Source organism: Gadus macrocephalus, chromosome 20 (genome assembly GCF_031168955.1).
Source record: "Gadus macrocephalus chromosome 20, ASM3116895v1".
Taxonomy (NCBI): Eukaryota; Metazoa; Chordata; class Actinopteri; order Gadiformes; family Gadidae; genus Gadus; species Gadus macrocephalus.
In genome coordinates, this window is record NC_082401.1 from 7580681 (window position 1) to 7724859 (window position 144179).

The window sequence follows — 144179 nt, forward strand, 5'->3', positions numbered from 1 at the left end:
TTGAAATGTTTATGTGACATAAACATTTAATAAAAAATGAATTAATAAAAAATTATAACAATAACAATTGAAAAAAAATAAATAAAATAAAACATTTTTTTTACTTATCTAAATCTTAATGCAGCATATTTTCTACTAAATAAATGTGGATCATATCTTTTGCGATATAATACATCACCACATCTGTGATCGCCTGCCACAGGCTTTCTTGTCTTTAGGGATGACAAGAAAATGCTGCTGCCCAGGTTACATGAATTTTTGCATGTGCTTTGTGGCTTAAGCTGGCATCTGCTTCTGTTGGTGCCACACACATCTGCCATCCACCGCACCTACGTCTCTGACGTAGGTGCTGGAATAAGTTGTTCATTTCTGAAAGCATGAATGAGCCGCTTCTGTAGTCTTCAATATCACGACTAAGGGACACCCGAGGCGAGCTGTGTATAGATTTGTAGTGCTCTTTCTGGGCAGCGGATGAGTGCAGCGTCCGAGAGAGGGATGCCTTCTCAGTTACTAAAAATATAACGCCCCGTCAATACATGTGAGCCGGTGCCGCAACCTAGAAAAAAAATATTATTTTAAACCAGCAGAGCCTTTATAAGACAATTGTTGAAAAATGCATTTCCACTTCCAGTCCTTTCACTCCTCTGTAACCAATACCTCGTTCCAATTTATTTTCACGTTATTCTTGCCTCCCATGAGGACCCCCAGATACTTAATCCCAGCCTTTTTCCATACTTGCCCGCCTGGTAACTTGATATACTTGATACCTGCAGTTACAGTTGACATTGAATACAATGTTTTTTTGCTCTTTCCCCAGTTGACCCTCGCCGAAGACTGTAGGAAGTTAATTAAAAAAAACATTGGACCCTGCAAAACACACTTCTGGCAATTCTGTTATTAAACCGGGGTTATACGACCAAGGAGTATAGCAACCCTGAAAGACTGCATCCCTGTGTCACACTCCCACCTCTGTACTTAAACGGGCCACTCTAACCACTCTGCATCTTCAGCAAAATCTCCATGTCGTACAGAACCTGGATTATAGCTATGAAACAAGGGCTGATACCAAAAAAAGCTCTGTATGCCACAGGTACTGGTGTTCGACCCAGCCTTTTCTTGATCTATGGATGACGACGAGTCTCTACTCAAGTTATCATGACATTGTCATTAATCAGTAAGTCTCACAGTATGGCTGGTCCACATGAATAACCTCGGCCATCACCTTCCCCATCCTTGCAGCCAACACATTTGCCAACGCCAACAATTTATAATCCGTACGCAAAAGAGAAGTTGACCTCCAACTTTTGAGCTGCTGCAGAGCTCCCTCTGTAGGCAGCAGGGGGATGAGGGTCTCGTGCAGCTCAAAGGTAATCAACCAAGCATGTCTTTGAGGACATCTGGCAATATCCGCCTGTTGACTCACCAGAAATACTTCTAAAAGTTGCAAGATGCCTGATAGAGGCAGGATGGGCCTCAAGATTAATCCTGTCAAATCTAAAATATTCCTAATAGTTAAAATCTGATCTGTCTGATCCTGAGTTTATATATATTGCAAATCAATACTCCACTCTCCATGATCATTTTCTACCCTATCTAAACAAATGACCACCACGAACTCCCAGTTCGTTGTTATCTGCACCCTCACTGATAGATAGCCCTTAATCCTACACAAAACACCTTTTAATGTCTGGGTGTATTTGGCAAACGAAAAAACACAGTTTGGCCAAGTGGCTAAAAATGTTAAGTCTTATACAGTCTAATAGATGCATTCAGTTGGAATGTAAAATGAACTAAATACAATACACAACGTGACCCTTTTCCTACCCATCTAAATTCTCTAGCATCCTACTACATGTTGGGTTGTTTTAAATAAAAAATGTATTTTGTTTGTTCACAAAAACCCATCATTTACCAACATTGTTTACTTGTACGGGTTTCGAAATAATGGATCCTCATTTAAACTTAAGAGGTAATTGATAAAGCCACAACAAAATAATGAATATCAATAGTAAAGTTTGCAAAGCACGGAGAGCTCCCTCACGCAGTGGAGAGAATGTGAGAGTCACTGGAGGATAATGGCCGTGCTCTGCCTCGCCGCTGCCTCCTGGAGATGGGGCGGATTACGGTAAGTGTTGCTTTGACAGTGTATTGATTGACCCTGATATTTATCTTCCCATCAGCCCCTGGGCTTCATCGACGCCGGACTCACTCCAGCCCGGAGGACGTTGGCCAACGCAGGGGTGCTTTGGCTATTTATAGTTGCTCCCGGTTCTTGGCTGGCAGGCTCTGAGTGAACCTTTTGTCTGTTCCCGACCCCGCTGTCCACCTGCTTACTTTGGTTTTCTTTTTGCATTTTCTTTCGAAGGAAAACGGTGGGAATCTCACATTTGTTTTGTTGTCTCTTTGGGCTGACATTCACAGTGTTGAGTGTTGTACAGCACACAAAAGGTTTATATTATGGCCCTGCGGGGAGTGGCTGGTAGCTGGACTGTGGACAGGCTCTTGGAAGGCTGTATCTCCTGCTATCTTTTCACCGGCTGTTGCCTTCAATTCAAAATACAAGCTTTTTTCAAAGCCTATGGGAAAAACGTGTTTATCCATTTGTATATATTTTATCTTATAAAATGTCTATATTCTCAAGATATGAGATCACATGAAATTGAATGAGTAGATCTAAATACGACTTGGATTATATTGCATTCATTTACAGGCATTGGTCTATATTGTGAATATTATCATTACAATAATCATCTCATAGTTCTTATTACATACGTTTCAACCCTAATCTCCCTTCCATCAAACATCTGGCAATAGTTAATGTCCTAATGGATTTAAGTCCTAATGAAACACAGTGGCTAAACATTGATGAGTGCATGTTCGAGTCAAACCAAATTTGGTTTCCCTATTCATGACATCAGCAAATAATGTCTTCAGCAAGAAACCTGTTCAACCATTGCATTTCAAAGAAATGCCTTGAAAAGCCCATGTGCCGATCTGAAGCAGCCGGAAGTCGTTGATGTAATACACAGCCGCCTCAGCACCACATTACTCACGTCCTAATTTTTCCACCTCGTTTTTGTAACGATTTAACATTAAAAGCTTGATTGATGAGTTATGTAGTGAGACACGTGTCTGGGATACCTTGACACAACAACACGGCCAGCGCTCCTTCAGTCCCTGAACCTCGCTCACTCTCCACCCACCAGTGGGCCACACAAGCCCCGGGAGATTTGTGTGAAAACCAACTAAGGTGTTGTTTCCTGATAAAGGGAGGATCAATCTCACACAAACCCCTTTCCCCTTTCAACCCCGCTGTGATTAACGTGGAGACAAACAGCCATCGAACCTAGCGCTCCGTCATATCTCTCTCTCTCACACTCATTCTTGTTAAGGGTACTGTGGGTGATGGCTGGTTTAATCAGCTTCACCCTGCCCTGCGTCAGACTGATTGGACTCTGGAGCTGGGTGAGGTTGCACACCTGTTGCACATTGAGCAATCAGTGTGCCCAGGTTAAATCAGCCATCGCTACACACATACTATGAACCTGTTTTCGAACTCCACCACCACCACCCACCACCACCCACCACCACCACCACCACCCACCCACCCCCCACCCACCACCCACCACCCACCACCACCCTTCACCCTTCATCCTTGTCTGGAGGAGCCCAGCAGAAGTAATCTAGGTGGAGTGTGACAGCCATCTAGGTGGCATTAGCAATTGTCCATGTTACAGATGCATGCCGTGTGATTGCTGTGTTTTTCGACCAATTATCCACCAAATATATTCTTAAACGTCCCTGAATGGTATTTGAGCAATACTTTTCAGGGACAATCAGGGAATGTTTTGCTGCTCTTACATGAGCAAATATGACCTTACAGACTAATAAGCAATGCCAATTCCCAAAGGAACCTTCACAAGCCATATTGATTATCTGACTCTGTCTCTTGGAATAACTGTGAAGACCCTTATCAGAGACAAGGTTCGCTGCAGCACAAGAAAATACCAAACATAAAAGGGAAATACATTTAAGTCATGAACTATAGTCATGAATTTGAGCAATACATCTCATTTGATTTTTTTCATTGTTGACACAATTTGATAACCAGTTCTTATAGAATTTACAAGATGGATGTTTTTTTCATCCATATGTTACACATCTAATGAACTGTCTTTGTGTCTTTCTCTCTTACGTTGAACTTCGACTGCACTTTTTGTCGTGACTCGTGAAATGTTTAAACCTTGTACTTCCCCGTCTTTATGATTACTTTAGTTTCTCTATAATATTTCAAATTGTTTACTCGAAAGGAGCTGTATTGTTCTGTCATTTTTTCATCTTTACTCTAATTGAAATCATATGCTTTAATTGTCCTTAATATGGATGATGTTTTTATTTTATTTTATCATGATTCACGTTATTCAACCCTAGTTTTAATGGATGCAATGTAAATACAGCCATTGTCTTCTGTGTTTATTTTTAAGTTTTCCCCATCTCATATACTCTAAAACAGGAAACACATTGACCATCCTCCTCCTTACCAGACAATTACATTTCTTCTGACCACACACCTCTCTGAATGGGTTTTCCAAGGGTTTCATCCTTGGCTGACTGATGCTGAGGTGGCTGCTGTCCCTGATCACCTTATAAACCTGGGCACATAGGAGCAGAGATTTCACTTAATCCAGAGGTATTGAACTACGTTTAACCCCTCGCTTCCAGCTGTCTCCTGCTTTTCTGATAGGGATCAAATTGAACCCAGTCTATTATCACATGGCTTTCTCACTGAGAGCAAAATAAACCTCTTCCTTGGATTACGTTTTTATCTGCAGTTACATCAGGTGGTGCACTCTATTGTCTCTACTGTGATGATGTATGACTGGAATACCTCTTCTCTCTTCAACTCTCCTCCCTTCTGTTTTCGATTCTTCTTATTATTTTATCTATTTCGTTGAGCTAAAAACTCCCAAAATAAAATGTATTTTCTGTAATTTAGTTCAGCATTTGTAGGGGGGCTAAACGAATCATAGGTCCAACTGGTGGTCTGGGGAGGGGGTTTCAGGTCATTACAAACAAGCGAAAGGGTGTTGACTGGGTTTTTCAGTCAAGCCCAAAAATAAAACAATTATGACGCCCAAGGAAAGGCAAGCAATATAACAAGCAATAAAAAAGAATGACAATGTTAAGGGATTAATACAGGTTAAAACCCTTTGATATTTAAAAAAGATCGATGTACTATTCAGTCCCGGGTTTATTTTTCCAATATGTGTAATATTGCACTTCATCATTGTTTGCTAATTGTCACTGGCTGTCTCCTCCCTTTGATCGGCTACAGTGTGCTATTTTGCCACTTTACCCAGAAGGACTTTCACTACACCCTCTCAACATCAGCACAACTCTTTAAATGGTACATTCATATATTAAATACATAAATCGTATATATTATAACGATTTGCAAAAAAGGCTATATTTATTAATTTTGGCCCTATGCCGTTATGCTACTATGATGCAAACTGCCAAAAGCCATTTTGAGCATATCTTCATAACAATGACCATGGGAATAGAGAGCTGGTGACTCTGCTGGGAGAGCTGGCCCTGCAACACTAACACTCACCACTAGCTAAATGAGTGCACTAGGTGCACTAAAATTAACTCTTTATTGAAAAGAATGAATATTAACTTTGCTCCAATGTAAAAATCTGTATTCAATGTCAGCATTCTGGATGAATGAGGTTGCTGTCCCAGCAAAAATGTGATCTTCCATCTTTTACTAAATAAATTATTTCTTGCCATCAGAACATTACAAAAATTGCATATGCAGTGGTTCTGAGAAAGATCCCCAAAGTTGTGTTCATATGGGAATGCAACTCTGATACTTTTGATACTTGGTTGATGCTACAGTGATTTGAAGATAACTTTCCTAATCAACCCCATTTTAACTTTTGTAGCAATGTTTCTGTGTGGCATCGCCACGTCTACAAACGGCAAGGTGAAATACTACACAAAATCTTAAAACAGGACCTTGGGTGTGTTGTACATCAATATCCATGTATGAACAATATCAAAGTGAATAGCCAGTCGTATTACTTAAACGGATTAAAAAAATCTGACCAGAAGGCTTTTGTCATATGTTTTATCTATACTTCTAACAGGATTTGGCATGATTGAAGAGAGTGAGAGTGTAACTTTATTGAGTCGGACTGGAAGAACGTAAACTGCCATGTTTGGATATGAATTGCTTCACAGCGAAGGCCAGACTGATATTAATTGCGAAAAACACACTTAGTTTAGTTTTATTTATTTGTCACATCCACAATTGTACAGTGCAATGTGTAGTAAAATTCTTATGTACCAGTCCGGCTGTAATTCAACTATATAAAGTGCAAGATTATAATAATGATTGGGTGGTCACTGGGAGGTGGGCTAAGTGACATTGTCAGTCTGGTTTTGCCTGGGGAAAGAAACTCGTCCTCCTCCTCTCTGTATTGGCCCTCAGCAGATGGTAGCGTCTCCCTGAAGGAAGCAGGGGAAACAGCCTGTTGTTGGGGTGGCTGACATCACTAGTGATCTTTTTGGCTCTATTTCTGCATCGTTTGATGTGAATGTCCTGCAGGTTGGGGATACTTGCATATCTTGATTGTCTCACAAGGCATGGGCAATCCAATTATGTTGTCAGAGTAAACATATTCACAATTTCAGAAGATGTAATTGAGTATTCTAAAGACCGTAATTAAAATGTATTTTTGCAGAATGTAAGCTGTCATAAGTTGCCAAAAGCTGCTCCTGGCCGGAGGTGGCGGTGGAGGGGAGGTTGTTCTGCCCGTCGCAGCTGGTAAGAGATTTGCGGGGGGTCTCAGCCGTACCATGGGCCTAAGGATTATATGACCTAAATAACCCATCGCATGGCAATATATCTACTCACACCTGCCAACACGCATACACAACCACCCACATACTTACACACGCAGCCAAACATCTGCTAACACACACGCAGCAGGCAAACAGCTAGACACACATAGACAAACACATGCTAACACACACAAACACACACACAAACACACACACACACACATACACACACACACACGCTGACACCCCACCTCATAAAACACACACACCAATTTATTTTGATAGGGAGAGAGACAAGTTATTTGCAACCACAGCTTAATTAGTGAGAACTAATTTGGCAACAGTATGAGGGTTACTCTAATAGCTGATAGCTCTTAGGTTGTATAAGCTAATTGCTCCCAGGATAATTAATATATCTTTTGACAGCCAGAAAATCAATTTTCGAAAAGCTTGGGGACATTTTATTCAAGCAGTTATTCAATAAATAAGGGTCAGAATGATTCACTAGATGAGTAAGCTTTACTTAAAGGCTTCATAGCTGTTGGATAAATGAGGTGCAATAAAGTAAATGTGACGGATAAAGGTAAATGAGACTGATCAAAAACACACATGACAACTCTGCAGGGAGACTTGCCCTGTAATACATCCTAAACTACCATTTCCTCTATACTTATCGACTTTATTTGCCTCCTCACTTTACCTTTCAATAAAAGCCTCCCTACCGAAGCGGTGGCTACAGGCAGAATATATATATTTTTTGTACTTATTTTGTATTTTTTATTTCATAATCTGTAAATGTATCTTGTATCTCTTTTCATAACACCTTCCTTGAGAATATAAAAAAAAGTCATTTTGATGTTCTGTCTGTAGAACAGTCTAGGTGCTCCTTTCTCTTGCTAGCTCCCTCATCTCCTTGGGCCTTTCCAGGTCAGCTGGGAGATAAAGTCCCTCAAGGGAGTCTTTGGTCTGCACCGGGGTCTCCTCCCAATGAGCTGTGCACCTGGAGGTACACCCTAAAATGAACTGGCTTGCTACTCTCAATGTGGAGGCGGACATGGAGGAGGACTTCAAGGTACACCACGTCCACTGACCATTGCATCTAATGGAGTGACCAGTGACCACAACGCCTGACACACCTTAGTCACGTAGTGGCCATATTGATTAGAAGGGTGGGGAAACCTTAAACCACCAGAAATGCATTCTAAATTGAACCTGGGTTGGAAAATGGAATACAAACAAAAATGCTGCATTTCGTTTACATGGTTCCCCCTTTGGAAGGTTTTCACCTTCCAGTTTAGTGTTGCTAGTTTGAGCCCCTTGCACTGCCAATCAGGGTAGAGCTAGAGAACCTCTGTTAAACTCACTTCTCATTTCAGAGGCCAGCTTCCACAATCTTGTTCAGGTTGATCTTATTCTTCACTACCCCAAAGCGAGAGGCCGTAGGCATGGATGGGCACATAGAGTGATTGAAGCTAAGCTCCTACTCTCAACCCACACACGGTCCACACTAAAGCAGACAATTCACATAAGCTGCTTGTCAATCTCCCAACATCTTAACTATTGGATTGTGATTGTGGCAAGAAACCTGAGTTCCTTCACTCTCTGGATATTATGATGTGCCTACTGAGTATTGCACAGCCTCATGCGCTTCTAGAGGTTACTGGAGGTCGCCATGTGATGAAGCAAAATGGACCAGTTAATCTGAAAACAATATAAATCATAAGGCACTTTTGCCCTCAAGAAAGTGACCAATTCTTCAAAGATCATAACTTTTCTGTTTGACAATTTCCCCACAAAGTATTTAATACACCAGTTTGGCTCTCATGATACAGGTTACGTAAAGCCTTTGGGAGAAAACTTTGAATATCATTTATTTTTGGAGTGAATGTTAAATGTCACTTTCTGCCCATAGAAAAAAAAATAAACATGAAAATAAACAGTCCCAAGTGAGGTAGTAAAGTGTAAGCACCGTCAAAAAAACATGCCCCGAAACAAAATCCAGCTGGAAGACAGTTTCTCCAGACACACCACAGCATTTCCACTACAGCGGGGCCACACCATTCCCCAGTCCCGGCCTGTCGTTGTGTTGTGACATTGAGAGTTATGATGGGGACAACCGGTGCAGGTGGATCTCAGGGTGTGAGGCTGGCCAGCTCCATCATGGCAGGCGATGTGGCTCTCCTTGTCCTTCCCTGTACGTCCCTTCAAAGTCGAGTAGAAATGAGCCGGTCGGCAGCCTAAGCGAGCCGCCAACGCTGACGGAGGAGAGAGGAGAATGAACTGACGCCCCAGTGGCTCAAGTGTAAATGCTAACTCTTGACCCGTTGACACAGTAACTTTGATCTATCCTCAAACTTCCCCTGGAGCCACATGTCACGGGCTATCTGACGGATCGCCAGGCTGCTTTTTGAATTCATAGGGGCTTAGTAAACATGGGAATAAATTGGGAATGTAATGGTTTGTGAAATGCTCCCATGTTATTCATGTTTTTCGTCACAATGGTGGCACATGGTGATGCAGGCCTCACTTTTATGTGAAATACCTAAATATTGAGGATTGATTGGCAGTGATCCCAAAGCCGCATTTAATCTCCTGGTGAGGTTGAATAATGTTGATTCATCATGAATTAAATGGATAGGTGAAGTATTTTTTTATTTCCTATTGCATTCACCTTGTAGAGTTGTACAGTTGATTGTTTGTATCCATTAAGCTAATAGAAATACGTTGTACAATACAAACCTGACATAACCTCAGCACAAAACAAAGACGAATAACAACCATCTGTCCTTGTATTCATTAAAACTGTGTGTGGAAAATTAGGTGTCATAGTTCACATTTCTCAAACAAAATAAGCGTCTTGTCTTTAGACCTGTGACGCCACGTAACGCATTTCAAATACCCTGCTGCACGCCCGAGATAAACCTTCCAACAACTCTTTCTACCTTTGATCATGGTCACCTCTGTTTGCTGCTGGGTTTAGCCAAAGCATTAACAGCATCTGGTGCGTCAATAGCGCTTAATAATGTTTAGTCACTCACCTATCTGTCTCCAGCGACGGACACTATGTCTGCTGTGTTGCAAAAGAGAGATAATGGGACCATGGTATGTTTTTTTAATTATATTCATATTTTAATATATACATTAGTGCTGTCAAGCGATTAAAATATTTAATCGCGATTAATCGCATTAATGCCATAGTATTAATGCGAGTAATCGCGATTAATCGCAAATCTTTTTTCTATGCTAAATATCCCTTGATTTCTTTGTCCCATTAATTGTTCTCATTTTAATGCTCTTATCAACATGGAGAAGTGCATCGGCTGGCCTTATGCAAATGTTTTTTTATTGATAACAACATTTGCATATACTGATCAAAACAGGACGATACAAAAAAAAGCCTATAGTGCAATTATACGATGAACTTACAAACATACTGCCTTGAACATAGCAGTCAGGCTACTGCTTCTTTGTTTTGAGCCAAAGAAAAAAAAATATATATATATATTTTTTTTAATAATAAGAAATTGCGTTAATCGCGCGATAAAAAGAATAACGCCGTTAAAATTGGTTTGCGTAAACGCCGTTAATAACGCGTTTAACTGAAAGCACTAATATATATATATATATATATATTGGTAACATGGTAGCATTATCTCTCTGAGTCTTTAGCTCCATCAGTGAGTATGTTGGCTTTTGGCTCCGTCACATTTACTGTTCAAGAGAACACTGCTGCAAACAATCACAGTAACTCAGCCAAACCAGACTTCACTTAGTACACACTGATCAACCCCAAGCTCACTCTCACTCTCGCTCTCGCACTCGCTCTCTTATGCATCTTAACAGAAACACACACATACAAACACACATACACAGAGATAATATAAAATGAATGGGTTTAATTTCCATGTGGAATTCATGTTTACAAAAATGTATAAAAGAAAAGATTAGTTTAACATAGTTGTATGTTAAACTAAAAGATTAGTTTAACATACACCCACATCAGATATACATACACATGCAGATGCACATGCAAATGCTCACACACACACACACACAAATGTCCATCAACAAACGTACCAGAGGTCTTGACGTTAATGACAAAATAATCCTTGTAGAGCCAGATGCAAATTTTTATCAACTTTCAGGACTTTTACTCTTAAAAAAAGACTCTCTCTCTCTCTCTCTCTCTCTCTCTCTCTCTCTCTCTCTCTCTCTCTCTCTCTCTCTCTCTCTGGGTGTGTACGTCTCTCTCACTGTGTGTGTGTGTGTGTGTATGTCTTTCTCGCTGTGTGTGTGTGTGTGTGTGTGCCTCCTTATTGCACTCTCAGGTCCTCTCTCCATGAACTCGTTGTCTTTTAGTACGCTTTCATCCAAAGAAGTGATCTAAAAAAAATCTAAGCATACAATCAATATTGTGGAGAGTAACTCCAACAAAGGTATTGAAAGTGCTGCCTGACCAAGCTTCTCAAACAGGGCAAACAGGTTTATAAGAATAAGAAAGGAGTCTCTCTATATCGGTACCCAACAAGTAATTATGTCTTCTCTAGTTCTTATTGAGAAACGCACATTTAATATGTCCACAGTTGTCGCTGTTGATTCTCCTTTCCTTTTGTCTGAGTTGACACATGCCTCAATAATGTGGCAAATTTAACCCACTCTGCTTTCCCTGTAACCTTGTCATTGTACAGATTATCCTTTCAATGACATAAAATCGTGATGTACGGTTGATTCCAGCTGTCGCCATAGCTGTCAGACTGTCATCCCCCCACCTGTAATCGGCAGTTCGAGGCATGAGTGGAGTGGCCTTTCCACGGTGAAGTTTAAAAGAAGCAATGCCAGGCTGACATTTGGCTTTAAAGGTTCAACATTTGTGGCGGTTGACGTGTTTGTTTTTAATTCATCGTTTAAAACACTGAGATATGCGGAGGCCTTAGGGTCAGAAAACCTGTCACACGGATTCATAGCGAAGAATGCCCAGAATGGTTTTGTAAGACGCTTAAGGTAAAAGCGGCCACCGAATGACCTGGTACAGTAGGCTATATTATCGAATAATCTGCAGCTCAGTAGAACCCATATGCTCGATAACCTTTATTCTGTTTCAGAGCTATACTTCAGGGTGTGCGTTTGTGTGTTTGTGAGAGAGAGTGACTGAACAGAGTTTTCAGTTTGACAACTCATAGGACATGCGTTGGAGTACAATAACCCGATGAACTCACGAACAGCTAACAAACATGAAATGGTGATGACCTTACGGTGTCTACAGCTCATATCCATACCATCTATACTAAGTAACAACATCACTCTCAAAGCGTGGTTCATTTCAAAGGTACTTAATGTGTTTCTAAAGCAATCATGTGTTATAATTGGATGGATTGGATGTTGTGCATGTTGTGAATTGAGAACAGCCAGTTCATGATGTGATGTAGCTTTCAGCTGTGCAACAATTTTTTTTTACATTTTTCAATCATGACGACATTTGTAGTACTGTGTGTGGCCACAGGTTTGCCCCATCTGAACTTAAACACATTAATTACGTTAATTACGTCTTCTGCTTACCTGGGATGTTGTTTGACGCAATAGCCTAGCCTAGATTATGTTTCTCCTAACGCCTAATGTCTTTACATATTGGCTGTCGTAGATGCTTTTATTTAAAGTTATTCATCACTTTCATCACAAACTAAAACAGTCAATTCAAGTAGGTCTTAGCAGCGAGGGCATAGACATGGATTTTGCTGGGGACGCTGGGGACGAGTACCTACCAGTTTTGGTAAAGATTCATTTTGTACCCACCACTTAAAAAAATAAAAATACTTGATTTGAATTTGTACAGTGTTGGGTATAGTGGGGATGATGATAGTGGAATTGCTGGAGTCCTGATGTAGATTGGATGGATGCATGTTGTGAATTGAGAACAGCCAGTTCATGATGTGATATAGCTTTCAGCTGTGCAACAATTATTTTTTACCTTTTTCAATCATGACGACATTTGTAGTACTGTGTGTGGCCACAGGTTTGCCCCATCTGAACTTAAACACAATAATTACGTTAATTTCTTTCCCCAGCTCCTCTTTGTTTATGTTAGTCATGTTTCATCACGTTGTAAACATTGGGTACATGGAGCAGAACATAGTGGGTCAGATGTCCAATGCTTTTTGGATACGCTTTCTACATAAAACATGTCAGCCATCACAGTTTTATGTATACATTTGATTCATTAGTAACATGGGTATGTGGGTATCGTCTTTCAGAACCTTTCATTACCTGCTCTAAAGAGAATAAAAAGAGTGAATCCTCATTGTACCCAGCACTTCTGAAAAGGCAATTCCGAATGCGTCGCTGTCCCCAGCACATTTCAAACCAAACTGACGCGCATGAGCGAGGCAGAGCTGTCCCAGAGTACACCACTGCATGCAGAATACGAAAGCAGTCATCTCCTTATGTAGAGAACCGAACCATTACATGAAATCATTTTAGGCAAACTAATTGTGGACACTGTGTCTCTCCACAGGAAATGGAGCAGGAAGGGCATGTGAGAATCAAGCCCTTCCAAGGGAGGATTGGTCGGCAGAAGCTGAGCAATAGCATTAATGTATGTGGAAATGCTATGCCCCTAAAGTATATGTATGAAAAATGAGGCCCTGAGGATAATTGAATCTGCAGAAACCTCAATATTTGTTAACTATGAGGAGAGAAGTTGTGTGACACAGTACCGTTGCAGCTTTTTATGAATGACAAATCTAAAATTAAGGTTATGCTGCCACTGTGTCAAACCCTCACACTTCCTGTAGAGCTATGCCCCTCTCTCTGCTGCCCCGCCCCCTTACGCCCCGACCTCTGGTGCAAGAGACGTCTGACCAAAGTGGTAATGTCTGACTGTTCCGTTCGATAGGGCCCTTAAAAGTTGTGTGATCACCATCATTAATTGAGGTGCTTTAATCGTCTTTTGCTTACCTGGGTTGTGGTAAAATGATAGATTTGTTTTTGTTGTTTGGATGTCCCTTGGGCTATTACTCTGTGTGTGATTGATTCACTTGTCCTTCTGTTATAATGTGGGTGTCAATCCCGAAGACAAACTCGCAACAAAATGTATATTTTGGACCCACCGTCTCCGTGGCTGGCTAGTAGGCTATTCGTTTTAGAATCTGAATAATCTACATTAAAGATAAGGGTTGTGGAGGGTAGCCTATGTCATGGCATGAAAATGTTGTAATGTGTTTCGGAATCCTTTTTAAAGTAGACTATATACCTTATTGATGATGCATGAGGCTAAAAGTACAAATGAAAACCCCTAACCCTAAACAAACAATAATAATAATAATAATAATAATAATAATAATAATAATAATAATAATAATAATGATAATAATAATAAGCTACTTATACTAATGATAATAATAATAATAATAATAATAATAATGTTAATAATACCTATTATTGATATTCATATTACAAATAATGGAGATGAAAGAAGCAAAAAACCGAGAAGAATAAATTCATATTTGTATAATTCAAACCATTGCCTTGTTATTGAAGCAGCCAGTCATAAAACGTCCACAGCGCCCCCGTGCGGCCACCAGAGGAAGAGCGCCCCTGCGGGCACCGGAGGGACAGCAATCCCCGTGCGGCCACCAGAGGAACAGCGCCCCTTGCGCCCATCGGAGGAACAGCGCCCCGTGCCGCCACCAGAGGAACAGCGCCATGTGCGGACGCTGGAGGAACAGCGTCCCCATGCGGCCACCGGAGGAACAGCGCCCCCTGCGGGCATCGGAGGGACAGCATCCCCGTGCGGCCACCGGAGGAACAGCGCCCCGTGCCGCCACCAGAGGAACAGCGCCCCGTGAGGCCACCTGAGGAACAGCGCCCCCGTGCGGCAACCAGATGAACAGCGCTGGTGATCAGGGTTACCAGACCCTGGAAGGAGGAGGAGGAGCTCCGGTGAAGATGAATGTTTGGAGTGGTTTGGACTTCAACTTGTGTGCGGTTGACAGGCGAGTCGCAGGAAAAAATAAAGCGATGGAGAAGTTGACCATGAGATAGAGGGACGTTTGAGGGAACCCGCAAAGCGACGGCTACAATCACCACCTCCACACAGTAGGCCTAATGCATCCGTTTGCGTTTCTATTGTGCATCCTGTTTTTCCCGAGGAATGCTAGGACCGACGGAGGATTGGTTCCCAATGGACGCGTCTCGCATCTCAAAGAGGACAACTTTTCTGGCCATGAACAGACGGACCACCCGGGTCAGCCTCAGCACCAACCCAACGATGGCATCCGTTCCTCGGGAGGTGCGTCTCTACCTGCAACCCCCCCCACACCCCTCCTCATCATCCTATTGTTACACGTTATTATTCAAAAGTGTGATTTATATCTCCGTTAACGTCAGCACTATCTTTTGTTTGTCTCCGGGTAACTTTAATCTCTGATATGACGCACTGGTCGAATGCTCATCGCCATCTGCGCCGTCCCGTCTACCCTGCCATGTCCACATATAGCGCCATTATGAAGCCACAACAAAGCCACTTTGGACACTAACTTTCCATTCCACTCATTCTAATAAGAGCCGATGGCTCCCCATAGGCGCTGGTTACCCGAATGTCCATTGTGCAACGTAGTCTTTTCTCTCGAATCGTACATATGATGACACTGTTTGGATGATCTCAAACCCCCATGTTGCTTTATCCACGAAGAGAGGATTGTTTACAAGATGGGGAGGGGAAGGGGGGCGGTATCTGAAAGTGGTTATTGTCGTGTTACTGACTCCCTTGTCCTCTTCTTAACTCCATGCGTAATTCATGATTCCGTAGGAGGAACATTCCAGTGTTACATCACATGTTCTGTTTCATGATGTCTAGGAGCTTGCTCTTTGCAGCAGACAACCTGAAACCCCCGATGGTACGAGGCCAGACAGAGCTGGCAACCTTTGAGGACACATAGAGTTATTTAGTTATCTTAGCCTAGTCTCAAACAGGGCTCTCCCTCTTGAATAGCAATCAACCAAATGCAACAGAACTGCAGTTTAACCATAGGTGTTTCGATGGTAAATAAGATCTCTATTGGGTTTTCCCACATACATGCATATACTGTGTGTGTGTGTGTGTGTGTGTGTGTGTGTGTGTGTGTGTGTGTGTGTGTGTGTGTGTGTGTGTGTGTGTGTGTGTGTGTGTGTGTGTGTGTGTGTGTGAGAGAGAGAGAGAGAGAGAGAGAGAGAGAGAGAGAGAGAGAGAGAGAGAGAGAGAGAGAGAGAGAGAGAGAGAGAGAGAGAGACTGTGTATGCATGTCATCATGAGTCTATCTTCACTCCAAATGACTTGTGTTTTGGTTTATGGGTGGGATGGTCTAATTCCAACACCCAGACGCAGACTCCTCTGATCAGAGTTAATTCCTGTCGGACCATCTGTTTGAGCTGACTTGGGGCTGGGATGGGGGGGGGGGGGATTTATCCTGTGTGGTTTAGGAAACATCTTAAGTATCATGTGTAATATCTCTGTAATAGTGTTCAATATGCAGAGAAATGCTGGCGAGAGAACATGCGATCCTCTTGACTTCCCTCACAATGACTTCAGTCATGAGACACGAAGGATGGGAAGATTTAAAAATACATATTTTGTTTTCATTTTTTATTAACTTAATAGCTTCATATTATTAAATACGCTGTGTCTTACAAACCCATTTTTTGATAATGCACTTATTTTTGTATTATTATTCATTATATTTATTACATATCAAATGTTTTGACCTTTATTGTCTTACGTTGTAATATGTAACATTTATCCATTTTATCAGAACATATTTTTCAGATTCTATCACCGATATCTTGTATGTTACTGTTGTCATATCCCTGCATGTCTGGCCATCCACGAGACAGCTTGTTTCTCTGCAGCCAATAAACCTCTCTGTGATCTGAGGTTCACTGCTTCAAATGGGCAGATTAATGCTAATCTGGCACCACTTCATCTCCAGTGCAGAATAAGTGACCCCATTCTGTTGTGCTTGTCCATCGTGCCAGAACACACAGACACACATGCTCACACAAACGCATACACACACACACACACACACACACACTTACACACAGACAAACACACCCACACACACACGCACGGTGCCTCGGTCTCTAAAACAAGCACCCCCTTCTTGTCCATCTGTGCTGATTTTAGCAAAAAACAGATCTGCCAAAATGCTGTTTCCTCACAGGCCATGAGAACCAGCTCCCCGCGCCCCTGAATGCCAGCACAACACAAGCCATCTCTTAGGCTCAGGGAAACAGCTCACATAACACTTGATGTGACAAACCCGTTTGACCTCAAATGCATTACAAATGCTTTACTATGCATCAAACCATCCGCTTGCTTCTTTTATGTAGCATGCTAAACACATTTAAATGTGTGATTTGCAGATGCCTTTATCCAAAGTGACCTACAATTGGGGTAATTACGGGGAAAAAACACAGAGTGAAGAGTAGCTACCGAAGACAAGAATAATTTCTGTAGATTCCTGTTCCGTCTTCTTCTTATATGGGATGAGATATTTAAGCCGTCTCCTGGCAGAAGCTGCGTAGCCTTTAGCGGGTCACGGCTGTCACATGGTCTACTTTTAGCGCTGCTGAACTATGTATAAACCGACAAAGAACCAACAGTGGATATAATAATGAACATGTAAATAATCATTCCAGTGATAGGTTTTCATTTCTGAATATTTGTAATGCTCAATCTCATTACAACATTTGTATAACAATATTGACTTTATAGTAGTCTACTCTATTGTACTGTACTGCACTCTGCTATACTCTATAGTAGCCTACTATATTATCCTCTCCTCTCCTCTGAGTCTCCTGTGTTCACCTCTCTTCTCATCTCTTCACACATCATACATCTACTCCTGACAATGCACAACATTATAAACCAGTTTTTTAATAGTAATACATTATAAACCTACTCTTCTATCAATGTAAACATACTCTTGTCTACTTATACATTATAAACCTTATATTATAAACCATACAATCACATTGTAAACATACTCCTGTATAATAATGCATTGGAAAAATACTCATGTACTAATGCATAGTAAACCTAGTCTTGTGTATTAATACTTTGTAAACATACTCTTGAATACTAAAACATTGTAATCTTGTGACATCCAGGGTCCTCCTGCACTCTGAAGGTGCAGGTGAGCGACCTGCTGAGCCGGCAGGGTCTGAGCCAGGCCAGGGTGGAGGTGTACCTGGACTACAGCCAGGCCACCGTGGGTCTCACCGGGGAGGACGGGGTGGTGCTGCTGCCTCTGCCCTACCAGGAGCTGGTGCCCAACGTGGTGGTGGTGGCTAGCAAGGACGGCTACGTGCTCATGGCGTCACCATGGAAACCCCAAAGAATGCCAAGTGAGTGTTGGCGAGAGAGAGAGAGAGAGAGAGAGAGAGAGAGAGAGAGAGAGAGAGAGAGAGAGAGAGAGAGAGAGAGAGAGAGAGAGAATGAGCGGGGGAGAAGGAGACTTGGACTTGTCTTTTCAGAGTAAAAGTCCTCAAAGTTGATAACAATTCTGTTTCTGTTATTCTTCTCTAGTCTTTTCATCGATAACAATGTCACTTCTCGCTCTGAGCAAAGGAAACATCTGGCTCTACGAGGATTTTATTCTCATTAACGGCAAGACCTCTGGTACGTGTGTTTATTTATGAACGTTTTATGTGTGTGTGTGATTATCTGATGTGTGTGTGTGTGTTTGTGTTAATGTGGTCGCATCAGTATGCGTGTACAAAGCAAATAAATCTGAGTTAAAGACATACATTTTGAATTAAAATTTGTGTGTGTGTGTGTGTGTGTGTGTTTTTGGGATTAGATGCATTATTCCAGCCCAGCGTTGAGTTTCCCCAGAGTCTGTTGAATCTGTCGTCGACGAGCAGCAATGTGTCTTCTCTCTCTGCCTACTTCACCGCCCCTGTCCTCAAATCAGGAGAGAGAGACGCCCCGCTCAGGATCACCGCCATCACATCCACTAAATCCGGTGTGTGTATGTGTGTCTATGTGTGTGGGAGTAAAAGGTGCAAAAGGGAAAGACTTGTAACAACCAGTGAAGAATATAATTGACTGAATGTTGAGGTCTCGATGTTGTTGGTTTAACCATCCAAAACCATACTGTGTATCACTCATGTTTTTGTTAAATAAATCCAAGTTGCCAAAATAAGAAGTAAAAGGTAATGGTTAATTTGGGACAAATAACAATTTGGCAATTTTCTGAAATGCATTCCATCCAAGGAAAATCTTTTTAAGTTCTCTTGAAAGTAATCACTTCAACAAACTGTTAAGTTGTAAGTACAATGTCAATAAATAATAATTCATTATTTATATAGTGGTAGTTACACATAACTATCGTTATTGTGTTTGTTTATTGACATAGCTATTCCTTCATTTTTTTCTTCATGTGTATATTCCTGTGTGTTTCTCCCTCCAGGCTTCACCAGTGGTGAGCTGCGGGCTGTGGCTGCTGTCAGTGTGCAGCTGACCTCCAGAGAGGCTGAGCTCCAGGTGACCGGGCCCCTGAGGATGTCCCTCCCCCTGGAGCCCGGCTGGGGGCTTCAACCGGGAGACCACGTCCCTGCCTGGCTCTTCAACCACACCGCTGGTGGGTGCTCTACAGCAGGGATTGGTTAACTTCTCACTGTCTTACCCTAACAGCCCTTATCCTCACCCCTTTATTAACACTAAAACCAGAAGGGTTTTGGTTTAAACATCCTCATTGATGCGTGTTTAAGATGAAAGGCGATGAGGTGTGCTTGTAGTTCAGCTCTTAAATATATTATATATTATTATTATTTATTTATTTTTATGCTGAAAGCAAAGTATGAAGATTCAACCAAAATGTTGGGGAAACATGATAATAATTTGATAGTGATTATTGTGGTTTTAAAACCATATTTTGGATTGTGGTTTTATTTAGGTAAACACATAAATAGACATTGAAATTATATTGGGATGGCATGTTAGAAAATAAAATATGGGCCAAAAAGGATATTGATAATGCAAGTAATTAAATAAAGTAATTATTTAGAAAAAATGATGTTCATATTTTCAATTACTGAGGATTCTTTTAACATATCTGGTAACTGAGCCCCTGAAAAGGGAACCTTCTTCACCCTCCAAGTGGTGTGTTCACTTTGAAAAACAAATACAATTCTCTCTCAAGTGCATTCTCTGTTGGCTGTTTTGCATCCTTCTGTCAAATCGGATCATGTGGAGCCTCTGTTGATCCGAGTAGAAAGCCCTATTTCTGGCCCTGTGGAGCGAGACTTGAACAGAATTCCCCAGGGGAAGATCTTTACGCTAATGGAGTCTTGTCTGGACATTCAGTAGTCATGCTGTGCCGTTACTGTCTTCACTCCTCTGAAGAAAAAGTGCTTGTTGTAAATCATATCTTAATTAATGTTCACGATAGGCCAGACCACGGAGACTTTACGCTGTGCAGCTTATTGCTTTGTAGGTGTGTTTTTTTAATGACCTGAAATGAAAAATGGTTATGATGGATTAAACCCAGGCTGCTAATTTTTCTATATGCGGTTTCACCTTCTATATTCCAATATTATTTTGTAAGCATGATGAGTACATATTTTATGTACATTTTTATTAATATTAGGTTTGAATTGTGATAATTTTAATCTAACAATAGGTCACCATTGCCAGTTATTACTATGTTTTGACATTATTATACCAAGCCAAATTAATGAACAAATTCATTAGTCAGCCAAACTAATATCTAATTAAGATATAATCGAACTCACCAACCAACTAATCAGTCAATCTGCATGTCCAAGCAACCGATTTTAGGTAATGTAGCCACAAATTATTCTGTGAGTCACATGTAAGTTCTTATGAAGACACAGTGGCTATGTGTGTATTCTCCTTCTCAGGTGGATGGATGAGAGCTGGACTGGGGACGGTGGTTTCCTCAAGGGGAAAACTCACATGGACCTTCATGGCTCCACATCTAGGATACTGGATCGCAGCTCCTCTGTCTTCAACCAGGGGTCAGTTAGCTCTTGTCTTGTTCTATGGCCCTTTTACCAAACTCAGCGTGTGATGAAACAGCAGTGTCACTTCTGCACAAATGACTACACAGGCTTACATCTATTAGTCTTTGGTCTGATCCCAAGCGTCCGCAGCCAAATTGTGGGTATAATTTAATTGATTCATTGATTTAATTGGTTGATTAGCCGTTAAAAGCTGTTTTGGAAATCTGTCCCTTATGACATCACAGTGGGCGTGTCGTTACAGCTTGTAACGGCTAATCAGCCCACACCAGCATGTCATGGGACCTTTAAATCCAAGTTGCCCCTTTTACCATACCTGCTCCTGAATGACAAGTACGGTATCTTGGTCTTATTATTCACTAAACATCTACATTTGTAGACAACTCTGTTTTATGTATATTCCCACCAAAAATCCTCAAGGTTAAAATAAATGTGTTTCGTAGTATTCATCATCTGAATGTTGTGAAGGTTCAAAGGACCTGTCTGTCGCCATCGACTTCCTCTTCCAACACTGCCTGTCCATCATGGCCGGCCTGGGTGCCACCCTCCTGGTCATCCTGCTCCTGCTGGTCGCGTTGTGCTACTGCAGGTAACCATGAGCTTTATGTACACAGGCTGTATATGGAAATTGAATTGGTCAAGAGAGAGTGCCATTTCTGGCCTTTCCTCGGGTAGGCAGGTTAGCGAAGCAGTCAAAGTGTTTGACTCCTGACCAAAAGGTTCTGGGTTCGACTCCATTTTCAGCAGTCTACCTTCTATCCTTGAACAAGATACGCTAACCCTAGCTTTGTGGAGGAAGATGATCATGATGATGGTTGTATTCACGTTTGCGCTGACAGTCCACGCAAGGCCATGGCAATTCCCTGTAGGGCCCAAAAATGTGTGTGGACTCTTAGGTTATGACCTCCATGTTGAGCTTCCAAATTGCAGAGGTGCGCCACACATGACAAAATGGCCTATGAACCGTGATCCGCATTCCTTGGTTACGTAAACTTTGGCTCACGTAGTTCAAACACAGCCGCTATAAATGGTGAAGCTGAAATCTATTTGGATGAACTCATCAATTAACAAATATCTGAATGTAATGTATATTGTTGCCGCAGTATTGGTTGATATATAAAAAAGATGATATGCTTGGAGATTTGATTATGCCTCATGTGCAAATGTGTAGATGTGTGTTTGTTCAGTCTGACCCATTCTCTTCTGTCGCCTCTTCTGAATCATCCAGTCAATCCAAGTCTAAAGTGGCCCTCGTGTCCAATCTGCCGCTGTCGAAGCGAGACCAAAGCACGTCGACCTGCGAAAACGACCTGTTTTTGGTGTCGATGCGTGACTCTCGGCTGGACCAGGAGAGCCAGTTAAACATACCGGCTGCGGGACAGAGCAACACCTACCATCGCAACGACTCTGCCTTCTACAGGGAAAACGCCATGGCCGTAGAGATGGAGTCACCCGTGGAGGGGTACCACACCGCCGCTGGCCACGCTGATCACCTTACCAGCCACCCAAATCAACTGACCAGCCTCCCCGATCACCTGACCGGCTTCTCCCAGCAGCTCGGCGCTTCCCTGTCTCTCGACGACAGCCTGTTCTTCTACAACCAGCCGATGGCCATTCTCCACGCGCCGGCGTTTTTCCACGTGGACCAAGAGCATTGCAGATCGTACGCTCTTCCCCAACACCTACCGGCGACCAACCCTCCTCCCGTTGCCGCGGAATCGACACCACAGAGTGCCGCCCCCTCCCTCCAGAACCAGCCGAATGCCGAGAATCCGCCTGAGGCTCAGGGGAGTACTGATCCCTCGACGTCCATCTCACCGTCAGTCGACCCGACCGCCAGCGCCAGCGGCAGCTCCCCCCGGGGGCACCACCTTCCGGAGTCCTTATCGGTCCCGGGGACACTGAACAAAGTCAGAGACAAGAGGCACTCCTGCTCGGGGCCCTTCCCCGGCCCGGGTCTCCAGGGGGCAGGCGGGGACCCGTCTCACCTGCCCCCCAGGGCATGGTTTGTGTCGCTGGACGGGAAGCCCGCGGCGGAGATCCACCGCGCCGTGTCGGACCAGCACAGGCGGCCGCAGCGGCCCGTGGAGAGCCGGGACACCAGCCTGGACTCCGGGGTTGACATGAGTGAGCTGAACCCGACCGCAGGGCGCAGGGCGGCTGTAGCGCTGGAGCGCAGCGTCACGTTTGTGAAGCACGGTCAGCAGCCGTAAGGACCGGGACTGACAACCTCAGCCCCTCAGTCGAATTTTGCAGCTGGGAAACGCTGCGGTAACAATCAATGGAAGGCGCCACACACAGGGGCGGATTATGAGTCAGTGGGCCCTTGGGCCTAGAAGACGAGAAAAGCCCCCACCCTCAAGCAGCACCAGCATACAGCCCAACTCTGCACTGACGCACAAATCAGTAGCGATACAAAGGTTGCGTTAAGAGCACAATACATATTTATGATATTAGATTTATGGCATATGATTGAGAAATATTTCATAATCTAACCAATGATATATGGCTTCAGGGCCCCATTAAGATATCAGTAGAAAAATGTAATATGTTGTAGAGACAATAAGTGCAGATGCTTGGGCTTCAGGCCCCTCTCGGCTCTTGGGCCCCTGGGCCTGGTAGGCCCCAGTAATCCTTAGCCCCGCATCTAGCCAAACAACCAAACCGAGAAAAACTGGCTAGCTTCACTTTTCGATGGCCAGTACCAGCATCGACTCGCCCCTTTCAATAATTTATGTTGACAACGTTCTTTGTACATTGATGGTTTTCGATAAATGATTTGTGTCGTGCAATATATGGCGAGTTGACGTGGTGGCGCTGATGGGGATGCATTTTCACTGGAGCCCTGGGGTCAGGGTACGGTTTCATCATTCTCCCTTCGTCACATTTATTCAAACACTCATTGTCGCTCACACAAATTGTACTTCTGTGTCAAATAGCCGTTGTGGGTACGCTGTGGGTACGCTATGGGTCTCTATATCTATCTGCGTAGGTGACAGAGACCGTAGGTAAAAAGCACGTCCCGCCTTGTCCGCTGAGATTAGACGAGTTGAGGAGACGCATGCATTTGAATTCAGAAGGCACATCATATGCATGTTATAAAGATCACCAGATGTCACTGAATCAGTGGCTTTTGGTGACTTTTGGCAATGTGATGATAGGCATGACTCAATCTTCAGATATGCAATTTTAATAACGCCAAGGCAATAATGATTATTCTGATGACTTACAGTTTGCATTTGTTGCAACATTTGAACACAAGCTCCAAACAATTTTAGCATTAGCCCTATCGTCTTGCTGGAGCCAATCTGAAATCCTCAGGTCTCTTGGGTAAAGGACAGTTCCAATCTGAACAAACTGAACAAGTTTTGTTTATATTTCAATAAAAACATTGTACATTTCTAACTTTTTTGTCTTACATTGGGTTGCGCTTGCTACTCTTGTGAATTAGCACTTATCTCACAGATGTTGATTGGTCCTGATTTGTGTACTGATTTGCATGTGTAAAACACATATATTACTTAAATTGTCACAAAGTACTCCAGTGAGGACCCGTTCAGTGCTGTGCCTTTCAAGATCCCTTCCTGTCAATCCCTTTTCCATCCTTTATTTCCATTCATCTTGAGAAATGTGTAGTGCACCAAGATGTTATTTTTACATTAAGCGATGTGCACGTGATATGCACTTGATTCTGTTTTAGCTTATTCTAATAATTTGCCAAACCAGTAATTATGAAAATGGGTGCACCCTGTATGATTGTTTTTTTTTGATGAATGTGGTTTTAAGTTTTTTATAATGAATATTAACAAACCACTAGATGTCGCCACCGTTCAAGCTTTGTGACTGAAGGCGCATGCCTGTTCTCCTCAAATAGACTTATGGAGTTGTACTATTGTGTTTCTGATTTTATTATTTCTTCTTGCAGTATTAAATCGTTTTTTAATATCTTCCTGGAAATGTTTTGAGTCGAAACTCAACTGTCAATTAGACTTTTTAAATTGTATATATAAATGTCTAATTATACATTTGTTCCTCTTTGATTTCTAAGGGTCATTCTCTCTCTTTCTCTCTGATGTGTTTAGCACCGAACTCTTGATAAAGTTGTTGTATTTTTATCTCCCCCCCCCCCCCCCCCCGCCCCAGAGTAGAGCTATCGAATGTCTTAACAGCACTGTGGCGTGCACAGCTTCCCTCAGGTAGAGAAGACTTTATTTATAACCCATAACAGATCATCTGTTAAGAAACACAACTAGTAACAAATGTTGGCAGGTCACTTAATGGTACTGCGGGATTTGAGAGTTGTAAAGGGAGAGAGGAGAAGGGAGCAAGATTTTGTAACTAAACAACCAAAAACATTTTTCTCCCCCTCTGCTCCGTCCCTATTTTCCTCCACCATTGAGAGGTATTTGTTGTATTCAAGCACCTTTGAATGACCGGCTTCATGGATTCCCAAAGCAATCAGGGAAGAGATGCCCTGTGGTCAGCAATAAGCAGGGAGCTTATTGCTGACCCCCCCCCCCCCCTTGAGACCAGAGCTAGCTACGCCACAGGTTGACCAAAGGGACGAGGGAGCCGGAGTAACATGGATGTACAAGAGAGATATAGCGATCCCATTCCCTATCCCCCTACGTCAGCACGACTCACTGTGAATTTAATGATCCAGCAAGTGCGTCATGTTTCGTTGGAAACATGACCCCCCCCCCCCCCCCACACACACACACACACACACACACACACACACTGCTCTAATTTCACAGTCACAGAGTTCCTTGGTCCAAAGCCACCAATGTCAATGCATGCGCAAATAAAAAGCGAATGTATTTCTATGACACATCCTTGTCTGAGGGAGTGCCACAAACCACAAAAGACCGGGCACTATTATTCAACTAAATTGTGTGGCTTAGAAAGCCTGTAGAATTATGTATTTGATCTTATACTAGGCCTATCTATATTTACAGCAGGCTAGAAGGAATAAACCAAAAAAACAGACACACACCCAGACTGAGTTAAAAGACAATCGACGTGATCGGTTTATACGAATAGTTTGGGAGGAACGTCAGCGGTCATGACCAGCAGGCCTGTTAAAGGCACCCAGTGCAACTTTATGTAAACATTCAATGAAAAATAAACATTCAATTTCTAGTCTTTTTTACACGTAGTAAGTTTCAATAACTCCATACCATTACATATCGACATTCAAGCAAAGATGAGACGTCGTTGTGTGGTGAGAACTGATAGAAAATCGTAAACAACAACAATCGCCGGTGGGGAGAAGCCATTTTTCCATTGACTGGAAGCCTGCTTTATTTATTGTAGGTTACAAAAAATAAAGAAAATGGCGGCATTGTTGTTGTTATCGATTTTGTATCAGTTCTCACCACACAACGACGTCTCATCTTTGCTGCTTAAATGTCGGTATGTAATGGTATGGAGTTATTGAAACTTACTATGTGTAAAAAAGACTAGAAATTGAATGTTTATTTTTAAGCCTCGAAAGTTGCACTGGGTGCCTTTAACACGCTGGGCTCCTGCCACCACGCTTCCTGATGCGCTGCTTTCAGCACCACAAGTGCACACAAGATATGGCTATCTAAGATCAACAGCAACAGCTCAACATCAATGTATCTACTCTGTACGGTGAGCGTATACAAGTAGGCCTATATGGGGATCAAAGTGTTTAATCTTCTCTTGCCTTGCTTTCATTCCAGTGAACTTTTGCCTCACAGGGTGCATTTTCTCTCTGGATGATTCTAGCAAAAGTATGATAGTGATAGTCTACCATCCTTGTTATACTGTATTTCTGTCTGTCTGTCATTCCATCAATCTATCAGTCTCTATCATTTAATCTATCTGTCAGTCTTTATCATTGAATTAATTGTCAGTCTATATCATTTCGTCTATCCATCCGTCAGTCTATCTATCTATCTGATATATTTTATCTATCTGTCAGAACACCCAAGGTCTGGATTGCTTGAGGTGATTTGCACAGGTGGAAATAATGACATTTTACCAATACGTGGGAAATAATAAGGTTATCGATGTTTTAATATTTGATAGCGTGAGGCAGAAAATCTTCTTGAGGAGATTTAAATATAATATATGAATGCAGAAACTGTAAATAATGCACAGTTAGATACAGGCATTTTCGGTTGTGCAACATCGTTCTTTAGCAATAGCTAGTGCAAACCACAAGGAGTCACTGTGGGGACATAAACGGAACAAGGGGAATTATGTCAATCACTTGACACGCATAGGATTTACGGATTTACCGGTAATTGATCTCAGGTGCTATGTGAGTGTGTGAGGCCACATGGGCTCAGATAGGTATATATGGGATTAGGACAGCAGTTCACAGGAGCACATGGTACCTTGAACGTTTAATGACAAATGTTGCTGACCCTTACCGGTTTGGGAATTCTCATTTTGACGTTTTTTTTTGTTTTTTTGTAAATGCAATGTAAACCATTGGCTACAGCAATTTATTGATAGTAGAAAATATAGTTTTTACTTTTGATTACTTCAGTATAAAGGCTGTATTGAATAGTTTAGGTGATTATTGGCCTACATAGCCGACTAATCATAAGTCAGAACATTTGGCTGAATTATAAAAGGTATAAGTAGTAATATGAAGAGCCGTTTGGGAGCCAAAAGAGCAGGCTCTTGTTGGTGAGCTGATCCAAATGATCCGGCTCACTAAAAAAAGGCAGAAATTCCTATCTGGTCGCGCATTGATTTCCCTATTGCCTCCGTGGTAAACGTAACAACGCTCTGAACTGTGGGCAATTCCCTTAGGTGAAGTCTGCACTGATGCGGACTCATGGAAAGGGCTCGGTAAGTGTGGACTCAAACCCTCACGCCCTTTGGAATTCGACATTGGGACAGCCCTAAAAAGCCTTTATAATTTTCCGAGAACTCGCATCAAAGTCTGTGAGTCTGTAAGTCCCGACATTGGGATTGGGCAAATTACATCTTCGGCATCTGTCTACATGTGTTGCTGGGTCATCATGACCTCTGTGAGCCTCACCGATAAAGCCCTTTCTTGATACGATGTGTAGATAGGACTATGGCCCCGCCCACACAACTCAGTTTTTCCGTTGCATTTTCACGTTTTGGTTCCACACAACGTTTCCGAAGTATCCTCGTCAACACGGAACACAACAACAAGTAAAACATTGTAGGAAGTGTGTTGGGGTTTGTGGGTTCTTTGATAACGACACATTAGTTAATTAAAAAGATAGAACTTTACTGTTATAAGACGTGAGCTTCAAATTTTTTGGGTGAATGGGTGTTTGACCCCTTCCCCAGGTGGACCTTCTTTTGTCAGTCCCATGCAGTGACAGGGAAGCCCCCCAGGCACTCTGGGCTGCGGCCCAGAGTGCCTGGGCCGAACGTTTGGCAGGGAATCATGTTGCGCGCAGGCTGTAAACAAACCAAACACTGCGTGAAGATGTCCGTCAACGAGAGCTGACTTTAACGTCATTGTTCTCAGCCACTCCCTCTGTTCGCTGATTGGACGCACAACATTTGGACGGAGAAAACCCAAGAATATAACGCAAACCCAGACGTAGTACTGAAAGGAAAATAAAAATTGAGCAGAAGTACTTAGGCGGGCGGAGCCAGGCTAGCTTGCTTTGGGTGTTTCCACTGCAGATGGTGTCTGCTATTGCCTTCAGCACCTGGTCGTAATGCCAGCGAAAATCGTTGGTCTCCAAGGGCCTACAGACAGCAGCTCAAGCGAGTGCCCCAGTATTCCTCTTGTCTTGCAGACAGAAAAGGCTGGTATTTTGACCATGCCCCAGCAGTAGAGGTTTTGGTTGTGCTGGGGAAACCTTCGTTTTTTTGTTACACAGGAGGTGCTGCTGGGTCTGGTGGACCCATTGCATTTTAGGCCTTTTAATTCAACATATTCAAACTTTTTTTTTTAAATACTCACCAGATGGTTACTTCATCCCAATTGCAAGTAATATAACAACACATATGTTAAATTTGTTCACTTTACCTTTGTTAAATCACATTTATGAATAGAGGTGCCACTCGTTCTTGTTTATTTTTGTATTAAAATGTAACAAAATAAGGAAATGCATAAAAAAAACAGGCATAACAGGGAAATAATCAACCCCATTAGAAATTGAAACTCAATTTCAAATACTCAATAACACATTAAAGCCTTTGAACACGGCCATTATACGTATTCAGACTATACCACACGTGAGGGGCAGAGTCTCACTGTGTGTGTATTGCATATGTATTTTTTGCACTGGTTGCATGTATATTGTGTTTTTCTGTCCATCATGGGTCCACACACTTCACAGCGTTACTTTTTGGCTGACGGGCTGGTCCTACATCTGGCTGCTCACGGGTTGGTCCTGGGGCTGGCTGCTTGCGGGATGTCCCTGGGGCTGGCTGCTTGCGGGTTGGTCCTGGTCCTGGCTGCTTGCGGGCTGGTCCTGGGGCTGGCTGCTTGCGGGCTGGTCCTGGGGCTGGCTGCTTGCGGGTTGGTCCTGGTCCTGGCTGCTTGCGGGTTGTTCCTGGGGCTGGCTGCTTGCGGGTTGGTCCCGGGGCTGGCTGCTCACGGGATGGTCCTGGGGCTGGCTGCTCGCAGGCTTGTCCTGGCTGCTGAAGGGCTAGTCCTGACGCTCTTTTACGTTTCGGAGCTGGCTGATGCTCATCCTCCTCTTCAAACTCAGTGTCAGACTCTGAATTTTCAGAAATGTTATCCTCACTTTCTGAAACTATTTCCTCTGCATCACCATCAAAACCCTCTGTCTCTTCAAATATCAACTGTAAGGCAGTCTGAACAGAGAATCGCTTTGCCATTTTGATCAGTTGTGGTATGGAACCACGCTGACAGAGCTTTTTTATAGTGTCTGGTCCCCAAGCTTGGTTCCCGCAAGACAGAGGGTGAAATGTGTGGGAATATGGGTGTAGATAGTGTTGGGTGCTCCAATGTTGCAACCTTGTGTGGGAACAGTGGGTGCACACTGACCAACACACCACACACCAAGGGCCCATTCACCTGCTTTACTCTCCTCTCACACACACACACACACACACACACACACACACACACACACACACACACACACACACACACACAGAGGAGGAAGGGAAAATTAGGGTGCACAGAACCTATGAATTCCACACTTAAACTAGCTCCGGGTCCACCGGACACCCTGTGTGTAATATAAATGTGATGGGGGGGTATACAGGGGGGGGTCCTTGAAAATGTTTTCTGATTCATGTTCCTCACAGAAAATGAGCCAAAGCCAATGAATCTTACTTCAAAAAAATAATTATTTGTATCACTTTTATAAAGCTAAAAACTGAAAACGGGTCCCACAGACCCGAACACCTTATGAGGGTTAAGTGAGTGAAATGCTCAGGGGGGAAGTGAATGTGATCAATACTAAGCTTGTTATACATCCACAATACTTCCTCTGGGATTGGGTGAATCTTTTGCTAGGGTTTTGTCTCAAGGATGGGTATCCATTACAGACATCATTCTACTACAGTGAGGGAATTGCACGTTGAGAATATTTGTTTCGAATTTTCTGCTACTGCTACCTCTGCAATTTAGATTTTAGACCATACCCGGCTAAATTCTGACCAATCAGTGCATTTCTTTAATTATTGGGGAATCCATCTCGTCTGTCAATCCCATGTGCATGAATGCAACACTTCTCGACCTTGGATAAACTCATAGGGAGGGAGAGAGCAGAGAGTGGTTTATTGTCCTAATCCTGCTGTCTTATGCTCTTCTCCTGAATCCCCATACATCAGCTGTAATTATTTCCAATCAAGCCTTTATTTACATGCCTGAATAGTTAGTTTTCACCACAGACATATATGACTTCACATTTATATAATAAATTATAGTGCATACTGAACTTTAGCAGGACACCAACCTGTCAAGGACCGTTAGTGCATGTGTTCTCTGCCACCCTACGACAGGGAATGTTTTTCTTCTTACATACCACTGCAATGCTGACAAGTCCCTTTGCAACTCTGAGCCCGGTCAGAAGCAGACGGCAATGCAACCATCTGCAGGGAGGGGTATCGGTTACACAGGCAAGATCCTCGGCTGTTGTCAACAACAACGATTTGTGTAGACCCCCTGGAAGCGGAACTTGGCAGTAGGTTGCTCCAGAGAGTACATGTTGTGTGAAAGGTGGACATTGAGTGTGCGTCATCAAGACATCAACGTTCACCAAAGAAACGGATCATCTTGTCAGTGCGATCGAGGCACTGTTTCAACATACAAGCTCACTGGCGATTCAGGAAATTTACTGACTGCTAGTTTGAGGTCTGCCTGGTTGGTATCCTTGATGTATAATAAGGTTGGTGTGCCATGCATCCCAAGGACTGTAGTTCTCAGGTGGCGTGTTCATGTGCGAATGTATGTGCCGAAGGACGATTGGAGATTTTGAGTGCACATTGGTTTTCCCCCCAAGTGCAGCAGTAGTGAATTATTTCATCTATGCATTGTAGCGCTTTAACACAGGTTCTAATAATGCCACGTAGCTAGTAAACCCTAACCCCTCCAGCCCCCGGAATAGCTTAGTAGGTTCTGAAATAGCTAAGAGTTAAATACGGGTTGGTGGATGCCCAAGGATGTCCAATGGGTCCAGTGGTATCAGGTATCATGTCACTTCCTAATTTTCATGGCCGTTACCAGGAACAGTGGCTGGCCTACTTGGGAGGGACACATGGATGTATTATAGCCGAGAAAAACGTAGATGCAGCACTTTAATTTGCTTGCACACACGGAGTACTACAAATACACACTGTTCCTGTTTAGCACTTTGAGTTTGATCCAAGCTGACCTCTCTGTAAGGTGGAGTCGTTATTTATAGGTTTATTGTTTGTATGTTTATTATATCAGGTTTAGCACCACTTTCGATCCATAACATCACACAAACGTGGTTCTCAGTCCAATGTTAAATAAGCAAAGGAATGATAATGATAATTATAATAATAGTCATAATAATAATATTAATAATAATAGTACAAAATAATAAATGCTATAACATAATAATAATTCTAAAAGAAGACATTAAATCTACAATCTATTTTTGGAGGTGAGTCCATGTGGGGGTTGAAACCACTTTTTTCTCATTAGGGTCTTTATCGGGGGAGGGGTCTTTGTCTTTATCTAATGGCCAAGTTTGAGGATCCACTTCCTGGTTCAGCACCGGATGAGCGGAGTCGGGTCAAGATTCTGGAATCTAAGGTCAACGTCTCCAAGACGACTGTCTCCCTGGCGACGGTCCAGGATGTCTGGAAGGAACGACATGTCCAGGAACTTGGCAAACTGCCTTGGTAGGGGTGACCGTAAATTCACTAAGCATACATGCTTCACTAGACTATAATTCCGTACTAATATGCCCTTCTAGACTATGCTATTCTACACTACTCTATATACTATACTATACCTTTATACGATAGGCCTTTACACTCTCTCGCCTACTGTACTAAGAAAGCATAGTATGCTTATAATTGCTTTGAATAAAGCAAATAAAGTTTGCTTGAGTACAACAGTCTCAACAACAATACAGTCACAATTGAGAGTATAACTTTGATTAAGGGCTGTCCAAATAAAATGGCCTTGGCATTTTCTGCTATGTATGTGTGCTTGAATGCCAACTCGATAAAAACCAACCAATCCACATTAGTTTTCATGTCTTCTTTCGTTGTGTTTGACAGTTTAATGAACCACCCGGCACATATTCTCCACAAATCTTGTTTGAAGTCAGGCGAATCTGTTACCATTTTTCATGCACAAAGAAACATTCCTTTCATATCTGATTTCAAGTTTTTTTATTCAGAGAAAACAGGGATTATGAACCGCTTCAAACAATAAAACACCAAACACGTGTTGCCGAAAGAGAGTGATCAAAGATGGCTACCTCTCTATCCGTACGACCCCTTGACAAACGGCCTGTTTCTGTTTAGCCTTCTATATTTATTTGTGTTCCTCTTTCGGGGCTGCGGTGGCTGTTGCTTGTTTTGCAAGCAGAGAACAGCTGCATTACATGCTGCGCCCCGACGGTTTTCACCTTGAGGGCTCTCCATGAGACCCCAAAACCCTGCTTATCTCTCTCTCTCTCTCTCTCTCTCTCTCTCTGTCTCTCTATGCCTGTCTGTCTTTCTGTCTCTGCCTGTCATTCTGTCTGCTGTCTCCCGGGCCGGCGCTGGCCGTTTCGGTGGCCTAGGCGACATGACATTAAATTGTGCCCTGGACAGGACTTCCGAGCGGGGGGGGGGGGGAGTTTATACAATTAAGAAAAAACAACGATGGGCCTCTTCATAACTAAGTTATATATTTTTGTAATAATTATATTATTTTTATTGTTATTATTATTATTTAATTTTTTTAGAAACCTTAATTTCTGGTGCCCCCCCAGGTACTTGGTGCCCTACGCACTCTGCGTATTCTGCGTATAGGGAGCGGCGGGCCTGGCTGTCTCTCTCTTTGCCTGTGACTCTCTCTATGTACATCTGTCTGTCTGTCTGCCTCTCTCTTTCTGTCTTTCTGTCTGATTGCTGTCCGTCTCTTTTGTTTGCCACAGTATGCTTTATCAGACAGCTTGCCTGGCTGTCCGTCCTTCTGTCTCTCTGCCTCTCTCTCTTTTTTCTGTCTTTGTCTGTCTGTCTCTCCCCCTCTCTCTCTATCCGTGGCGTTCCCTTGCTATCGGGAATCATCTTTGATCATCAGCACACTTTTATTTTCGTTTAATTTCATTGTCTCTGTAGGACATTTAAAAAGGAACTGATTTTCAGCGGTTAAGCAGTTTTTGATGATGTTGTAGAATAGGTTTTGAGCAAAGAATTACGAAATGTACACTCAGAAGATTTAAAGAATGAATGTAAATGGATACGTTTTGAGGTTGGAGAAAGCATAAAAAAAATGTGTACATGGCCCTAAATCCGATGTAGAACACTTAAAACGCAAGAGCGACGGCAAGAGAGAGTGTATCCATGCTGTAAGATACAAAAGCAATACATAATGGCATATTGTGCTGTATATAGTCTCAATATAAAAGTATACATATATGCATATATATTAAAATTATACTTTGTTATGTTATACAATAGATAATACTATGCTATACTACATTAATGCTATGTGATTTTATGCTATCCTATAGTATGCTGCATTATATTATCTTGTTTTGCTTTACTATGCTACACTATACTTTATTATGCTACACTACACTTTACTTTTCTGTCATTCAATAGGCCAATGCTATAAATATTTATTAAAATAAATATATTTCAGATGTCATGGGAACCAACTTTCCTTTCTGGATTCCAGACAACCCATCTTGTCTAAGCTGAAACACAGGTCATGGCCATGTGTACGTGCCTAAATCGGTGTCCATGCACCCCCCCTCCCCCCCTTCTCTAAATCTCTAAATGGCAGCCAGAGACACAATTGCAAATGTCAGTTTCATTGAACCAAATAATGTGGTTAGGGGTTAAGGCACATGGTTGTAAAGGTGGCTCTGCCTGCGTCAGAGTGGCCATCTGGGAGATAGCACATCCCTAAATCATCTGAACTTCTCCCCCCCTAAAATATTAAATAACACACAGACAAACACATTATCACCTCAAATATATATATTTGAATTGCCCTATCTTTCCAAAAGTTGCCTATTGACAGGTGTTGCAAATGAGCACCTGTGCTAAAGTACTTAAACAATGCATCTGGTCTGTCCAATGTAATTGCTATGTCCATATCAAATAAACACTAAATAAAAATAAAAATATCTTCTCTCCTGGTGGCCACTAGGTCACATTGTACTTAGAAGTTTGTACTTTTTTGCAATTTTTAGATAATTATTAGAACTTCTAATTCTATTACCTTTGCCAGTACTAGTTATAGGAATTGTACCACTATTGGTAGTAGTAGTAGTAGTAGTAGTGATCGTCGTAGTAGTAGTAGTAGTTGTTGTACGAATAAATTATTTATTCATTGTTTTTTTTGTAGATCTGTGGCAATTTTCTTTAAAAAAGTACAGTTAGATTATAATAAAAAAAAATTGAATAGCTTCATCCAGGGTCATTTTGAGGCCGGTTGCAGCCCAAAAAACACTTTGAATAAATCAAACTTAATGAATCTGATATCATAATGTGTCATCCGCTAACTTGAAAGTATCATTTGGTCTTCAAACGCTGCAATAATCAAATCCAGATGAGAGCAGCGGTTCAAACAATTGAATGCAGAAGACTTTATAGGCCCCAGGGATGAATTAAACTCCCTTTAGTCTGTGCACTCTGCTGGGTTTTCTCTACATCCACTCGTTGTGGTTCAGGGAAGAGCAAAGTCTTGGGAAACAGGTTTCCTCCTAGTTCTCACAGGTGCCAGAGCCTTTAAGAACTTAAAGAACTACAACCAAGAACACACACACACACACACACACACACACACACACACACACACACACACACACACACACACACACACACACACACACACACACACACATACACGCACACAAACAGACACACGCTAAGATAAACATTGTAATAAAAGGGCTTAAGTTAACCGAACGTGTAAGCAGTAGTAATGTGTGAGTAGTTAAGGATGTGTTCTCCTCTAATAATACCCTCATTGTTATCATTAATCCATGATGAATTCTACTGTTTCAAAACCCAAAGAAGCGAGTGTCTTTAGCTTTCTTTAATCCTATCTCTCACCATGGCTGGAAAAGGCCCCTTGCATCCTGCCAAAGAACAGTCCCCCCAATGGGGACGGAGTCCTTATATGTCCTACCGGCTAGTGGACAGGGAAGTGTAGGGAAGGACTCTTACTGAGTGGCCAGGACTCATGCAGGATGCTGCAGGCATTTCTGTTTGGATTCCTAATCTTAACCCTTTTAGCCTAACCATAGGCCGCTAACCAGAGCTGGAACGACGCTCAGTTGCATGTGAGGTGGATGGGCAGAGAGCCCAGGGCCTGAGCGTGAATATGGACTGTACCGGTGTGTTCAAGGTTGGGTTGGTGGAGGCCTGCTCTGTGAAGGAAGTGGGGGACTCCATTTGAGGTAGGTGACAGTGTAGACCAGACAGAAATAGCCATCCAAGATAAGCTCCATTCAAAAATGTAAGTCGGTTTTTGCCCTCAAGATCTTGACCCAACTGACATTGTGCTGCACAAAATCCATGTTTGCTACACCTATGGGGTGTAGCAACCCTATAAGGGAAGGATTGAATCTATCTCCCATCTATGTACAAAGGGATGAGGACTTTGTGGTCATTAATGCTCAAGGATGGAATCCTTCGTTACCTACAGCTTGTCCCATTGTAACGATAAGGAAGAAGATAGCTGGACGTGTTTCCCTTGCCCAGGGTTGAGGAGACCATTACATCTCTCACTCAGCAGAATGGTTCACCCCATTGGAGGTGGCCAGTGGATATAGGCAGGTAGAAATGCATTTCACCCGCATTTCACCAAATCCTCTGTTTTCCACAGCAAAATGGTACAGGGGGGAAAAGAGCGATGTACATTGCTGTTTTATTTTAATTTTAAATATCTTCTCTGTATCCATCTCTTTCTGAGTACTTGATATCCTACTCCCTTCCAAAACAAACCTTATGGCCAGCGTCTCAGAATGCTGGCCAACCTGACACATAAACACACACGCACACGCGATAACATTATATGTTGTTGTTATGATAGTATCTAGCCAACATTGTGGGATGTAAGTCCGCCTCATAAGTAATATGTCTGGCATCGCTACACTATTGTGCAATCATGCTGCTCCTGCTGTCAGATTTCTCTATCCTGTGTTCGTGTTGTCATGGCATCTAGAAGTAGTCAATTTCAAGCTTCTGATTTCCACTGATTTCCATGATTTGGGGTTTCTCTTGGGAAATGGGGTGATATCTTTCCTCCTCTGTGACATTGATGTGTGCCTCTGTTATCTCTGGTGAACAGCAGCCATTAAAGAGAGAGATACAGAGAGTAAACACCCACAACAATGGTCTAATAAAACCTCCAGTCGAACATCTCTCACTGGCCTTTGGCTCTGTTTTGTTTATTCGCCCAACGCTAATCTCATTTGAAAAGAGCTGCCAATGTCTTGCGGGAGACCCCCCATGTGGATCCTGGAACATGCGGAGGTGGTGGATAATGCAGAAAGTTTTCCATTGTAGGTCATATCGGGCCAACTTCGAAAGATAATCTGACTTAAATGAGGCCTACGTGATTATTTTTATCAAACAAGGAAATTGTTGATCATATTTTGATAAACCTTCATGTTTAAAGCTCCCACATTATACCACCAGGTGTGAGTGTGATTAGCAATCACAAGTCGTTTGGAAAATCGGCCTCTTCTATATTCACAAGTTGGCGTGTCCACCTAGATGTGTGCTAGATAGATCAGTCTACCAGTCTACCCAGTGGACTGTAGCAAACGTGTTGGCCTAATAAGTAACCATAGTATTTTCCCAGAAGGCCCTTCTGCACTACACAGCTACATAAAGCCTATTAAGCTCCATTGATCTGTTCTTAAAGTCCCCACTGGGAGGGGAGGAAGCCAATTCTGCTGCAGCTTGCATATCCACATATTTAAAAGCACAATGTACTATTTATTATTATTTAGTAGGCACATTTATGCAAAGTGACTCACATGGATATTTTAGCTACTTCTCATTAGGGAGCAGGTAGGGGTTATGGCATCCTTGCGGTTGGCATTTCAAACAAGAACATTTCAGCTGGGAGACAAACGACCAAAAAGCACCATCCTGCCCACTCTCCACTAACTGCCTGTTCCCTGGACGCCACAGCACTAACCCGTAGACTGGTACGATGTTAATGCTGGGCTAAGGTCTTCTTGGTGCCAGAGAGAGAGACTATGCAGGTTAAGGATATTTTCTTTGTTTCTCTATGCAATATTTGTATGTGTCAGCAGCTTAGTGTTTCCCACAGGCCGGCTCTGATGTAAGACCTTTAGTGCACCATATGTTGAAACATCCCCTCCTGCTTCTCATACATAACTCCCCCGCGCCCCAGCCTACACACCCCCCTCCACACCTCCTGGTCTCTGGGGAACCTTGCTGCTCAACTTTCTTTTTTAATTGACTTGTTTGCGTTTAAGATATGCAACCGCTATCTTGGTCCTGTTGAGTTACGTCACTTTCGGATGACCGGGCCCCGGTTTGTTATGTGAAATCAATCAGTTGACCATCTATTTGTTCGGTTTGAAGAACAGATAACTGCATTTAGGCAACAGAAATATGAGAAAGAAGAAGCTGATTCATTTCCACACCCAAGAAAGTGTTGATTCAGAATTGGAATCATTTCCATGTATGGTTTGCTTTCATTTCCGAGTTCCGATCATTTCAAATGTTATGAACACTATTGGGAGAAACTGCAGTGCAGTCATTTTTTTTGCTTTTCTCCAGAATGGGGGGCCCAACAGGAAGAAGCACGGCAGAAGTTCAACCAACACATGTGAGAAGGTCAACTCAGGTTGTCGTCGTGACTACACTTCCTGACCCAACCAGTTACCCCCGCTTTTACTTTCTACAGAGCACAGGTGAGTGGCACGTCTGCTTTCAAAATAAAGTACATTCAGTTTACACAATTTCTCTGTTCGAAGACCATGAGGTGACTAAACACCGGTACACATTATTTATAACAGTAACAATACAAACATTTGTATTTCCTGTTGTGTCGGCTCGGCTGATGTCTGTGGAGGATTCCTGTGGAAACATCTGGATGTGATCCCCTAGTATTGGCTGCTTGGTCACAGTGCAACGTGACCTCTCTGCAGTCCCACAACTTGCTGTTCTGCAAATCCATCGTTGGGACAGCCACATTGTATTCTTGTGGTTAAGCTGTTCTTTGGACATTCACAGCGCAGTGGGGAAAAGAAAGTCAATGTGTTCTTTATTGTCGTAGTTATTAAGTACTCAAGAAAAAAGCGTTATTGTCGAAGTATAATCATTTTGCTGTAGCTCAATTTTTGGATGATGACATGGTTTTTTTACCACCATCAAAAACATTAAAGCGAAAAAGGAAAGAAAGAAAAAACAGAAAAAAAGGAAAGCGCTTGTTTGAGTCAGATTAACTGGCAGTTAGCTTTTTTGATAGAAACCATTTCCTTTTCCTCCATTCCACCAGTTTCCTGTGTCCTAAAAAGAATGCAGGGATATGTTTACCCATTACTCATTTCCACTGTAAATCTCTTGGTCAAAGAAAACCAGCACAGGGGGCACTGAGCTGTCTCTGTCACCGTCCAGACCAGAGAGGAACAGAAATAATATGATGTTCAACACTTTCTGTTTCTATTGTCGCATTGAAACAATAGAATAGATTGGTTTGGATGCATGTGGACATGTAGGATATGGGCCATTGTCAAGAGGGCAGGATAAGTGGGATGGAGATGGTGTTCTTCCTCGAGCAAGATGCCCCATCCCCCTCACTCTCATATGCTTTAGTATGAAGCTAAGAACGAAATAATAAATAGCCATAGTAAAGGTCCTGTCTGATCACCCTTAACTTATGTACCCTGAATATTGCTTGGGGTACTAAACGACTATAGCATGCTACACTATGCTATGCTACAGTGAAGGCCTACCTAATGGTTTCTTTGAGGAAACAAAAGGAAAAAGAGCTTTGGGAAAGTCCTATTGTGTTATTGTGTTATTACTTTTGACAGAGACAATATAAAATAAACCTTTTATGGATTGTGCTGAATCCAAGTATTAACCATGACAACTGCCATAGTGAATGTTCCCTGTTTGAGTGTGTGCATGTGAGTGTGTGCGTGTGCGTGTGCGTGTGTGTGTGTGTGTGTGTGTGTGTGTGTGTGTGTGTGTGTGTGTGTGTGTGTGTGTGTGTGTGTGTGTGTGTGTGTGTGTGTGTGTGTGTGTGTGTGTGTGTGTGTGTGTGAGAGAGTGTGTGTGGTTGGCTAGGTTATATTAAGAAAAAAAATCCATTGCTTTTCTCTCCATTTCAGAGAATCTTTGTTTTGGTAAATAAGGATGCACCTGCTGCATCACTCAGTGGAGGAAGCTGGATTTTGTAGGCCAGTCCTACCATAGAGATAAAACGATAATATTTGAACTACCACTCATTATCATCAATAATGTTTTTCTCCTTGTGGTTCTCTCAAAAACAGCCCCCTCCTCTTTAAATATATGATTACAATTGTTTTGATTATTTCCTAAACTTGTCCAACGTTACGTATGTTTTGTCAGTAAGTAAGTACAACTCTGTGTATACAACACTTTCCAATAGAATGCCTCACAAACAAAATAATAAATAGCCATAGTAAAGGTCCTGTCTGATCACCCTTAACTTATGTACCCTGAATATTGCTTGGGGTACTAAACAACTATAGCATGCTACACTATGCTATGCTACAGTGAAAGCCTGCCTAATGGTTTCTTTGAGGAAACAAAAGGAAAAAGAGCTTTGGGAAAAGTCCTATTGTGTTATTGGTATACTTTTGACAGAGAAAATATAAAATAAACCTTTTATGGATTGTGCTGAATCCAAGTATTAACCATGACAAAAGCCAACTGCCATAGTGAATGTTATCTCTGTTTGAGTGTGTGCATGTGTGTGTGCGTGTGTGTGTGTGTGTGTGTGTGTGTGTGTGTGTGTGTGTGTGTGTGTGTGTGTGTGTGTGTGTGTGTGTGTGTGTGTGTGTGTGTGTGTGCGTGCGTGCGTGCGTGCGTGCGTGCGTGCGTGCGTGCGTGCGTGTGTGTGTGGAAAAAAAAAAAATCCATTGCTTTTCTCTCCATTTCAGAGAATCTTTGTTTTGGTAAATAAGGATGCACCTGCTGCATCACTCAGTGGAGGAAGCTGGATGTTGTAGGCCAGTCCTACCATAGAGATAAAACGATAATATTAGAACTACCACTCATTATCATCAATAATGTTTTTCTCCTTGTGGTACTCTCAAAAACAGCGCCCTCCACTTTAAATATATGATTACAATTGTTTTGATTAATTCCTAAACTTGTCCAATGTTAAGTATGTTTTGTCAGTAAGTAAATACAACTCTGTGTATACAACACTTTCCAATAGAATGCCTCACAACAAGCACAACATAAAAGTATGACCAGTTACAAAAGGAAATATAAAAACAATAGCAACAGCTTGGCAAAATAAAAGATCCCTTAGGAGTCTTATAAAAAAATAGATCATAGATTGTAAAGTGACTGTACATTTCTGCTTGATATATTTAGCTTATTTCAGCCTGAAATATTGAAATGTAAATAAATAGTATTGACATGCCGAGGTCAGTTGGCTAAGCCGTCTAGTCACAGCTGTAAGCATCATCCATAGTGCATTTTTCAGACATTTAATAACCGGGAAAACCGATTTGGCCCTGAGACTCTGTGGTCCCCGTGCCAACCGCGTGGGAGCCGAGGTGGATGGCAGCCAAGCACACACATCTGGAAGGATCCATCCCAGAGGTCAAAGGTTAATGGCAAACACTCTGAGAGCCTGGCAAAAGGCCAGGGAAACAAGGGTTTCATTCAAAATACTTATCCTCTTTGTCACCATGGTGATTGGCACTCATTTGTCATAACTTTAATAACTGTATTTATTCAATTAAAACAAGCACTAGTGGTTGGACATGCCATTTTTTGGAGCTTTCAGATTCCTGATGTGTTATATCTTATATTTTATTTTGAAATGACACATTGTATTTGGAAACCTATTAATGTGGAATAAGCTTTCCAATATCACAAGGCTCATGAGCCCGATGTTATACTGCTGAAGTGAATCACATCTTCTAGGAACGGACATCAATCTGTCCTCAAATCCTTACATCAATATAATTTCCTCCTTGAAATAACAATAAAGAAATCCTCCAGGTGTAGGGAAGGAAAATTAAGAATCTCATGCCTGCATTTTTCTTAAACCGTTTAGGAAATGGTCTCATGTCAGTTATGGTATAAATCTATTCTCTCCAAGGATTTTGTTTTTTTAATGATTCCACTCATCTATTTGAGATTTGATCCCCTCACTTTTAAAATTCTATGTGCCTGTATTAATTGATGTAAGAAATTTGGTCACAGCCATGACTTTGTATGATGTCTACTGTACAGCAGAAAGAATGGTATTGTTTATAAAACATGTATTTATCAGATAAATGACGATGACCATCGCGTTATCCTTATGCCGTTTGAATGTTATGTAGGCATTTTCTTTATCGGGCTGTTCTGCCGGGCCCATGTCCCATTTTCTTTCAATAAAAGGGGCAATGATATCCATATGTTCCATGTTCTAGGGACTCAAGGTTGAAGATAAGCTTTATCCCCTCCCAAGTAATGCAATAATTTGTTTTAAAAATGCTTATTAGCCTGGAGAATGGTGGATCAATGCGATGTTGTTTAAATTTGTAAACCAGTGTATTTTTTCATTTATTTTGGTAGAAATATCTTTCTATCTGTCTCTCTATCTGTCTATCTGTCTATCTGTCTATCTGTCTATCTGTCTATCTATCTATCTATCTATCTATCTATCTATCTATCTATCTATCTATCTATCTATCTATCTATCCATCTATCCATCTATCCATCTATCTATCTATCTATCTATCTATCTATCTATCTATCTATCTATCTATCTATCTATCTATCTATCTATCTATCTATCTATCAGTTATTATATAGTATTGTACATAGCATGTGGCCTTATAACCCAGTTCTGCCATATACAGTAATTCCTTCTTATTTGTTATTTGTTGTGTTTTCTTTCAGGAGTTTATTGAGGCTGCTGCCATCACAGAGCCCATCCCTCCACCTCAAGCACCTCTTCTGCATTGGTAGCCCTAAGCCACCCAACCCCCAGGAAGATAGAAAGATTAACCATCGACTGATGGTTTAAAATTGTTGATCCCTTTTTGTAATGTGCAATATTAGTTCCATTAAATCACTGGTTCTTGTTTGTATGATATTTATTAGGGGTGTGCATCACCATCTCTTCTTTACAGGACGATCCAATACGTATCTAGATACATGTGCTACGATACGGTTCAGGGACGATACATTTTACACTTTTTCTCAGTCGCTTTGGTACATTTCTCAGATCAGAATTGAAATTTGCAAAACAGTAAGTGCATTTCTCAAAACAATTCGTACAAATAGCAAAACTCCATGGATTTCATGTAAAAGCAAGTCTCTTGCCAAAATCCTTTGTTTGTTTCTCAAAAGTAAATATCTGTGTCAATGAACATGTCAGTGCCATCAAAATGACAAGTCCTTGTGTCATTGTGTATGGATAAGACAGTCAAATTGCTTAGTCATGTTGTGAATATAACAGTGGGATGTTCTGATGTAAACCATGGCTAAAGTTTTGAAGACAATTATTGTCAATTGTAAGTTACACCTTAGTGTATGTGGGAGATTGATTGCAAGAGACAGAACAAGATTCACATTTACGCTTTGACTGTTTGTACTGTAATTTGTTGACAGACCATTTCATTGCTAGAAATGTGAACATAGGAAAATCTTCTTAGGGTAAACTGTACATGCATTGCTGTAGGAATTACAGTGCAGTCATCCACTCCTGACGTTCTTGTCTGTTGGGCCACAAATTCTCAGACAATGTAACATTGTGTTATGCTCCAGCTATATATATACTTGCCAGTTCATGGTTCAGGAGATGCACCTTTGAGCTATTCCAGTAAACTGGTTGATCGTTGGTTGATCTAACACTTCACACATTTCCCTTCTTTAGAGAAAGTCTAGATTCACCTGGTAGCAATTTACCAATTCAGGACAGATTCCAATGGAAATGTTTAGAAATATGCTTGAAATATTATGACAACATGTTCAACCATTTTGCATGTAAAGATTTATGCAATGATGCCTAAATGTTTTTGGGGTGAGACTATTCAAAAGAGACCCATTACAATACATTTTGATCAACATGACGTAAGCAATTGATAATGTAGGAAAGAGCAGAGAATTGTACATAATCATTTGCAGGAATGTACCAAAGCATTTGCAACTTGTTCAAAGAAATGAGAAACTGCTTTTTGGATGTGCACAAACGACAGAATGATGTGAAGATTGAACAGGTAGTTTTGAGAATTTCAATTCTGATCTGAGAAATGTACCAAAGCGACTGAGAAAAACTGTAATATGGAACGATTCAATGCGATTCGATTCAATGTTCTAACGATCCGGTGCGATTTGATGAGATATGAATCATCTGATAGGTACAGTTAATATTAATTTAACATTAACACAAACATTTTCCATTAATTAAAATAAAAATTATATTAAAGAGATATTGCATGACATGGGGAAAAATTTAAGACATTTATAAATTTAGAACTACATGTCTTTATTTGTTTATTTATAGATTTGATCGCTGTCCTACACAATTAAAAAATTTGTCATTTTAAATCGATTCAGGGGCCCACGTATCGTTGTAGTCCAACCGGTTACCGATTCTTATCGGTATCCAGTTGGATGGCAACCGGATACCGTGGATGGCTTACTACCTCAAGTTCTATGTTTATTCTGGTTTCATATATTATGTTGATCTTGTATAATGTTTGATCCAAAATAAAGTTTCTGCAGTTTCTAACAGATTGTGAGCATGAATAATGTTGTTATCTAATCATACCGTGCTTTTCCATGTGGGTAAGGTTGCATTCCTAAGACATTCGAACTATAAAGGAAAATTTCAGAGATGGATATTGTATCAAAAGATTAAAAAATATAAATTAAAATAAAGATCAAAACCCCGTCAACGACTACTAATAACGTACTGTAACTGGGTCTTCAAGGGTTGTCGTCCCATTTCATAGGGGTAGGGTTGAGGGGTAGGGTTAAGGGGTAGGGGTAAGGGGTAGGGGTAGGGTTAAGGTGGACATTTTTGTAGAGCAAAGAAACGAGAATGGGCATTAGACTTCAGTTCAGATATTGAGAATCAAACCTAGGGCCTTCAGAGTGAAACACCATAGCCACTGGACTCTCCCTCCCCCAGTGTAATACTGCACAGAAATAACAGTATACAATTTTTATTTACAATACACATATTTTACAATACACATTCAAACCAGCTGCTAGCATTAATAACCAATATGGACACTAATGTTAATTGGCCCTGATTGGGTAAACAAAGAATCTACTTCCCTCTGGGGTCATCTGAAGTTATTACCTCCAGGATGTGTCCACACAGCTGTTTGGCTGCTCGCAATCCTAATGGAAGCGTGTGGCTTAACTGCTCTGCCCAGTAATTTGTCTATCATTTCCAATTAACCTCCCACTCACAGTGTAATGAACACGGAAATAGCCCTGGCTCGCCCTTAGGTTTTTTTAAGACACCAACCCACAAAGTTTAACGTGGATTTCAATAGACATGCACAAGAAATGCATCTGCACCTACAGAATGCACATGCCATCTATTTGGCACACACAAACACTCTCACACACACACACGCACACACACACACACGCACACACACACACACACACACACACACACACACACACACACACACACACACACACACACACACACACACACACACACACACAATGCACATGCCATCTATTTGCCACACACAAACACACAAACACACACACACACACACACACACACACACACACACACACACACACACACACACACACACACACACACACACACACACACACACACACACACACACACACACATTTGCCCCGAAGAACCGGCTCTTAAACCCCTCAAAATGGTTCTCTACCCATCTCCATGCACCCTCACGCTGCACAGCTCTGCTGTGGGCTCCGACTCTATTATAGGAAACACTTAGAGTTCCTGAAACAGCCCTCAGCTCCACTCATTACTCTCAGAGTTGCGTCAACTGCACCCCAAAGCATGTACATGTCCCCATAGCACCCTGAACCAAGTTCCTGCAGATGCAAGCTTAAAGAACACTAATGCTCACAGCTTCCTTCACAAACTCCCCCAGTCAAGGCTAGTTGTCAGCAGGGGGACACATTATATTCAGATGGGGAGAGGCATGTTGTTAATGGGGCGACTTTCTGGGACTTTAATTGGGTATACGCGGCCACGTTCTGACAGATTGTAGCGCGTGTGATTAGCTTCGCCCCAACTAAATGCGCCTTACATAACCAAAGCGGTGCCAAATCAAGTGAGCTAAGCTGGAACACACACTTGAGTTTTGGATACCTTCGGCCATGTTGAAACCACAGCAAACATGCTGTCTCCAAACATGAGGCTGTATATGGATAGTATAGTGGCCAGGGTGTTTGGACATCCAGCCCAAAGGTTCTGGGTTACAATCCAAAATACCTGCAGGCTAACCTTCGGCTATCATAGAGCAAGATTCCCTAACCCCTCACCTGCTCATTATGGGGATGGATCAGAAATCCCTCCAAGTATCTTTGGGTACAAGGGTTTCATAAAATCGATCATACTATTAATGTTTACGTAATAGTAGGATCGATCGGACATGCACTCACCTACTTTTCTATGCACACTCGGCAGGAAGGACTGAGGGTAGGGGACCATCTCTCCTTCCAAATACAAGCACATACAAGGGCATACTGTGAGCATATAAACAAGACATCCCTGGGGTATTTCCCCACTGTAGCCTCACATAACCATCCAGGCTCCTGTTTCCTGTCCCCCACGTGTGTGTGTGTGTGTGTATGTGTGTGTGTATGTGTGTATGTGTGTGTGTGTGTGTGTGTGTGTGTGTGTGTGTGTGTGTGTGTGTGTGTGTGTGTGTGTGTGTGTGTGTGTGTGTGTGTGTGTGTTTTAGTGTGTTTAGAACAACACCGGCCCTGGGATGAAGATGTTTCAGGGAAATGTGCACTGAAGAAATGCATTTAGAAGGTTTAAAAGGGAGAACATTACATTATTAGTTCCGACCAATAACTCATCATGGCAGTCATCAGTTCAGACCAATACATTGATTGGAAATAGTATTATATCATTTCAGTATTATTAGTATAACTAGAGTTTCCGCAAACGCTTTGCGCGCGCTCAACCTCTAGTTGTAATTAAACCCATAGCAATAATGTGGAAACCCCAGTCGATAGCGTAAAAAAAATCTTTGCGCATAATATAATAACATTTTGCCTATAATATTTCAACGTATAACATTTTGGTTCACCTATTACGTAATGAAGCAAGCATAATTATTTCCTCCTTACGTTATGAAGCAAGCATAATAATTTTCTCATTTTCACACATTTTTGCCGCATTTGTATATCAGGAGATTCTACCCTGAGGGTGATTCACACCTAATGCTTTATATGCGGACATCGATGTCGTAGACATCAGTAGAATCAACGGTCATCTTAAATGTTGCTAAAATGATGCATTATATATATTCCGTTGCATCCCCAAAATCCGAAGCATCGATTGATGAAAGATTGGAAAATGAGTTAGAGACAAATAGAAGAAACGACGAAGAAGAAAGGCGTCTCGAACGACTGCATTACCAATTACAATTAGGGCATTTAGCAGACGCTTTAATCCAAAGCGATTTACATCGGTTAATACACATTGACAGCAGAGTCAACCATGCAAGGCGACAGCCAGCAAGTCAGGAGCAGTTAGGGTTAAGTGTCTTGCTCAGGGTCACATCAACACTCAGCTAGGAGGAGCTGGTGATCGAACTATCAACCTTTCGGTTACAAGACAACTGCCCAACCTCCTGAGCTAAGCCAACCAGACAAAAAATAAAATTGCATGATTTCAAATATAACTAACACTTGGACAAATGTAGTTGATTTTCTTTGTTCACCTGAAAAAAGTGGAAGGACGGGACCCTATAATTTTTATATATAAACATTTTCTATACACGTGCAGCTGTGAACTCATTTATTGTAATCTATTGTATGATGTGTACTTTTAGGGTTATGATAAGACCTATCTTTTAGCGTCCACCAGAAATGACTCTTAAAAGCAGTGCCAATATTTAAATATATTTTAACCATTCAGCAAACAAAAGGCAACAGGCTGATTATCATTTATCAACTGAAGTAATGTGAGAAATACAGACTTTCTACTCCTCATTTACATATAAGATAATTAACATTTCCTGCAGAGAAAATACTACCTCAGGGGTAGTATTATTCACGAGATTTTCAGGGTACAAAAGTCTGAATATGTTGTTCACACATGCGATCCATCAAGAGAATATCAGGACTTACCATGTCTGAAAGCAGCAAGTGTGTGAGCATTTGATACATTATAAAATAAGTCAATTCATGGGTAACAGGAGTAATTTTTTGATGGAAAGATTAGTATACTATGCATGCAAATCAATTATTTATAACTTTTACTGTTATTCAGGGATGAAAAGTGTATTGACATTTTAAAATGCATGGCAACTACTATTGGTTAGTAGAAAACAATAATCAACATTGAGATTAAACATCTCTTCAAGTGTCCTGGCCAAGACAGGCAGCAGTAGCTGACAGTCACACATAGCATACACACAAAACATAAGAAAATTAAAACAACTAAAACAGTCCGCAGGGAAGAGGGGGGGTATCAATATTGCAAGACATTTCAGGAGGCTCTAGGAGGAGAGAAATATTAAGCAGAGCAAAAAAGTGTAGTCTTGTGGTGGACTCTATAGACATAATTCACCATACTGTGTTCAGGCACGGCGCCAGGATTCCAGTTGTGGATGGGCCAGACCAATTGTGGGTGGTCCTTAAATTAAAAACGTTATCAAATCCTTGTTTAACCTAATACAAATGATTGACTAATATACTGCTATATGATCTGTGCATATTGCATAATAGCTTGATGCTCTTTAAATATTTTGTTGCATTGTTAAAATTTTCGGTGCATAGGACGGACCTGTCCGCGATTGCTCCTTAGGCCTTTTTACACTGCCTAGCCTGTTCGGTCGCGAAGGCACGAAGGAACATTCCTCTGCGTCTTTCTCGTAGATCGCCCATCTTTCAACGTCTTTCTTAAATGCGACTGCATCACCTTCTCTCCCATGACGGTCAGCAGCTCCCGGATTTTACCGTCTCTCCAGTTAAAACTGCTCATGTTGATATCGCTGCGTTATTGTCTCTGTTGGAGAGACAACTCAGCAACACCTCTACCCAAGCCCCCCCCCGCACCCCCTCTTGAACCGCGGAGCATCAAATCGCATTTACATCACAAAGAAACCGCCAGTGTGTTTAGGGTCTGTAGACCTAAGGCCTATAGACTGTAAAAGGGGTCAGGAATCTAACATTTCCCACATTGTTTAGTTATGCTCGTATAACATGAGGCAGACTATATCAGAATTAAGTTTTCAACAATATTTCGATATCAGCAACAGACTGAGCTTGGCTTATATTACAAAGAAGATGCATTCAATTGTAGCCTAGGCATTTACGAGATAATAACTAATAAAATAGTCTACCGGCAATTCAAGGTCATCCACGAAGCTAACAGCCCTTTAACGCAAATCGGATCGAGCATCAATATCAACAAAGTTTGCTGCATTGAAAAAATAAAGCTTTTCAGAAGATTTGTATTTATCTTTTCAAGAAAAGTTTTGGGTGGGCCTGTTGAACAGTGGGTGGTCCTAGGTCCGTCAGGCCCATCCATAACGCCGTGCCTGCTGTGTTATTGACATGTTTTCGTTCTGCGTTATAGGGACGCTGTCTCTTTAAGATCACCTGACTTGTGTGTTAATATGCCGGTCGGCGCAATGTTTGAATTTAACGGTATATGACCAAATGAACAGCCTTCCGTTGCTTGTCGAGGTGAGAAACTGTCTCTTCACTTATTTTATCGCAATTTCTACAGTCTATAGAACGTCTTACCTGGGAGAGTTTGTCGACGGCGGTGCTCTTTAAGCAGACAGAAGGGGGAGGGGGGTTATCAATATCGCAAGACATTCCGGGATGCGGGATTGATCTTGCCGTTGGGTTTCAACGCACGCGTGTTTGCGTGCGTGTGTGCAAGTGTATGCGGTGTGTGTGTGTGTATGCGGTGTCCTGCGCTGCATTTGTTTTGAAATGTCTGCGTCAGCGCGCGCATGAATGTTTGTGCGCGTGTGCGTGTGTGAGTGTGTGTGTGTGTGTGTGTGTGTGTGTGTGTGTGTGTGTGTGTGTGTGGGTGTGTGTGTGTGTGTGTGTGTGTGTGTGTGTGTGTGTGTGTGTGTACGTGTGCGTGTGTGAGTGCGGTGTGTGTGTGCGTTTGCGCGTGCTGTGCGTGTGTGTGAGCTGCAGGCCGCTTGGCGTGCATGTGTGTGCGTGCGTGTGTGCGGTGTTTGTGTATGCGGTGTGCTGCGCTGACTTTGTCTCAAAACGTCTGTGTCAGCGCGTGTGTGTGTGCGTGTGCTTGTGTGTCTGTATGCGGTGTGTATGTGCGTGCGTGTGCGCGTGCTGTGTGTGTGTGTGTGTGTTAGCTGCTGGCTGCTTGGCACATGCGCACTGACCAACTTCAGTAACTGGTGCGACAGGCCTACTATTATATAGTAGTAAGATGATTGAGTGTTGAAATGAAGTACATATCTCACTGAAGCTAGTTGTCGTATTTATGAATGACCTCGTTGTAACCTGTTCTAATTACTCCTCATTAGTTCTCACATTTCTTGCCAGCACCGGTTGTACATGAACTTAACTTGACCTGAACCTTAAGGAGACGAGTGCTTTCTCCTTCCATTGTGTATCCCTTGACATTCTTACCCTTGATTTTCCTCACACTCAAATTAGGAATGTTGTGTTTGACTTGGTCTCTGAAAGTGTGAATGATGTGTGTTAGTTTGGAAAACCTGCTGGTATGTAGACCTTTCAGTCCTCCGTATTCAGAAATTAGGTAATTTCTTTGCATTCGCCAAATCTTAACTGTTACATAGTTTGCTTCATCTGATGCATACGCATAGTACTGCTGTGGCTGTTTCCCTCAGTGTTACCTCGAAGATTCATTTCCTCTCAGCCTCTGCTTATGTGTGAGTGTGCTGTATGGAGATCGAGTCCACTCCAGTAGATTAGAGGGGTCAGGGGTCAATTTACACCTCTGAGGGGTTTGGCATGAAGCCTGGTGTAGGGAAGGAAACAGGAAACTTTTACCATCCAGCATTTCTCCCCCTTCCCCCCTCCCCCAACCAACCTCAACTGGCCCCAGCTTGAGTGGCTGCAAAGAGAGAAGCAATGACAGGAAGAGGGGATAAATATTTCGAGGATTTGGTTGAAACAATAGGCAAGGCAAGGCAAGGCAAGGCAACTTTATTTATATAGCACTTTTCATACACAAGGCAGACTCAAAGTGCTTCACATATAAACATTGTCATACAATTAAATAAAATAATAGGTAAGTAAAAGAAAAACATATGCAAAAAAATAGAAGTTAAGGCATTTACAATGACAATAGTCAGAGTGTCGCAGAGCGCCTGCTTTAAAAACAAAAGCAGTACAATCAGAGATTAGTTTAACAATGGAGAGCACCCCATGATCACCCCAAAGTCCAAAGGTCCTGTGCAATCTAGACGTAAAGTATAAGACGATAGAATACGATAAGATACAATTGTTTTAATTTAACCTAAAGGGGAACTTAAAGCATTGTGTTAGTAGGATATAGCCTAAAATAAGTTTATTCCAAACCATTAAATATTGTAAATATTTAAGAATATTTCCATTTTTGTCTATACATTCTGACCCATATGCACTTGACTGCTGCGGAGGACACAATCAGCACAGGTGTTCCATTCAATATTGATTATCTCCTCAATTCTCCTTTCATTCAATATCATCATTATTAATTATTTACTAAATGTCTTTCTTTGTGAAGTGTTGTTTAATCAAACATTGATGAATCATTTAAAAACATGCATCTTACAGTCTGTGTGGCTGTACTGGTCCTGAAAAATCTGAGTTGGAGCTCTTTTCATTTGTAGGTGTTGATGCTCAATTGCCGCTGTTTTTCTCTCTCCCCTGCCCCCTTTTCAAAATGCAGCAGTGTTTTGTGAGTGATTTCTATTTCCATTGAGCTGGATGTCAGTGAAGTGGGCTTGCAGGTCGTGTGAGTCATTGTTGTTGCTGCTGAGTCATCAGGTAGCCCCATGGCCGCCCGACCAAAAGGGCTCGCATTTAAAAAACATAGTTTTTACATAATTCACATTGATGCAATCTTGGACAAAATAAACATTTTACTGAAATAATTACTTTCTCAAACAAGCTAAAAATGAATACAGGAGAGTCTGACTACAGTGTTTGACAAGCCATAAGCATACCTTTATACAACTCCTAATGACGGTCTCTGTATCCACTGTCTAACCCTTGTATAGCCTTGAATGACCTCTCTGTATTCACTGCCTAACTCCTACCTGCTCCTTAATGACCTGTCTCTGTATTTACTGTCTAACCCCTACCTGCTCCTTAATGACCTCTCTGTATTAACTGACTAACCCATACCTGCTCCTTAATTACCTATCTGTATTCACTGTCTAACCCCTACATGCTCCTTAATGACCTGTCTCTGTATTCACTGTCTATCCCCTACATGCTCCTTAATGCCCTGTCTCTGTATTCACTGTCTGACCCCTTCCTGCTCCTTAATGACCTCTCTGTATTTACTGTCTAACACCTACCTGCTCCTTAATGACCTATATCTGTGTTCACTGTCTAACCCTGCCAACCCCTTAATGACCTATCTCTGTATTCACTGTCCAACACCAAAATACTCAAATTTTCTGGGTATTTTATAGCTTACTTTGCAGGTGCAATATGTCAGAGAGTTATAAAACACACCAGCAAATACACTTTGCGATTTTGCATAATTATTTATCCACATGTTACATGTTAAAACGTATTGCAGTCGTCATGACATTATGCCTAATTACAACATAACGATGAATTACATAAGGGTATAACGTACAATGAGTTGATCACTATCGCAAAGAAAAACAACTGGAAGTGTGATGCAGGTCTTGAATTCCCTTGGGTTGAAAGGTGTTTATTTTGTGATAATAGCCATGTAATTTATTATTACATGGCTACTTACTTAAGAATTTAATAATTTGACATCAAACATATCAAAATGTTTTTAGTGATTAAAAAAAATATTTTATTGCTTTCAGCAATATAAAATACGGAATGCTGTTATTGACTAATCAATAGCAAGTATTCATCAAAGATGTGTAATAAACTTCTCTAAAGGGGTTATCAGCACTAACTTGTTTGAAATGTTGAGTCATAACATCCATATTAGAGACATTATGTATGCATAAAATATACTGTATTCTAGCAGCAAATCTCATTCATTAGACATCAATCCCAAGAAATACATTCAAAATGATCAAGTAGTGTCTGTCGTTGTTTAGATGATGCAAAATCATTTTGTTCATCTTATTTGTCAATTAAGCTAATGTGTTCCAGGAATCTAGGACGTGTATGGTCGGGTGTGGTCCCTCTGCAGAGATAAATTCAAACAGCCCTCACTAGTCTCTTGGCGATTGCTGTGATGTTCGCGATTTGTGGCGAGCTTTGATGAACAAATACATATCTTATTTATGTATTAATATTTTTCTGACTTGTTGAATCCAGTCAAAAATGACATTGCACTAATTGATATTAACCTCATGCAACAAATGAGGTTTCTATCTAAATAATGTGCTTTTAAGCATTGTCATGTCAATACGTCAGGTACCATAGCAGACTTCAGACTCCCAAATGTCCTGTCAGGGATGAGTACATCTCAGTTAAAGCAAGCCTACTTAGAACTCTATCCTCCAAAGTAAAAAGCAGGAAGTCAGCAGTCACCATGCACTCAATATCAGTCTAAACATATTCAGCATATCTAAGCAACGGGCCCCGAAAAAAAGTAGATTTAGTAAATAAAACTTACTGTGGTTGAGCAGATTTTAGTTATAATGAGGAAGTGAGTTTGTGGTCACACGTCACAAAAGTATCACAATGTAATCATACACTTTAAGCTTGTTTTCTAATGATTATGAGTGACTGTATACGATTGATTCAATGCAGTGAATTAACAGCCCACATTGGAAATCAAAATAAGCAGATGACATGAACAGTCTATGATTACGTACATCTTCACAGATGATTTCACCATAAGAATAATGACTAATAATAATAAATAAATAAATAACTAATAATGATTTCCAGACCGAAAAAGGGTTGCAATCTGGATGGATAGATAATGCATAATAAATAAAGGGAAAACAAATATTGTGAATAGATGTGAATAGAGATAGAAAGAGATGCATATTTTTGGCAGGGATACATTTTCAGGGATGCATTTCCCTAGGTGCCGTAATAATGGCACCTAGCCATAAGGTGAAGAAACGAACAGTAACTGAATTGAGAATAAGGTTTTTGCTACCAGGACAATAACTAAATGTTCAGAATAAGTCACGTTCAGAATGTCATGCTTTGTTATTTTGGGGGGAATTAAAACTGAAGGCAACTGAAGGTATGTGTTGTTTTTTCCGGTGGATTTGTAAAAGGAAACCGCAGTTGACATTAGAGCTTCTGAATTATGCAGGAAGGATTAAATGCAATGCTCTGGAAAGTGTGGCACACTTCTCTTCTACCACACACGACCAAACACACATGCATACACACAAGTACTACTAAGTTACATACACTCTCTCTCATACATACACACACACACACACACACATTAACACACAGTCACACTTTTACACACACACAAACACACACACACACACACACACACACACACACACACACACACACACACACACACACACACACACACACACACATATACATTCATATATACACGCACACACACAATGTCGCTGACATGCAAATTCTTGTTTTGAAAACCCTTGGCACGAAAATTGGGTCAACGTTTCAGCTTCACACTAGTCTCTGATTTCCTCTTGCAATGTGCGATTACAGCTGCAACAATCACATGTTTATATTCACCATTTGGATTTTTTTATATTTTGTTTATTGTGTGGCATAAGTGACCAAAATACGGTGCCTCTGTCAGGGGGCACGGCGTGGGGGCCTTACTTGTGGTCTTAGAACAACTTAGTACAAGGACAAACAAAAGGTATTCTGGGAATTGATGCCACATCAATACGCACAGAGTTGCAACTAATCTTTCAACGCCGTCAGTGACAGTTGATCCTGGGATTTGGTTTTCCGGATGCCAGGGGGCAGATTTAGCACAGAGCTTAAACCCCCTCTCTGGCCCCTAGCCCAGGGGGGGCCTATAGGCTTCCATCAAAGGGCATACAGGAGGTGGCACTGGCCCTGGCTTTTTTATTTTTATCAATCACCATTTGCCACTGACACACATGCAGGATATGCCAGCACACATGCAAAATAAATATAAAAGGAAACAATGTGTGCACTCTGCAACAACTAACCACGGAAGTGTGCTGGCCTCAGGTGACATGCCAGCTTTTGCACACACACACACACACACACACACACACACACACAGACAGACAGACAGACAGACAGACAGACAGACAGACAGACAGACAGACAGACAGACAGACACACAGACACACACACACACACACACAGACACACACACACACACACACACACACACACACACACACACACACACACACACACACACACACACACACACACACACACAGACAAACTCACACATGCAGTGCACGTACACATGGAAGCATAGATGAAAGCATACACATAAAATCATGCACACTCATTCAACACACACAAAAAAAAAGCACAGGCACACAAACTATCCCACCAAACACACACAAACACTCACAGAGCCACTTTCAGCAGAAGCTATGTTCAGACATAATCACTTTATTCTTACTTTCTCCTATGGTGCAGCCCCTGTAACCCCACACCCGTCCTCCCTACACCCGCTCAGCTGCATCTCTGATTTGGCTGCTGGCTCCACCCTAAACAAAGCCCTTCTAATGGCCTTATTCACCTAGCAGTCCGTTTTGGTTCCAACTGTGTGCATATATAATCCACGTGAATTTTAAGTTTAAAATACTGTATACCTTTCATAAATGGTACCATGGTAAAGATTGCACCGTTTTAGGTGATCACAAGCAAATTCTAAATCCTCAGAAATTTAATAGGAGAATCAACCCATTTTGGAAGAGAACACCAAACCTGACTATTTCTACAGATACATCATCATATCACCAAACTGAAAAATACTGGTTTTCCAAATAAGAAAATCATTTAATCTAGGAATGGCCATCACTCGTAATGGCCGAGTTACTAAGTATTGGACGAGTTGTATCCCGAAGCTCACCCTGTCTAAAGTTCCCAAACTAAGACAGAAGAAAAAAAAAAGAAAAGTGGTGCCCCTTGGAATGTTTTGGTGTCACTTACTGTACACCCGAGCCCCACGGGTGTTTCCCTAGGAATGGAAGCTCCTGCCTGAAGAGAATGCATGATGGGAAAGCACCAACCGGCCAAGGCGAAATGTGAAAGCATCTCAAGTGTCAGCACCTGTCCTCTTCCTCTTCGTCATCCGACCCACGTCATAGGGCCGTCGTGCGTTTCCGTGTTGCCAGGTTACTTGCAGTCATTATGTATGATGCTTGCATTCAAAGTTGAATAAGCTTTCAATTTGATTCACGTAAGTACCCTTAACTGGGCCCCTATTGAAGCCCTGATGGGAGGTGTAGAAGATAATAGGCAAAGGAGTGAAGGGAGATGGAGAAAGATAAGACGAGAATGAGAATGAGGTAGAAAGAGAGTGAGAGACAGACAGACATTGAGAGAGACAAAGATAACATTTTAGAGATGTATAGAGAGAGAGAGAGAGAGAGAGAGAGAGAGAGAGAGAGAGAGAGAGAGAGAGAGAGAGAGAGCGAGAGCGAGAGAGAGAGAGAGAGAGAGAGAGAGAGAGAGAGAGAGAGAGAGAGAGAGAGAGAATGAGGGAGAAAGAGAAATAGCAAAAACAAAAGTGAGCTAGAGAGCCTGGGGGGGAAACAGTAGGGGGTCTGCAACATGGAGTTGGTTTGGGGCGGGAGGCAGACATGGAGTGGTGTTGACAGTGGCCAAAGAGAATGCGGTTCAATTTCCTGCACGGCCATGTTGAACAAACAATAACAGAACGGACCGCATACCGCTCTCACCTCCTCAGCTGGTCCTCTCTGCCCTACACTGCCATCAGGGAGGCAAGGGCCAGAGGAGGAAATGGGCCTCTAACGGGTGACCACGGGCGGGCATTAACCAAACACAAAGACTTGGTTTAGATGGGAAACGAGGCGATGCAACCGGTCGATACAATCAGCCTCAAAGCTATAGGGAGTCTCTTGGTTAACTATTTAGTATTTATTCTTAAGCACACGCTCTTATCAGTGGAGGCTAACACTGAGTTGAGGTACATGTAATTCAGGAACAGTAATGGGGTGATTCTCCGGGGAGCTCTTGCTGGGGATTTTTAATTACTAATAATATAATAATTAATAACTGTTAATTTAAATATATATTGGGTATATTTTTTTTTAAACAGGTCTCGCTCTGTGTCAAAATATTGGATGCAACATTTGTATTACAAAATGCTCTATTTTCCCCAATAAGAAAGCTACTGCTGCTGTCATTTGTCACCCAATCCCTAGGGGTCGCAAATAAGTTTGTGACCCTTTATTTTGCGAATAATATTGCACACAGGTTAAAATGCAGTGTTATAGAGAGACCAGCACACACTGGTTACAATACAGTATACAGAGACCAGTAGACACTAGTTATAAAACAGTACTATAGAGAGACCAGCACACAATGGTTATAATACAGTACTATAGCAGTCCATGATAAAAAAACTGGTTATAATACAGTACTATAGAAAGAGCAGCACACACTGGTTATAATACAGTAGATATTCCAGCACACACTGTTTATAATACAGTACTATAGAGAGACCTTAAGCACAGAATGGTTATAGTCTATCATATTGTAAATAACCGTAACAGCTATATCTTAACAGCGGACTGCACTTACCTGGTAGGACAAAGTAGCCTAACCTACATGTTATATACATTTTTGTAACTTAACTTAATAGTTATATTATCTGTGGGATTGTCTCAAATAAGCCAACTTTCTTGGCTTATTCGCTAAAAGAGTAACAAGATCAATCACCTGTTACTCCTAGTTTCTGATCAGGTGGACATAACAGACCGTAGTTACAACTTCGTACCTTCAACAGACAAAACTATATTTCTGGCGCTCAACGACAAGGAAAGATGTCCTAGTTTTGATAGGCATAGAGTCAATAGAGTCCCTCTATTGTCAACGCTGTGACATAACTGAAAAAGCGTCCAATTGTGACGGGATCCAGATATTGGCGGCCGTCCAAAGCGTTTTGGATATGCACAAACAAGGGTGAATTGGAATAATGTGGATGACAGAAATATTATCCTGTACTCCTGCTCTGACATCCAGGTGTCCAGCTTGTTATTAAGGAAATCTATGGCACTGCTGCCTCACAGCAAACAGGTCCTGTTTCGAACCCCGTGGATGGGACCTTTCTGTCTGGATGTAGGAAAATCATGTGTCGTGTTCACATGATTTTCCTCGGGGCACTCTGGTTTAACTCGGGCAATCACCTATGCTCACATTTTAACCCAGGATGGGTTACGACCATGAAAATCGAATCAAATTGAAAATCAAACAATCTTAAGACAGATCAAGATGGACTATAGACTAAATAGAAAGACTAAATGGCCCCACTGTTTTCCACGTACGCAGTACTTCTAATCAGTCTTCTGTACTAAGGATCTATGTTAAACAACTTAAATGTTCCGGTAGCCAGAATGGCCGCCCTATGCTTGCACTCTTCCAAAAATCCCATTAGTTCTCTTCAAGAAAAATAAACAACGTCTTTCTCTCTCAAGCCGAAGCCCAGCTTGCCTCTGGGGAAGGCATCATTGGAGGAGCTCTCAGACCTAAGGAGCTTTTTTGAGTTGAAACCCTTCCTTCACCCTCATTTCCTCTGCTGTCTCCGAGGGCTCACAGGGTGGGGTTGATTAGATAGCGAGCGAAAAGCCAACTTAACGTTGGCGCCTTCTCATCCTGTGGATGCTTTCAGACTGCTTGAACACCGGTGGCTTGCACCATTATCAAAACATACCCAGAAGAATGTGTCACAAGCCGTTTATGACGCAAGTGTTGTTTTCGGCTTTTTCCGCACTGGTAAAGTAGGCAATTAGAAAGGAAACAAAGTACTTCTTCGTTATTGTGCATAATACAAAAACAATTATGCCGCTGAAAACCCTTAGGATATTTGTGGATGCATTGGTTTGCATTGGTGTTCTTTTGTTTTTTATTCAAGAGCCACACTAACCCCTTGGTCACACCTAAATTAAAGAGTTGGCATAAAAAAATATTGTACGTGCGTTAGTGATTGAAAGTAGAGGGCAAGCAATTTGGTCAGAAAACACAACCGTTTACAAATGCTCAATTGTCAAGACATTGCTCTATTAACGCCTTTTAAATTGTACAGTGGAAACCTCCCTTTCAAGCCTTCTGTTGATATTTTGATGTTTATTCGTGGAAAGTCTGTATGAGATCAACACAGAACATTTCTATGAAATAACTTTCTGAATAATGCCATTGTGGTTGTGCCATTGTGACGGATATAGAGCATGTAAATTCCTTATTTACACTTAGTGTGAAACAAAACATTTTCCCCACAATGCCAATTGTTGTTGTTACTATACATGGCAACAGCCACGTTTACACTCTTGTCTTGGTTAGGGTGAGCTATGGCCTGATTCTCAGAGGGTGGCCATGGAAACATGCCAAGGCCTTGCATATATAATGAGCAGGAAGTTTTATATATTGTATTGTATGATTCCACAGCCCAGTCATAGCTAAAACAGATTTGGTTTACTTGACAGGTCAATAAAATCATTATTTAGAATTTATTAGACTTAATATTGAACTTTTTATGATTCTGCTTCTTTTATGTATGAGGGCACGGGTAGTAGTCTAAACTAGTGTTTACTACCCGTGCCCTGATACATAAAGGACCAGACCTATAATAAGTGTTATGAGCTACACCTTTTTTTGTCCTACCATGATATTGTCTCTGGGAAAGGGTCTATGAAGAAAATAAAACGTCAACTGCATCAAAAGAAAGAAAAGTGCTGTGTTTTCCTATTTCTCACACCATTTTTTGCATTTTAACCACTTCCAGTCTGTCCCTTTGAATGTCTGAAAGAATCACATAAACACAACCCTTTGAAGACATATTGTGGTTTTAACTCCACTCTGAGCCTCCATGGCCCCCACCTAATCCTCCGAGCCTCCACGACTGGCCTGCTCCCCCTCCCCGCCCCGCTGTGCACTGAATAATAAGGCAGAAATGTCAAGGAACATAAATCAAGAGTTGAAGTGTGCGTGCTGGCCAAGGAAAGCAGGTGTACCAGGGGTACCCAGCGGGCTAGTAAGCACTTTGTTCATACGGCACAAGCACTCAAATAAGTACCCACTGTTGATAGGGAAATCCCACCGTTATTTTGTGTATTATCGTTTTATCAACTTCTTATTACGGTCCACTCTGATATCCCTCGGCTATTGACTGACGGATTTGATAAAACCACTCACTTTGTTTATCTGGCTATTAAGCGTTAGTTATAAACTTGATACATTGATTATTTTACTCGGCTACACGTACTTATGTGTTGGCCAGGATAATGTATTAGCTAGGGTGTTTGATTCCCATCCTAAAAGGAACTGGTAACTGGGTTCAATCCCCCAACATACGCATTAAGCCAGATGCTTCTCCTAAATAGTATGTGTGCCTGCAGTAGGCTACAGGAGACATCCTATTTAGATTTAGATATTACAAAAAATACATGAACTCACGTTGAAACATGTCTCTAAGACTTAACATCTAGTTCCTTTTCTTCCATGTGTTTGTGGATTTTGCGCACTCATCGTTGCTTTGAGGATAAGTGCAGGTGAAGTTCCTCCAAAAGCAGATGTAGTACTTCTCTCATAATAAGTGAAGAATCTCAAGATTCGTTACACCAAGTTGTTTGTGGTGGAAACAACATGTTCCATCTGGGAACATGTCAAGTGGAAGGAGTGACAGATTGCCTTTTCATTGCTAAAATAATTAGTCTGCTGTCAATCTTAAAGAGTTATGAGTTATGAGACAACACAATGCAGCACAGATGCATTTTCTTCAACCATCAATATGGCAGCTTTATATACCAGCCTTTTGAAAAGAGAGAGTGCGTATTAGGTAGCCTAGAATCTAGGTTTCCAATACATTTCTGTCCCCCTTTTTTTCGTACTGTCCAGAAAACCTTTTTGGGTCCAATTTTGAATAAGCCTCCCCTACTGTGTGTTGGATCAAGGAGAAGTCCTCTAAAATTCCCCACGTCAGTCCAGACATGTTCTGAAGCCGCAAGATGTTAAGGTACAGCAGGCTGCTTGCTTACGAGTTTTAACTGGACGTCGTCTGATACAGAGGCCAGCGCTGCCGATGAAAAATGTGGCCATAGTTTGTGGGTTAATGCCGAGGTACTTCGTTGCTGTTGAACTATACACAGCCAGACATAGCTAGTTTTTTTCTTTTTAGGGTAGATGAAATCAGTGTTTAATTTGACTAAAATTATTGCTTGCTTGTGGCTAAAATGGATCAATTATTCAATACTACTTAAAACCACACAATCATTTAAACTAGTTACAACATGAATTATTCAGAGATTTAAAGGGGACCTATCATACCACCAAGTGTGAGTGTGATTTGCCATTACAAGCCGTTTTCAAAATGTGCAGCATTGTGACATCACAGGTGGGCGTGTCCACCTAGATGTGTGACGGATAGATGAGCAACGTTTACTTCAGTCCACTGGGCAGGCTGGTAGACTGATCTATCCAGCACACATCTAGGTGGACACACCCACCTGTGATGTCACAATGCTGCACATGTTCAAACCTGCTTGTAATAGCTAATCACACTCACACCTGGTGGTATGATATGCCCCCTTTAATAATAGTTCATCAATAGGGGTCTAAATTGAGCAGCAATGCATTCAATACATTATTAATGTGTGAGTGTGTGCATGTGTGTATGCATGTGTGGTGTTTGTGTGTGTTTATGTTTGCATGCAGTCGTTTTAGGGTGTTGCGTGCATGTATCTTAGCATGCAATGGAAAGCCTTTTTTCTGGTTTATACCGAATCTGACTTAGACATTGGAAATTGGCAAACTGCATCCAATCAAGAGCCGTTCGGTAGCTAATTATTGAAGAAACTCGGGGCACAAGCAAGTCTCCTCGTAAACCCTTTGTCCAGTTAGTCCAGTTATCATTTCTGGTCATCTAACAAACAAATAGTGCGTTTTCCGTAGTATGTATACATTTACAGGAGTTTAGGCTTGAGACCCCAATGAAAAGCATGAGAGAAAAGACAAAACTTTGGTTGCTAAGGCTTTGCTATGCTGTATTAGTTTCATCAGATAAACACAAGATAGCAACATTGTCTGTTTCAATAAAATACAATAAAAAATATATATAATATGTAAATATGCTTATTTTTTTCGAAACTTATATGATACAACACCACCATGTACATTCAGACAGTAGTGTGGAGACATGGTGTTCTGATACACCAAAGATACATACAGTAGAGTAAAATCAGATATTACAGACATCGTCCTCAATGCATTTGTCATGAATCCCATAAATCCAAAGCCACACTTGAGACTTCATAAAGACTTCATAAGACCTTTGGAAACCCATCTAAAATAAGTATAGCCTCAAGAAAATAACACACAACGTAAAGGTTCACATAGAACTACATTTGGTAATTTGTTTATATTAACAAACGTGTGCTTATTAAATGGTTATAATGTACACTAAACGCGGATAATAATGTTTCATGAAGACTTTGTAACAATTCATAAAATAACTGAATGATGGTTAAGAGTAAGTGGGTAATGTGCTAAAACTGTCCTGCAGAAAATTAAACATCAACAACATTATTAAGAACAAAAAGCCACAGTCAACATGGTTAACTTCATCAGCTTTGTATTTGTATACTGTAATTCTGAAAGTCAACTATGTTGCTAAAGAGGCAGAAATGCACCCTTTGAATATTAGCCTCATAGCTAACTCGTTCCGTAGTAAAACAAAAGCACATTTATGTGGTCTGTCCCTGTCCGGGGGGGGAAAAAAACGGATAAATAGAGAAAACAAACAAACAAAACCAAAAGTACACATCCTAACAGACAACACGGGGTCGAGCTCAACGTAGCAAACCAAACTGATAAACTGTCAGGATAATGTTACCCAGAAGACCTTCACGGGGGAAATAGTTATGTGAGAAAAGGTTGGATGAGCTCTTTCAATTAACGTTCAGAGTTCAGTCTCTGGCAATCTGAGGACACGGACAGAAGTCATGAGACAAAATCCTCCCCCATCCTCAAAGCTTCTGCAAACAATTTAATACTAACAGTAAGTGCTTCAGAAACCTTTTAGTATGATACTGCTGTGATTGTGCAATTCAGTTTAAAACACCGCTATACAGAGTCCCTCTCTACAGAGAAATTGTACACCAGTCAAATAGAAAAAAACAAAGGAAGGACGATCGACACTGGACATTACTAAACAACATGTGAATCCAGGTTCCATTAACAGTCCACCCCCTTTCTTGGAAACAAACCCCCCAACCCCTCTCCAAAATACAAGCCAAATCTAACCAAACTTATCTCTGCAGCAAACACAATCATATCAGTTCATGATTGGTTCATGATCTAAACAATGCTAATCCTATTAGATATTGTATAAAGACGAACCAAACCATGACCTTGTTTGCTAATTTATAGATAATAAATCTACATGAACAAATTGTTGTTTCCTACAACATTTGGAGTCATAAATGACATATGTAGATCTATTTTGAATAGAAAAATAGTTTTCAATTAGAATTCCACACAGGGAAAATGACAGCAGAATTGGTTGAAATATGTGCCAAGATTGAAAGACCAGGTTTCACTTAAATAATAAAATAAATTCTAAATCTTTAACCATTAAACGCATACTTAACGCAATGCAGCCATGGACATAACAGATACTTGACATACAGTCTTGAAAGGTCCTACCACCCATAAAACCATGCAAAACACCATTGTTTCTGATACCAATGTCGATATGACTATGACTATTGGTAGTAATTGACCATAAAGAGTGTTGCGTGATCGAAGGATAAACTGACGAACAAATAGGTGATTGGAATGTTATGCACTGTGAAGTCAGCGACAGTACATGTGCAAGTCGAGCGATTATGAGCAGAAACAAGTCTAAGTCTAGGGCTGCCAGAATGCTGCCCGACATCACGATAAGCCTAGTGTCTTACTATGTCCACCAGACATAAGCTCCAGATTTAAAAGGAAGGTGTACATACGTTAATGTCTTCATATGGCAAACATGTACCAAAATGAATGTAGGTATTGAAGTAGTCTTTGTGTACTACTGCTTGGTATTTGTGCAATATAGAAATGTTGTAGCTATTTCGTGGTAGCTCTATATATATGTACATTGGCTTGTGCATTGTAGGGTGTTAACGATTACTTTTTACAAAAAGCAGCAACAAATGTTTTTTGGCAAAGCTTATACACAATACATTAATCAATTTAAAACAAATAAAACAAAAGAGAATTGAAGAAATGTCCTTCAGTGGTGATCTAACCTTCAGTTTAACAACTATGTACAAATGAGTTCACGAAAATGTTTCCCCTTTTTGTGATGAGAGTTAATACAACCGGAAGACTTACATTGTAACCATGATTAACAACTGGTTGGTATTGATGCGTGAAACAAAACCCAAGAGTACATATTGAGTGAGGTATGTGAACTGGGCAATTTGGTGGGAAAATTGGATCTTACGGTGCAAGGTAAAAAAAGGCACAGAAAAACATAATCTGCAGTACAACAAAGTAACAAGGTTTACACAGTGTACAGAATCATGAGAGGGGTTTTGTTTGCACAGCGCTGATAAACTAGAATGTTCCCAGGCAACATGCTTATGCAAGTAAAATAAAAGAAAGATGGTTTTGTTGTCAGTCAGTTTGTCGTCTATGCTCTCCTTCTTTATCACCTTCATCACCTCAGCAAAGAATAGCAGGATCTCCAACTATTCAACACAGCGGTCATCCATTATCCGAAAATCCTGTACGACGCCGGTCAAGTCTGTAGGTGTTGAGCTATGGGTGTGGAATTAGTGGGGGGAAGGGGACTGCAATGGCCCGAGGATCCATTTGATTGCCCTAGGAACCGTTATTTGCCCTTTAACCATCCATGAGCCTAGATCTGTGCAGTGGCCCTAGAACCGCTGAATGACCTTAGAGCCGTGCAGTGGCCCTAGAACCATTAAGGGGCCCTAGAACCATGCATTGGCCCTAAGATTGTGCAGTGGCCCTAGAACCATGCATTGGCCCTAGGAATGTGCAGTGGCCCTAGAACCATGCATTGGCCCTAGGACTGTGCAGTGGCCCTAGAACCATGCAGAAGCCCTAGAACCATTGAGTGGCCCTAGAACTGTGCAGGAGCCCTAGAACCGTGCAGGGGCCCTAGAACCGTGCAGGGGCCCTAGGACTGTGCAGGGGCCCTAGAACCATTCAGGGGCCCTAGAACCATTCAGGGGCAGCAGTTACCTCCAAAGGCAGCAAACTGCCAAGGAGCCTTCAACGGAGGGGTGGAGCTGAGGGGCATTGAGGGCTCCGCTGCTTCGGGGCCTTTGAGAAGAAAGATCCCATTGGTTCAGGAGTCAAGATTATCGGCTTTCAAGATCGACGTTTCCAGGTCGTGGAATCCCTTTCCGTTCATGTGCTCGGAGTTGCCGTCGATGCTGTAGCAGCCCTGCACCTCGGTGATGGACGAGGCCGTGTAGGAGGCCGACCGCAGGGCGTCGGAGTGGGAGCCCAGCCCGCTGCCGAACTGGATGCGGTACTGGTTCCAGTGCCGCCGTAGAACCCCTTGCACCTGCAAAGACAGCAGTTTGTTAAAACAGAAGCCTTCCATTCCAGTCGAATGTGTGTTGATGAGATATTTGTATCTGTAGGCGCTGCAGTGAATACAGATACTGGTCATTGATGAACCTGGGAAGATTTATAACTTTATTTTACTCATGGATCTTTTAGGTATCTTGCTCAAAGATGCCCCGTGTAATTTGTTGTCCCGTTTGCCGTCAACAGAATGGTATAGAATGAAGATATAAAGTTGAAATCAACAGGTTTTTGTGAAACCGAAGATTACTTGAGGTGACCCAAGTGGAAAAGTGGACACAAACATAAGCAAGCAACTACATCTTGTGGAATACCACCAACAGAGTAAATTCTTATTTATCACAGAGCAAGCAACTATGGGCCTGTTTTCAAAGCTAAAACAATTCCACCCTTCATCATGTATTCCCATAGGGGCTTTCTGTCAGAGTGAGATGTGCCTCCTTTATCTCTGTTATGAAGTGAAGGAACAAATACACTTACTTCTCCATTGAAAAAGCAGAAGATTGTGGCAACCAGCAGGCCCTGAAAATAAACACGATTGAATAAGTAAAGTAGGGTTAATTACTGGGCAGAATTTCTTGATTTCAGATAATCAAATATGTACGCATTTATACACCAAAAATGGGAAGTGAATAACAGAGTGATGATAGGAAACATTTAATCTGAGCTGATCCAGCTTGTTGCACAAGACATGCTGCCTGATCCACCAGTGTTTGGACAGATCTTTCAGCTGATATTTGGCAGGAACCCGCTGGGAATGTTTTAATGTCTTCCGCTCTGCCGAGAGTTCAACATAAACAAACCCGCCGGCCTCCAACAAATTGGGACGAGCTCGAGAACAAAAACAGTAAATGCTTTGTAGAAACTTGCTACCCTGATATAAAAGACATAGGGCCCTACCTTGCATCCGGCGCAATTGACTTAATCACTGGCGCATGCGTCGTTGCTGGTTTGCAACTGCCGCAGAGCGTGCTTTTCCCTGCTGCGCCACGCGTCGGTATATTAGGGAATGATCTTGCGCCCCAAGGGGCGGCTCGGTGAAAGGAGGAGGCGTGTTCTGGCGCAAACGTTCCCTGTTGCTATTTTGTCGTTTCATAAACCACTTGCGCCACAAACCAGAAAATACCTGGTTTAAAGTCAGTGGCGCGTTGTTCACATGCTATTTTAAGGGTGCATGCATAATGTTGCTTGTGCACCTCGCGCATACACTTTGCTTCTCTCATCTACCTAGCCACACATTCTTGGTAAATTATTTGGGAAAGAACAGCTGATACAGCGGTAATAAGTTGTACTTTTAAATCAATGCATCTGCAAACACTGTACAGCAGCAAACACATATTTTCTTGAAGGATTGATGAGTATTTGATCGTGAGAAAACATTGTTTTACCGCGAGTGTTAAAAAGAATGAATGAATGCGGGCGCGCGTGTGTGTATGTATAACACACACACGCACGCACCCGCGTGTGTGCGTCCATCTGTTTAAACACACGCAAACTAAACACGTAACGCATAATACAGTCCATGGCAATGTATATTAACGTGGGGACACATGCATATTAGGAAAACAAGTCGATAACGATAATGCATACAATACCAATAAGAAACTATGTTTATAATGTATTGCGTATATCATTAAATAGAACCACAGTTACCGCATATCATGTACGTTTTCTTTGCCGAAATTTGCTTGAGGACTTGAGGAGAAAACCTTATCCATGTGTGAATTAGGCCATATTATTTGGCCATAAACTGAGCCATTTTCAATTTGAAATTCATGTGCATCGGAGACTGCAGACGCGCTGTCAAATTATATGAACTCGTCAGATTCAAATGCGCTCATGGCTCTTAAAGGGGATGGGAGCTGGCACTCTCATTTGTTTGTTGCACGTTACGCCCAAACCATAGCTACGGGTAATTAGGCTACTTCAATCCTTTTTAGATATGCACCGGGCGCAAGAGTCATTTTTCGCGCCGGTAAACTAGCGACATCACCGTAGAACCGCCCACAAAGCTACTTGCGCTTGGCGCTTCTCACTTGCGTTTCAGACCGTTAAAATAGGGCCCATAAAAAGGTCATATATGAATCAATAAATAAATCAACGACTGCTAACTATCATATTCATTACCATTAGTAGTAGTTATAGTAGAAGTTGGTGTAGTACCAGATGGTGCTGTCACGTTAAAATTGTACCGGGGGCGAAAATTGTACCGGCCTACGTCATCGTTTGTTTACATCCTGACAACCTGCCCGGCAACAGACGAGGCGATGCAGAAAACATGTTTCCAAACGACGAAATAACATAATACAGATAGCGGATCGCTATCTGTATTGTGATAGATAGCGATAACACTTGTTTTTACTTTATATTTGTATTGTATTTAATTGTTTAATCGAAACAATAAAAAAAATTGCCCGCAGAACGGGCGATCGCGTCAAATGACGCGTCAAATCACGTAGGAAGGTTCTTGAACATTCTAGACTATGAAACCTGCTTAAAACACTCAGTTTACTAGCTAAATTCGATTAAACAATTCAATACAATACAAATATAAAGTAAAAACAAGTGTTATCTAGCGATCCGTTATCTGTATTATGTTTCAAGAACCCTCCTACGTCATTTGACGCGATCGCCCGTTTTGCGGGCAAAACATTTGTCATTTGACGCGATCGCCCGTTTTGCGGGCAAACTTTTTTTATTGTTTCGATTAAACAATTAAATACAATACAAATATAAAGTAAAAACAAGTGTTATCGCTATCTATCATAATACAGATAGCGATCCGCTATCTGTATTATGTTATTTCGTCGTTTGGAAACATGTTTTCTGCATCGCGTCGTCTGTTGCCGGGCAGGTTGTCAGGATGTAAACAAACGATGACGTAGGCCGGTACAATTTTCGCCCCCGGTACAATTTTAACGTGACAGTGCCACAAAGAGCTCCTTTGCCCTGTTGTTTTTCCAGGGACCACTGTGTTTGTAAATGTGAGCTCAATGTATTTTTTTGCTTATTCAATGTGGTTGAACTGTATGAACAACTTTTTAATACCTCACCTAAACAAATTCCACCATGACAAAAGTGCAATTCACTAATAAGCAGACACTTTCATCCAAAACGACTTACAGTGAATTCCGATACATGTGATAATTGAGCAGGTAGAGGTTAAGGTATTTTACGGACGGAGGCATACAAGTAGACATGTGGACTGCAGTATTAAAACCCAGAGCCATCTGGAGATGCAAAGGTGTAACCACTTACCACTACCCTCTCCTGCCCTTTCGGTATTTCAACTTAAACCCCCCTAGAAATCCCCAGATTGTGGTGTCCAGGTCCACAACTCAATACAAGATGTTTACCTGGTAGTGCATAAGGATGTGCATGATGTAGTCGTAGATCTCGGAGGAGACCCGTCCCGCGGGCTTGTAGGGCAGCAGGACAAACTGGATGCCGAGGAGCGGGATGAGGATCAGGGTGGCCCTCACAGCCTTCATGTACAGACTGGACTCTGCCTGGTGGGTCACCTTCAGCTTGGTGATGAGCACCCGCACGATGTTGAGCAGGAAGAAGAGGTTCACCTAGAGAGGAGCACAGTATTAGTGTAATATTCTTTGTTTTTTATTACAAACTAAAACTGAATTGAAAGTGGTGCGTTCAAAACAAAATGGAAGTTTTGCAACCAAAACCGAGCACTACTTGGTTTCTATCGCCACAGGTGCAGGATGCTCAATCAAAATAGAACATATTTTCCCACCAAGCTCCCGAATACACAGCTGTCCTTAATTGGCCAACAACACAATGTGAGTATGACTTCCGTATCTGCTATCCGTAAATATTTGGCATCTGTAAACTATTGACTAAATGGACCTCAAATAGCAGGATTTGTGTAGAATCTGAGCAAAAGCAGATTTTTATGACTTCTCAAACAGTGATAACAAAGGCACAGAGATTATATAAACATCTGGCGTCGATCAATAAAGGACTCGGAAGTGAAGGAGATTGGGGGATCAAACCCAGCACTATTAACAACTATCCTGCCTCATTTAGCTAAATGATGATTCAAGCAATCAATAGTTAAATTTATTCATTAATTATGAATCTAAAGCAGTAAGAACAGTTATGATATTAATAAGGTTTCTTCAATATGAAGATCAGACAGCAGATCATTTTCAACATAAAGGCAAGCACTGTTACCCAATTGATATTAATAATATACGATACTATTCATAGAAACGGAAATTGATTTATATTCCACATCTTACTCAACGATCACTGGCACGTCTTATCAGGAGGTTTGAACAATAACTTAAAGAAGTATCTGTTGTCATACAATGTCAACACTACGCATTAGGCTTGAATACAAGCTGAAGGATAAATAACACTTTAAGGGCAACCGGAAACAACCTGAATCCTCTGGGAATCTTAAAAGGATATCTGAGGCTTGTAGAGTGCTGTGCTGAGTTAGGGATTTTCTAGAATGCAAAGGGCACTTGGGACCGTTGGTCCGATCCAAGCCATTGATTTAATCAACGACCACTTCCATGAACACACCCACAGCCAGATAACAGTCCTCACAGACATCAAGATCAATCTTGATGTCTGTGAACTTATAAATGTGAAATGACTTGATAAAAATCCAAATGATGAAAGTAAAAAAAGTTAATAAATAAAACCTTCCCAGCATACAATTAAAAACTATTGAAATTTTCGTCACTACCTCCACGTGTCGTGAATGGGTAATTTGCGCGCCTGCTGCCTTCCTCGGATGTGGTAGCCATTTCTCAGGCTCCCTCTCCGGAATCGAACCCTGATTCCCCGTTACCCGTGGTCACCATGGTAGGCACATAGAGTACCATCGAAAGTTGATAGGGCAGACATTCGAATGAGTCGTCGCCGCCGCGAGGGCGAGCGATCGGCCCAAGGTTATCTAGAGTCCCCTAACAGGCCGGGGGCCACCACGCGGCAGCACCCCGCGCGGGTTTTAAGTCTGATAAATGCACGCATCCCCGGAGGTCAGCGCTCGTTTGCATGTATTAGCTCTAGAATTGCCCCAGTTATCCAAGTAGCGGGTGAGCGATCAAAGGAACCATAACTGATTTAATGAGCCATTCGCAGTTTCACTTTTCCAGCCGTGTGGACTTATACATGCATGGCTTAAACTTTGAGACAAGCATATGCTACTGGCAGGATCAACCAGGATGGCCATGGACACACCTCCGGGGAGGCAGTCGGACAGCACCTAACGACTGACATCCACGGCCCCGCTACTAGACGGGGAACTGTGCAGCTGTCAGTGCGTCGTGCGAGGCGGGCCGCGCCGTCTGTGGTTGCTGCCTGAGAACGGGCACTCAGACTTCACCGCTACCACCACTTGGGCTTGGCACGCGACGCTCAGGGTGGACGCTGTCGTGGTATCCTCACAGCGCCCGGGGTACCGGGGTTTTGAGAAACAATCGTACAGGCAGACAGTGGCTGTCAGGAGATTATCGACAGATTTTCCAAGTCGGACCCTGACACAGGTCGACCTCTCCAGAACCACTGCCCACCCTCGTAGGACAACTAGGACGGACCGGGCTACTCGGCTACTCGGGGTAGCACAACCACAAAAAAGGCAGAAGCACTGGTTTCGGGCACACGATGTGAGGCACCCTTCATGTGGAACGAGAGCCACAATGGGGCCCGCACTGAGGTGTGCCGCTTATACCGTTTCCGTCGAAAGCTCGCCAATAAGCCGGACCGCTAGGATCCGTGGGCTCGTGGGACGGGGCACCGCCAGTCACCTTTTGACTGTGTGCCTACTTACTCCGCATAGGTACATTCACAGCTATTGGACCTTAAGTAACATCAGCTGAAGCTTTTTACTGCATTAGATATGCTATTGTTACAGATCTAACGACGTGTCATACATATATATATACACACAATACATATATAGATATAAATATATACATACATACACAACTATACATACATATGTATATACCTACATAAATACACATACATACATACATACATACATACATACATACATACATACATACATACATACATACATACATACATACATACATACTACATACATACATACATATAACGGATATAAATACATATAGTAAAACAAACATCTAAAAAATACTTTATTAACCCAAAATGGGAATATCTGAACATCTTGGATCATCCTATTTCTCAGACAAAGTATCAGGAAGTAAAAGGAATGAAAAAGATGTCAAAACACATTTTGAAAAGTAAGAATTGACAAAAGAGGGTGAAAGTGTTTTTACCAGGAGCGCAGCGCAGATGGGTCCGTGGATGATGTAGAGGAGGGAGGTGTTGGAGCTGATCCAACAGCTTCAGGAGAACAGGAAGAGAATAAATGACATCATATATCCTCCACACGCCTGCAGAATAATAGATCAGGTCCCCAAATGTATTTTGTGTAGTACCAGGGGGGAAAGACTGGCAACGCCTTATTGATCCAGTTTAATGGCTTATTAAAGAGGACTAAGTGTGTACCAGAGGGTGTTGGGTCATTTGCTACGGTTTTTTTACATCAATAATTGAAGAAAGGAAGGAGAACAGAGAGGCAGACGATAGGATGTGGGAAACAAATCATCACAATAGCCATGAATAGCTACGAAATGATTGAATCACTTACTTGTCATTGTAGTAGTAGCTACGAGCCACGGCGTGTATACAAGCTGGAATGAGCGGGAAGCCTGAAAACATACGTGTGTCCACACATATGTCGTTAAAACTGGTTCTTCTCCACTCAATCATCCGTTACTCTGTTAATAAGTAAAGCTAATATGCTAATTACTGTACAAAATAATTCTTATATGATGATTTGGTTTCATTCATTGTGAGATATATTATATATTACAATTAGCCAAAACGTATCATTAACGAAAGGGGCCCTATTTAAGCACCAGGTGTGATGAAGTGTTGGTCGGCCATTACAAGCCAATTCAAATTCTACCCTATATTGACATAACACATTGGAGCGTCAGCCCGGATGCACAATGGATAGATATATCTGCCTACCCAGTTGCCTGTACTAACGTAGGTTGATCTATCGATCATAGATCTGGGTGGAAGAGGGAGTCCACGCGTAATGTTACTTGGGGGTTGATTTTATAAATGTCCTGCAATGGTAGAACAACATCAAACCTGGTGGTAAAAAGGGGGGTCCCCCCCCTCAAGAAAAAATGCCGGATTATTTGAACGGTAGTTAATGGTGATGACCTACCCCATCCTAAGAGATAGTACCACATCAGGTGCTGCTTTTCAGCAAACACGGCCACCACGATCAACGTGTGCAGGTATATTCCCTCACACAGCATCCAGAAGTAGTTACAGCCAAACAGGTACAGGAGTACGAACTGGGACACCTTGCAACTGGTCTGTGGACGGCAAGAGGAACGGATATAGGTACATTCACAGGAAGTAATTTAGCAGACAGTTTTATCCAACGTGACTTGCAAGTGAGGCTGGGAATGAATCTGCAAGCAAGCAAGTTTGCAAAAACCAACAGCACTGCAAACGGAGGATTGCAGAGCTGCATAGGTGATTAATCAAAGCTCTGTTTTTCCTTTGATAAGTTAATATTTAAAGGGACACTTCACCTCACCCATTTGCATTAAGCTTTGTATCGTTAGAAACCCAGTCATATTTTTTAATGGTCTTGCATCATTCCCTGATGTTCCCCTGACACTGGAACATGACCTCTAACACTTCCTGCTTTAAATTATGCAAAATGACGATTTTAGCCTCATTTAAAGCAGGAAGTGTTAGAAGGGGGAAGCGCTAAAGAACTACAAGCACTTTACAGATCAGTGCCAGTGGGTGGGACTAAGGGCGTATGGTATAAACGGTATAGCGAGTACACCGGTGTGAATTTGGGCAACGGTTTGGATTTTGACGTTACCGTATGACCGGTAGTGCATAAGAGCGCTGAAGAAGCAATGCAGCAATAGTTGAAGTGGACATTTTAGTTGCCTCCTGAACTCCTGAATAACATATCCAGCACAGGAGAAATATCGCTCGCAATTGCAAAACCCGTGACCGACCCGCACTGTTCAGGCGTCCGACCCGACCCGCACCAGTCTCCGAGGCCTACATTATTTTTCACCCGTTTCATCCAAATTGTGCGGTTCACCCGTCGGGTACCCGAACCCATGCAGGACTCTGGCCGAGATAACCCCACGAGTAGGGATGGGAATCAAGAACCGGTGCCGAGTCAACCGATTCCTTGGAATCATTAGCAAGCCTGCTTAACGATTCCGCTTATCGGTTCCGGTCGCGGCAAATGCGTCATGACGTCACACACACGCTGCTTTGTTTATGTTCAGAACGCAGCCGAGGAAGAAGCGCATTGTGCGTTCACACCAAACGCGACGGGGTGACAGGATCCCATACAAAGTGAACGTAGTCTACGCGTATCGGGCGAATTTTTCGCGAGAGAAAACCGGCGACAAGTTTTGATTTGTCGCGCCACACTTTCGCCGTGCATAGGCGAGCGCGTTCACGAGGATTTGTGCCGCGGCAAATTCGCTCGAGTTGAAATATTTCCACTTTGACACGAATTTCGCGTGATGACAGCCAATCAGCGTTCAACAGCGTGACAACTGAGTGACATGTGTAACGTAACAGCCAATCAGCGTTCAACTGTCAAACTCAGTGCAGTGCAGTCCGGGGTGAACTGCAGCATGGAGGAGAAAGTGATTGTTGCCGTTTGCGACTCCCGGAGCTCTATATATAATAGTATATAATATAATATAATTGTATACATAATATCAAGGCCAACAGCTCTGTGCGCCTCCGGATGGCCGTAGCGTGGGGAGCTCTCATAGGGATTGGGCTTCTCGGGGGTTTGTTTACCGGCGTTGCTATGGTTTCCGGTCTTGTGTGTTCCAACGGTTTATTAGGTAGGCCCATCTAATAAATCTCTGTCCAATCAATACTTCATTTTGTTTATGTCAGTTGAATTTTGTTACAAGTTGAATGCAAATGAGCACTGTTAGTATTCCAAAAGGCACAAGCTCTTACTTTACTGTTTTCAGTCTGTGTTTTTAGTTTTATGGCACATAATGATGGCATTTGGGCTTAAAAAGCCAAACATATATTTTTTGGTCTAGACCAATTGATTTGAAAATGTACAATTTCCTAATACTAGACGCACTTCTGATCAGATATTAAAGAGATTTAATACAAACAAACACATTTGTACTTATTTTCTCACCCAATGAGAATCGATAAGAGAATCGATAAGGAATCGGATCGATAAGCAGAATCGGAATCGGAATCGTGAAATTCTTATCAATTCCCATCCCTACCCACGAGTCTTTACTTCTTGTTGAAGTACAAGAGACGTCCGAGAACCAAACGCAGTCTTTAATTCATAACGTCATCCGGAGGCACACACAGCTTTTGGCCGTGATATTATATAATATATAGATACCTATATATTATATTATATTATATTATTTAGATATCGAGCTCCAGGATTCCGCAAACGGCAACAATCACTTCTCCTCCATGCTGCTGCCATACTCTGGATTGCGGGGAGTGAACGCTGATTGGCTGTTATGTTACGTCCCTCAGGGAGTGAACGCTGATTGGCATTGTGGGAGTTGTCTTCTTCAATCCACAAGTGCCAAAAGTCACTGTCTGCCTTTTCTCGGTCAAGAAGGCACCAAATTAGAAATGTATGTTACTATTTGACTTCATATATGTCCCACTTTCAATACAGATTCATGTCTCCACAGGTGAAAGCCTCTTTTAAAGGTTGGGTATGGGATTTGCGAAACGCCAGCAGATTTTGAAAACACACAACTCAAATGGTCCTACCCCCTCTCCTTCAACGCTGTCTGACTCCACCCATTCCAAGTACATGGACGCGCAATCATGCACGAGCGCGAACACAGATGCGCGAGAGCGAGCCAGGCTAGCTAGGTTGGAGTTTATGGTTGTCTTCTAGTGCTAGGTCCAAATGTGCATTAGCTAGTTAGCTAGCTCCAGTAGCTACCGCAGGATAACAACAAACAGAAGCTTGCTCTGGGTCACGAGCTTTGAGTACGTGCACGAAGGGGTCACGTGCGGGGAGCGGGGGAGGACCGTTTGATGGACGTACTTACTATCCAATGCCACTCGGTGGTTCTGGAAATCATTTGCTGTAGTTTTTCGAGCCCTGCCCGTTCCACAGATGATTCACTTGTTACATTTTCATGTCAGTACTTCTAACTCAGTGGCTGCAAGTGGGTTATGATAAGGATTTCAAGTAATTTTGCAAAAATGGCCAAAAAAGAGAATTCCATACCCAACCTTTAATAAAGGACATTTACTTGTATTTTTTTAACAACCTTGAATTTGGTACTAGCTTGATGAGCAAATGTTGCGATCATACAGTAATCGCTGCTGTAGTTGTAGCTTGTTTTTTCGGGGGTATATTCTACAAGTACTCACTGGATTTCTCTGCACCAGTTCCTGGTTGTTTGCAACAGCCGTCAACGAAATGATGGTGATAATAGAATTCAGAACGAAGGAGCAGAACAGGTTTTTGTGGAGGGTGATCCGTTGGCAGCTCAAACTCCTGCAATGATGGGAAAAAACAATTGAAGTATGCTGCTCCTAAACATATTATATAACTAAAATAAAATAAATAACTGTAACACTAACACTGTTTGTCGTTTGATTATCATATGGCGCACCTGTCAAACTAAACACTCCTCTTGTTCAGGTACAACTGCATATAGACGTTTTAATTTGTACATTACAACAAATAACACAAATATAAAATTGCAGAAGGTGTTGAGTTGTTTGTATTACAAACCAGTGACTAAGAGTTTATAATAAAGCATGCACTTTTTGTGAAACCAGTCTGAGGAGTATGCAAAGCTTTGTCGAGTTTCAAGTGTATGAAACTGTGCCTTTTTTCGGACGTACTTGAAATAGAAGAATATTCCAAGTGAGATTATCAGGGAGGTCACCGACAGCCCATGTCCAATGAACGCCAAGTACAAAAGATTCATTGCAGTCTGGAGGCAAAAGTAAAATTCCATTTAGTCAATAACGTCTTCAGGATTACTTCATATGACCAGTGTTACGTGTCAATATATATTGTTGTCTGCCCGTTGTACGTGTCTGCCATGTATATTGCAGCCTCCTGAGTGGTGATTGCGGGCACCTGCATGAAGCTGTGGGTGCAGCCTATATAAGTGGATCCTCTCTCCGGCTCTATCTCTCAATTTCCTGACAAGATCCCAGCTTTTGTTTGTGTTGTACTTCTTCTTGGTTGTAAATAAACATTATATTGCATCATACTTAGTATGGTGTCCTTCTATGTGTGCCTTGAGCGGGTCGTAACATAATGGGGCCTCGTCCGGGATTATATCAATATGCAATATGCGTTATCTCTTGAGCAGAATTCAGACGCCTTAACCTTCAATTGCTAGGGTCATTTTCTTTTTTCGGAAAATATATTTTTTGCTTTCACAGAAGATCTAGATAAAAAACCTGCATTTTGGAAACAGTAACACAGTTGATGATGCTAGTGCTTTAACTAACTGTTATAGGTTTAACCTGTGACTGTCTCCAATAAAAAACGATAGTCATCTATCACATTAACCCAAACTGAGCTGGGCGCTCTATCTGGTGCCTTTATAGGACTTGCTTTCAAATATACATGTAATTAAGGTACAATTATGGCCCCTAACCACAAGTAGTGGTTCGGGCATCTTGCTAGAAGATGCCAACAGGTAGGCTGCAGCCATATGTGATCGAGGTCCCCCCAGTTCCTGTCGGCAGGAATTGAACATCATATCCATTACCCAATAGACCTACCATCCGTCCTTCGTTAGTGTGTGCGTTGCAGCGGGTGTAGTTCGTCCACGTCCTGTTGCTCTCGGGATGGAGGAACCAACTGCCACTGTCAGTGCAGATCTTCACCACCATTTCTGCACGTCAAAGGAAAATGCACATTTAGGAATATTTCAGAATCATCACGTACTGCCACCATTTGCGTTTTTTGCTTCAGGATTTGAATGAGTGATATATACTGTATAGGTTTAAATGTCACCAAAGGCGTATTTGGTCATTACTTATTTGATATATAACCAAATGGGCCAATTATTTTTATGTATTTTTCGCTTTTTGGATTTAGAGTATTTACAAACGAATACTGCCGTATTTTCCGGACTATAAGTCGCGGTTTTTTTGTAGTTTGGCTTGCCCTGCGACTTATATTTCGAAGCGACTTATATGCCAAAATTGTGCGTACATAATCTTCGGCCGCAAGATGGCACCGTCATTCATTAGGCCTACAACTGAACGCTGCAAGCCTACTGCACCACCGAATAAATTATAAATAAACTAGACCGTAGACAAAACAAAAGAGAACACAAAATAAAATGCCGCCAAAAAGAAAAAGCTATACTGCACAATTTAAACTGCAGATTATAAAGTATGCAGCCGAAAACGGCAATCGAGCAACAGAAAGAAAGTTTGGGGTGAGTGAAAAACTTGTCCGGGACTGGCGAAAAGCCGAGGAAACTCTCTTGTTTAAATGTTTAAAAATAAATGCGACTTATACACCGATGCGACGTATCTATGTTTTTTTCCTCGTCATGGAGCATTTTTTGACTGATGCGACTAATACTCGGGAGCGACGTATAGTCCGGAAAATACGGTACTATACTCAGAAAACAACAACCAAGACAAATTAAGAAAACTGAAAATTGAACAGAAAAACATTTATAAACAGAGGCGGAGTGGCCGTCGGGACGATCGGGAGATTTCCCGGTCGGCCGGCCGGCCAGCCGGCCAGCCAGCGAGTTCAGGTGGACCGGCCCACAATTGTGTAGCGGCCTGCGAAGTCAGTTGGACCGGCCCACAGTTGTGAGCGGCCGCGAGGCGTCTGCAAGCCGGCCCTGAGCATAATTTATTCCCCGACAAGACGCCGTGAAAATCCCCGAAATAAACAATATATGTCTCAAGAACATCCAACCAATATTTATACCACTTGCTTACTCTCTATGTCTCATTCATGGTTTTTTTTTTATATTATTTTTTTTTTACTTCATTTAATTCTTCATTATTCAAGCGTTACAGAACTTTCATGGCCATGAATAAATAATACGAACTACAGTTTACTTTAATATGTTTGTTCTTGAATTGACGTAATGGAGCAAAGACTCCTGGGATTGGGAAATGCGTTTATCCAATAAACAGCTTGCAGGTCAAGTCCATTTTCGGAAATGTAGGGGGATAGCCCTAAAGACGCGTCAGACAGAGAAGGCGAGCAAGTTCGTGGTTGCTTGCTTTTGCTTGTTGTGGCACTCATGGAAGGCAAGAAGAGAAAAGAGAAAGGAGGGGCTGAAAAGGCCAGAATAAAGAAGAAGCGGATGCTGGAGGGGGATGCATCTAAGTGCTGAAATCAGGCATTAAAGAGTTGTGCAGGTGAATTAGCCAGAGCTCCACCATTGACGTTATTGCTAGGCGGGAGCTAGCACAAGCTGCTAGTCAAATGTGTATGTGCTGGCTGGTATATTTCAGACGAATTAATGACTTAACTGATCTTTCTCTTTTAATGGATGGAGAATACGTTAACAGATTTGGAACATGTAGTAGTAGTCGTCTAGTCGTGTCAACACGTTACACCGGTATTACCGAGCATAAATGGTATAAACTTTGAAACTAGGTCACTCCGTCAACTCTCCTCTCACACTAGGTGACAGCGTCTTATAACGTTCTATATTATATAATAGTATAATATAATTGTATAGATAATATCACGGCCAAAAGCTCTGCGCCTCCGGATGGCTGTAGTGCGGGGAGCACTACGGCCATCCGGAGTTCTTTTGTTTACCGGCGTTGCTATGGTTACTGGTCTTGTAAGGAAGTGCGCTCGGAGCGCCAATTCTCTTCCGCACAGAGCAGAACTGTGACCTATTTTACCTATTTTTAATTTCTTAATTATAATTATATCATTCATTTTTACCAAAAAAAAATTTTTTTACTGAAAAAATTTATAAATAAACGGTGTTGCAGGGGGGTGGGGCCGGACCGGGGAGGATTCTCCCGGTGGCTATTAGTGCCCCACTCCGCCCCTGTTTATAAAGACAATGTTTTCAAAAGCTGCCGAGAGACTAAGATTATGATTTTACCTATGCATTTAGCTTCCCATTTCTTATCTACCACATTACCTAATCTGTGAGAAATCAATGAACAAAAGTAAACGATAAACAGAAAGCGTTTGGCCTTGAAACTATGTCAAAAACATGTGGGGAGATTGTGTTGTTGTTGTGGCCGTGTTGTCAATTGAAACATCTTCCCTGTCGTAGGGAACTACTGGTTTCACTCATGTATAGCAGCCTGAGGCCTTGTCAACACTATGCTGGAGAAATGTGTGCCAGGTTTTTTTCTCTGTTGTGATCACTTCTGTACATAATAAGCCGGCATTTTCCACCATCCAAAACTGAGCTGGACTCTATAAAGTAAGTAAGTATGCAAGTAAAATGTATTTATAAGGCACATTTAAAAACAGTTTTAACTGGCCAAAGTGCCGTACATGGTGCAAAAAGGCATTTAAAAGAACACATAACACATACAGTACATAGACAGTACATGAAAAACCTAAAAATAAACAACATATCACAAAAGGGGAGGAAAGGCCAGGGAGAAGAGGTATGTTTTGAGGCCAGATTTAAAAATGGTGATGGTAGGAGCGTCTCTAATTGAAGGCGGCAGTTCGTTCCAAAGGCGGGGGGCAGCCACAGCAAAAGCCCTGTCACCTCTTTGTTTTAATCTAGTGCGTGGAACGTGCAGGAGACCCATACCACATGATCTAAGGGACTTGGGAGCTGAGTGGCGGTGGATGAGCTCTGTGTTATAGGGCGGGGCCAGGCCATTTAGGGCTTTAAAAACCATAAGTAGGGTTTTAAAATGAATTCTGTGCTGGATGGGCAACCATTGGAGGGAAGCTAGGATGGGGGTTATATGATCCCGCTTTCTGGATCCAGTCAGCAGCCTTGCTACAGAGTTCTGGACCAGCTGAAGGCGAGAGAGGAGTGATTGAGTGATTGAGGGAGTCCTAGGTAAAGGGAGTTGCAGTATCCAGCCGTGATGTAATGAAGGCGTGCATTACTTTTTCCAGAATCATTCTATAAAGGGGATAAGTCTATAGTGTTCTATAGTATCCTGTTCTGGACGGGCACAGGTGGTAACTTTACATTTCTGTAAAGTTACCACCTGTATTTCCACGTGATGTAACACATTTGTGGCAGTTGGAGCGATTACATAATTTGACTGAAGGAGTTAGATGTTTCAGGGGGGAATGACAATGTTACAATTTAAAACATTGGTACAGCCCTTCTATGGACCAAAAAACCTTTGAGAGGAAAACAGTGTTCTTTCCCATTCAGCTGGTGTAGCGTGTCTGCAATGCGATCGTGGTAATCCAATAGCAACAGCACCTCACCTGAAGGATCAAAGTCCTGGAAGTAGTCAGGGCAGCTCTGCTCTGAGGTGTAGCCTGCAGTCGTGTCCTCCCAACAGAGCCACCCGTCCCAGGTTCGGTTACACATGGACTCAGAACCTGGGGGGCAACAATACCAGAGGAGTGACTTCACGCACCGCTGTGATCACGAAATAACCCCGGTAAATGGAAGCATCAGCTCGGATTTGACTAATTTATCTCTCAAGGAGATTGACTAGGGATGGCAGAAAAGCATAATACATTTTTGTGAAAGAGTGCATGAAATTTCTCCCTGGGTGAAACTTAGGATAAGTTATACCAATTAGGGTTTAAGATGTATTTATAAACAGTACTGTGCCACCCAGATGGTGTAACTTTTGACTCCAAATCATTTTAATCAGAATCTCTCTGTGTAATTTAATGCAATCATTTTTTTATTGTAAAACCAGCAAACACACTTTAATCCCCATAAAAATTGTGTGCATGCATTTTGCTGCTATCCTATATCATGCTATAGTATGTCATGCTGTGCTATATCATGTGCCATTATATGTTATGCTTTGCCATGTCGTTCTACATCTCATGCAATGTTATGCTAACTTGTTACCTGGGCCTTTGGGGTTGTTGTCCTTCATAATCTTTTGATAGCACTCAAACTGTGCGGTGACTATCTTGTTCCTGGTGACCCCCAGGTCGTGGTACACGTTGGTGGGATATGGTTGTTGTTGGGTCTCATTCACCTCCAGACTCGCCTTCACAAACACCTGCAGCCAATGACGTCAACCTTGCATCAACATTTACCCACTTACGTTTAGCCGTTAGGCATACCTCAAAGTGAGCAGTCCTGCTTACCCAGACCACTTACTTTCTTCTAGAGTTCTTCAATGATATTAATGGAATACTAATACATTCTACTTTCGTTGGACATAAAGAACATGTTATACTACATGTTATTTCACTTTCTTTCATTTCAGTTAAAAGACTGATTGTCAATCTTCATTAAACTTAAATCTATATATAACATCTATATTTATTAGACGACTCTTCCCAATGCCGTAGAACGCTCCGTTCACTTCATGGGCCCCTCACAACTTCCGCCGGTGAATTATATTTGATAATGCACAAGTATAATTGACCGCTGAAGAGTGGACTTTTTGCCGTCTTTCACTGCAAGAATCCGGTAACATATCAACCCCTGCGTACTCGGTTGCTAAGCGATGGCAACGTCTTTGGCGGTCTATTTCTCTGCTGATCAACACTACGAATGCTTTTGACAAATAAATTGTAAAGAAACACACAGTGTGAAGTTATTTTTTCCTTTTGGCAAGTAGCCATGTAATAAGCAATAATGTATTGAACGTTGCCGGTCATTATCGAAAATAAGCCCCTTTAGGGCGAAGCAAGACACCTCCGCCTCGCCCTGTCGAGGCTTATTTTCCCGATAATGACCGGTGTACTATACATTATCCCTGACATATATATACTATAATTTTTTTCAATCCATAAATATTCCACTGCACAACACCCTCTCAACATCCATTACATTATGCAGGATCGACTATACAAAACATTATGTTGGTCTTGGTATCAACATGATCCATGCGATTTATTTCTTACCAAAAATATCTCTGGATACTTTTGAATTAACAAATCCCAACCCTCTATGGATTTACGTCGGAAATGCCACTTTGGAGGGGAAACCTATTTTTACCCAGCTCTATTTCCCTGTTAGCCCACAGGGGTCTAATAAAACAGGATGGAAAGAGTATACTAATTTAGCCCACAGGAAGGGGCCTTCACACACTGATTTACATAGAATCTAGATAGAAATGATGACCCTTGTTCAATGAGAGAGAAAACAAAACCCTGTCCAGATGTGTCCACTCCAGGTTGGTTTTTAATATCACTGCATGCTTTCATTAACATAGTAGAGTTTCACATTGCAAATGTAGCTCACCTCATTCTGTGTGCAGAGGACAAGGGCCAGGATCCACAACCATCCAATCACATCCATGTTGCAATGGGTCATGTCCGAGTTGGCCAATCAGGATATGAATCTAAATAATAGATAATAACAATACATTAACAATATTATTCTCAAGGATCCTTCTTCTTATTATACTCAAGGATCCTCTTCAATACAACGTTGTTTCCAAATATAACATCCAATCCGAGCATCTAAATGACGGTGATGATGATGATGACTGCTTTGGAGAAAAAGCCTTAGTGATAGTCTTCTTGACTGATGCAAGGCAGCCTAGGATTCATCACTGTATCGTGGATGCACAGTTCAAGTTGGAAATGGTTTATGAAGATCTAGATAGGTTTTGGGAATAACTGAATATATAAATATATATATATATATATGTTTTTGTTTGTACGGATGTTGTATAATCAAAGGTAAACAGAGCAAAATATAAAACACATTCCCAGCGGCCACGTTAATACAAATCCAGCTTCCTATTGGGATTCATGTTCTAATGGACAATACAAAATACCCGACATACAGGCTACACACACAAAACCCCATGCTTCCCCCTTCAGTCCCCCTGGTCATGTATAAATCAGACATTAGCATGAGGGTGCACTTTGGGTAGGACATGGGTTCAAAGCCCATCCAACCGTGATGGCTGAGGGAGGGTGGGGGGAGGGGGTTCGGGATGGCCCCTAATTAGATTGGAATGCCAAAGCGGTTTTGAACGCAGCATGGCCGAGGAGCATGGATTGTGCTGTGGATGCTAATGACATAGAAATAACGTGGAGACAAATCCCCAAGGAGGAATTTGCTTTACAAATTTGCGATTGTGACAAAAGGGAAAGGTTTGAGGCGCACCAAACATGAACCGCTGTTTTTCTAATCCACAGAAAGCATAATACACGGCAACTAGTGTTAATGAGATAAATGTATGCCCATCTCACACGCACACACACACACACACACACACACACACACACACACACACACACACACACACACACACACACACACACACACACACACTCACACAAATACAACTTTGGAACTTTCATCTTTGAGCCCTACAATGGACTGACAAGAAAACTGATCAATATTTAAACAACTTTAGAAGTGGTTAAAAATGCCCGATGCAACCCATCTCTATCTGGCCACCAGCCTGCTCAAAGCTGCTCCAAATCAACAAACGCGCTGACACATGGGAGAGGATTTGGAGAAGGAGGAGACGCAGAGCTGGCTGAAAATGGGTTTGCAGTTTGCACGAAATTAAATTCATGTGTAAATTGGAAACATACAGCTGTCTTCTCCCTCTTTCTCTCTCTCTCTCTCTCTTTCTCTATCTGGATTACTCTCTATCTGCTTCACATTCACTCTCTCTCTCTCTCTCTCTCTCTGCTTCACATTCACTCTCTCTCTCTCTCTCTGCTTAACATTCACTCTCTCACTCTCTCCATCTTAATTATACACACAAATGCATGTTTTCCCAAATTCACCAGAGACAAATAACATAATGTTTCTTGCTATTGTTCTCTACTTATTTGTCTATATTTATTTTTTTGGCATTTGTGTAAACTGAGACGGAGGATATATCTTGTCTTGATTAAAAACCAAAGAATAAAAAGCATTTGCTGAAAACGATTATGTCTTCATCTTTCTCGACTTTAATGCCACAAATATGACTGCTACTAATTCTAGTAACTGCTTAATGGGTATGGACAATGGTTAACATTATCAAACAACATCAGAAAACAAATATACCCGCAAATAATCTAGTAAGGAGGAAAAAATTGGGGAGGTAGAAGGATGATAAATATTTCTGTAGCAAGTATGTTCATTCTGTGTTGTAAAAATGCCAGCGCTCTGTATTTTAAAGAGGGAGGCCCTCCATTGATCAACTAGACGCGATCACAGATCTATCGGGGTCAACGCAATCCAAGCACTCACCATTTTCAAGAGTGGGTGGCCTGCCTCTCTCCCTGTTAGTCATGAACACTTTACACAAGAGCCTACGTCACACGTTACATCTGCAAACACCCAAAGGTTTGCCTGAGAAATGGCTTGGCCTTCTACAGCTGCTTGTCGTCCTTTGCCAGAGCCCCGGTTTACATTTTATCGACTGCCATATCCCTGTCATGGATCCATTGGTGCACTGGAAAACTCCTTCTGCCCACACAGGGCGCCTTGGCAAGTGTTCCTAGATTTTCCTCCAAGGATTTGAATGGCTTTCAAACCGACAACAGGCTTTCTGCTCTAATGACAGGACATGCCAATCATCTGCCAATCATGGGATCCACGGTGGACTATGTGGCTTTAAATCTGCCCAATCATGACAATGGCAATCATTGCCAATTCTCCAGCAAAATCCTAATATAAACTGGTTTGGATTGAACACAGCACCCAATAACTAATGACCAATGGCTTAGATAAAGAAAGATTGAGGACCTGAGGTTGAGACAAAATATAATGGCAATTGGTTAATTTTCTGTTACTATTTCAATATAAAGCAGATAGGGAATATGGACTTACTGTGAATTCAGATACCTGTCATTAAGGAGCAGTTAAGAGTTAGGGCCTATTGCTCATGAATGCCTGCAGGTAATGTAATGGAACCCATAACGTAATCCAACTATAAAATCGTGCCCGGGCAGATTGAGGATAATGTAGTGAGAAAAGTCATTGTGTATGAAGCCACACAGGTGAACAGCTTCTGATGAAATGATGGTGTAGGAGAGGGTGTCTTCTCTGAGACGAAAGGTATTTGGTTGATTTGGTTGATATTTGGTTGATGTCAATGTCCACAGCTTATCATGTAGGCATCCATGAGATAGATGGACCTCCATGCATTTACCTGCTTCCTAATTGCTGCTGAAATCAGTTGCTTGGATTAGCTTGGGTATAAGCAGCTTCTTAATACGTAAATAATGAAAGGTAATAATGTATTTCATTATGACGCCATATATTGGTGCATTTGTTGGAAGTCCAAATCATGTTGAATGTAATGTTTGTAGAAACTTGCCATTTACATTCCTAACCCTAACCCTAACTAGCACAAAAACCTCAACTCTGAGTTGATGCCAAATAATCTTTGCATTGAATCTATGAGAACATGATGTTTAAGTTTTGACAACCAAGATGAATGTCCTTAATTATCTGAAAGTTCCCGAAACTCATCCGAGTACAAACAGGCGAGGTCATTCAAATGTCTGTGTGATCTCTCACTCAAACTCTTTTTTGTCTGATTGAGCCAATTCATTATTCAAGTACAGCCATTCATTGGCAGGGATACACAAATACACTCACACACCACTAGCTACTTTTCAATTAGTCAAGCTTTTATTTTTCCCGAGCTGCACTTTCATTTATATTGTTTTGCAGTTACTCAGATTTTCAGTGTATGCCTCAATTGGACACTTCTTGGACAAAATGTTAACTTACATAGGAAAATAGTTAACACACATAAACACAAACACACAGAAATTTTAATCAGATAAACAACAAACCCCATCTCCAACCTTTCGTTTTCCAGCACGCAGAACCGATACACGACTCAACGATTAGAATTAGTGGTCCAGTATTGACAGTGTACTGCACACTCTGTTTACTCTGAATACATGACCTTTACCTTCCAAGCCCGTGGCATAGGGGGGGTGGGGGTAGTTTCAACGTGAAACAGGTGTCCCCGGGTGTTTGTGAAGTTTCAGCACGTCACTCCTCAATGCTAAACGCCAACCATTCCGCACATGAGCCCCGAACTCCATGCGTGGAAAATGTACACGAGGAGACAACCCGGTGTATTTTCTTTACCCCATGTGGTGGTTAAATTTATCCTGCAACCCCCACAACCCCCACAACCCCCACCCTCCCATCCCATTCCGGCGCACTGTTGAAGCGACACAAGACATGATTTACAGTCAGAACTTCATTCAGTTGGGGAAAGGAAATGTGACTATTTTTGTGTAAGTACCGTATGTGTGTAGGTAAACACACATACGCGCGGCCATGCTGATGATGTAAAGGAAGCCCCTTACAGATTTCCTTCAATCGACAATGCTTGATGTATACATGCATTCGTTAACATTGATGTCCAAACACACAAGAAAACATTAAAAATGCATGCATTTTAAAAGGCATTTCAAAAGCACACTCAATCTTTCCAAATAAATTAAGGGGCATACATGCAGAACCCTTTCTCCATGCACCATGCATATTTCAATGGTATCCCAGCGGTAATAACTCTTGATAATAATCTGTAACATTTGAGTGTTTCAACTTGAACTGAACAAATCTCTCTGTCCTAGAAGGGAGCTGGAGAGGACCACATGCCATTGCAAACAATTGCCCAGGGCTCCAACAGAACAAAAAGTAAAGCAACGAGGCACAGATGTAAGGGAGGCATTCGCCACTCTTTAACATTTAATCGCGTCTTATAGTCTATTCTTCTCCATGAGCACAAGGAAAGGTATGTGAATGCATAGCCAGATGTCAGAGACAAGAACTGCTGGATGGATCGCTTAACTTTTGCAAGTATCTTTAGCTAATGGGACCAGAAAACAGAAACATATTTGGACAATTTTCTTAACCTTTTAAAGGACCCCTATTTTTCCAGAAGATATGATGCTGGTTTGGCATAACAAGACTTTTCTACCTTAGTCTACTTTATTAGTGAAATCACAAGTGGGAGGGTCCCCCCAGATAGCAGATTGATAGATCACACTAGATGGGATTGACCAAGTACTGTATTACCTAATGTAAGTGTTTGTAGTTTGACTAAAGCTTAGCATACATATTTACATTTAGTAAGATCATATAATACTGGTTCTTTGGAAATTCTAAGTAACAAAATATTTTGCTGAATAAAGTATGCAACATCATAAACTATTTACCAAATAATATATGTAAAGTCACATCTTTGACATGCATCTCAAGTCCTGTCAAGTACATTTTATTAGTATAGCCTTAATCAGTTAGTCTCAAGAGCCTTTGCGGGACATACATTTATATACTCATATTTGTTTGACCCAAACCCATATAAATATGTGTACATCTGGGACATCCTGAACCCGCAGGAGTAGGTCCCTACTGGACTAACCCATCTCCAAAATAACCCTGGGTCGGGGAAGTGAGGTCAAATTCAATGCTGTTTTAAAACGGCCCTCAAGATGCCAAAGAATATCCCCGGGGGTCCTCTGTGTGACCTCTGAGGAGGAATATTTCCGTGAGACCCTCAGTGTGTGAATGTACTTGTGCTTGTACGTGTGTGTGTGTGTGTGTGTGTGTGTGTGTGTGTGTGTGTGTGTGTGTGTGTGTGTGTGTGTGTGTGTGTGTGTGTGTGAGCTGTTCTATGACTTGACCCATGAAGTATTTAGTTCAATATGGTCAGGGTATTTATCAAGGGTTTGTTTCTTGAACCTTATTTACTTTATAAATTATTTACTTTGCACATTATGGACCAATGAAACACCAAATAAGATTGGAAAGCTTTGGAAGTTTATTTACAAATCTGCTTACATGGTTTCTCATTTCATTTTTTTTTTCATTCATTTTATCGAGTCTCCATCGGGAGTAACTCAGGAGTAACGATGGGTCACCATCGTCATTCCTTTCGATAGCTTATACAGACAGGGGACGCCACACCTCTCTGCCCAGAGCAGTCAGGGTGGAGGCTAGGAGGAGCCGGGGATCGAACTATCTATCTTCCAATCTTCCGGTCACAAGCCAACCCGCTCTACCTCCTGAGTTACTGCCGCCCTACATGGTTTCTAGTCAACATATAAGATCAATCGGGCGGCGAATTGCATTGCATATCCGACATCCCGACGGAGAACTGCGAATGGTTGAGGGAGTAGCAACCAGTGGGAGCAGTATACTTTGGCTAAACGGTCCGGGGGGAACTACGACTTCAAGTTTAAATTCTGCATCGCTAAACCAGCCTTTACATTCACCATATTAACGCTATGTAGTATGTACGCAACATTTACGCACCGCTGTCCACCTCTGTAACCTCTGGATTTAGGTCCCCCGTTGTATAAAGAACGTTATACAACGGGGGACCTAAATCCAGCGATCTGATTGGTTCCCAACTGTTGTATAATGAGCGTATACATAACTGCTATGACGCCCGATCATTTTGTGAAAGTTTGCATATCACTCCGCGCCTGGAAGTAGAAACAGTTACAAAGTAAAACATATGTTGGATGATGGAGAGGGTGTAAATGTTGTTACTCCGGGAGTGAGCAAGGCGATGGAGAGACTAACGAAAGCTTAGGCACACGGCGAGTGTACTGCTCCATAGGATAAATTGCCGGCGAACCGCTCTATCGGAGCCTTCTCTCGGAGGGACGCTAAAGTGTGTTGCATAGCGACCGTCGATGCATAGCGGCAGCCAGGAGGGACAACTTTTTTGTATTCTTTAATAAAACGGCTACTTTGACTTTCTTGGTTTCTTTTTAAATGTAGTGTGTCTATGACTTTCGTTTCGCCATAACAGTAACCGTTGTATAAAAGCCATAGATCACTTCAGTCAGTGGCATGTGCTCATTATACCGCAGCCTGGCGTGATCTATTGCTTAATTATAAGACGCTATCACCGAGTGTGAGAGGCGAGTTGACGAGAAGATGGCGGTTGACCTAGTTTCAAAGTTTATACCGTTTATTCTCGGTAATACCGGTGGAACGTGTTGACACGACTACTACTACATGTTCCAAATCTGTTAACATATTCTCCATCCATTAAAAGAGAAAGATCAGTAAAGGCATTAATTCGTCTGAAATCTACCAGCCAGCACATACACATTTGACTAGCAGATTGGCTCCCGCCTAGCAATAACGTCAATGGTGGAGCTCTGGCTAACTTCGGAATAAATCTGTTATTTTTGAGCAGTTAGATGCATCCCCCTCCAGCATCCGCTTCTTCTTTATTCTGGCCTTTTCAGCTCCTCCTTTGTCTTTTCTCTTCTTGCCTTCCATGAGTGCCACAACAAGCAAAAGCAAGCAACCACTAACTTGCTCGCCTTCTCTGTCTGACGTGTCTTTAGGGTCATGCCAATGGACGTGGGGCCGCTCATATATCCCCCTACATTTCCAAAAATGGACTTGACCTGCAAGCTGTTTATTGGATAAACGCATTTCCCAATCCCAGGAGTCTTTGCTCCATTCTACGTCAATTCAAGAACAAACAAATTAAAGTAAACTGAAGTTCGTATTATTTATTTTTGGCTATGAAACTTCTGTAACGCCTGAATAATGAAGAATTAAATGAAGTAAAAAAAAATAATAGAAAGAAAAACCATGAATGAGACATAGAGAGTAAGCAAGTGGTATAAATATTGGTTGGATGTTCTTGAGAGATGTATTGTTTATTTCGGGGATTTTCACGGCATCTTGCCAGGGAATAAATTATGCTCAGGGCCGGCTTGCAGACGCCTCGCGGCCGCTCACAACTGTGGGCCGATCCAACTGACTTCGCAGGCCGCTACACAATTGCGGGCCGGTCCACCTGACCTCGCCGGCCGACCGGGAAATCTCCCGATCGTCCCGACGGCCACTCCACCTCTGACCCCCACTACGAGTCTAATTGTGGAAATACAAGAGACGTCAAAGAACCCGACGTGTTATGCGCCATAACACCAACAACTTTTATCCGAATAACAAAGAAGTGTACAAAACTTGTGTTACGATGTGTTTACACACACACACACACACACACACACACACACACACACACACACACACACACACACACACACACACACACACACATATATACAGTATAAAAGGGATGTCCATGGTTAACCGGATACCCGATAAGATCTTTAATTGGTTAATAATAACAGTTAAAAATTAATTAAATCATCTTAATTTCTCTCAGTTGACAGGAGATCGTTAATTTTTATTGATATTGACACCATTTTCGAGACTCCTTAACGATCCAAGTCTTTATTGATACCACTATTGATACTTTTCTATTATTTTGTTGAAATATAACTCGTATTATTGCTTTAATTGCTGATAAGGTCATCATAGCTCAAGATAGGACATTAAACAGGTCATAATTCCATCTTTACTATCTATTTTATATTGCTGGGAAAACTTGTTTTCGCCAAAATCTCAGATTTTTTTTTTTTGTGTTGCAATTGAACACATCAATCATATAACTGTGCCGACCTGAACACATCACATTTGACACTGTTTGCTACTTTTTTTAAGCTAACTAGCTCTATATCCTGCCGATTTTAACATGGATTTAAAAACTTGATTACTATTTTTAACTGACGGGACTTTAAGTTTCTACATCGTCCGATTGTGTGATTACTACTGCTGCTTTGAATGACTGTTGATGCACGCAGTGCCGACTCCGAGGCCGTCTGCACACCGTCTGCAGCAGCAGCAGCTGACAGAGTTTTTGGTTGGACTAGACGGATACTGAGTTGAAGGAGTTATTTTAACCCTAACCCTAACCCAAAGCCAGTGAAGGTACAGCACCTTTATACAGTCCAGTGTTAAGATATTACCAAAATATAAGCTGTGGTCGCTCACACTAAAGCTCGCTGTGGGCGTGCATGAACCATGAACCAACCTGTCGGCGGCTGGCTGTAAACAGTGTAAAGAGTGACGTATTAAAGGGTAATTTTTTTACCATAACCAGTGACCCCATCGTTCCAAGTTTATAGCGTTTTGATAGAATCGGCTAAAAACAGCCAACTGAAGAAAGTGTGTATATGCGGTTTTTGTGATCCAAAACAAACGTTTCAACTCGTTATCATACAAAACATATCCCAATCCATATTACACCGGAATTACACTTTAATCGCGCGACTCAACGATTCGATGACCAAATTCGTTGCCAACGCTTTTAGTCATCTTTTTTTATCAATTTTATCGATTCATTGTTACAGCCCTAGTGGAATACCAGAGACGTCAGAGAATGTTATGGCCATAACACCAACAGAAGAACGGTTATCCAAATAACGAAGAAGTGTACAACACTAGCGTTACAGTGTGTAATCACATACACATACATATGGCGCTCGCACGGTCGTGGCTCATTGTCTCATTGGCGGGCCAAATTCTCTCGGCGAGCAAGGCGGAGAAGGGGAATGTAACTTGGCCCCATATGGGGCCAGCTTCCATTTTTTCAAAGGCGAGCAGGATACCTAGGGCTCGTTTTACACAAAATGCAAGTTTTAGCCACTGGGGTACCATAGGCAGGCTAGGGGAACTCATATTCATGATAGAAAACCTCATAAAGTGAGATTTTCATGCCATGGGACCTTTAAAATACACATTTACGTATATCGTTAACTAGCGCTGGCCAAGTTTGTGTTTGCCAACTACAGATCCCCAACTCGAACAAAATGATTGGTGCACCCAGATTTGACCTTAAATATTAGATATTACATAAGCATATCTTTAATACACACGGGTTGATTAATGTCTCTGAGCAGAGTGGCAAAGTGTGTGTACACTAGAACCCAAAACAATGTTATATTCTAAATACTGTGATAGGTCACTTGAGTGTATTAACTAAACACAAGAAGAGGAAAACAAAAGCTTGAAAGGGTTAAAAAGCCAGGAGCACTGTGTTAGGCTTCGGCTATAGAATCTTTAACCGTTGACCTTGTGACCTTTGTGTGTTGACATGCATCAGAACTTGGACATGTGTGCGTGTGTGTGGACACCTGATCGATGTTAAAGCAGGGGTGAGTTGAAGGTCAGGGGTTATGAACGTTTAGGTTATATATAAGCATATATACATTGACAGTAAAGGAAATTGCTATGGTTGAATGTCCACAAACACACACACACCAACACACGTCCAAACCCAGTTAAGCAAGAATACACACACACACACGCACACACTCACACATCCATGTGCATGCATACGTATGTGCACCTCCCTCCCAATAAATCTGGCTAACTTGTTTCTCTCATGGACACTTTGTTTAGCTGGCTGAAATACCAAACACCCTTAGGAACCACACTCCAAAACCCTGCACGCCACTGGAACATTCTCCATGATAAGACCCCGCCAACGTGCTACAACCAACCCTACCTCGAGCAGGAAAGCAATGTGTGATGATGTCATGGTCATCATGACATGCAGCGAGTGAATCGTGACAATAAACATTTGACAACAAAAGGTTGCTACTCCCTGGAATTTAGTCTACTGCAGGGTGTTTTTTTATGTGTGTGCATGTGTGCGTGTGTGTCTCTGTGTTTTTGTGTGTGTGTGTGTGTGTGTGTGTGTGTGTGTGTGTGTGTGTGTGTGTGTGTGTGTGTGTGTGTGTGTGTGTGTGTGTGTGTGTGTGTGTGTGTGTGTCAACATCATTGTGCACTACTGTAATACTTTAACCTGAGCATCCTTTTAACCACCCCCCGGGACGGGAAAAATCTAAACGGAAAACTGTACCTCAAGACCCCCGTGTGGGTGCAAGGCATTCACTAAAGGATAGGAAGGGTGATTGAATACATGCGGGGGGGGCGGGTGAAAGAGCAGCAACCCACGCAGGAAAACAAACGTGGCAGGAGAATAATAAAAGGGAGATCAATAAACGGGGGGAGGGGTTGCTAGCGTTAATACCAGTACAATAAAGGAGATGGAGACTCGGGGGGGGGGGGCCCTTTTGGCTCCGCCTCTGTCCGTTGGTGCCGGGAAGAGTTATGAGGTGCTGCTTAACAACGCCGGCATGGCCATCATTCTCCCAGTGGACACCCAGGCACACGTCAGTCACTTCCAGTTAGCACAATAAAAATAACAAACACCTCGCCGGTGACACAGGTGGGGGAAGGGGGGGGGGGGGGGCGTTGGTGTAGGGTTCAGGTTGGGTGTCTGTGATGCTGGATGGTTTGGTTTTAGGTTTGGCTGTAGATTATTAGATTGTGTGTGTGTGTGTGTGTGTGTGTGTGTGTGTGTGTGTGTGTGTGTGTGTGTGTGTGTGTGTGTGTGTGTGTGTGTTTTGGAGTGGGATACAGTATTATATTATCATTGACTAACTATATTGCTGGATTATATGGTGGGGATTCATCACAACACTTAATAATTCATTTATAAATAAATAGCCTATTGTATCAATATATATTGCAGATTGTCTTATTCTCAAAACAAATAGGTTAAGAGAAACGCTGGCATAGAGTCATTCGGATTACGACTAACAGCCTCCTAACTATGATGTTGACCACCTGCACCTCATTTCTTTGCGGTATGCCAGTACCGCAAAGATCCCATGGTATGAATTAGTCATTGGATGTTTATTGCAGTTTTTGTACTGTAGGACATCGGGGTACAACACGCACACGCACAAAGGGCCACTATCGTGCAAGCTGGCAGCCGTATATTGACATAAAACCTTACCTACGCTGGCATGGCTTTGGATACGAAAAAGACCAAGCAATGACCAACACTACAGATGAAAAACAATGTTGGATGGTTTTGGTGACCACCACAGCGTTTTCATGACACTTTCTATCATGGGTTATAGAATGCAAGATCATCGATTTGTAGAACTATCAGCAAAGGTGCAATACATCTATGGACAGAATCTATGTCTGACAGTGGTAGAAGGACCAATCTATATACGCAAGCCTACTTGATGGGCTTGCTTTGAATGTGTCAGGTCTAATTAAACGCACTACGTTACAGGTGCCACATGGAAATGAGTATAGGCTACCGTCATTATCACATCATCATCATCATCATCATCATCATCATCATCATCATCATCATCATCGTCATCATTATCATCATCAGCCACCTTCTTCCAAAGGTATCACCTTTCTACATCAGATTAGTCAACGAACATGTACATGGTCTACAAATACTATTGGCTGTCGAGATTACTTTTTTTATTCAATCTGGTTCCATGGTATTTATTTACAAACAAATAGAGACCAAATGAGCATTCTGACATGGTCGTTCTTCTTTAAAATATTGCAGCGTCCAATTGTCATGATCGATTCGACCGTGAGCGATCAATCGATTTTGTGCATTATATGAAACATGCAGTGACATCTGATATTATTCTAGAGGATGTCACGAGCTTCATTAAATGTGGATCCCGTATATTTAGCGGCGCTAATGTTGAACATGCAACACACACAAAATAATGTGTCGTACGCGAAGAATGAACGAACGAATAGTGGAAGTCTGAGTGGCGATTCAAACTACACATCCACGATTTCAAACCTGATGCTTTTGGAATGCACACATGGAGTGGCTCTCTCTGAAGGCCTACAGTAGGCTTGCACATTCTACATACATTTATACCACATTTATACCATACCATGCACAGGTTATACGCGGTGGAATGCATTGAACCCAAATTCCCAGGTTGTTTTCATTCGCAAGTATCCCCCGTTAACACGCACGTACGTCCCCATCCTAATGGCATACAGTTAACGCATTCAAATGCCATGCGTGTGTGATGTGCAGATGTGCTTCCTATCCTTTAAAGTTAAACTGAATTCACGCCGCAATAGCCTACACTGGAGAGGAATAGAAAGGAATGGGGAGCATTCCCTAACCTCCTCATCCCTACACCGTCGTGTAGGATCAGCTCATGTAAACGTTCCCTTACCTGAGTGTTTAGCCCAGCCAATCCGATCGTATGGTCGGGAAAAGTTGGAAGGCAATCCAACACGGCGACGCGGTAGGCTGCGAGGCGGACGCGACGGCTCTGTCCGCTCACTGAGGAGCTGGGGAGGGATAGGGATGACACACTGGTGTCAGCCCACAGCTTCCTGTTACATCACGCCCCCCCCCCCCTCCCTCCCCAAACTTTGTCTATCCGTTTTAAAATATATATATTACATTTATAATTTAGAAAACTCGCGGCAGTGGCTCTATAACAGTGTATAGGGCCCACTATTATAGTATAGTACTATCTTTTACTAATAACCATTACAACAACAATATATAATTATAATTATTAATATGATATAGAATGCTTTGAAAAATGATGATATTAATATATGTCTTATCCTAATTCCTGAAATAAAACATAAAACCCTCTTCGTGTTTTCTTCTTGAAAACACGAAGTGGCTTCTATACATTATTATCTATATATGCATACATGCATATTTATTTATATTGTCAAATATAACTTTTAGTACTCTTTCCTTGAATTGTGGGACATAAGTAGGCCTACTGGAAATACTGCATTTAGTAGGTAACACAAGCACACGCACACACACGCACGCACACGCACGCGCACGCACACACACACACACACACACACACGCACACACACACACACACACACACACACACACACACACACACACACACACACACACAAAGCGCAATTACTTTTTTCCAACACTGCCCTCCTCTGTCTTTTGTTTAATATTACATGCAGGGCCATGGATCAAATATTTAGTACATTTAAAGTATGTTGCTATAATTTGATGTAATTCATTGAAAAATCTCATCTGATATGATAGACAGATTGATTTCAGCATTTATGGCCAACTTATCTCATTAAAATTAAAACAAGCAATGACATCTACAAGTTATGTTTATAAAGATACATTGTGTATAATGGGGTACAAATCCTATTTATTTTTTGTTGTAGAAATAAACGAAATGAATTATTAAAAGGTTAAATGCATAGTTGTTTACCAACTTTTAACCTTAACTATATAATACAAACAACGTTGTATAAACTGAAGACTAGAGGCAGATAACAGAGCACATAATGGAATATTTAATCTCACAAAATAAGGTGGCAGGGGAGCCATGCGGTCAACCACGATCATAAGACCTCTTCTGCCAAGTCCATCAGTGTCAGGAGCTCCCGCCCAAACATAAGAAGCAGGCATGCAATGGCTGGACTCCTGCATTGCAGTCCAATAGGACCACAGGACCAAGGATAGGAGTCGGTTCAAGTCCAGTTGATGCTTGCTGGTGAAGATGGCAAGCTGGAGGGCCAGAGTGCGGTTGAACCACTACACCAGCCCGTCACTCTGTGGTTGGAGGGGTGTTGTCCTCGTTTTGTGGACCCCAGCAGCTGGCAGACCGCCCGGAAGACCTGGGACTCGTAGTTCTGTCCCTGGACACTGTTGAGCTCGGCGAGGAACCCGAGGGATTGAACATCTCCTCCACAGGCCAGGCTTGCCACACTGGAAACAGCAGCTGTCCATTGGGGCGAAGTCCAGCCTTGGTTATGGCCTGGAGGTCTCGCTGCTGCACTGGGGCCACATCGAGGAGTTCCCACAATCCCCTCCGCTGTCCCCTCCAATGCCAGGGCAAGGTGAGTGGCCGACAACTCTAAGCCCCAGCCGCTATGTAATGCAGCGAGCCAGAATTGTGCAAGGTATGTCTCTAGCGGCTTGGGCAGTTTTGCCGGCATCTTTGCCACCAGGGGGGGCTGCCAGTCTGAAGATGTGTTTGGCTAATAAGCGGTAAGGTCATCAACCTACGGCTGCATCAGAGGCTTACCCCACTCTGGGAATGCCTTTCGTTGGTAAATACCCTGTCTGTGTTGGTGGGATCCTACAGACGATGACGGCGGGGGTACGGGGGTCTTTCTCGCTTTTCCCAAACTACGTGAAGCTGGGTTCTCACAGCTTCATGACATTTTCTGACCAGGTGGCCAGGCTGCCCACAGCCCCAGCAGACCCTCAGCCTCTGACAAGACAGGGAGTTATAGGGTGCACTCACACTAGGCCATCTGGCCGTGGCCGTGTGGCCGTTTTCACACCTAACCGTGCTCAAATGGCCCCATTGTTCTCTGGCCTGCACTCACACTAGGCCATCCGGCCGTGGCCATTGGCCGTCGCAGCTGTGGCCTGGCCACGGAAGGCTCTTGTACATACGTCATCACGTCGTAACACGTCATCACCAAGCGTCCGCTGCATCGACCATAATAAAGTCTGCCGCCAGTCAGCGTTTTAACAACAATGGATAACAACACAGAGAACACACCAACAGTTGAACTGCTTGACGCGATGTTTACCGTTTAATGGGAAAGAAGGCTTGTCGCCTTTATTATGTCCGTGGTCGTCGCATTGACTATACGTTATCCAGCTCAGGTTGCGTAGCCGTGCGTGTGCGCGTGTCGGCTCATTAGCATCTGTACCGTAGCGGCCCGTGCCGTAGCAGCACACCTCTCCCAAGTGGCCAAATTGGCCCGGCCTGGCCAGACTGGCCACACTCACACTGGCAGATTTGAGCACGGTTAGGTGCTAAAACGGCCACGGCCACGGCCAGATGGCCTAGTGTGAGTGCACCCATAGGCTGCATCCCATTTCTACCCCTTACCCCTCCCCCTTGTTTTGAAGGGGTAAGGGGTGTCCCAATTCTCATTTGGATTAAGGGGTAGGGCCAAGACAAAAGGCTACGTAGCCCTTGAAACTAAGCTTTCTAATGACCACACTTTAAAGGGAGTGTTTCGAGGAAAATCCAGCCGAAAATGCATTTTTACTAGTTGTTATCATTCTGACTCATGCTGTAAAGTTGACTGTAATATTCGGCTCGAAGTCATACACGGACAATGCGATCTCTGAGCTCGATATAAAACATGACATAACGGTCAATAACCGTTGAACTTTACATACAAGCTTTTGACGCTCTCTAGTGGCCAACCGAAATCGCCAAATAAACAAACAGCAGCGATGGCTCAAGCGAAGGACACACACACAAATGTAAGTATTTTCAGCATTTTAATTACAGCTGACTGGTGCAATAATACTATTTTCGAGCGGTTTTTAATTGTGAAGTTAGTTTTGAATCACTAGTCAAGTTTGTTTTGATTCACTAGTCAAGTTTGTTTTGAATCACTAGTAGCCGATGCTAATGTGTTCCGCTATCGCTATTTGTTGAGATAGATATCCGATTACCCTTGACATGACATGTTAAGGTTTCAATTAAAATTTGTGTGCAGTGGATTTGCTTACTATTACTATTCCTTGGTTGATTATACCGGCGCACTGCTTTGATATCGGTAAAGCTGCCACCTAGGCTACGTCACTCGCCAGTCAAACTGAAGATTTCCTTTCCACTTTTAACTCAGGGACACCACAGAGACCAGACGGCTCATTAATTTCAGAGCGACCAGGGAAAACGAGTTCCTAAAATCTAAAAAAATTGCTAGAAAACAGTGGGAGTGATCGTTGTTCAATCTTCATTCTTGCGTCTGTTTTCTACTTTGGTATTTCTGTGTTGAGCTTAATAGCCAAATGCAATATGTTCTTTCACTGTTGTGCTTTGATATAGTGGTCAGTTAGAATGAAGATCAAATCACATTCCAGTGACCATAATGTGTTTGTGCATGTAAGACATGGATTTTTGTAGCCTATCAATAAATTATTCATGACAAGACACGTCTTCTTTTGCATAGCTCCTCCAAGCGATGTGTGTGTACACTATCAATTGAAGGAGCTTGGTTAGATTTCATTCCAACCAACTATGGCAATGTTTTGATATGTTAAGGGGAGTGTCTTATGTCTGCATTTATTTGAAAGAGCATATGCAAAAAAAAAAAAAGTAGACGGAGGGAGTTACAATGGAGATCAGCCTCTGTTGACATATCAGTCAGCTGTCCGCAGTCAGCAACGATGAAGCCACGTAATGGAGGGGCGTCTCATTTCTTAGGGGAACGTTTTACCCCTCTGCATTGAGGGGCAAGGGGAAGGGGTAAGGGGGAGGGGGAAGGGGTAAGGGGGAGGGGGAGGGGTAAGGGGAAGGGGTAAGGGGTAGAAATGGGATTGGGCCATAGTCCACCTGTATAAAGAAGATGTGCACGAGTTCACTGAGTTCATCCACCACACTGGCTTCTGTGAGTCGTCACTGCTCTTGCTCAGAGATCCCATCCGAGTTTGCTTTGCACCAAGTTTGTTCTGCACAGCTGGCAGCATGCGGGCGTCTGCTCGCCAAGACAGGCTCTCGATATCATTGGCTAGGGTCAATTGGCTAGGGCTAGTGTCTCCCCTGGCTTCCGAATCCTATTACAGAGTTCTGAGTGGAGAAGACCCGGCTCAACACACTGTCCAAAATGCCTCCTCAGGGCCCACACTAGGGCTGCATAGTCACGTTAGTCCTTTGGGCCAGGCAGCAGCAAACATGACAACGCCTTATCCAACAAACGCATTGCGAGTTGCAGCGCTTTTACCCCAACTGACCATCCGCCAGCAAAAGGTATTTAGGTCAAAAGTTGAAATTGAACGTGGACACTTTTCCATTCAGCCTTACATATCTTCGCATCTTGATGGAGACTGGGCTCTTTGCAAGACGGGCGCCCCCATGTCGGTCCCTGTCTAGTTACGGCTATGGGCAGTGCAAGCTACAGACTAAGGGGAAGGGCCCTCTAGTGAGGGCCCTTCCCCTCACTAGAGCCTCCTTTGCTACTCAACCTGTCTCAATATACACTCGACAGGCCGCAGGGAACTTTATTGGTGTTGAGAAAAAAGTTACAAAAATAAAAACAACAAAAGGGAAGCCAGCAGTGATACCAACTTCAGCAAACTCGCCAAGCAGGAACATGAAAGTTTCACTTCTGACACAATGTAGCGATGCCGCCAGAGACAGGAATGTCCAGTCAGGAGTATGCAACACAAAGTTTAAATTGGTGAACACAAAAGTTAAATTCTGGCGCAAATTGAACCCAGGGTCTTTGTTTTGGCATGAAAACCAATCAAATCAGCCCTCGAGATACCTTTTTCATTGAAAATCGAGCATTAGAGTTTGCCCGGCGCAATGTTTGGCGCCCATGTTATTGGCTTGGGGCATTGAGTTTTGCTTCCAAATCGGTATTTTTGAACCACTAATATTGCTAAAAATAGCACCAAACCTCTGCAGTAGCATGACTAGGGTCCCTACACATAAAACGAAGCACCAACAACTTAGTTTGCAAACCCAGAGTTTATTTAAAAAGACAGTTTAACAAGCATTACCGGTAGGTCCGTGTTTACAGGAAGTCCACACAAGTCGATTGCCGAATGCGCCGGAGTTCAGTTCAAGGAGGAAAGTTTTGGAATTTATAATTAATATAATTTATATTTGTCAATAATATATTGCAAGTGTTTACATGCATATGAAAGTTACAGTTACAAAATATCTGTTCGCTATAATCAAGCATTGCATGTGTTGACAGAGGACGCACTGCACACCTGATTATCTATAGAGTGAAGGACAGCTCAAGCACCGGAGAAGCCGACCCATCTACAGCCAAGACGAGAGAGTCAAGAGAGAGAGATGGTTGGTGTTTGTGTTTTCCCCGGCTTCGGAAAACAAATGAAAAGTTACACCCCAGAAACTTTCCATAGACTGCCATCGCGGTACAATGACCGATCTCTGGTAGAATAGTGGCTTATTGTTTTGAATATGGACATTTAGAATGCCAATCGAGATGCTGATGCAGAAGGATCCCCGTGTATGCAGTGCTCATTTCGATAAGGGCGACTTCATCATTCCTAAAAGAGCTGCTGACCCAAAGAACCCAAAGATAGTGTCATTGAAGAAGAATGCTTTTCCACGAGTGCTTTTCCACGAACGCCGCCGTTACATACTCCGGGTTTGCAAACTAAGTTGTTTGTGCTTCGTTTTATGTGTAAAAAATGCCAATTTGTAAGCGAAATTTAATGCCCCAAGCCAATAACATGGACGCCAAACATTGCGCCGGGCAAACCACAATACACGATTTTCGATGAAAAATGTACACTTTAATGTATGGCCGTAACCCCCGACAAATAAAAGACCAAATGATGCACCCGGGAACTGTCATAACCTAAAACATTGATATTATTAAACACACAAAATCTTAAAGAGTCCAAGGGTCGCTATATTAAAGGGGACATATTATGAAAACAACACTTTTCTTGGGATTTGGGGTGTTGTTTTGGGTCACTCGCATACAAACTTTGAAGAAGTCTGTATATGATTTTTTGAGTGAGATATGCATTTCTGAAAGTACCCCGCCTACAGTTACCAAACAAACAAGTCAGTTTTGGCGCCCCCTCCTATGTAGGAATGGGGAAATATTTAAGATTTCGGCGGCAGTCTGGCAGCTCCGGCGGTGTACTCCGGGAGCTTAACTGCCGCCAAAGCTTTCCAGCTGCTCCGGCGTGTGTACTCCGGCGGGTATGCCGCTGAAGCTGGCAGGTCCGGTGAGGGGGAGCTCGGCGGCAGTCCGGCAGCTCCGGCGCAAGGAACTCGGCGGCAGTCCGTCAGTTCTGCTCCCGGAGTACAATCCCTTTCTCCTCCGTGTCGCGGTTCAAGGACTTCAGAGAGTCAAGGTCAAAGTTCCTTTCCCCCAATTCTTCTCAACCATGGCCGAGATATCCCCCACTACGAGTCTTTACTTGTTGTGGAGGTACCAGAGACGTCAGACACAGTCTTTATGATTCATAATATCATCCGAGGCGCACATGGTATTAGATATAATATTATATAAATACCCATACAATGTATGGGTATATTATGTATGGCATACATAATATTATTATTAGTGCTGTCAATTTTAATGGCGTTAATTTTTTATCGAGCGATTAACGCTATTTTGGCTTGGCAAACATTGTCGTTTTTTCGCCTGCTGTCTAGCAACAACTAGTCACGTTAGAAAAACTACAACACCATACCGGATCTACCTACACCGGAAACAATACAACAAGCACGCCGCACAAACTTGTTGGGGCAAGCAAGGATACAGAGCAGGTGAAAACTGAAAAAAAAAAGAAGTGAAAAGTGTGTGTGAGTTTGTGTGTCACTCTGTTCGAGCCTGCACGAGAGCTCAATGTTGTCATTAGCTCGAAATGGCGAAACGGGCCGCTTGTTTCAATGAAATGGAACTCCAGGTTCTCCTGGAGAGCTATGACGAGGAGAAGGACATTATCACAAGAAAAGGGAACGCTAAAGCCTCTGCAACCCGGAGAACAAAAGCCTGGCAGCGGATCGCTGACTGCATAAATGCGTTAGTTATAGGGATGGGAATCGAGAACCGGTTCTTGTTCAGAACCGGTGCCGAGTCAACCGATTCCTTGGAATCATTAGCAAGCCTGCTTAACGATTCCGCTTATCGGTTCCGGTCGCGGCAAATGCGTCATGACGTCACATACACGCTGCGGTGTTGGTTCAGAACGCAGCCGAGGAAGAAGCGCATTGTGCGTTCACACCAAACGCGACGGGGCGACAATATCCCATACAAAGTGAACGTAGCGACGCGTATCGGGGGAATTTTTCGTGAGAGAAAACCGGCGACAAGTTTTGATTAGTCGCGCCACACTTTCGCCGTGCACAGGCGAGCGCGTTCACAAGGATTTTGCGTGATGACAGCCAATCAGCGTTGAACAGCGTGAAAACTGAGTGACATGTGTAACGTAACAGCCAATCAGCGTTCAACCGTCAAACTCAGTGCAGTGCAGTCCGGGGTGAACTGCAGCATGGAGGAGAAAGTGATTGTTGCCGTTTGCGACTCCCGGAGCTCTATATAGTATATAATATAATATAATTGTAGATATAATATCCCGGCCAACAGCTCTGTGCGCCTCCGGATGGCCGTAGCGTGGGGAGCTCTCATAGGGATTGGGTTTCTCGGGTTTGTTTACCAGCGTTGCTATGGTTTCTGGTCTTGTGTGTTCCAACGGTTTATTAGGTAGGCCCATCTAATACATCTCTGTCTAATCAATACTTCATTTTGTTTATGTCAGTTGAATTTTGTTACAAGTTGAATGCAAATGAGCACTGTTAGTATTACAAAGGCACAAGCTCTTGCTTGACTGTTTTCAGTCTGTGTTTTTAGTTTTATGGCACATAATGATGGCATTTGGGCTTAAAAAGCCAAACATATATTTTTTGTCTAGACCAATTGATTTGAAAATTGTACAATTTCCTAATACTAAACGCACTTCTGATCAGATATTAAAGAGATTTAATACAAACAAACACATTTGTACTTATTTTCTCACCCAATGAGAATCGATAAGAGAATCGATAAGGAATCGGATCGATAAGCAGAATCGGAATCGGAATCAGAATCGTGAAATTCTTATCAATTCCCATCCCTAGTTAGTTACACGTCAAAAAAATGATCCTTAATATTTGAGCCATGAATCTATAAATATCCCAGTTAAGCATTCTTAACGTTCCTACCACCACATAATCCTTATCTTCTAAAAAAATATGTAGGCCTACTCCGATGGCTCCCAAGCGGTCAGCGGATCAAGTAAAAATTAAGTATAAAAACATACAAACTGGTAAGCTTATCCCACCATCGTATTGGTATAAAATCTAAGTATTAAATAAGCCCTTTTTTTAAGCCAATCGTGAAAAGGCCGACAGTCGGCTGACTGGATCTGGCCCTCAAATTGTCTTGACCCCGGTGGAGGGGCTGTTAATAGACATAAATTCAGGGCGCCCTGGCATGAAGGGGGTACCTGGAGGTAGGCCTACCTCATCAGAGAGTCAGGGGCCATGTGAGGGTACTGGTTGAATGTAGGTTTTTGTGTTTTTCTGTGTTTTTCTTCTTTGGTAAACCTAAAAGTGACTGTACTGTTCTCTCTATGTGTTTTACTTCTAAAGTGTTGACATAGATAAACAGCCAGCCAAACTCCTTTTCAAGAGCCAGGAAGTGATAGTGCATGCTCCTTTATTGACTTCTTAAACAGCAGGTAAGTCAGGATGAAGTGAAACTAGAAAATAAAAATACTAATAATGCTTTGATGGACTGCTATGAAATGACAGGTAAGTATATGATGGTACAGTTGTCTTACAGGCTCAAATACATTACGCTGCTACTTTCTTACAAACTTAGAAAACATATCCGTAAACTCGTCATGTGACCGCTACGTCCGGTCACATGACAGACAGACAGACAGACACACACACACACAGGCAGACACTACCACCGTCTCCACGACAACAGCGAGGCGTCCCAGGAATAGAAACGCGAATCAGGTCGGTAACCTTAACTAACACTAACCTTAACCACCACTAACCTTAACGGTGTACTTTTGCTTATGTCATGGCTTTGTATTAATTCCAGCAACAGGCTACGCACACCTACGATATCAGTAGCATTAGCTCATTGTTAGCATTACGAATTACGACTTACCTTTGACTTAACACCATGAAAGACGATGAAGACTCACGACTTACTATAGCAAATAACGAGATTACTAACCTGAAGGCGGACATCAGAAGGCTCTCCACCGAGCTGATAAGCAAAGAGTCTCTGTTGGCCAGCTTTATTGACTTGGCTGCCGACCAGAACCAGAGGATCGCTTCCTTGAATGCAGCTAACCAGGACACTGTTAGCTGGGACTCCTCTGCCCATCCTCGACCTTCCTCCTACTCCACTCGAGGTGAGGCCCGGTCAGGGCCTCACCTCCTCGCCTGAGCCTCTCCAACCACTACGCGGCCCTCCCAGGCGACACTCCTGCCCCACCAGTCGATGCCTCTACTCTACAGCCACAGGTGGCAAACAGTGCAGGGGAGACCTGTCACACAGATGTGGGTCCAACTCTACGCTCTGAACCGCGTACGGAGACCTCCACCTCCCGCCGCAGGATCGTAAAGGAGGCCGTGCTGAGACGCTCCGGTAGACATCCCACTTCGTCCCACATCCTCTGGTTTCCCCACCACCTTGATAGTGGCCTGGGTGACAGCATCACCAGGAATATGCGTTTTTCAATGCCACTACACGTTGCTTTCCTGGAGCCAAAGTCACATCCATCCTGGACAAACTTCCAGAGCTTATTCATTCCCTTCCGTCCTCCATACATCGAGTGATAGTCCACACAGGCTACAATGATATGGCCCGTCGACAAACCGAGCTGACAAAGCGGGATTTTAACGACCTCTTCTCTTTCTTAAAACGCTGCGGAAAGTCCGTTTTTATCAGTGGTCCCCTGCCAATCATGTCCCAACGCCCAGAGCGGTTCAGCAGACTCCTAAATCTCAATACATGGCTCCAGTCCACTTGCAAAATTCATAACTTCGCTTTTATCGATAACTTCAATCTGTTCTGGAACCGCACTTCTCTCTATAGCACTGATGGAATCCACCCAAACACTTTGGGCAGCTCGGTGCTAGCTGCAAACATACAGCATGCCGTACAATCTGCTCCACACAATGGTCCTCATAGTTGATTGTTTTCAAATGACACATTCCCTATACAGACCATTATTACCGACAGCGCCTGCCATCCACCTCGCACATCTAGCCTGCACACTAGGAGGGGAGGAAGATGCGGAGTGGATCCTAGTCTGCTGCGGCGCATCAAAATGACCCGCAAGCACACTACATCTTCCACCGCGGAGCCCACCCTGCGATTGGCACTCATCAATGCCAGATCAATAACTAATAAAACATTCATCTTAAATGATTTCTTCACGTCCAGGAACTTAGATTTTATGTTTTTAACAGAGACATGGCTTCGCGCTGGCGAGCTTACAGCATTTGCTGAACTTCTTCCGCCTGACTGTACCTTCATTAACACCCCCCGGATTACAGGGAAAGGTGGAGGGCTGGCGTCAGTTTTTAAATCCAGCTTCCGCTGCCGCCAAACTCCGTCAAACAGCTTCTCTAGCTTTGAACTGCAACTCTTCGAGATACATGTTCAACCTCCTGTTCTATGTGCTGTGATCTACCGTCCCCCGAAGTTTAATAAGGATTTTATCCAGGATTTCTATGACTTTGTGGCGGGAATTGTCTTGAACACAGATCGCTTATTAATCATAGGCGATTTTAATATCCATGTGTTGCGACTCCCGGCCCTTAGTTAAAGACTTCTTGAATCTCATTGACTCTTTTAACCTCAAACAGTCCGTTACTGCCCCGACGCATGAAAAGGGTCATACACTAGACCTTGTTCTGTCCCATGGCTTAAATGTGTGTATACGAGCCACATCCAATGGGTGTGCTCCGTGTGGTTTGACTCCCGGGTGACCTGGTTGACGCGCTGTGTTGATGTTTCCATTAGCCTACTATGCAGCTACGTGAAGCAATGATTGATCCGTGCGATCGTCTCCGGTTTACAACCCGTTTATTTCCTCCCAAACGTAACACCAATTGCAATGGAATACGGAATGCATTTATAGATCCTCAGTGACATAACAACAACATTACTTTCTTGCGGTCAAAAACCGTATGCCCTTCCGGGGTCAAACAACAGAGGTACCCCAAATGACGTCCCTTTTACACCTGTACCCGCAATACTGCAACACCACTCAGTGGTCAACACAGACATTACAACATAACTGAAAAACAGGAAAATGGCTCTTACACTCCGGCCCCTAAATGCAAGCGACGGATGGAGCTAACATTTAAACCAAAACAACAAAGAGCCATTAATACCAGTCATGCATTACTGCATTATCATCAGATATCTTGAGCTGCGTTTAACAGACACAATTTGGTCACTGGTCTTACCACAGTGTTAAACTTCGTCTTAAGACGAACGGACCGTACAAACTCGTTTTTGTCGGGAAAGGTCTCGACTACTCGTCCGAGCAGCCAAGAGCCACGAGGTGCAGCCGAATCCATGACTATGACAATGTCTCCTGGCACCAAATTCCTTTTTTCTCTGTTCCATTTTTGCCGTTCTTGCAGCAGAGGGAGGTACTCTTGAACCCATCGTTTCCAGAACAGATCAGATATATATTGAACCTGTCTCCACCTTCTCTTTGCATACAGGTCTTGTTTCACAAACACCCCAGGTGGTAATGCAGGTTTGCCTTTCAGGAGGAGGATATGGTTTGGTGTGAGAGGTTCAAGATCATTGGGATCCTCGGACAGCTGGGTGATGGGCCGGTCATTTACTATGGCCTCAACTTCACAGAGAACCGTGTGGAGGCCGTCGTCGTCCAATTGCTGCTGGTGCAATACAGATTTGAGAACACGCCTTATTGTACGAATCATGCGCTCCCAAATTCCGCCAAAATGAGATGCCCCTGGAGGATTGAATTTCCAGTCCACTCCTGCTGGAATGAGAGATCTTTGAATCTGTTCATGATTAAGTGCAGCGTGAGCCTCCTTCAGTTCTCTATTTGCTCCAACGAAATTGGTACCATTGTCGGATAGCATATGAGAAACTTGGCCTCTTCTACTTATGAAGCGCCGCAAAGCATTAATGCACGCATCAGTATCCAGCGAGTTTGCAACCTCCAGGTGCACAGCTCTACTCGCCAAACAGGTAAAAATCACCCCGTAGCGTTTACAGAGGCTTCTTCCTCTCTTCACCTCGATAGGGCCAAAGAAGTCTACACCAACACTTGTGAAAGGAGGTAGGTCAGGCAAAGTCCTTTCTAAAGGCAGGTCTGCCATTTTTTGTTCACCTACTCTTGCAGCGTGGAGTCTGCACGTCCAACAATCATTTATGACCTTTCTTATTGCTGAAGGAGCCTTTGTGATCCAGTATTTCCTCCTGAGTTTGGATAGTGTGTGGTTTCTACCACTATGACCCAGTTGCTGGTGGATATGCCTGAGAATAAGAGTCGAAATATGCTGGTCTTTAGTGAGGATGAGTGGATGCTTGACTTCTTCTGGCAGAGCTGCCCTACTGAGCCTTCCTCCAACTCGAAGCAGGTCGTTCTCCAGACAAGGATCTAGTTTGTAAATAGGACTTTCTTTGCGGACTGCCAACTTTCCTGATGAGAGTGCATCAATTTCCGCCTTAAACCGCTGCTGCTGAGCGAAGCGAACAATCACAATTTCTGCCTCCACAAGATCCTCCGACGTTATGCTCTGGTCCCCAACTGCACCTCTTGCCTTCCTCATCTCCAACTGTACATGAGCGGGTTGGTTGTTTGCATCAGAGGCCTGCAGCTCCTTTCTCCTTTGACTTAATTTCAAGAGGGTACTTTGCACCTTCCGGAACCAGGCTACTGCAACCTTGAGCTTCCTCCAATCTGAGAAGTATGTAATTAGTTGGTCAGTCGCATTCGTTGATTCCTTGGTGATAACAGCATTCACCGTGAAGTCTTTCTTAACTTCAGGGTCGTCCAGTGGGATGCTGATTTCTATTATATTTTCTGGCCAATACCTTTCTGGCTTCCAAAGAAAGTTGGGCCCTTCAATCCACCTGCTGCGAGCCAGTAGATCTTCGACTTTCATACCTCTGGATGCGTCGTCAGCTGGGTTATCTTTTGTGTTCACATACTTCCACTGTGACACCTTTGTAGCGTCTCTGATAGTTGTCACCCGGTTTGCTACAAAGGTATGAAAGCGCCGGTCCTCATTCCTTATGTACTTCAGTACTGAAGTACTATCAGTCCAGAAGCATGAGTCTTCCAACTGCAACTGCAGCTCCGCTCTCAACAATCTGTCTACACGAGCAGCAAGAACTGCGGCAGTAAGCTCCAAACGTGGAATGGTGATCGGCTTTATTGGTGTTACCCGCGCTTTGCCAAGCAGGAATGCCACGTGAACCTCGTTCCTGTTATTCTCCAACCTTACGTAACTAACGATGCCGTATCCTCCTTCACTTGCATCGGAGAAGTGATGCAGCTGGGCAAGTGTAGGCTGTCCAAACTCTGTTGGCTTGATGCACCTTCTGATATTAAATTCTGACAACCTGCTAAGCTCTTCCAGCCACTTAGTCCACTGCTGCAGTATGTCACCAGGTACGCTGTCATCCCATCCAGAGTTCCTCCTGCATAGCTCCTGCAACAAGATTTTGCCAGGCAATGTGACTGGTGCAATAAACCCCAAAGGATCGTACACTGAACTAAGTATGGACAGCATGCCACGTCTTGTTTCAGGACCGTTTTTCACCAGCGTCCTGAACTGAAAGGAGTCCCTCTCGATGCACCACTGGAGACCAAGGGCTTTCTCCAAGGGAAGATTGTCTCTATCCAAGTCCAATGCCTTTAAGTCCTTTGCTCTGTGTTCCTCTGGCACTGTCCGCAGCACCGTCCTGCTGTTACTGACCCACTTAGTCAGATGGAATCCTCCCTTTTGACAGAGAGCTGTGAGATCTTTAATTGCCTGAATGGCTTCTTCTTCGGAAGATGTGCTTTTTAAGCAATCATCGACATAGAAGTTTTGCCTGACTGTCTTAATCACCTCAGCAGGGAATGACGCCTGATTGTCTTCTGCCGTCTTCCTGAGTGCGTAGCAAGCGCAGCTGGGGGATGAAACTGCCCCAAACAGGTGGACCGTCATCCTGTGCTCTGCAATTTCTTGGCTTAGGTCACCCTCAGGCCACCACAAGAAACGGAGGAAGTTTTTGTCTGTTTCTGCAACATTTACCTGATAAAACATCTGTTGGATATCTCCCATCAAAGCTACAGGCTCCTGTCTGAACCGAGTGAGCACTCCGAGCAGACCGCATGTAAGGTTGGGACCCTGGAAGAGCTCGTTGTTCAAAGATCTTCCTTTAAATGTTGCTCCACAGTCAAACACCACTCGCAGGGTTTTTTTGCTAGGATGATAGACGCCATGATGGGGGATATACCAAACCTTTCCTTCTTCACAACGCAACTGGTGCTGAGGTATTTTCTCTGCATAACCTCTGTCAATGACGTCAGTAAGGAAGCTTGCATACTCCTGATGAAACTGCTCATCCTTCTCAAACCTTCTCTTGAGTCCCAAAATCCTTTGCTTGGCCACCAACAAATTATTTGGGAGCATGAGCTGCTCTTTCCTAAAAGGCAATTTCAGGCTGTAATGCCCGTCAACCAGCTTTGCTGAATGGCTGACAATTTCCAAGAACCTAGTTTCTTCTCTTGACATTTGTTCGTCCTCCAGATTCTTGTCGTTGAAGTCATGGTTGTACTGAGCAGCCAGCATTTCCTCCAGTTTATGCACAGCAATCCTGTTAACGGTAGCAGAGGGAAATTTTTCCTCCATGGTGCCACAGTTTCCATTTAGTGGACCATTTACTGACCATCCTAGCACAGTTCTAATAGCATATGGGCCATTCCCACAGCTGTTGACAACCTGCCATGGTTCCAATAACCTTGGAGCATTAGTTCCAATCAGTAGATCAACATTTGCCTTGATGCTTGGGATGTGTACCTTTTCTAGGTATGGCCACTGAGACAGATCTTCCTGTGTCACTATGTCATCGGCAGTCACTGGGATCTTCTCCTGTGTGAGAACATCTGGAAGTGCATAGAAATCACTGCTGTCAAGCCCAGCAACCTCCAACCCAGCTAAGCAATAAGCAGTCTTCACTGTTTCTTGCCCCATTGTGCGTAACAGGAAGCTGATTTTGTTGCCTGCAGCATTCAGTTTCTTCATTCGATTTTCCGAACAAAAGGTGCCTGAGCTGCCGGGATCCAGAAATGCGTATGTGGTTATGATGTTATTTCCCTTTGAAGCTTTCACCCTCACAGGAAGGATAGACAAAGCGCACTGGTCCCTACCGGCCCCTGTATGTCCACATGTTGTAACTATAGCAGGCTGTTCATTGGAAGGTTCCTCTTGCTGGTCCATAGCTGGTTGCCTTTTTATATGAAGCAAGGTAGGGTGAGTTTGACCACAGATCTTGCATATCATGCGCCTCTCGCAGTAACGGCTCATGTGACCCACGCATAAACATGCGAAACAAACTCCTTTTTCACGCAAAAATTGAATTTTGTCTTTGTGTCCTTTTCCAATGAGCTCCTTACATTCGTCCAATGAATGCCCACGAGAACAGCAGAGGCATCCAGCTTTTTCCATTTTTGTTTCTTCTTTAATTCTTTCAGTGACGTTTGTAGAAGCTACTGTAGTGGCAAAAATACTTTCCTTAACTCTGCTCCTAGGCTGTGAGGTAAACCTGGTGAAAGTCTTTGACCCTGCAGCTCCAAACCCGGAGTCCTGTATATTACCAAACAATGGGTCTGACAGAATTCTAACATGGCGTTCAACAAACGACACTAGGTCTTTGATGTGTGCTCTGTCATTTGTTCTTTCCATTGCATCATGAGCTCTTGCTCTCCACTGATCCCTCATTTTAAATGGTAGCTTGGAAATAATGGCCCTCATGTTAACTGGCATATCAAGTTCTTGTAAGTACTGGAGATCCTCCATAGCATTGCAGCAACCACGCAAAAACAATGAATAGGCTTGGAGTGCATCCACATCTTCAGGTTTAATTGATGGCCAGGCCAAAGCTTTCTCCATATAAGCAGTTGCAATCGTATAGTGGTTCCCAAAATGTTCTTGTAGAAGACCCTTAGCCACTCCATAGCCACTCTCAGGATCCATATGCTGGCAGCTACGCACCAACTCTCGCGGCTGTCCTCTCGTATATTGCTCCAGATAGTATAGACAATCAGCATTGCTTGCCTTTCCTTCCACTCCTTGCTCGAATGCCTTTATGAATGACCTGTATGTGAGAGGGTGTCCTTCAAAGGTAGGAATATCTCTCGGTGGTAGAGACAAGTAATGCTGTTGTTGCACCAGAGCAGCAGTAATTTCATTTTGTCTGCTCATGATGTTAATTATGTCGTCAGGAAGATTTTGATGGCTACCATGTTGTCTTGGTCCATCGTTTGACTGAGCAACTGTAGGCTGGCACTGTGCATGCTGTGATGTTGCTATGATGTTTCCTAACAATTGCACAGGTTGTTTTGGCCTTACGTCCATTGATGTATGATTGTCTGGTGGTAATGATGATTGTGCCCAGTGAATTTGTTGCACAGGCCTGCATGTAGGCTCATACTCCTTCACCATGGGGTTTAGGACAACGACAGAGTCCTCTTTCTTTTTTCCTTTTTCAAAATAGGAATTCATACCATCTGAGCCTTTGGAAGAATAACTTTTTGTTTCCCACGCCTGCAGTACTGCCAGCTTTGCATTGGATGCAGCAAGGTCGGATTTCAAGTCAAGCTCCTCTCTTTTCCTCCTCAGCTGTTGTTCTTGCTCATCCATTTTGCTTTTTAGCTGTTGTTGCTGTTCCTCCATTTTGCTTTTTAGCTGTTGTTGCTGTTCCTCCAGAGCATGTTTTTCTTTTAGGGCTGCTTGGCGAGCGAGAAGTGCAGCTCTGTCGGCCTCAGCCATTATCCGTCCAGAGGATGCAGTGCTTGATCTCCCACTGCGGTGGCTCCTTTGACTAGAGTGTTTGCTACCCACATTTGAAATACTGTCATCAGGACAGATACCATCCACCACATGAACATTTTCATGTAAAGTTAAATGACCATGACACAAAAACCACTTTTTAGCATCAGCAATAGAACCATTATTTGACAACATTTTTGCTTTAAACCATGTTTCATGCTTCACCTTCTCTTCAGACGGCAATAGGGTCAACAAAGAATCATGGCTGAATTTAGCCTCATTACACACCGTTATCAGTTTGTCAAGAGCATTTTTTACCTCCGTTTCATCATTATTCAACATTAGACATTGTATTGTTTTTCTTATAACATCTGCTGTATTTAGTTTGTTTTTTCTTTCCTTTTGTAAAATATCTAGTTTACCAACCAACGCTTTTGCTGTAAGTTTGACCACCCGCTTTAGTGGCAGTGTTTCAGCACCACCAGTAACACTGATTGCTTTTTTAGCTGTTGGTATTTTACCAGTCCCGTTGACAATGTCTGATGCTGCGTTTCCCTCCATTAGAACAACAGTCACAAATCAGTTCAATAGTTTGAAACACAAAGTCAAGTCAATGCAAAGTCTACCGTCCTGTCAGTTTGTCACCAATGCATTGGATTTAAAGCCCGGGCATGTGTGTGGCTCCACAAATACCTGCTCTCTAAATTTTGTGTTGTGCGCCGTCCAGTAGCTTGTGTACGATGTAGTCCACTCCACAGCCGTAGCCTCCAGCGTTAGTACCGTAGCCCATGGTTAGACCCGATGATGCAGGTGTAGCGCAAGTCCTGACAGCTCCCGCAGGCGATTCTACTCGAAATCCCGCAGCCTCCAGACGCACTCCAGCGCAGCCGAAATCCCGACAGCTTCCCGGTCCTTCTGCAACCCGCAAACGTCCTCCAAAAGGTACGACAGTCGAAGCTGCACTAAGCTACCAATAGCTTTCAAAGTCCTTGTGCCACCAGTTGCCTTACGTGCCGAAGGTTTCCTACAGTTCCAACCGGCAGTTTTGAATAAACGGCAGGTTTTTGACAAGTATACGAGCCACATCCAATGGGTGTGCTCCGTGTGGTTTGACTCCCGGGTGACCTGGTTGACGCGCTGTGTTGATGTTTCCATTAGCCTACTATGCAGCTACGTGAAGCAATGATTGATCCGTGCGATCGTCTCCGGTTTACAACCCGTTTATTTCCTCCCAAACGTAACACCAATTGCAATGGAATACGGAATGCATTTATAGATCCTCAGTGACATAACAACAACATTACTTTCTTGCGGTCAAAAACCGTATGCCCTTCCGGGGTCAAACAACAGAGGTACCCCAAATGACGTCCCTTTTACACCTGTACCCGCAATACTGCAACACCACTCAGTGGTCAACACAGACATTACAACATAACTGAAAAACAGGAAAATGGCTCTTACAGTGTGTATAATGGCGCATTTCCACTGCAGGGTGCGGAACGGATCGGATCGCAAAGGTGCGGGTCGGATCGCGTTTCCACCGCCAAAAGTGGGCGTGACCCGGACTTTGCCGTACCCGTTCCGACCCCATTCTAGGGACTCCTCCGTTGCGGTACCCAAAACGAGACCAGACGCCTGAAAGGGTACCCTGGAATTCTAGCTACACCCCCCCTCCGTTGATTGGTCGACAGAATCGTCACTTCCGGGTGACGCGGGGATAAAAACAAACAAACAGTAGCCTCAAGGTATTATTCTTTACAATTAACATGTCGCGTAAAAAGCTTGCTTGGGCGAACAAGGAGGTGGAGACGTTCGTCTGCATTCTTGCGGAGGAAGACGTTGTTTACGATGTTTACGTAGCTGCCGCGGCGATTGACATCCGGCCTACCACCAAGGGTACTGTCGGCAGTGGAAACGCGACCTCGGAACTGAGCTGGGCTATACTGCCCCCTCCCTACCGCACCTTTGCGATCCGATCCGTTCCGCACCCTGCAGTGGAAATGGGGCATTAGTGAAATTTGTGATGTGCCGATTTCAGACCATTTACCGGTGATGTTCACTCTGACTCTGCCTGGCGCTCAGGCTTCAACGCACGCCCCGGCGCGCCGCCTGCGCGCGCTGAATCCGTTGACCGCGTCAGTTTTCCGTCGCTTTTATTGACTCTATGCCTCCCACAAGTGACTTAGAAAATATATCTGCGGAGGAGATACTCCGATTTTTTAATTCTACCTGCTCTAATATTCTGGACTTGATTGCACCTTTTAAAGATAGACGCCCCAAACCTGTCACTGAGCCGCGGCTCAATGACTACACTCGTCCTTTCAGACGCACATGTAGGCATGCCGAGAGAAAATGGAAGAGGGACAAACTCTATGTCTCCCTTGGGATTTTAAGAGAAAGTTTAGCAAAATACCAGAAAGCCGTTAAATCTGCGAAAACCCAATTCATATCCAACCTTGTGTCCAAAAACAGCCATAGGCCCCAGGTTATTTTTGCCACTCTAAAGAATCTCCTTAATCCCTGCAACTCTCCTGCTGTTGTGCCATCACTCCCTTTATGTGAACAATTTCTTGCGTTCTTTATCGATAAAATCTCTGCAATCAAATCTTCACCTCCTCTGTCCACCGTAGATCCAGCGGCATCTCCTGTATGCCCTACTGTCTTCGAGCAGTTCTACCCACTGTCGCTCTCTGAGCTATCGCAGGTGGTTACAAAATTGAGACCTTCACAATATCCGCTAGACAGTATTCCTGCCAGATTACTGAAAGACGTGTCTAACACTGTTGGCCCATACATTTTAACGTTAATAAACACCTGCCTTTCCTCAGGCTGTGTTCCATCTGTTTTTAAACATGCTATAGTCCAGCCAATTATAAAAAAACACAACCTCAACCCCTCTGTTCTCTCCAGCTTTAGGCCTATCTCTAAGCTTCCCTTCCTCTCTAAAGTGTTAGAAAAAGTGGTTTTAGAACAACTGCAGGTACACCTGGATCTTAATGACATAACAGAAAAGTTTCAGTCTGGTTTTAAATCACGCCACAGCACAGAAACGGCACTTTTAAAAATCTTTAATGATCTTCTTTTAACTGTTGACTCGGGGAGCTCTGCTGCGCTCGTGCTTTTAGACTTGACTGCTGCCTTTGACACAGTCGACCACCAGATTCTTTTATCCCGCCTGGAACTCTGTGTTGGTATTACTGGAAATGTCCTAAAATGGTTCAAGTCATATCTGTCAAAGAGAACCTTCTCTGTTCATCTAGGCCAGTACTCCTCAGCTGCAGCCCCACTAGTCTGTGGGGTCCATAGGCGTCGATTACGGGGGGGACGGGGGGGACATGTCCCCCCCACTATTTGAAAAACGAATTTTGTCCCCACCACTTTTAAAAAAGGAAAAAAAAAATATATATATATCCCCACATACTCAACCGAAATCGTAGAGTCTAAAATCATGTGATAGGCGGCAACGCTGGTAAACAAACCCCGACTCCCGAGAAGCCCAATCCCTATGAGCTCCCTGCGCTACGGCCATCCGGAGGCACACAGAGCTTTTGGCCGTGACTGATATTATATATACAATTATATTATATTATATACTATTAGAGCTCCGAGAGTCGCAAACGGCAATAATCACTTTCTCCTCCATGCTGCAGTACACCCCGGACTGCACTGCACTGCGCTGAGTTTGACGGTTGAACGCTGATTGGCTGTTACGTTACACATGTCACTCAGTGGCCACGCTGTTGAACGCTGATTGGCTGTCATCACGCGAAATTCGTGTCAAAGTTGAAATTTTTCGCGCCACAAATCCTCGTGAACGCGCTTGCCTGTGCACGGCGAAAGTGTGGCGCGACAAATCAAAAATATTCGCCCGATACGCGTCTATACGTTCACTTTGTATGGGATCTTGTCGTCCCGTTGCATTTTGGGGTGAACGCACTGGAGAAGTTTCAAGACAGACAGCCAAATTTGACATTTTTATTCAGAAAATAGCCGGTCCTTTTGCTTCCTATAAAAAGCATGTTTGTGACACTGGATATCGATATAGATACGTCATCTAGCCTGCATGTGGAGGGCCACATAAGGTAAGAAATTGGTTTACGTAAACTTTGCTGCTGGTTCTGTTTGCTCGTGAATCGTGATGACCTGGCCAAAGGTTACCAACGGTCCCAAGCGATTTTGATCTGATTCTGGTTGGTGCTTCAGTTAGTAGCCTATGCGTTGTATATATAGATTGCAGCTAGTAGCAGCTACACACGGTGCGATTGCTATGCCAATGTGGTTATAGTTGGTTTTGTCTGATTGAGATATGTGACGACTTGGAGCCTGGTAGGCCTATCCTGACATAAATATGTTCTCGCATAACCTGTGTGATTATCCTAAACTGAAGGGGATTTTATTTGCGGACAATTTTCTTATGATGTTGTAACGAGTGAAGTCTACATTGGTCCTACGCAAGTGTTTACTGGTGGTCAGGATTTGGCAGATGCAATTCTCCTCTGGGTGCTTGTATTTTTCTTTTTTTAATGCAGCATAACATATGCTACCAGCAGCCCTTGCGCGTCTTCAAAAGGCTGATGCTCAGTACCTCGTTTCATTTCGTACCCCCTTTACAGTCTGGCATTGTTTGTCTGGTAAACTCTGTCGATGTCAAGATAAGTGTTAAATTGCCAACACTGTTCTTTGTCCTGTGTGTATTAGTATTAGGCCTACATATCCCGAGCCAATACCCTGGTGTTTCCAACGCTGTTTTGCAAAACAAGCCAAAACACAAACTGTGGTTTTCAACTTTTATTGTTCGAATAGGATCTTCATAGGGTTGGCCCGAATGCCATTTTTCAGGCTTCGAATACTCGTTGGTTTTTCCGAGCGAATATTCGAATACTCGTTCCAGAAAAAAACACCATCAAAAACAACATTAATAATCCTTATATACTCCCTGGAACCGATTTTGACAGTATCTGCATATTTTGTTTAATAGCTTTTTGAACGTTAATTAGTAGGCCTAAGTAGGTTGAAGTTCCTTAGTTTTTCCCCGTGAAAGCGAACAGCTGTTGCTCCGTTCCAAATCAGCTGTTCTCTGTCATCTCAGCCCTTACGGGAGCTTTTCAATTCATCCTGGAACGTGCATCTTTTCAGGGAATTTGTACAATAAATCCATAACAAATACCGAATATTGATTGTCTTATGTGTCCATATTATATCCATTATATTGACCGGGTATTCCCAAGACGCTAACGCTCTGCAGCAAGCCAGTCACAGTTGATTGGCGCGGCGCTGTACAGCGAACGTAAACAAACAACTAAGCTAAGGTTTTAAGTATTACTTTTCCTCCAGAGATCCCGCTAATGTTGTGTTATAAAGTAAAGGGAAACAAGATATCTATTCTTCCTCCACCTCTCTCGCTTCTCTGCTTGGTGTCGCTGACGCTTATAGTTTGCCTCCCTCGCTCTGGTAAAGTCACAAAAAAAATAACGAAGCTCCGAATACTGATTTAAGCTTCAAATACTAATTTTCCGAACCAGTATTCAAATATTCGAATCATTTCAACACCTGACAATACACTGTAGAGCATATTGTAATGCAGCATTGAATGGATGAATAGCTTACATAAGGGTACCCAGCATTTTTCAGACCACACTCAAGCTTATGGTTATTGTCCCCACCACTTCTAAAAACAAACTGACGCCCTTGGTGGGGTCCCCCAAGGCTCTATTTTATCTCCAATTCTTTTTGCGCTATATCTGCTGCCCCTTGGTTCCATTTTTAAAAAACACAACATTTCGTTCCACTGCTTCGCAGATGATCTACAATTATACCTGCCGTTAAAATCAAACAAAGAATCAACAAATGCATTGTCAAACTGTCTGAAAGATGTGAAAACCTGGTTGGAACTTAACTTCCTATCACTAAAAAATAATAAAACCGAAATAATTGTTTTTGGCAAATCCGAACTGCTGGATGGCATCGACAGTGTTCTTGGTCCCCTTGCCTCCTACAGCCGCCCTTCTGTCAGAAACCTCAGAGTTATTTTCGACAATGGTTTTAAATTTAACAAGCAAATAAGCTCAGTCGTGAAGACAAGCTTCTTCCAGCTGCGACTCCTAGCGAAAGTAAAGCCGTATCTCCCACCAAAGGACTTTGAAAGAGTCATTCACCTGTTCATAATGTCCCGTCTAGACTACTGTAATTCTCTATACTTTGGTGTGGACCAATGTCTGCTCCGTCGCCTGCAACTGGTCCAAAATGCTGCTGCACGTTCCTCACTGGAAAAAGGCGATATGACCACATTACCCCTGTCCTGGCCTCTCTCCACTGGCTTCCTGTGGTTTTTAGAATTAAATTCAAAATTCTGTTGTTTACTTTTAAATCTCTACATGGGCTGGCACCTAAATATATGTCAGAGCTGGTCTGCATCCATGCTCCATCTAGAGAAATTCGGTCAGCTCAGCAGATGCTGCTGGATGTACCCAGGAGCAGACAAAAAACAAAAGGCGACAGAGCCTTCGCTGTGGCCGCTCCTAATCTTTGGAACAGTCTCCCCCTGAGTCTGAGATCTGCCCAGTCTATCGACCAGTTCAAAACGCAAAGGCTCACTTTTTTACATTGGCTTTTAATACAGATTAAGATTTTATTTTATCTTATTCATTGTTGTTGCTAATATGCAATATTAAGCCTTCTTGTTCTTTGTTTTGTTTTTTATATTGTATTTGTGTACAGCACTTTGGTCAACTACTGTTTTAAAATAAAGGCTCCACAATACCTTTGCAACAATAAAACGTTTCAACAGTAACTTTAAGTGTCTTTTAACATAAACAATATTCAGGGCAGAACAGTGACAATTCATCAACTTCACAGATCAAGATGGATTAGTGCTTGTAATGAAGCCGCCGGCTACGATCGAAAAATTCTCCAGTGGATGCAAGTCCGTTAGGACTATTTTATACTTTCTGTTGTAAGCGCCTCTCGGCTTAGTAATCAATAATGCTCAGTAGTAGCCAATAATGCTCTTTGTATGATAGGAGGCCGATGAAAATCTTGGTCCAGACGTGGATGGGTCATCTGAAAGGATGTACTAAAGATTTGCGCGAGAATCGATATCTCTCCAGCAAAAAGATGCATATCATATCATCCGATATGACAAGATGCAAGTATAATTTGCGCTCCTATATCAACAGGCCTCTCATCAAAAGGGCATGCCATTGTGAACACATGAAATCTGCGGTGAACGTGGGTTTAAATACCCAAAACCGGGTTATGTTCCAAACTTAACCTGCGCAAAACCTGCTCCGACCAGGTTTGATTCAGAGCATATGTTTCTATAGTAACTAACATACCATGTTCATTTTGGAACGGAAAACATAGGTTTAACGCAAACCCTGGGTTAATTTACCCGGTTATGTGATAAAACCGGCTTTGTGGAATACCCCACTGATGTACTGAGGCTGAGCGTGAACTTGCAGATATGGCCCCAGAGGGATTCATTTACCATCAGCTGAATTAAAGATCAATCATGGTAACTAACTGTTATGGAACAGAACGTGGGGACCCAAGTGCTGAACACAGGAAGGCAGAGACGGAGTAAAGGGAACAGGATTTATTGGTAGGCAGGCGGGCAGTCAGACAGGCAGGGGTCAAGTAACAGGCAGGCAGTCAGGCAGGCAAGGACTCGACGACAGGCGGGTAGTCAGGCAGCCAGGGGTTCGGTGGCAGGGGGAGAACTAGAGAGGAGGAGAGATGGTTACCAAGGGGTCAGGCTAGAGACAGTTATTCAAGAATTCTGGTAGGACCGATACTAACTGGGTACGTAACGACAAACTGGCGCCGGCTGATGAGAGATCCCTGGCTGAAGTAGGGAATGGTGATTGGTGATTGTAGACTGGTGTGTCAGGAGAAGGACCACTGACGTCAAGTAGCCAGTAGATGGAGGTAGTGGACCGCGTAGCAGGACACAACGTGACAATAACTGAATAAGTACCGGAGGGGTAGCAGCATCCATCATCATGTATTCATCAAAAACATTGCACCACAAAGTCAGGGTTGTGCTTGGCAAAAAGACGGTTTTAATCAAGGAAAATAATAACAGTGTGCCAGTAAATCATACTAGCGTACCACAGAGGTAGCACGCAATGCAGCTTGGTCTCTGCAGTGTTTGCCCTTGCACACTCTCTTGCTCACACTGGCCTTCCTTCCTACTGCAAGACAAAAGCAGGCACATAAATGCCCCATCTGCAGGCCAAACCCCACACTATTTTTTATAAATATCTGTTAACACACGTATTCTCTAAATAAATAATAATAATAATACATTTAATTTAGAGGCGCCTTTCAAGGCACCCAAGGTCACCTTACAGAGCATAAAGTTATCATAAATCGTTTTTTGTGGAATTGTGGAAAAAAATAATAATAAATAAATAAAACAAAAATAAGACAAAACAAACAAACAATCAAGACAGTGATCAGTTAGACGTTGTGTGCGAGTTTGAACAGGTGAGTTTTGAGTTGTGACTTGAAGGTTGTAATGGTGTCTGACTGTTTTATGTGTGGGGGGAGGGAGTTCCAGAGCCTGGGTGCTGAACAGCTGAATGACCGGGCACCCATTGTAATGAGTCGTGATGTGGGGATACATAGTAGTCCAGCAGATGTTGAGCGGAGGGAGCGGGAGGGAGTGTATTCTTGGAGGAGGTCGCAGAGGTAACTGGGGGCTAGGTTGTGGAGAGCTTTGTAGGTGAGGAGTAGGGTTTTGTATTGGATGCAGTAGTGTACTGGGAGCCAGTGAAGTTGGATGAGGACAGGGGTGATGTGGTCAGATGATTTGGTGCGGGTGATGATCCGGGCGGCTGAGTTCTGAATGACTCAGTCTGTTGATGAGTTTGGTGGGGAGTCCGGTGAGGAGGGCATTGCAGTAGTCTATGCGTGATGTGTAGGGGTGTGACGATACACTCAGCTCACGAGACGAGACGAGACACGATATTCGGTTCACGAGAACGAGACGAGACGAGATTGTAAGAAAACTACAATGACAAAATATATGACTGGACCAACAGACTTTTATTTAACCGAGTTGCACATGCATTTTAAAATGTTTTATTATAACTCTTAACATTCATGAAATTGAAACTAAAACTACAATTTATAAAAGTTGAAGTAAAATAAATTGTATTAAATAATTCTCTCTTTTTTCAAGTGCAAACAATATTAAGTGCAAAACCAAATCAAAGTTCTACTCCATCAATACAGAGTGCAAATAGTGCAAACAGAGTCCGACCAAGTATTGTCCATGTCTTATCAGTCACTCTACTGCCATTCATCCTTTCCGCCGGGTACCCAAAATGCTAATACAAATCATTTAAAAGTGGCGCGGGCATCTTCCACGGTAATACGGGTACTTTCCGACGTCATTCTGGCTGCCTATGGCTGCTTCCCCTGCTTCCCCTCCTTCTCCTCCTCCTCTTCTCTTCCTTCTCCTTCGTTAGGTTCTGGCAGCATTGACGTAGCAAAGGCGCATTACTGCCCCTACAGGCCACAAATAGAAGTTTGGATAGCTCACAAATCTCGCGAGACCGATTTTTAACGTGACGGGTAATATCGTCGAGTTTAATCTCGCGAGATCTCGTGGCACCCCTAGTGATGTGACAAATTAGTGAACTAGCATTTCAGTGCTGGATTGGGTCAGTGATGGGCGGAGTCTGACGATGTTGCGGAGGTGGAAGAATGCAGTCCGGGTGATGTTGTGAATATGGGATGCGAATGAGAGGGTGTTGTCCAGGATGACGCCGAGGCTCTTGACTTTGGAGGAGAAGGGTACTGGGAATCCATCGATGATTATGAGTGGAACTGGGGTGTGTTGTGATTTGGTGAGGGTGGATTTGGAGCCGATGAGCAGGGCCTCTGTCTTTTTTCCATTGAGTTTCAGGAAGTTCCTGCTCAACCAGCTCCGGATCTATTCCAGGCACGTGATGATGGAGGTGGGGGGGATGGCAGCGGTGGGTTTGGTTGAGATGTAGACCTGTGTGTCGTCAGCGTAGCAGTGAAAGTGGACCCCATGGTGACGGAGGAGTGTGCCCAGCGGGAGGAGGTAAGTGGTGAACAGGAGTGGACCCATGACTGACCCCTGGGGGACACCCAGTGAGACACCTGAACACCCAGACTTGTGGTTGCTTAGTTTAACAAATTGTTGACGGCCGGTGAGGTAGGATGTAAACCAGGAGAGTGCAGCACCAGTGATCCCAATGCCAGTCAGGCGGTCCAGGAGCAGAGGGTGGGAGATGGTGTTGAATGCTGTGCTGAGATCGAGGAGGATGAGAATGGTGAGTAATCCAGAGTCGGCTGCACGGAGGAGGTCGTTGACTAGGGCTGTTTCAGTGCTGTGTTTTGGACGGAAGCCAGATTGGAACGGTTCGTGGAGATTGTTTGTGTCAAGGTGGGACTGTAGTTGTGCGGCAACCACCCTTTCAAGGGTTTTGGAGATGAAAGGGAGATTGGAGATGGGCCGGTAATGGTTAAGGTCAGTTGGGTCAGCACCAGGTTTTTTCAGGATGGGAGTGATGGCAGCCAGCTTGAGAGTGGGGGGTACGGTACCAGTAGTGAGGGAGGAGTTAATTATGTTGGTGATCATGGGGGAGATGGACGGTAGACATGCTTTGACAAGGGAGGTGGGAAGAGGATCGAGCTGACAGGTGGAGGTTTTGGCTTTGCGGATGAGTTCTGAAACGGTCTGTTCTGCTACTGGGGTGAAGTCAGAGAGGGAGCTGATGAGAGGTTGGCCAGAGGTGATCATCCGGGTCAACAGAGGGGGTGCGAGATGAGGCCAGTTGTTGGTGAATGGTGTTGATTTTAGAGCTGAAGAAGTCCAGGAACGCAGTGCATTGGGTGGTGGAAATGTCTGGAGGGAGGGTTTTAGGAGGCGTAAGGAGTAAGTGGCTAACTGTTGAGAAGAGGACTCTGCTGTTGCCTGTACCAGTGTTGATGAGGTTGGAGTAGTATGAGGTTTTGGCAGTGGTTAGGGCATTCTTGTAGTGATGGAGGTGGTCCGAATACATTTGGCGGTGCACAGTGAGTTGAGTCTTATTGTAGAGTCTCTCCAGTCGACGACCAGTGGCTTTGAGCTGGCGCAGATGAGGAGTGAACCAGGGAGCAGTGTGGGTGAATGAGACTGAGCGGGTTTTCAGGGGGGCCAGGGTGGTGAGGGAAGAGGAGAGGCAGTTATTGTAGTGAGTCACCAGGTCAGTCAGGGAGGAAGCTGGGGGAGGGTTGGGGTAGGAGCTGATCAGGGTGTAGAGGTCTGTGGTGTTGATATGTTTCTGAAGGACATGGTCCGTTGTTCTTTGGTTTTGTGTAGTTGGGTATGAATGTCAAAAAGTACAGCTTTGTGGTCGGAGATGGGGAAATCAATGACATCAAGGTTAGTGGGAGTGATGTCAGTGCAGCAGATTAAATCCAGAATGTGACCTTTGTTATGGGTTGGGAGGGTGACATGTTGTGTGATGCCAAGACAGTCCAGAAGGAATGTGATGTCAATAGCAAAAGTACAGGATGGGTTGTCAATGTGGATGTTGAAATCACCAAGGAGGATAACAGTGGGGGACATTGCACATACAGATGTAAGTAGTGATGAGAATTCATTGACGAAAACAGCAGAGGGTTTTGGTGGTCTGTAAATGGTGACAATGATAGTGGGTTTGGGGCCTGAGAGTTTTACAGCTAGACATTCAAAGGAGGAGTGATGGGGGACTGTGACAGTGGTGACTTTGATGTTATCACGTGGAGGAGAGCGAGGCCACCCCCCCTCCCATTAACCCGGGGTTTACTAATAAAAGAAAAACCTGGTGGGACAGCCTCATTTAGATGGGAGAAGTCATTTGGTTGTTGCCAGGTCTCAGTGAGGCAGAGAATGTCTAGGCTCTGGTCAACAATAAAGTCATTTATCAAAAGGGCCTTATTACTGAGGGATCTGGTGTTCAGCAGACAGAGTTTCAGACAGGTGAGTGGAGTGTAGCAGGTTGCTTTGAGCAGAGGGGACAGTACACTGTGATTGACAGGACTGACCGTACGGGCTGTGCGAGGAGGGGGGCGGGGCCCAGTGAACCAGAAGGAGCGGATGTTTTTGTTGCTGTTGTGAGTGTACTGAAAATTCCGTCCAGAGCCTCGGTGGATGTATTTTGGTCGTTTGAGAATGTCATGGTGGGATGCAAGCTGAGGTGGGGGGGTCCTTGAGAAGATCCGGAGACGTAACATCTCCGTTACCGAGTAAATACTTTTAACACACGCTCTGAAGAATATGGGTTGGTGTTTGGGAGGGGGTAGGGGATGGGTTTGGGCTCCACGGAAATGTATGTTTAACAATTGATTCTGCTTACATGGGCTGAATGGTTGAAGCCACTTAGTCCCGATCAGACTTGACCCCTGTCCTGTGTCGTGTTGACAGCAGGACTCTGCCAGAGCTTCACCTCCTATCCCCTATGGCTCTAAACATTTAAAAACAACGATTTGACTGTGTATATAAGTTAACTTAAGTTAAGTTATCCTTTATTGTCCCTTTGTGGGGGGAAATTCTTTCCTCTGCTTTTGACCCATCCGGGAGCCGGTGAACACATGCACACCGGCATGCATTATATACAGCAGTAGGCCTATATCATTTTGGACTTTGAGATCTTTCAAACGTATTGCAAATATTCTGCCTAGATTTTTCTGTACCTTGAAAGTTTTGGAAAACCTTGAAAAATTCTTTACAAACACCCAAATGTGTGGACCTTCCTCCAAAACCAAATTCAAATTGTACATTTCAGATTACTGTTGCAGGTGCCTAAACAGAATTTTTTAGAAAGAAGTCATTGGGCAAAAAATGCCTTCAAGACTATGAAGAGTTGGTCTACCCATAGAAAGCAAAGCACACGTAAAGAAGGTCTCCATAAAGTTAAGTACCACTTTGACCACAGAGGACGTTTTAACTTACATTGACATACTCTAAAAGGTTCAGTTTATTAAGCAATTTCTAATCATAAGAGATGTTATTTATCCCTCATACTGAGTGAACTTGAATGAAATGTAATATCTGAAAATATCAGTTTGGATTTGAGGTTGCATGCGCCATATCAGCCTTTTCTATTTATTAATTTTATTTTAGATTGCTTTGGAGTGATTCCTGGCTTATCAGGGCATCTCTAATAATTTGTTTGTGGACTCTTCTTCTTGTAAATCACAGGTAAGTGAACTTTCAAAATCTTTCCCTCCTCATCAAAAATGAAAGGTTAATATCTGCCATTGTGTCTCGGGATCTCACCAAGTTTTTTATCAACAATCACTTATAAAATAATGTGTGAAAATGCTTAAGCAAGATCTTCTTTTAACTGCAAAGGAGAATAAAACCACAGATAGTGCTTAATGTCGAAGACTGAGAAGTGCTGCGGGATCATCCACATTCAGAACCATCTGTATTCCCTCACTATGAAGTCAGGCGGACGTTGCTCCGAAAATAATTAGTAAAAATACAACATTTTATTTGTCATCCTCGCTTTGCTCTGAAGGATTACATGGTACTAAATGAGGATATCAATCTTTGGAGAACAACTCCCTTTGGAGAAATAGCTAGGGTCTTTTCTGCTGGAGGTATTTATTCTACAGTACAGTCACACCTGTACTATGTTCTTTCCCTTGAGAAATGGAAATACCAGGAAATATGAGAAACCATAATCAAAAACTGGTGATAATACAGTATTATATAAAGACCAGCACATACTTGTTAAAATACATTACTATAGAGAGACCATTAGCACACACTGGTTATAATACATCATATTGGAAATAACCATATAGCGAACAGCTATATCTTAACAGTGAACTGCACTTGCCCGGCAGCCTAACCTACATTGTTATATAAGTGTTTTCTAAAGTATTAACTTATCAATATAATTGTTATATGGGATTGTCTCTGGTCATACTACATAAATTACTCACTGTATTGGCTAATTCGCAAAGCAAGTAACAATATTGGACATGGATGCAGCATATTGTGTACAGAACAAATATAGAATTCTTATCCTGTACTCCTGCTGTGACATCCACATGTCCAGTTTGGTATCTATTTGAGGGCACTGCTGCCGTTTCGAACCTCGGGGATGGGACCTTTCGGTGTCCAGTTAGTATGTTCTTCCCGTGTTCACATTGATTTCCTCCGGGTGCTCCGGCTTAACACTCTGCCCTGCCCATCGCCAGGGCAAGGGCTCTACATCTGGAGTTGGGTCCCAGGCCCTGTGGCATCCCACTGCTGCTTGCTCTTGGTTAGGATGGGTTAAAAAATGACCCAATCAATGTTTTCACACGATTATAGAGACTATGATGGGGGACTCGCAATCCTCCAGGGGGGTTTGGGTGACTGTTGATGACACATTGTAAAGGGTCATACTGAATGAGGTTGAGGAGTTTTCCGAAAGCATTTAAGAAAGGATAAAAACAAAAATGAGTGAAACACAGTGCTGAGCCTTTAAACTACTAATCATGTTGCTAACCTATAAATCCCTACATGGTTTAGGCCCAAAATATTTAACTAATATGCTTCCACTACATAAGCCTTCTAGAACACTAAGATCTTCTGAGACCAAGCTGGTAATTATCCCCAGAGTAAAAACGAAACATGGGAAAGCAGGATTTAGCTACTATGCAACAAATAGCTGGAATAAACTCCCTGAGGATTTAAGACTTGCCCCAACTCTGAGAACCTTTAAAACAAGATTGAAGACTTTTATGTTTGCTTTAGCTTTCTGCTAAATCTTAAATACTTTGCCTTTATTTTACTAAAATGCCTTTTCAACTTACCCTTTATTTTCTATTTTTTAACTCTTTTGAGAAGAGGTGTATAAGGGTTAGAGTCCTGAGTTTGTATTTGTATAAGGGTTAGAGTCCTGAGTTTGTATTTGTATAAGGGTTAGAGTCCTGAGTTTGTATTTGTATAAGGGTTAGAGTCCTGAGTTTGTATTTGTATAAGGGTTAGAGTCCTGAGTTTGTATTTGTATAAGGGTTAGAGTCTAGAGTTTGTGTGTGGGTGGAATTCCAGAATAAGGCCTTTGGTCTGGGTTAGAGTCCTAGAATCTGGGTTAGTGTCCTTGAATAGGAATTGCATGTCATCCAGAGAGACTGTTGATCTGATCTTAAATACATTGCACTTTCAATTTTACTTACTAAAAAGCCTTTTTAACTTTAAATTAAATTTTCTATTTTTACCAGAAAGATGCATGATCTGATACCAGAGGGAGGATAAGGGTTACTAGAATCCGGGTTGGAGTCCCAGAAAGTTCCTTTAGGTCGGGTTGGAGTCCCGACGCGGTTACCAGAGAGACTGTTGATCTGATCTTAAATACATTGCACTTTCTATTTTACTCATTTCTTTGCATATGTTTTCTTTTACTTATCTATTATTTTATTTTATTGTATGACAATGTTTATATGTGAAGCACTTCGAGTCTGCCTTGTGTATGAAAAGTGCTATATAAATAAAGTTGCCTTGCCTTGCCTTGCCTAATATATTATTATTATCTTTTTTTTTTGCTTGGTTTAACCCAAACAAAGTAACACAGATATGTTGAGTTTGTCTTTTTATTTTTTGGGGGGATATTGAAACTGTCTTTCGTGTCCTTCTCAAGCTGAAGCCAAGCTTGCTTCCAGGGAAGTGCAAGGGAGTATAAAACCACAGATAGAGCTTTATGTCCAGGGACTAAAACCACAATGCGTCATCCACATTAAGAACCATCTGTATTCCATCACGATTCGGTCTTGCGGCTATTGCTCCCAAAATAATAAGAACAAATATAACCTTTTTTTCTTCATCCTTGCTTTTCTCTGAAGGATAAGCCGGACCTAAATAAGGATACATATCTTCTTATCACTCTAAACAAGCTGACAACACCTTCCCTTGGAGAAATAGCTTGGTTCCTTTCTCTTGGAGCTATTTCTCCTACAGTCACACCCTATACTCTATTTTGTCACACTTGAGAAATGGAGGGACCATCAAATATTGGCTATAATACAGAGTGACCATCACAAACTTGTTATAATAAGGTACTAAAGAGAGAGCATCACACACTGGTTATAAAACAATACTATAGAGAAACAGTGATCAAAAACTGCTGATAATACAGTACTATAGAAATACGAGCACACACTGGTTATATTACAGTAGATAGTCCAGCACACAGAAGAATGTACGTCTTTCTGTGTCTCTCTCAAGCCGAAGCCCAGCTTGACTCCAGGGAAAGCATCACTGGAGGAGCTTTTTTATTGAGTTGAAACCCTTCCTTCACCCTCATTTCCTCTGCTGTTACTGAGAGCTCGCAGGGTGGGGTTGATTAGATAGCAAGCTAAAAGCTAACTAATTGTTGGCGCCTTCTTGTCCTGTGGATGCTTTCAGACTGCTTGAACATCGGGGGTTTGTATGCCAAGCAATTAGCCGTGCATGATTTCATGCAATTAAACTGTTTTACTCAAAGCAACTTATTCATTTGCTATCTTAATTTATTTAAAAGACAGGGTCAATGGCAGACAGGTTTCCTGTTGTTTTTGATCAACCTTTTGCTCAACTTACACTAAGGCCAGAAGGGTAGTTGTGAAAAACAAAAAAGTGTTTTTTTGTTGTTTTTTTCCTCACTGTTGAGGTTGGCGATTAGAAGGTTAAAACTTTGCTCCATGACCGTGAATACTACAAACAAAATAATTATTATTATTTGTATTGTTTATGTTTTGTATTGAAGAGCAACACAAAACCATGGGTCACACCTGACTTAAAAAGGTGGCAGGAATTAAAAAAGAAATCGGAATAATGCCATTGTGGTGTGGACCACTGTGACTGATAAAGAGAAGCTAAAGTGATTAAGATTGAACAATGTTGGATGTTTGAACAAAGTGTAGCAACAAAATATAGGTGTAATGAAGAGGTATAACAACTATTGAATAGCTGAAATAAATGTGAGAAGGTTAAAAACTTTAATGAAGTTTAAGTGTCCAGCCTGTTCCATTTAACCATAATGCTGTCTTTGGTTTAATTGTTGAGATCATGACTGGACGCCTGACCAACCCTATTCACCCCTAACCATCACTCGAAGGAGCGATCCCTCTTTCTGTCTTCATTCACAACGTTTTTCCCTGATTATTAAGGGAGTATTAACTAGCTCTATTGGGGGAATAGGGGGTTGTCATAAAATGTGGCAATGAAGCCTTTTGAGAATGTTAGTGTGTGATGAAGGGCTAAACATATAACATTGACTTGACATTGACTTGAGTTTATAGGTGCTATAAAAAAATACCCAAAACAACTGTGACTGCTACAATTACTACCACTACGCAACTACTACACAACTACTTGTGTTTGAATTAAAGTGTTGGTTGGTCTGTTGAAACAATGGTTTCATTTGATTAAGCAATTGTCTTCACAAGTTTATAGAATTTAATAGCTTCAAAATATAGAATAACTAAACAAAAGTGGTGCACTCTAAACCAATTTCCAATGGGGGTTACTAAGGAGAGCAATTGCAATGTAATATATTGATGTGAAATAATGGCCAATGCATAAAAGTGATTTGGCTAAATAATTGATTGTAGTGCTACTTGAATTGGCTTGTAAGGGGGAATCACAGCAAAGACTATGCTGGTAGTTTCTCAAAGGATATAAAAATGTAGTAGCAGAGCATATTGCTAAAGTGATGATACAGTCATAAACGATTTTTTGGTTTATTTTGAATCAAATTAACTTGCTTTCCATTTGGCTACAATGGATCAATTACTCCACTCCAGTTACTGCATGAATTATACATTTCTACTTAAGAAAACATGATTTATTAATAGTTCAATCAGTCTGAAATGAGTTGCAATGCCTTCCAACACATTAATTGTCTGTATGCATGCATGCATGCATGCATTTGTGGGCATGTGTGGTGTTTTTTGCATGAATGTGTGTTGTTTGTGCATGTATTCATTTGAGTGTGTGTTGTTTGTGCATGCATTGGCTAAACATGCATGGCTAAACATGAGGGGAAGCCTGAGCTGTTACCCTTGAGGTCCTCGGCCTTCTGAACAGAACACGTTATCATCTTCCTCTCCTCAACATATCCTGGAGGGAATACTAGTCAACCGCTCCATAGGCCTCAGTCAGCCCCAATATCTGAATACCCGGATATTCAATCATTAGGAAGGTATTTCAATTTCAATTCAGTATTCTGATATTTGTTTGGTTTTCATTCATGAAAATGTTTAATGTTCAAACAAGACAATAGGAGTTCAAAAACAACAACTACCAACGGGGCGCTACTCTGTGAGCGACTCGCGGCGTGCTGCTCCCGTAATTTGTATGTTTTTGGAGTTGTTTTGTGTTTTCTGAGAGTCCTTAAGTGCGGTATTTACCGACAGCAAGTATAACTACTACGCTCAAGTATTTAGCGAGTTTGTGTGTCCTGATCGCCTTTCTGGAACCAGTATTTGCGATCTGTATCACACCGGCAAACTCCATGACACGCCATGGAGGGAGGCTCACCTACTCACAGGAGGCTCTGCTGGATCTGCAGCCTGCCTCGCTGGATCTACAAGCAACACCTTCTTGCCTGAATGGGATTCCTCAGCATCTACAGAGGAATCATTACATCAAGCGCATTCGTAGGAAAAGGGGATCCAGAGGAGGAATACGGAACAGAATGAGGAGACGAGGTAGGAGGCTGCCACTACCTGCAGTAACTCTCTCCAACGTGCGATCATTACGCAACAAAATAACTGAACTTTCCGCACTCATCAAACTTGACTCAGACTACCGTCAAACCAGCCTCTTCTGCTTCACGGAGACATGGTTGTCAGAAGAAATAACCGATGTCGATATAGATGGATTTAAGATCATTCGTTTTGACAGAGACACTATAGACGCAGAAGTCGATTGGGGGCGGGCTCTGTATGGCTGTCAAAACAAAGTGGGCTGTCAACTTCACTGTAAGAGAGACTGAATGCAGTAAACACCATGAAGTCATGACCGTGTCGTTCAGGCCTCACTACCTTCCCCGTGAATTTACACAAATTACAGCCATCCTAGTGTATGTCCCTGGACCTGATTTCACATGTGCAGCGGAGCGCATTGCTGACTGCTACAACAGAGCTGTCAATCAGAGCAGCGATCAGCCTGTCCTCCTGCTAGGGGATTTTAACAGATGCGATGTCACCACACTGCTTCCAAACTTGGAGCAGTATGTCACCACACCTACCAGACTTGACAGAACGCTGGATCTGTGCTTCGGTAACATACCGGGAGCTTATGTCGCAAAGCCCCGCCCACCACTCGGTCGCTCCGACCACAATGTCATTCTGCTGCTTCCAAAATACAGACAAAAACTAAAAACAGAAGACATACAAACAAAAACTGTTCAAGTCTGGAACAATGACTCTGTTGATGCATTAAGGGGCTGCATGGAGATCACAGACTGGGAAATATTTTTCCAAAGCTGTGAGGGAGACCTTAATCTGCTGACAGACTCTATCACCTCCTATTTGTCCTTCTGTGTGGACACTGTTATTCCAACAAAGCAGGTCAAGATGTACCCGAACAACAAGCCTTGGGTTACCAAGGACCTGAAACAGTGTCTTAACAACAAAAAGGTGACATTCCTACAGGGAGACAAAAACAGAGTGAAAGAGTGCAACAGTGGATTGAGAAGGAAGACCAGGCTGGCCAAACTCCACTATAAGAACAAAGTGGAGGAAAAATTCACCACTGGCAATGCAAGGGAGGCATGGCAGGGACTAAACACCATGATGGGCAGAGCCCAGAAACCGGCCCTCATCCAATGCTCTGACCCTGCCACCTTTGCAGAGCAGCTCAACACATACTACAGCAGGTTCAACATGCCACACCCCCAGAATGACTGGACCCTCACCAGCAATTCATCACTCACAGTGGATAAAGGGAAGGTCACATCCATGCTGGGCCGCATCAACCCTCACAAAGCCTCTGGCCCGGACAGGCTCAGGGGCAAGGTGCTGAGGGAATGCTCAGCTCAGCTGGGTGATGTAATCACTCGACTATTCCAGCATCTCCTGGACTCCAGCTGTGTCCCACGGATGTGGAAGGAGTCCACGCTTATACCAGTGCCGAAGAGAGCCAACGCCAGGGAGATGAAAGACTTCAGACCGGTGGCCCTCACATCTATTCTCTCTAAGTGTATGGAGAGGGTGGTGTGTGATCACCTCACTTCTATGGTGGTGGACAAGCTTGACCCACTTCAGTTTGCCTATAAGGCAAAGCGGGGGGTGGAGGATGCCTGTTTGACTCTCCTGGACACCGTTTGCAGACAGCTGGACTCCCCACACTCCCACACACGGATTTTATTCATGGACTTTTCTTCCGCTTTTAACACAGTCAACCCGGCCACCCTCTGCAACCGCCTTCTGGATATACAAGTCCACCCATCACTCATCCTGTGGATAAAAGACTTCCTGCAGGACCGGTCCCAGCACGTGGTGGTAAATGGCTTTAAATCCAAGAACATGATTTTAAACACCGGTGTCCCCCAGGGTTGTGTTTTATCACCAATCTTATTTTCCATCTACACAAACAACATAACAAACAACAGTGACATTCCCCTTTTTAAGTATGCAGATGACATGGCTCTGGTGGCCGACATCAAGGATCACTCCTCTCTGGCTGCCTACTATCAGCAGGTCAACGCCCTGATGCAGTGGATCAAAGAGAGCTCTTTGGAGCTCAACATCTCCAAGACCAAGGAGCTGTGTTGTGGGGGGAGGCAAACATCTTCCCCCCAACCTCTCTTTGAACCTCTGAGGCTGAATGGGCAGACAGTGGAGCAGGTAGAGGCCTTTAGATACCTGGGCACAGATATGGACACCCACCTGTCCTTCTCCCAGCACACAGACTCTGTGTACAAAAAGGCACAGCAACGCCTGTTCCTGCTGAGGAAACTCAGGAGCTTTGATGTCAAACAGGACATTTTAACAGCTGTCTAAAAATCACTCATAGAATCTGTACTCACGTTCAACATCACATCCTGGTTCACCCTCACCTCTGTCAAAAACAAATCAAAGCTTTCCCGGATCGTCAATCAAGGAAGCAAAATAACTGGCAAAACTCAAATTCAATTATCAGTACTCCACCGCCAGGCAGTTAAAAGGAAAGCCCACCTCATTACACAGGATCCCACCCACCCCCTGCACAAGTCCTTCCAACTTCTGCCATCAGGCTGCCGGTATAGAGTACCCCTATCTAAGAAAAACATACACAAAAACTCATTCATACCCATTGCCATAAACAGCTTAAATAAACAATGAACTATGGACAAAGGAACTCTGACGCACTGTCACTTTACACTTTACACATATCCACAGCTTTTATTTAGTTATTTTTACAGTTTTTAATATTTATACTTGTTTTAAGATCTTTACACACTGTATGTGCTCTCAGAGATCAATGTTGTTGTATGAATGCCTATCAGTACATTTTCATGTTTGTATGTCGAGCCACGTCAAAGATGATTTTCTGTTACGACAGACAATAAAGTTTTCTGAATCTGAATCTGAATCTGAAAAGCTATACCCACTTATAATAACGTGTTGGTTATTTAGTAAACATGAAAATAACAGGCAGCGATGTTATTTATGTTGATCTGTCCCATACAATAGAGCCAGTTATATTCAGCACCGGATGAATAGCACTAGGCCTGAAATGTATTAAGAACTTGCCTAAATGTTCAAACCACCTATTTGCTTTGTGATCATTCGAAGGAGGCCAGTTGGTCCAGGTATTATTTCTGGTCGTCTAACAAACTCGGAATCAACTAAGACCGAACTGAAAATCGCTGAAGGTTTTGCGCAAGTGTAAACCAACTAGCTATAGTGTGTTTGTCGTAGTATGTTATGTATACATTTACAGGAGTTTAGTATTGAGACAACAATAAAATGCATGACAGAAAAGGCACAACTTTGGTCAGGCTTTGCTATGCTGTATTAGTTTAATCAGGTAAACATGCTGTTTTTTTCGTATATAATATAATAACGTATATAATACAACACCATCATGTACATTCAGAGAGTCAACCTTTCCAAAGCCATCTAAAATAAGTAAAGCCAACTAAAAAGTTGACAAAATGCTACATTTGGTAATTTGTTCATATTAACAAACATGTTCTTTTTAAATGGTTATGATGTACATTAAACACGTCTAATAATGTTTCATGAAAACTTTCTTACAATTCACAAAATAATTGTGAATAATAATGATGGAAAGGTAAGAAACTTTTGTAAAATAAGTAAAATAATCAAAAACAACACATTAAGAAGAACAAAAAGCTGCATTGAACATGTCTGACTTCATCAGCTTTGCATTTATATACTGTAATTCTGAAAGTCAACTATGTGGCTAAAGAGGGAGAAATGCAACCTTCTACGTAGAGGCACTCCTGCCGCGCCCCCATATGCCCCATATGCGTGTGTAGATCAACAAGTTTGATCTACACACGCCGTCCGTTGATTGGTCAATATAATCGTCACTTCCGTGCAACACAGTACCCACAAGGTATTGCTGGACAACAACGAAAGCTTTGCTTATTGAGGAAAATGTCGCGCAAAAGTTTGATGTCCTTCTTGGACGTCCTACATTGTTGTTCTTTGTTTATTGTGTGTGTGTGTGTTCTTCTTTACATGGATTTATTAACAGGCTCCACTGTGTCAGGCTGCTATGAGGTCACGATGCTTACATAGCTGCCGCGGCTATTGCCTCAGGCTTACACCCCGCCCTACTATAAGAGTACTGACGGCGGTGGAAACGTGAGCAGTAACTGAGCTGGGCTAAACCACACCTTCACTACTAGGCCAAGGCGTGCTGGGCCGAAGTGCAACCGCCGGTGGAAATGCAGCAATAGAACCATGCAGTGGCCCTAGGAATGTGCAGGACCTCTAGAACCATGCAGTGGCCCTAGGACTGTGCAGGGGGCCTAGACCAAATCAGTGGCAGCAGGAACCTCCAAAGGCAGCAACCTGCCCAGGACTTATCAATGGTGGGGTGGAGTGAAGGGGCATTGAAGGCTCCTGTGCTTTGGGGCCTTTGAGGAGAGATCCCCCATTGGTTCAGGAGTAAAGGTTATGGGCTTTCAAGATTGAAGTCTCAAGGTCGTGGAATCCTTTGCCCCGATGTGTTCTGAGTTGCCGTTGATGCTTTCGTGGCCCTGCACCTCTGTTGTGGTTGTGCAGGTGGCCGACTTCAGGCCGAAGGACTGGGAGCCCAGCCCGCCGTCAGACTGAATGCGGTAGCGCTGCCAGCGTCGCCGTATAACCCCTTGCACCTGCCAAGACAGATACGAAAACACGTTTTTGTGAAACCAAATGTTACTTGAGGTGAAAACAACCAGTGGTCATAGAAGAATAAATATTTATTCATGATATATATTGTACAAAGACCTACTGAAACGTAAAAAAAATATTTAAGACAAGTGGGATTTATCTTGAATTAAACAGCGTGACAAACAAAAAAGAGCAAGACAACTTTTGTCTTGCTTTTCACAGCTTAGAGCTTAGTTGCATCCTTTAGCTCTGTTGTTTATATGAATTGAATGAACACACACACTTACCTGTTTATTAAAAAAGCAGTAGATTGTGGAAACCAGAAGGCCCTGAACAAACAACATTCATGTAAGGTAGGGTCAGTTACTGGGCTGAACTCAATTATTTTGGAGCATCAAATATTTATTTCTGTATAAATATAAATATTTATTTTACATGAAATATACTATAGGGAGACAAGGGAAAGATCGGAAGTGAACGAGAGAAAATCAGAGTGGTGATAAGAGGCACTCTTTCTGAGCTGATACAGCTTGTTGCTCAAGTTGCTCAATGTTCTGCGTGATCCACCAGCTATGGACGTTTAGACAGATCTTTCAGCTGATATTTGGCAGGATCATGCTTGGAATGTCTTAATGTATTCCCCTCTGCCCAGAGTTCACCACTAGAAATCACCAGATTTTAGGGGTGTGACGAGATCTCGTGCCACGAGATCTCGCGAGATTAAACTCGACGATATTACCCGTCGTGTTAAAAATCTGTCTCGCGAGATTTCTGAGCTATCCAAACTTCTATTTGTGGCCTGTAGGGGCAGTAATGCGGCTTTGATACGTCTAGCCTGCCAGAACCTTACGAAGGAGAAGGAAAAGAAGAAGAGGAGGAGAAGGAGGGGAAGCAGGGGAAGCAGCCATAGGCAGCCAGAATGACGTCGGAAAATACCCGTATTACCGTCGAAGATGCCCCAGCCACTTTTAAATGATTTGTTTGGCAGCATTTTGGGTACCCGGCGGAAATTATGAATGGCAGTAGAGTGACTGATAAGACACGGACAATACCTAGTTGTCAGTGACATACTTGGTCAGAATCTGTTTGCACTATTTGCACTCTGTATTGATGGAGTAGAACTTTGATTTGGTTTTGCACATAATATTGTTTGCATTTAATTTATTTTACTTCAACTTTTATAAATTTTAGTTTTAGTTTCAATTTCATGAATGTTAAGAGTTATAATAAAACATTTCAAAATGCATGTGCAACTCGGTTAAATAAAAGTCTGTTGGTCCAGTCATATATTTTGTCATTAAAATCTCGTCTCGTCTCGATCTCGTGAACCGAATATCGTGTCTCGTCTCGTCTCGTGAGCTGAGTGTATCGTCACACCCCTACCAGATTTTGGTGTCCGGGTCCACCACTTTATACCAGACGTGTACCTGGTAGTGCATGAAGATTTGCGTGATGTAGTCGTAGATCTCGGAGGCTACGCGTCCCGCGGGCTTGTAGGACAGCAGTAAAAACTGGAGGCCGAGGAGCGGGATGAGGATCAGGGTGGCCCTCACAGCCTTCATGTACCGACTGGACTCTGCCTGGTGGCTCACCTTCAGCTTGGTGATGAGCACCCGCACGATGTTGAGCAGGAAGAAGAGGTTCACCTAGAGATTAACACACTGTTAGCGTAATATTCTTTGTACACTAAAACCACATTTAAAGTGGTGTGTTCTGCTCGCACAAACAAAATGGCAGTTTGGCACCCAAATCTCAGCACCATAAAAAAACCAGATTGGAACATCAGAACATTTGGGGTAATCACATTACTCCACATCAGAAAGCAGAAGGGACGAAAAGCCAGTTCAACCTATTTCTTATTAATAAGAATCTACGAAAACGTTTTCACCAGGAGCGCAGCACAGATGGGTCCATGGATGATGTGGAGAAGAGAGGTGTCAGCGCTGATCCAACAGCTTCAGGAAAGGAGGAAGAGGAATTAAAGGAAGTGAATTAATTACATCACATATCCTCGACACGCCTGCACACTTAGAGATCGGGTCCCACAACGTATTTTGTGTGGTATCAACTTGGAAAGACTGGCGACGCCTTATTGATCGGTCACTTAGTGTGTGCCAGTGGGTGTTTAATGGAGAAAAGAGAGAGAGAGAGGAAAGAGGATGGGGAAAACAAAGCATCATAATAGCCAGTTATGATACGTACAGTGATGATGCTTCACTTACTTGTCATTGTAGTAGTAGTTTCGAGCAATGGCGTAGATAAAAGCTGGAATGAGCGGGAAGCCTGAAAACCAAGAATGTCAGCCCATATGTTATCAAAACTAGTTATTCTCCAGTCAATCAGCATTTAGCCTGTTATACGTGTAGGAAATAAGAAAATTTGTGTACCAACAAATTCATATATGATGATTAAATGACTATTTTACAATAAGCCAAAATCTTTCTAACATTAAAGGGCCTCAATTTTACACATGTTCACCCAGTTGCATGATGGATAGATAGATCTTCTTACCAGCTTACATCGTAACCGTTAATAAAAACAGGGAGGCCGGCTGGCAATAAAATCACATATCTTTTAAATGCATAAGTAGTTTTAAGCGCAACATATTTAAATTGAATATTGACCAAAGTTTGTAATCAGGGAGATAGTCTCGAGGTAAAGTGTCGGACTTGCACCTGGTCGTCCGAGGTTCGATCCCCACACATTTGTAATTTAGGAAGGATTACTGGAGAAATCAAACAACTTTTCATGCCTTTTATTTTCTATTTGATAGAATACATATATTTGTCAAAAAATGTGTAGAGAAAATATCCTGGATAGCAATTCATTTAATTATTTTATTTGCATCATCTAATCTTAGACCCTTAGTGAAAATATAGGTTTGTACTTCCTATATGTACATTTATGACAAAATCGTGAGGACTAGGCTTGGCGGAACCTTCTGAAGGTACACTTGTTTCTGACAGATGGACTTCTCTGAAACACCGATCAAGTAAGCCTGACAGTTAGCAGTTAGGTTAGTTTGGTCGGATAAGTTTTCATGGTTACTTAGCGGAGATTCCCTTAAGTCACGTTAATGGAACGCAACTCTAGCTGAAAGTAGTGAGGCTAACGCAGCTTGCCTCCTACATCCGTCCGTCAATGGACGACAGAAGGCGTGTCTGACGGATGGGAGAGTGGTATTTGCTGTGGGAGCCACGATCTGATTGGCTGACGGATCCGTCGCAGCCTGAAAAGTAAAAATGTTCTCAACTTCTGAACACAAGAGACTAGGGGTGTGACGAGATCTCGTGCTACGAGATCTCGCGAGATTAAACTCGACGATATTACCCGTCGCGTTAAAAATCGGTCTCGCGAGATTTGTGATTTATCCAAACTTCTATTTGTCGCCTGTGGGGGCAGTAATGCGCCTTTGCTACATCTAGCCTGCCAGAACCTAAAGAAGGAGAAGGAAAAGAAGAGGAGGAGAAGGAGGGGAAGCAGGGGAAGCATCGAAAGCAGCCATAAGCCGTGTTCGAAATCGTTCCCTATCACGGATATAGTGTACTATATAGGGTGCTCGCCATTTTGTAGTGGTGTTCAAATTCTCAGTGGTTAATTTCATGCACTATATAGTGCACTTAAAATACCCAAAATTTGAGTGTACATACGATGTAGCATACATGTTACTCCCGTATACCACAATGCAATGCGGTCGTGTTTTTCCGGAGGAGAAGAAGAGGCTGAATAACCGCGAAAACGAATACATTTAATCAAAGTACATTTTGGGTACTTTGATTTGGTTTTGCACATAATATTGTTTGCATTTATTTTTATTTTACTTTTATAAATTTTAGTTTTAGTTTCAATTTCATGCATGTACAGAGTTATAATAAAACATTTCAAAATGCATGCGCGACTAGGTTAAATAAAAGTCTGTTGGTCCAGTCATATATTTTGTCATTGTAGTTTTCTTAAAATCTCGTCTCGTCTCGTTCTCGTGAACCCAATATCGTGTCTCGTCTCGTGAGCTGAGCTGAGTGTATCGTCACACCCCTACAAGAGACAGAGCCGACGGAACGGACGGACCCACAATGCATTTCGGGATCGCCCCATGCAAAGTCAATGAGATCCGTCAACGGACGGATGCAGTGGGCAAGGGGTGTAAGCAAAATAAGCCCGGTTTTGCCTTTAGCTTGGTTGATGGAATAACCCTCGGGTTGGTAGATCTATCAATCAATCAATCAATAAACTTTAATGTCATTGCACATGTTACAGAGCAACGAAAAAGACCAGTTACATTCCGTCCAAGAAACATAAAAGACAGTTTAGGGAGACAGGATGGAGAGACTGTCAGGCGCTTGTTTGACAAGAAACATGCTGCCCGCGTTAGAAAATAAAATAAAAAGCTAAACAGGAGGGTAATGAGGGAAAAAAAAGTGAATACCTAAACTATGCTCCTCTAAGGGGGGGCACAGTGTAGGGATTAGCAAAAAACACCTCAGCACATAAGCAACATATCAAAAACATCACAAACACATGTGGGAGGGGGGAAGGGTTTCGGGGAGGGGAGGTGTCACAGCTCAGACCCCGGGAGGTGGACGCAGCCAACAGGCGCATCGCATCACTCACGGCATACTGTACTGTAACGAGGGACGGAGAGGGGGGGGGGGGGGAGTCCAGTAGGCGGAGTATCCATCATAGATCTGGGTGGATATATGCCACGTGTAATGTCAATAATGGTTAAATTTAGTAAATGTCTTGCAATCGCAGAACAACATCAAACCTGGTGGTAAAATGGGGGTGCCTCAAGAAGACATGCCTGATTATTTGAATGGAAGTTGATGGTGATGACCTACCCCATCCTAAGAGATAGTACCACATCAGGTGCTGCTTCCTGGCAAACACGGCCACCACGATCAACGTGTGCAGGTAGATTCCCTCACACAGCATCCAGAAGTAGTTACAGCCAAACAGGTACAGGTGTATTAAATGGGCCACCTTGCAACTTGTCTGGGGACAGCAAGAGGAATGGCTATAGGTACATTGGCAGGGAGTCATTAAGCAGACAGTTTTATCCAATGTGACTTGCAAGTGAGGCATGGAAAAATCTGAAAGCAAGTTGATTTGCAACTTCACTACAGACAGAGGATTGAGAAAGAGCAGCTTGCATACGAGCATGCATAGGAGATAAATCAAAAGTGGTGTTTTTCCATTATTAGGAAGTATTTATTTTTATTTACGTGGATTTAGTTTTCTTGTTTTACGTGCTTGAAATTGGTACAAACTTGTTCATCAAATGTTGTGATCAAACAGTTATCACTGTCGGAGTTGTTAAATGTAGTAGCTATTTTTTGTAGTATTTTTTGGGGGTATATTCTGCAAGTACTCACTGGATTCCTCAGCACCAACTCCTGGTTGAATGCTATTTTCTTCAACCAGATGATGGTTATAACAGAATTCAGAACAAAGGAAAAGAACATGTTTTTGTGGAGGGTGATCCGTTGGCAACTCAAGCTCCTGCAATGATGGAAAAAAACAATTTAAGTATGCCGCTCTGAAATGTATTCTAAAGTATAAGGACATTGTCTTTCAAATGAATGTGGCTTAACTATCTTACTAAACACTATTTTCTTCAGGTATAACTGCATATATACACACAGTATCTCACAAAAGTGAGTACACCCCTCACATTTTTGTAATTATTTTATTAAATCTATTCATTGGACAAAACTGAAGAAATACAACTTTGATACTATGTAAAGTAGTCAGTGTACAGCTTATATAACAGTGTAAATGTAATGTCCCCTCAAAATAACTCAACACACAGCCATTAATGTCTAAACTGCTGGCACCAAAAATGACTACACCCCTAAATGAAAATGTCCAAATATGGCCAAAAGTGTTAATATTTTGTGTGGCCACCATTATTTTCCAGCACTGCCTTAACCCTCTTGAGCAAGGAGTACACCAGAGCTTCACAGGTTGCCACTGGAATCCTCATCCACTCGTCCTTGAGGACATCACGGAGCTGATGGATGTCAGAGACCTTCCACCTTCCATTTTAGGATGCTCAATAAGGTGTAGGTCTGGAGACATGCTCAGCCAGTCCATCACAATTACCGTCAGCTTCTTTAGCAAGGCGGTCGTCTTGGAGGTGTGTTTGGGGTCGTTATCATGCTGGAAAACTGCCCTGCAGCCCAGTTTCCAAAGAGAGGGGATCATGCTCTGCTTCAGTATTTCACAGTACATGTTGGCCTTTATGATTCCCTCAATAAACTGTCGTTTCCCAGTGCCAGCAGCAGTCATGCAGCCCCAGACCACCATGCTTGACTGTAGGCAAGACAAAACAGGCAAGGAGTCTTCGTACTCCTCACCTGGTTGCCGCCACACATGATTGACACCATCTGAACCAAATAGGTTGACCTTGGTCTCATCAAACAACGGGACATGGTTCCAGTAATACATGCCCTTAGTCTGCTTATCTTCAGCAAAATCTTTGCAGGCTTCCTTGTGCATAATTTTTAGAAGAGGCTTCTTTCTGGGACGACAGCCATGCAGACCAATTTGATGCAGTGTGCGGTGTATGGTCTGCCCACTGACAGGCTGACCCCCCACCCCTTTTAACCTCTGCAGCAATGCTGGCAGCACTCCTACATCTAGTTTCCAAACCAAATACAACCTCTGGATATGACGCTCACCATGATCAGAGGCAGAGCATGATCCCCTCTCTTCGGAAAGTCTCTTCCAGCATAATACCGACCCCACACACACCTCCAAGACGACCACTGCCTTGCTAAAGAAGCTGGCGGTAAACGTGATGGACTGGCTGAGCATGTCTCCAGACCTACACCCTATCCTAAAACAGAAGTAGGAGGAGCGCAAGGTCTCTAACATCCATCAGCTCAGTGATGTCCTCAAGGACGAGTGGATGAGGATTCCAGTGGCAACCTGTGAAGCTCTGGTGAACTCCATGCCCAAGAGGGTTAAGGCAGTGCTGGAAATAATGTTGGCAACACAAAATATTAACACTTTGGGCCCAATTTAGACATTTTCACTTAGGGGTGTACTCACTTTTGGTGCCAGTGGTTTAGACATTAATGGGTGTTGAGTTATTTTTAGGGGACAGTACATTTACACTGTTATACAAGCTGTACACTGACTACTTTACATTGTATCAAAGTGTAAATTCTTCAGTGTTGTGCCATGAATAGATTTAATAAAATATTTATAAAAATGTGAGGGGTGTACTCACTTTTGTGAGATACTGTATATATATATATATATATATATATATTTCTGTGTCTGTAAAAGTTATACATATATACAGTATATAGAAAACTAGTATGAGGAGTTAGAAAAGCTTTTTAGAGTGTCAAGTGTATGAAACTTATTTTTCTGCGCACATACTTGAAATAGAAGAATATTCCAAGCGAGATTATCAAGGAGATAATGGACAGCCCATGTCCAAAGTACGCCAAGTACATGAAATTCATTGCAGTCTGGAGGCAAAAGTAGAAAATAGTATTGTGCGTTTTTGTTAAAAACATTGAGCGAGAGAAGATTACTGAGAAGCCATTAGTGTAAATTGTTAGGGACATTAACTATTTACTGATGTGTCATTAAATCAAAAAGTATGTGCTCCCTGTTGGATGCCTTTGTAGGAGGACTTTAACGTATTTAGCAACATCCGGGACCAAGACTTGTTAATGGTTTTAATTTAGCCATAATGCTAGGTTCACACCAC

General features: G+C 42.7%; 3 protein-coding genes and 1 long non-coding RNA gene across 5 annotated transcripts in view; 2 read left to right on the forward strand and 2 right to left on the reverse strand.

Annotated features, from left to right (window-relative positions):
• Window positions 1-14730: 14730 nt before the first annotated feature.
• LOC132448540 (protein FAM171B-like) lies at window positions 14731-24891 on the forward strand. 2 transcript variants are annotated; one of them, XR_009523382.1, is made up of 9 exons: window positions 14731-15133; window positions 17992-18228; window positions 18410-18502; window positions 18684-18848; window positions 19296-19466; window positions 20749-20865; window positions 21337-21457; window positions 22097-23182; window positions 23213-24891. XR_009523382.1 is itself a non-coding variant. In XM_060039945.1 (8 exons), the coding sequence occupies exons 1-8, from the start codon at window positions 14950-14952 to the stop codon at window positions 23079-23081; spliced, it is 2073 nt and encodes a 690-aa protein (XP_059895928.1). In that variant the 5' UTR covers window positions 14731-14949; the 3' UTR covers window positions 23082-24891. The 2 variants fall into 2 exon arrangements, 1 of the variants encoding a protein (XP_059895928.1); XM_060039945.1 differs by having other exon boundaries at window positions 22097-24891.
• A 13273-nt stretch (window positions 24892-38164) lies between these two features.
• Window positions 38165-42782, forward strand: LOC132448813 (uncharacterized). The gene is made up of 2 exons (XR_009523428.1): window positions 38165-38411; window positions 41186-42782. It is a non-coding gene; the product is annotated as an uncharacterized LOC132448813 (long non-coding RNA).
• A 19414-nt stretch (window positions 42783-62196) lies between these two features.
• LOC132449013 (calcitonin gene-related peptide type 1 receptor-like) lies at window positions 62197-95955 on the reverse strand. Its single transcript, XM_060040595.1, has 13 exons — window positions 95798-95955; window positions 83208-83307; window positions 81858-82014; window positions 81254-81370; window positions 77620-77732; window positions 76723-76814; window positions 76243-76369; window positions 73028-73181; window positions 72437-72497; window positions 72063-72129; window positions 69141-69359; window positions 66265-66306; window positions 62197-65761 (listed from the first exon to the last, which is right to left on the reverse strand). The coding sequence occupies exons 2-13, from the start codon at window positions 83277-83279 to the stop codon at window positions 65540-65542; spliced, it is 1443 nt and encodes a 480-aa protein (XP_059896578.1). The 5' UTR covers window positions 83280-83307; window positions 95798-95955; the 3' UTR covers window positions 62197-65539.
• A 39860-nt stretch (window positions 95956-135815) lies between these two features.
• The window catches only part of LOC132449015 (calcitonin gene-related peptide type 1 receptor-like), a 31561-nt gene continuing 23197 nt past the window's right edge, over window positions 135816-144179 (reverse strand). Inside the window, 9 exon segments of the mRNA XM_060040596.1 lie at window positions 135816-136302; window positions 136305-136455; window positions 136741-136782; window positions 137881-138099; window positions 138342-138408; window positions 138676-138736; window positions 141292-141445; window positions 141826-141952; window positions 143843-143934. Of these exon segments, the coding sequence (XP_059896579.1) occupies window positions 136241-136302; window positions 136305-136455; window positions 136741-136782; window positions 137881-138099; window positions 138342-138408; window positions 138676-138736; window positions 141292-141445; window positions 141826-141952; window positions 143843-143934 (975 nt within the window). The 3' untranslated portion in view covers window positions 135816-136240.

Bases quoted from the DNA above. Each gene is read 5' to 3' on its own strand.
- LOC132448540 (XM_060039945.1), top strand. From the start codon at position 14,950: ATGCATCCGTTTGCGTTTCTATTGTGCATCCTGTTTTTCCCGAGGAAT. The intron at 15,134-17,991 runs GTGCGTCTCTAC...TGTGACATCCAG, and splicing joins TGGCATCCGTTCCTCGGGAG to GGTCCTCCTGCACTCTGAAG. The intron at 21,458-22,096 runs GTAACCATGAGC...TGAATCATCCAG, and splicing joins GTCGCGTTGTGCTACTGCAG to TCAATCCAAGTCTAAAGTGG.
- LOC132449013 (XM_060040595.1), bottom strand. From the start codon at position 83,279: ATGACCCATTGCAACATGGATGTGATTGGATGGTTGTGGATCCTGGCC. The intron at 77,733-81,253 runs GTGAGGTGCTGT...TTTGACGTGCAG, and splicing joins CCAGGACTTTGATCCTTCAG to AAATGGTGGTGAAGATCTGC. The intron at 66,307-69,140 runs GTAAACATCTTG...GTTTATTTTCAG, and splicing joins ACATCCTTATGCACTACCAG to GGCCTGCTGGTTGCCACAAT.